Source organism: Ixodes scapularis, unplaced genomic scaffold (genome assembly GCF_016920785.2).
Source record: "Ixodes scapularis isolate PalLabHiFi unplaced genomic scaffold, ASM1692078v2 PGA_scaffold7__128_contigs__length_106722199, whole genome shotgun sequence".
NCBI classification, from domain to species: Eukaryota; Metazoa; Arthropoda; class Arachnida; order Ixodida; family Ixodidae; genus Ixodes; species Ixodes scapularis.
This window is the reverse complement of record NW_024609882.1, coordinates 77,293,307-77,437,485: the sequence shown is the minus strand read 5'-3', so window position 1 is coordinate 77,437,485 and position 144,179 is coordinate 77,293,307. Positions and strand designations below refer to the sequence as shown.

The 144,179-nt window shown below is 45.1% G+C and overlaps 4 protein-coding genes across 5 annotated transcripts; 2 read left to right on the top strand and 2 right to left on the bottom strand.

The window, feature by feature from the left end:
* Window positions 1-62,304: 62,304 nt before the first annotated feature.
* LOC8029211 (adenylate kinase) lies at window positions 62,305-77,548 on the bottom strand. Its single transcript, XM_029968449.2, has 5 exons — window positions 77,273-77,548; window positions 72,430-72,475; window positions 69,650-69,840; window positions 65,214-65,381; window positions 62,305-62,614 (listed from the first exon to the last, which is right to left on the bottom strand). Exons 1-5 carry the CDS (start codon window positions 77,402-77,404, stop codon window positions 62,393-62,395), a joined length of 759 nt encoding a protein of 252 aa, XP_029824309.1. The 5' UTR covers window positions 77,405-77,548; the 3' UTR covers window positions 62,305-62,392.
* A 232-nt stretch (window positions 77,549-77,780) lies between these two features.
* LOC8029212 (ATP-dependent RNA helicase DDX24) lies at window positions 77,781-80,502 on the top strand. The gene has a single exon (XM_029968448.3). It carries the CDS (start codon window positions 77,933-77,935, stop codon window positions 79,955-79,957), a length of 2,025 nt encoding a protein of 674 aa, XP_029824308.2. The 5' UTR covers window positions 77,781-77,932; the 3' UTR covers window positions 79,958-80,502.
* A 7,694-nt stretch (window positions 80,503-88,196) lies between these two features.
* Window positions 88,197-104,924, bottom strand: LOC8029213 (protein archease-like). Of its 2 annotated transcripts, none has more exons than XM_029968446.4 (10): window positions 104,887-104,924; window positions 104,510-104,615; window positions 101,974-101,998; window positions 101,827-101,837; window positions 99,336-99,367; window positions 97,410-97,488; window positions 96,062-96,144; window positions 93,498-93,550; window positions 93,201-93,237; window positions 88,197-88,470 (listed from the first exon to the last, which is right to left on the bottom strand). In XM_029968446.4, exons 1-10 carry the CDS (start codon window positions 104,917-104,919, stop codon window positions 88,381-88,383), a joined length of 549 nt encoding a protein of 182 aa, XP_029824306.2. In that variant the 5' UTR covers window positions 104,920-104,924; the 3' UTR covers window positions 88,197-88,380. The 2 variants fall into 2 exon arrangements, with proteins under 2 accessions (XP_029824306.2, XP_029824307.2); XM_029968447.4 differs by lacking the exon at window positions 104,887-104,924 and adding an exon at window positions 104,672-104,775 and having other exon boundaries at window positions 88,198-88,470.
* Window positions 104,925-105,134: 210 nt separating this feature from the next.
* LOC8029214 (succinate dehydrogenase [ubiquinone] iron-sulfur subunit, mitochondrial) lies at window positions 105,135-127,988 on the top strand. Its single transcript, XM_029968433.4, has 8 exons — window positions 105,135-105,242; window positions 110,605-110,673; window positions 111,448-111,506; window positions 114,753-114,896; window positions 120,316-120,391; window positions 122,818-122,934; window positions 126,421-126,645; window positions 127,800-127,988. Exons 1-8 carry the CDS (start codon window positions 105,177-105,179, stop codon window positions 127,890-127,892), a joined length of 849 nt encoding a protein of 282 aa, XP_029824293.1. The 5' UTR covers window positions 105,135-105,176; the 3' UTR covers window positions 127,893-127,988.
* The last annotated feature ends 16,191 nt before the right edge of the window (window positions 127,989-144,179 follow it).

The window sequence follows — 144,179 nt, the reverse complement described above, 5'->3', positions numbered from 1 at the left end:
AAAAACAAGGGGGGGAAAAAACGCGGTCGTGTGTAGTCACGTGACTTCTGGCAACTGTCTCCTCTTCTACATTTCTTCTTCCTCCCAGTTCAGTTTCGGTGCAAGCAGTTGCGTCTTTTTTTTTTACTTAATTGGAAATATACGTTACGCTGTAGCAAAATCGAGATTGGGTAGTCTTCTGACACCATAATAAATCGCCTTGCACAAACAAGAATACACACACACACACACACACACATATATATATATATATATATATACATATATATACTTTTTTTCTTTAAGGGGACAGTGTCCGGGGGGGGGGGGGGGGGGGCAGTGTCTCTTTAAGGGATACTGAACCGAAATTTCGAGCTTACTAAACAAGGCCGGGCGAATAGGCGGGAAGCTGCAAAACCAAAAAATTTCACTGATACGGGGATATATCTAACGGATCGTCGTATTTTTCGGAAAAGAAGTGCGCGATTGAACCCGGCCCACGAGGCCGACGAGACAAGGCACGTCACGATTCCCATTCTCTCTCCCCCTCGCTACGTGCCGTCAAGCTGGTGAACCGAAGCGAGGAGGAGAGAAGCGAGGCCGCTTCCCCTCATGCTCAAATTTTCTCGGAGGAGAGTTACGTCAAAGAACTCGCTTGATCGCGCCCTTCTTTTCCAAAAGTACGGCCATCCGTTTGAGATATCGATGAACGAGTGATGTTTTGGAGTTCGTAGCGTCCCGTTCAACACTTCTACAGCCTTACTTTGCGAAATCCAAATTTCGGTTCAGTATCCCTTTAAGGAGTCTTTAAACAGGACACGCCTTCTGCTGCGCACGGCAAAAAAAGCGTGCACGCTTCTCGAAAAATGTGAACGTTGCGGGGCACGCGTACGCTTTCAGCGAAGACACCAACCACGCAAACAGAGCGGCTTTCCTCCTCGCCTCCTCGCTGCCGTGTCCTTCTTTTTCTTGTTTTAGGGAGGTTGGGAACTGGCAACAACAGCGGAGGCCGTGACGGGAGTCAACAGAGTGTTTGAAAGTGTATGTCCTGCCCTACGTCATGCGCGCTCTTCAATGAATTTTCCAAGGACACCAACGTTGGGTAACTTTCCCCCCGGAAGAAAAGACGTACGAAAGTGGACCAGAAACGGAGGAAAGTCCTCCGCTTCCGTCCAGCAAAGGCCGTATACACAGAAAGCGTGTATCGGCGGGAATGTCCCCGTGCGGTCTTTAATGAAAGCATTTGATTTTTTAGGCTTAACTTAGTTTCCAATAAAAGGCTGTGCTTTTTTTTTTCTAACTTCGTTCGTTCCGGTCGTCTGAAGCACGAGCAAATGCGAGTGCCGGCAGGTGCACGAAGAAAAAAGGAAGAAGGAAATCAAGCCACTCACATTTGTCGCTTTGCATCCCGTGGTGGCCGTTGCCTCAGACCCATTCTCTCTGAAACAGAATAACAGTATGTTTGCCCTGTGTTCCAGTCTCAGCATTTTAACACACAATCTGTTTTAACAACGATTAAAACAAACAAACAAACAAAAAAAAAGTCGTGAGGGGTTGTTAGCAAGCAGCGCTACGTATGCCGTCACGAAGGAGCATAACAAATGACGGTCACGGGGAACCCTCACGAGGAACCGCCAAGTTAATTCCCCCTACATTTAGCAGGGAATTCATTGTACCGGGACCTCGATTTCCCCGCTAAGTTTATCGGGGAAACAGATGCAAAGGGACAACGTCGTGCAACCTCAAGTCACGTGAAGCCGATTTCCCCGCCAAATTTATCGCGCAAATTGACGTCACGCAACCGCGTCATGTGACCAAGTCACGTGATATCGAATTCTTCGATAAATTTAGCAGGGAAATTGATCACTGACATCGATTTTCTCGTTATATTTAGCGATAAAATTTATGTCACGTAATTACGTCATGTTGCCTCAGGTAACGTGATGTCAATTACCCACTAAATGTAGCGGGGAATTTGACGTCACGTGACCACGCCATGTTGCCTCAAGGCACGTGACGTCGATTTCTGCAGGGCGGTTATGTGAGGGAGTAGTTTGCGCTCAAACAGTTTTGGCGGTAATGCGTTAGAAGTGACGCCGTTACATGTAACGCGTTAATGCTTTTCGGCAACATAGTAACGTTTTTAAGACAGTAACGTGTAACGTGCATACGTTACTTATTTCGAGTAACGGGTAATGTAGTTACCTTACACGTTACATCTTTCCAAGACTTCAAGAAAATTACGCTTAATTTGTTTAGAGTTTCGAGGCGCTAAGATATATGAATTTTCGCCTTTTCCTTCCCGTGATCCCTCGTGAGTATTTAGGTGGGACCGTAAAAAAGTAAAGGTAATTTATGCTAAGTTTCTGCACGGACATGATGTTTCTTGAAATGTGATGCTAATGCATAAACGTAATGTCAAAATAGTAAGACATTCCAATTCATTACTAAACTTTCACGGAAAAGTAGCCTGTGGTATTTTTTATCAGTAACAGCAACGCGTTCCGTATATTTTGTAAGTAACGTAAGTCTGTAACACACTCTTTTTATATGCAAGTGACAAGTAAAGTATTTCATTTTTTGTTTTTGTAACGCTTACAACATTTTTGCTTACCTTATTCTGTGCTGACCGCTTTCGGTCAGCATGATCAACCTTGAGTCTTTTTTTTTCGTTCATTTGTTTATTTGTGACTGTAAAAATACAGGGGTCGTTCAAGGTTGAGGGAGACTCTTTTTTACTACAGAGGATATGGAGAATCTGGTTAGCACGAAAGTTTGTCCGTTTTCTATTTTGGTGTCGTATGTTCACCCTACTGTGCTATCAAACTTCTTAAAATGTAATCTGGTTTAACCTTCTTTTCTTTAACAGCAAAAATTTGATTAAGCACCGCTGCTCTGTGGCTACGGACACATTTCTCGCTGCCATGACAGCTGGAACTGCTGTGCATGCCTCAAATACGTCATACCGGGCGCAGGAGTTTCAAGGTGGATTACGTCAATGTCATACGCAAGTTTCATTGTGCCACACTTGTTCGGCGGTCTTTTTAAAGACAAAAGGTCCGGTCCACTTAGAACGACCCTTGTACGCGGCCTCCGACGTCCTTCGATGCGAGTTCGGGGATGACCTAAGCTCGCCAGGTATCATTGGTCTTGCTTTAGTCAGGTAATACAAAGAGAACGGCGATGGCTATCATTCTCACATGGACATGCAGTCTAACTGCGAAAAATTCCCTTGGCAAACTGTGAGCCCTTTTGGATTGCTTCTTTGTTGGTATTTTGGGCGTGAATGACAGCTCGCATCTACAACACTAAAAGTGTGAGCATGGGAAACTTTTGGATCTCTTTAAATTCACCAGCAGAATTCCGCATATGTGGTCAAAAGCGGTTCATCTTTTTTGACCCCCGACACCGCAGGGTCATGGGAGCCTGGAACTGATTGCCCTTCTCATTATTTAAAGTAATTATAGGAAGGAAAGTGCTTGGTGTTAGAAGTTCGACGTGAACACCGAGAACATGTTACAGTGTTTCTCTGCGCGAATGAACCGCGCAACGCCGAACACCCCATCTTCGCCCAAGTGTATCACTATAGCTGTCCGAACCTAAACTTCTAGTTTCAGAACTAACCGTTATCTTATTGAAAAGCTATACATTTTTCCTGTAACTTTCAATGAGAAAATGGCGCGCTTCATCGGTAGCAGGCGTGATTAATCTTTATTTATTTGTGGGTTTCGTCGGACACAATTTTTCAAATAAAAGTTTCCGAAAACTCCCCATAACATTTCCCCCCTAAAGTTTTCTATAGTGTTTATTCCCTATAAAGTTTATTCTTGCCATAAAAAACTATTTTTTTTTCGAGGATATTCTATACATGACAGTAGAGTGCACGCAATTTTAAGAAAGAGGTTCAGGCAATGTGCCATATTGAGCGCTCGTGCGCGTGGCGCATATATATTGCTTGATTTTTAAAAAGACGGATTTTCGCGCTGCGGGATTCGGAATTTTGCACGCAGGGCTCTGATCATGTAAGTATTGAAGGCTGAAACACATGTGTTTCAAAAACCAACCAAAAACCGGAAGCAAATCGGAAGACAAAAAAAAATCCTTACACGCTGTTTTCTAAACATTTTAGTTCACCTATACATCGCAAATGAGGATTCTTTAAAAGCCATATTTGCGATGACTTTGCGATAAAAAACCACGAGCGGTTTACTCCTCAAGGAATGGTGTGTGAAATTGAATTTTACGAATTGTAATTTTCCTGCGATTCCCAGTTGGATTTTCGCGCATCTGTCCCGGGCTCCAGCCCATAAACGCTTTAAACACGTTCCAGATTACAGCCGCCTTTGCTGACCTACTTTTGTCTTTCCGAGACACCGAGCCACTGAAACGGGAGTTGACGAGCCTCCACAGGTACCTCTGCAGGGAACAAGGACACAATAGAATCTAAAATGGTAAAAACCCGGCCTGCTATGGAAGTGATGAAGGATAAACGGAGTGGGAGTGCAAAAGAAACAGGTACGAAAGCGTGGCTTTAGAAAGGACCAAAGAAAGGCTCGTGGCCATAATATTGCAGTTCCCAAGCAGAAACAATGAAAAGATTACGGAACGTTCGCTCTACAGCCGAAACGTTATCCCGCTTGTAGAGTGCATAATATATACGCAAATCTGGGCAGTGGGGACAGCGTGACGTCAGGCTATCGCTTGACGTCACAGTGTCAAGCAGTAGCGTCACGTGACCCGTAGCGGTGTCCCACTGAATTTAGCTGATGACGGGACGGTATGGAGACGGCAAGACAAATTCCAACCTCGTTTTTCTTAAGAGGCATTCCGTATTTAAATCTTTGAATATATTTACGTTGAAAACCACAAACTAACATCCGTACACTCTAGCAGATGTGCGATTGAAACCGACATTACACGGCATCTAAACTCCACAAGGTCTCTGTCACATTGTGAGCACCTGGGCCGGAATTTAAGCCTACAGAATTAATCATTTCATTCACTCATTGATTGATTAATTGATTGATTCATTCACTCTAATAATCAATAATGAATTTATCAATTTATTCATTAATTATTTTTTTTCATTTGCTTATTTTGTGTTTTTCTATACAGCTAATGCCCTGGTAATGATGCACAAACATAAAGTACGAATACATGAAAGGATAAAACATCGAGGACGGGGACGGAAACAGGACTTATTTCGAAAGAAGAAGAAAGAAGAAAGAACTTAAGGTCACGAAAGGCCTGTATAGATCATTTAAGTTTTCCTTTCTAGGAGCTGCCTTCGTTGTCTGCTGGGCTGTGGGAGCTTTGAGAATACGCAAAAGCTTTATTCTGCGGGATATCAGAAGTCACGTATGCGTCGACAGCTAAGTGGCTCAACATTTTTAACTCGGTTAATAAGCGCCGGGAAGGTGTAATCAACGTCCATAAATTAGTGTTTTCTTCACCGCAAAAAATAAACCACTGTACATCGCCGAACGCTCGGCCCGCACTCAAATCTAGTGCTAGCACTTCTGACCACATGCCAAAGTTTCAAAACTGAAAGTCCTCTTATTCAGAAGCTAGAAGTGATTTTCTTAAAGTTTCAATGAAAAAATGGGGTCCTTTCCAGGTAGCTTAGGCCATTCAGCTCCATCTATTCCTGAGCTTCGTCAGCCGCCCTTTTCCCATTGATAAATTCCGAAAATCGATTTTAACTTTTGATCTAGACAATGCCAAGCTCCGAATCTTTAGTATCTGGTCCGAACCGCTAGCGCTACATTTGGGCGGAAACAGAGTATTCCACGATGCCTAGTGTTATCCTTACAGTAAACAAAACAAAAAACTTAACGGGCAGGTTTTACTTTATTTTAGAGCCACCGAGAAAACTTTAAAAAAATAGTCAGAGTGCAGGCGAGCTGGTGTAAGTTGAACATGATTGTAAACCTGAGACTGGAGCAGAAAAGAGAACACAACAGAACTTGCCTTCTTTTTTACTACCTTCTGTTGTGTTCTCTTTTCTGCCCCAGTCTCAGGTTTACAATCATGTGAGAAAACTTCGTCTGCCAACAATGAGATGTAAGTGAAGAAGACATGCTCTACTTGTCGACTGTTTACATGCATCCTTCCGCGGGACACACGGTTGACTATCGTGCCTCCATCACGCGTCCTACAGGTGTAATTAGCGCACCAGCATTTTGCCCTACCCAAGTTGTACGTTGGTGACGTCGCAATTGCGCTATGTTAAGGCTCGCCGCAGTCATGACGGTATAGCACACGAGTAGCGGAGGAGTATAGGGACGTCGCCTGTTCTCCCTCTGCAGGAGGTCAATGAATGGAAACTCCAGCAACCATGTGCTGGGATGCATACGGATGAACTTTTGAAATCGGACGGCGATTTGCGCCACCTACCCAGTTTTTATGAGGGGCGCCGCGACAACAGCGACACCCGCGGTCGCCCCTTTTGTTCGTCGACGCTTTTACACAATGAACTCAGGACCGAGACAACCCGTAGCTATTACCTCACTACTCCTGTGATGTATCTGGTCAATTGCCACTCCAAGGTCCTCTACTTCCAACACATAGGCAGTATAGGCGCCGTGAGACCAAAAGCGTCACTACGGTTGACCTTCCACGAATGTCATACTGTCAATTTAGACGGTGTTGATTTGAAGTGGCCGTGCAGCGACATTGGGTCGCAGTGTTTCTCATTTTACGTAAGTTTCCCCGACACTAGTGGGACCCCATAATATCCACACGCAACAGCGCCACCTAACAAGAAACCGCTTTGTCGCGCCGTAATTTTTAGCAAAACAAGCTGACTTTTTTTTTCACTCACTTTTGCGAAATTTGACGACGTAGTCAAGGCCATCACAGCTGTGTGACGTAGTCACAAAGGCTATCACTTTGTAACGATAATCAAACGTGGCTCATGGATTGGACACAAGCGCTGCGTAAGCAGTCGACTTGGGCTCGTGACAATTGGTGCCTCGACGAACATTTGGGTGCATGCTCCTGTCTAGTTGCTGCAATGACAAAAATTGCAAAACCCCAACGATGTCAGAAACCCAGCCCGTACTCTCTGCTTCCCCAACACGAGCGATGATGAACACTGACAGCATATAACAGCCCCCAGACCATGTTACCACTTGTTCTGGCTCTGCGAGTTGAGAGAGTAACGGCTACTTGTTTTTCTCTAAATTTTCTTGTAATATATACTATGGCGTGTAAAGAAAAAAAAAGCGTGTTTGTTGGAGTTATAAGCACCAATAATTAATTCTAAACAATGATTATTGAAATTAAAAAAAAGAAAAGAGCTGCCACGCCTTTTTAAGAACGCGGTCAATCAAAACTTCCAGCGTGCTTTTCACCCATACAATCGAACGTGTCACCGCAACGAAAAATCCTGCCCGTGACGTCACGGGTATGAAGAGTTGGAGCGCGCCACCGAATCATCTCACCGCCAATAAGACGCTCGACACAACAGTCGGAGGTAGAAACACCTTTCCACACACCGCGGTTTCCTCCGAAGACGCAATATCGCTCTCGGGAGAGAAAAAGGAACGCGTGGTTCCTTACCTGACGCGACGTGGCTCCGCGGGAAGGGGTTCCGCTGCCGATGACGGAGAGGACACATCGTCGGAGGGCAGGAGAAGCAGCACCGGCGGTGCCCGCCGCGGGCGGCAGCGCCTCGGCGACCCCACATCCCCAGGCGCGACTGAGGCGGCGGGTGCACTCCCGCGGGGCCCCCGAGCAACCCTTTCCACCCGGCGGCGGGCCACGGGTATTTTTGGGGAGCTACCCCTTCCGTCGACCGAGGACGGATCTGGGTCAACTACCTGGAGTTGCCGGCTGCTACTGCCGCTACTGCCACGACGATGCTTCACCCCTTTGCACAAGGTCGTCACCCCCTTCGATTTTTTTTTCAGGGGGACCCCGCTGTTTTCCTGGGTGTTCAAGGAACCTGGAAAAGGGGGGGAAGTGTGGAAGGGGGGGAGGAGCATTGAGATTTTTTAAAGAAGCAGATAATGAAAGGACAGAAATCAGGCACGTGAGCTGTAGTGAGAGCTCAAGGAGGGAAAGGGGTAGTGGGTGAGTGGGTGAGAATCGAGATTCAGATCGTGTCACATGACAGCTCCGAGTCTCCCTTGTATCAGTCGGTCTCAACCCCGACAGATCGCGGATGTAAAAATGAGAATATATATGAGAAAAGACGTAGAAAGGCAAACGAGCTGGTGAAAGTTGGAGGAGACCAGAGCTCTGGAGAAAATGCAAAAACAGCATTGTAAGGTGGCTGCAGTAGCATCGACTGCTGCGATTCCTCGTGGCTTTTTCCGGTGCTCCCTGGTACACCAAAAATAGTGTCAAAAATCTTTTTTTGGTGATTGTCTTTGAGTAATTTGTAGCATAAATACAGAAAATTCTCGAGTCAATCAAAGTTGTAGTGCAGATTACTCGGTTCTTTGTGTCGGCATGCGCGTGACCTTGTGAGCCTTTCAAGACGCATTGAGATGGCCGATGATCCGTATACATGGGAGCGTTTCAGACAGAACTTTCCACTCAGGCGTATCTCCGTTTAGCATCGTAAAAGTCGTTCCTCGTGCATCCCTGGAAACTCACGATGTCGGAACGCTCCTCTCAAATATCTACGGCTATGCCGGTTGCCCGAAACTTTCACCCAGCACTGCATATCTATGAACGTGGCATCCGAATATTCTGTGTCTTCTCAGGCGTGACAAGCCGGTCGAAACATATAGCGATGGTCCCACTGCTACTTATGCATAATACAATAGACAGTGTGCAGACGTCGTCCGAGGCTGCGTGTTTCTTCCCGGTATGATAGCACTCTCACATTAGCATACAAGCTGCGTCTACAGACATGTTGGAAGCATGCATGTGCATGAACTCGCAACCATGCTTTGTTCTGTAAGACAGTTCTGTCATTATGTGTGCAGACCGTGTCTTCTGTTTGATGTACGAGCGGTGCGACTATACGGTTGAACTGACCAAAACTTCGAAGCACCGCGAACTCTAACAAACAGAGGAACAAGAACGTATTGCGAGTCTTCGAGATTTCTCTTGTTCTAGGCTTTTCTCGGTACAAAGGACAACGTTATCCGACGGTGCAACACGTGACAATGGAACTCTTTGGTGCGCTCTTTAGAAAGGTTTTCCGTGCGTCTACTTTACTGCAAACACTCATAAAGCCAATCACAACAATCTTAAAAAAAAAAAATAATAATAAAAATTGGCGAATTGCAAAGTAAAACAATGCCCCCAACGCACATGAACACAACCACATAAATATTAAAGTTTAATGTATGTAACCTTGCACATGAACGTTTCATACGCTCATGTCAAGCTGCAGAATTACAAGATCATGAATTTTTTTTTTTTTTTTTTTTTTGATAAGTGTAGGTTTTTTTTGTAGATCGTAGTAGGTGACTCTCCGAGTGAGCGATGCATATGCGCTTCAATTACCGAATCGAACAGCAGGAACCGTCTACGGAGAACACTGCGGCGGCGGGCGACAAGACGGCGGAGGCGAAGACGTGGACCGGGGGGGAATGCTATTTGGGCCCCTTTCGGAAGCGGGGACAGCCCGGAGGCCCCCGAAAAGGGGCCCCTCCCCGCTATTCCGGGAGCCCCGCGCTGGAACCCTTCCACAGAGCCACCTGGCAGAACGAAGAACCACCGCCGCCGACACTGACGCGAGTCTATAGCGCCGCGACGACCCAAAGAGCGACCCTACTCGAAGACGACCATCGGGCGCCTCAGTCCAGAGACCGTGGTCCAGAGACAGGCGAGTCCCGTTTATGAGCTGACCTTCAGCCAGGACGTCTTTTACGAAGAAGTCCAGAAGAAAACGTGATGGTGGCAGAAGCTGGCAGGAAGAGCTGCAAAAAGGGGGTCTCCTTGAGGCCTCTCAAGGGCACCCGACGTTTTCCACTTTGCTTTGCTCGTTCGGAGCCAAACAAAAAAATCGTCTGCCATCTGAGGCTTCCCGGAGACTACTTTATGTAAAAGCCTTCTACAAAAAAGAAATCTAAACTTGAGTTTTCTGCGCAATCGCTGTTTCATACATTTTAAAAAAGCCCCGAGTGTCTGCTTCACTGTGGTGCACTCCAACACCATTCAGCGCGTTTTTCTCTAAATCAGCTTAGCTATAATGAAAAAGACTGTCTGAGTGGCAAAATGGTGTCCACTCACTTCGCAACTAAAGCGTACGATAAAAATATAGGTGAGTCGACCGCATCGAGAGGAGGTTACTGCGACTGGGCAGAACAGTAAGAGAGAGTAGGGGACCGTGTGATAGGACCAAACCAGACTCGATTCGACCATACTGTATTCGTGAAAACGTGACGTGAAAGTGCATTACCAGAAGCACGGGTCCTTTCTCATCGGCTCTACTGTTCAAAGAAAAGCCAATGATTCTTGCTCCGAGTGAACTGCGGTGCAGTATGCATTCAGGAACTTCCGAAAGAGCGAATCATCCATCTTCATTTTTTCTCTTTTAACTAATTAGAAGGGCGATCGCTATCGTACTCTAATGCTCGTTGTCGGGCAGTCTCAAGAGCAAAGAGGCGTTCACCCCTTTTGCAACACTGACCGCGTAATATTAGATAACACCATCACTTTCTGTCCTCGTTAATTAACCTGCTTAAGGAAAAACCGATAAATACGGCAGTAGTATGTTGCATCGCTAGACAGTATTTTTTTTTTTTTTTTATCGTAGTTGTGCGTGAGCTACAAGTATCGAACTGTTAGCGAAAATATATCCTGGCGATTCGAAGCCAACCATTGGCCGGGGGTGCCAAGCTCTTACTAACGAATTAGCTGATTCTAAGAATGGGAGTCGATCGCCTGGACATTGTTGGTAAGAACATGTGACCACTGGTTAAGCAAACTAATAATTAAAAAAATCAGGCAAAAATGGCGCAGAATTGAGTGTGGTGTTGGAACATGATGTTGAATCAAATATAGTGTTAAAACACAAAGCGCTACCTTTTTTTAAATTTTTTTACATTATTTCGCGCTTTTCCTGCGCCAAAAGGGCCGACGATGGCGTTGTTGAGACACTTTCCCCGAAGATGTTGGATTAGAATGGACAGAATCTGAGCTAACTCGCAGTTTCGAGATTGATACAGACTTGGTTAAGCATTCGCAATTATACTTCTTAAAGAGGAAGCTCGATTCCTGGGACACCAGAATAAAACACTTGGTGTCTCGCTGCGCATGCCGTCCTACCCTCACCGAGGTTAGAGCGTCTTCGCGTTGAGACGCCAGAGGAGTGTGGAATGAAAACTTGTTAAAAGAAGAAAAAATGGGCAGGGTGGCTAACGAGTTTTACGCTCAAAAAGGTTCGTTGAGGTATACGAAGTGAACAAACTTACAGGCCAGCACGCTGCTTACAAACATGTTCGCGTTTGCCCACACTGCGCGCGCGCAGAAACTATACGGAGAGAAAGTTGTCTGCTTCTTGCGCAAGAGTAGCGGTGACGTCAGAACGATGCCGAGCTCTGATTGGCTTTGATTGAAAGGATGGTGGGTAGACCTGAATGCTAGATGCCTCGAGGTCTACCGCTATTTTTGTTCAATCAGTCAATAAGAACTCGGCATTCTGACATCATCGCAACCCCTGTGCAAGAGGCAGACGAAGTTGCGCTCCGTATAGATTTCCGTTGAATGAGGCGTCTGCGCAAACGCGGCGCCGACAGCAGCGCCACCACAGCGGACGTGACGTCAAGATCGTGGTTTGGTACTTATTTATAAACAAGCGGATTTGCTCAGAAGAACCGTGGATACTGCGCATGTACAAAATTCTTTTTTGTCGTTTTCTTCAAAAGAGCGATGCATATGTGTACGCTCTGTTTCGCAGTCGCAACGCATTGGCTAGACGTCAGAAACGTCAGTTAGAGAGCACGCACACTTATAAACATACATAAACGGACGACATACACTCTCAATAAACTGATCAGTGTGCTTGCGAAGGCGAGGGTACGTAGAAAGAACAAACGAACGAGACAGCGGCAATGTTACGTTCCTAGTTTAATTTCGTTTTTCTTTTCTTTTTTAAGCACTACTATTAAAATACTTTACGTTAGTGATTTGTGTATGAGGAGCTGCTAAAATGAAAAACCCTGACCAGGTGGCGCAAGCAGCCGCCCGATTAAAAGGGCTCAACCGTATGCATTCGTCCATCCCCTGTCTCTCTATCTTTTCTCTAGGTACACTGTAACGAACGGCAGCTCTATTTAGTCTCGAGATGGGCAATTCTCCCGGTGGAGTTCGACAATCCGTTTTACCTATACGTAGAAGAAAGTACGAGTAGTAAATTGAGGAAACCTAAAACGTGAGAGAGAGGAGCGAGACGATACATATACGAAAAGTTGACCGGAGCCTCGGCGCGGCTTCCAAATCCATCCAAAGGTGTGTTCCGCGCCCCGTGTCGAAATCTGACCGGACCCAGTGCGAGTAGGCCACTCATAACTCAATGGGCTACAGGGAACCCAGGTGGGGTGGACATGGCACCGCTCCCCACCGTCCCCCTGTTTTCAACGTCCCGGACGCCTATTGTGAGGCCAATGTGCCGCGCTTCCTCCTTTCTCATCACACAGGGGGGCTAGTCTTCAATATTTTTTTTTTTGTGCCTCGATTGAAAACGTGGCGTCACCATGGCACGTTGTAAACCATCCTGCAAACATTATGCTGTCGGGATGACCTTGTTTGCGGCCGCTGACACTGTTGTAATCCTTTTTTTTTTTTTTTTTTCGTCTACGTGGAGAGCTAATAGACAATACCTAAGGGCTGGCTGCTCGATTCCAGATGAGGATTGCAGAGCAGAAAAGATAACGACCACAGAAAAAACGGGACGGAACAGGATTGCTTACGACGGTTGCGATACGAACTGATGACTAGGTTCCAGTTCCTAATTCCCAGAGAGAAATGCCCGAGAGCTTCACAAACACAAAACATAACAAATTCACAGCTTTTATTTTTTTTTTATTTTTTTTTTTAAGAGTTTATGTTTAAGGATTCTCTCACGCTTAATGGTTTCACACCCACACATACACTTCTAATTTCGTTGCGATTAGATTACGGTTATAACCGAAACTATTTCTGCAAAAAAACGTTTCGTTTGACCAGGAAGAACCGTGTTCCGCATACTTTTAGTTTATACAAAGCAGTGATTCAGGTAGTCGTTAATTCTAAACAATAAATTTAAAAAACAAATCTCTCTAAAATTCGATTTTTTTTTTTTTATTTGAGCATATAAGATTTTTTAGTAAAACAGGATAAGTGGAAGGCCAATCCACGTAGTGCCTACCTATTTTAGAAAAAAAAACGGCAAAAATGACACAAAGAGAACTGGTGTTCAATATAAAAGCCCCAATTCAATAAAAAAAAACTTGTCTCTGAAATATTATATAGAACGTTAACTGAACTGGAACCTACGTGGAACCATATTAAGAGTGTAAAAGCAATATCTGCAAGCCGACGTTCCGTCTGTCGTTCTCAGCTCCCGTTTCGATCAGAACAAGCGAACGCCCGTCTATCCAAGATGGCCGTCGGGAGGAAGACCACCGGCGGACCTCGCCGAGCTCCTTCCCTGGAGCCTCCGAGCGGCGCTCCCGAACCCCCTCGAAGAAAAGGCTCAGACGAGACGAAGGGGGGAGCAGTGGGGGAGGCATCGAGCAACACCTGGCCGCCAGACTTCCGTCAACAGGGCGTCCCAGACACCAGACAGAGGAGGGAAGCAGACCACCGGACCGCCGCACAATGGGGCCGAACTAGGTCGACGTCTCCTTCTCTCAACGTCTGGGAATGTGGCCAAAGAGTTGGGACGGCAGCCACCCCTTTCCCGGACCCCCTCCGGGGAAGGGTCCCCCCGCCCGCAACAACCCGTCGGGGAACGCCGGCCGGGGTTTCGTCTTCCCCCAAAGGGGAAAGGAGTAAGCAAAAAGAGAGCGCTCCCCTCTTCATAAAAGCGCACCTGAAAAAAGGATCAGCGTTGCTTGGCTTCTTTTTTTTTCCTTTTTTCCTCTGGTCCGGTTTTGGTTGGCAACAATGATGTCCGCGTACAAAGCGAAAAAACTTTTCTTTGCTTGCGAACGGACGTGAGAATGTAACTTTCTCGGCTAGTTATTGTTAGCGTCGTTTAATATTGAATCCGCGGGAAGTAGCGGCGTAGGCAACTTTAGCGCACGCTAAGGCTAAATTTTGCACTTGCGTTAGGGCACGCTACGCAAGAGAGTTATACAGCAGCGCTTCTCCACCGCGACGCAAAAACCCCAGCATCTCGCGCTTGCAACGCAATCAAAATGCTGCAAAAGAAAAAAAAAAAAAACGTATTTTACACACAACATTCTGTAACTTGAAGGGAAAATCAACGTATTTTTCTTTTTAGTTTCGTAGACTAACATTTTAGATTTTTCTGTTGAATATGAGAATGCGAGACGAGCGCTCGACCGGTCTTGTCCGCTTGTGTCGCCTCGGCAAGATAGACCTCGTGTACTGAACTTCGCACACCGCACCTTCGCCAAGAAATGTTCGCGCGTCGCAAGCTGCAAGTTGCCCGCGATCGTTGCCCACCTTACTGGGTCTTCCAAACCGTTTTGTGACGCGCACCTCCCGCAGAAGTGCAATGTTGTCCAGCGATCATTTTCTAACTGTGCACGTCTTGGCTTTAGCCAACTTCTCGCGCATCACGAATCCTTTTGGAAGAGCGCCAGGACTTTGCGTAGGCACGCGATTATCGAGAAATATTGAACACAAACCGCAAAACGTGGTTGGCGTTTGGCGCATGAGCAGTAGCGACTGCGCTATTCTATGCGTGCGCAAAGCCTTTGTGTACGCTCTTCTAAAACACCCTAATAATTGACTTCTGTGCGCTGCTGTCTTTGTCTATTAGGACGCGGAACGAGTTATGAGCAAGCACCCTTGCTTTGTTCTGCGGGGTTTCAGACACCATGCATGCGTCCACAGACCAGCGACTCGGCAGTTTTCACCTGAATGACTTGAGATGAAAAGGTGTGTTGCAACGTAAGAACTGCAAAAAGAAATCTGCCCCCTGAATTCTCAGAGGGAAATTGCATCCCCACGGCACTCAGTACGGACGGATCATTTTTCTGACATTACGAAACGAAATTAAAGGGGTTAGGACACAAAAATTAAACAGTTGGATTATTCTTGGAATGAAATGCTGTGAGCTGAGATGAGGTCGTGTATCACTACTACTTGAAGCACGTTCATGACCCCACGCTAATGGTTGTTATGCATTGATTAAATTTCTCGCCTACAGCGCGTAGACCCCAGATACCCTTAGAAGCTAACTTGGGGCTGTCTAAACATACGCACAGCACAATTACTTATTACAGTAGGAAGAAAAGGGATCGTTGAGAGTACTTCAGCCATGGGGAAGGGTGCAGGTAATGCATAATCATTGTGAGACACACATGCCAGGATACGCATATAATAAATAGGAGTATTGTCATAATATTGCATTTGTTTCTCTTCCGACGACCCTAAGAAATAGTTCCCAACAATAGCAAAGACCATGCCTCTTGCTCGTGAAGCTAGAGCTCCGTGGACGGACGGCGGCCAAGAGCGCCGGTGGCTGCCCCACGACAGACAGCGCCAGCATCGAACATTTGCGGCAGGTTGCGGCAACGCAACCCTCCTCTGCTTTCGAAAAGCGCGCGTCCTCAGCTAACGTTGGTGGATCCATGAGTACGGCTGCGCCGTTGAAATCGGACGGTGGCTTGCGCCACCTAGCCGTTGTTACTTGAACGTCATATTCAGGCGCCATGCCTCGCTTTTCGAAATTTAGTGCCACAGGTCAAATAGATCATTCGTCCAACTTTCTGCTGTGGCAGTATTTTATCGGACACCGTCACTTTCAACCTCAGAGGCTGACGAAAATGATTTATTCGCCCAACAGTTAGTTCTCCATGTTGAAATCCACCCGAGACTGGGGTAGAAAGGAAACATCAAAACGTAAGACAGAAAACAGACAGGACGACGTCTCAAACTCGGCGAACTCGTTTATTTAGTCCACCTCCTTACGCAGTTGTATAGTCTGATATACTATATAACGAGGTGGACTAAATAAACGAGTAAGCTGAGTTTGTTTGAAACATCGTCCTGTCTATTTTCTGTACCTTCTATATGTTTCCTTTCTACCCCATGTTTCCTTTCTACCCCAGTCTCAGGTTAATTCAACACGGTTAATATTCACCAGCTCGCCTGCACCCTTAGTATACTTTCTCCGAGTAAGTTACCTTTCGTGATTTCATTCAGTTTCACCGGGAGAAAAAAAAAAAAAAAAAGCTAGCGGTCTGTATGAAGCATATACCCGAGTAAGACATTCGATACAATTCATGCCATCGGAGGAATTTGCTTGACTTAATGTGTGCCAAATGGTTGATTGGGCACGGATCGCTCTAAAAGTAATACTGGAGAGCTTATGAATCTCACTCCCGCGTTCCACATTAAGTCCGACCGCATGACGACGCTACGAACCGATAAAGATATACGGAGCGCGAGCTCGTTTCTATCAAACAGGAACGAAAGCTCGTTCCTCGTTCCTTCTCAGTCTCGGAACCAGTTCCCGTTACAAGTCACGGTTGTTCGAAAGGAACGCGTTCCCGTTACGTTTCTAAGACTTGAACATGCCATTACCTTAACGTTACATTTCCGTATTCTAATTGAGTACCGTGCTGCGTAATCCGCACATCAAATAAAGCACGCGTCGTGTCGCCACGATCACATTTGTTCGAGTCTTTGTTTTCGATTATCTCTCGGACCATATCCCATCCCTTGAAGTCGAAAGTTAGAATAGGTGATAATAACAATAAAAGAACTCAATTCCTACTAAATTTGGTTAAACTTGCGAAAAAATTGACAAACAAATAAAATAAAAGGAGCGCCGTTTTTTTTGTTTGTTTTTTTTCCCCGTTTCCTCGAACACGTAACGAGTCCCCGTTCCGGTTCCACCGACGCAAGATGGAACGGTGGCGTCCCTCCGCTCCTCCTACAAGCAACGCGTTTCAGGAACGTCGCTCTTTGGAACGCCATTTCGTGCAACACCACTCCCCTATACTCACAAAGCCTGGCAGTTTGACGACGGAGCCATAGAGTGCCCGCTCGCAGATTTGGAGCGCGAGGATCAAGTAGCACAGAGCATCAAGAAGCCATTTCTTGGGGAGCCTAAACGTCAGCGCACAGCGTTTGCAGCGACGAGGACCCGAAACACACTTGTTCGCTCGGGAGAAGTGTGGTTCGGCGTCTCACCGCAGCGGGGCGCCAGTCACGTGGCTCTCCTCCCATCCGTTGCCTGCCACTCCATCTTTCCCATTTCGGCTTACGCTTCTCGTGGCGATCTGCCAGGCTTTGTCAGCATAGGAGGCTATGACAACACTGGTGATCGCCCCGACCCGGCGATTTCACACACTGCCTGGTGATAGAAAAACGCAGAGGGGGAGCAAATTGGCTTATAAAGGGCAATGAATGAGTCATACTTTTGGTTTCTAGGCTAGGTAGCGCAATCTATTGCTCGTTATGAAGGGTGCAGCCATTAGCATCCATCCATCCATTCAACCAACCAGCAAAAATCGGAGTTGATCTTGCATGGCCATGGAACTACTAAATAAGCTATACTTTCGGCGTTCCATTCCGCAAATCTTGTGGGCGCCGCCATTTTCGGTGCTTAGTGCACAGCGGGAACAATTGTTGATACGTGCGATTAGAAAATGTGTCTTTCTCATCTTTACATACAGTGTAAAAAAACTCAGACAAAATCTTTTTTTTTTTTCTTTTAGAGCGCAGCTCTTAGGGGCCCGTTCCCGGCTTGAGCGGCGTCGCCGTCGGCGTCGCCGTCGGCGTCGGCGTCGGCGTCGGCGTAACCGCAACCCTCGTAACCCTCGTGAGGGTTACGAGGGTTACGAGGGTTAATCTCATGAGGGTTACCCTCACGAGGATCACGAGGGCCACGAGGGTTACTTGCTCTCGTAACCCTCACGAGGGTTACGAGGGTTAGTTACCCTCAAAAGGGTTACCTTCACGAGGGTTACCCTCACGAGGGTTACTTACCCTCGTAACCCTCACGACGGTTACGAGGGTTAGTTACCCTCAAAAGGGTAACCCTCACAAGGGTAAGTAACCCTCGTGAGGGTTACTTACCCTCGTAACCCTTACGAGGGTAACGAGGGTTAGTTACCCTCAAAATGGTTACCTTCATGAGGGTCACGAGGGTTATGAGAGTTACCCTCACGAGGGTCACGAGAGTTACCCTCACGAGGGTCACGAGAGTTGCCCTCACAAGGGTTACTAGGGTTACCCCCCCCCGAGGTCACGTGACCCCCCGTTGACGTCATAGCCACTGATGACGTCATCAGTGACGTCACTGATGACGTAACCGGCATCCGCATCGTCATCGTCATCATCACTGATGACGTCATCAGTGACGTCACTGGTGACGTCACCGGCATCCGCATCGTCATCATCATCATCACTGATGGCGTCATCAGTGACGTCACTGACGACGTCATCGGCATCGTCACGTGGCCCCAGGTCACGTGACCCCCCGACGTCACGTGACGCCCCAAGGTCACGTGACTCCCACAAGGTCACGTGACTCCCACAAGGTCACGTGACCCCCAAGGTCACGTGACCCCCCGCCCCCCGAGGTCACTTGACCCACCCCCCAGTAACCTTCCCTCCTCCTCAAGAGCTGCGCTCTAATTCGGCGTTACAGGGAGTTGTAAACGGCTTTCATTTTTTTTTGTCGCGGTTTATTTTAACAATTTTGGTAAACGGAGGAGGGCGCTTCCTTGAAGTTTTACTAAAAGGCCGGTTCACATATACAGCGCAGCGCTAAATTAACATTAGGAACAGCGCTGACACAGCGCTTAATTGAACGTGACTTAGCATTGATGCGCGCTGTATCAGCGCTGCGCGCTGTCGCTAATGTAGAACTGAGTCAGCGCTGCAACAACATAGATCAGCTCTATTTCTAGCGCTGACTGGAGCTCAGCTGAGACAGCCTGGTGTACGTTTGCACATCTTACGCAAGGTATCAGTCCATCAAGTGAAAGAGAAACTCTTCCGGAATGAAGACCTGGGCCTCTAAACTCGTCAAACACAAAGTTGGGTCCAAAGTTGACGACGATGACTTGGCGCTTTTTTCGCTGACGTCCAATCGGCGCACTCCGCGAACTTTCGACTCCAACCTTGTGTTTGACGAGTTTAGAACCCCTGCTGATATCGAGGGATTGCATATCGTAATGTCCCTTCCGATTTTACAGCGATGAATGTGGAACTAGGTTCTTCCGTTCATTTCAGTCCGACGATAGTCAATTTAATCCGAATGCCGTTCAGTTTAATTCAAAAGCCATTCAATTTAATCCCATCGCTACCTAATTTAATCCCGGTGTCAGTCAACTTAATCCGGAATATAGACATGCACGTATTTCTCTTCAGTGTTTTTTTTTTTTTTTTACTTACACTTTTGATAATTAAATGTAATTTTTTATTCAATCTGATTTTTCTGGGGGCAACTGATATTTTGATCCCCCTTTAATTGACATGTTAATTACTCTTTGAGGCAACCTACAGTTATAGGGGCAAGGTGACAGCAGCGTTGGAACGATGCTCAATCGTTGTCTGTATTTAACGCATCCTCGCCTGCCTTGCCGATTCCGTGCTCGACGCTTCGGGCCGTCGCTTCCATGTCACGTCGGTCATCCCTGCCCCATTGGCTCCCAGTCAGTACCTGATCGACCCGGCTTGCATACGCACGGACTGCGCTATGTTCAAAGTAGATGATAGTCATGGTGGCTCGTCCGACTTCATGCTTCCCGGCATTCCGCAAGTCATTCTCTTTGGTGACATCACCATGAATAGGCCAATCTTCGACAGCGCAAGCACCGTGACGTCAGTCAAGGATATAAAATGTCCTCCGGCTGGGTTTGCTTTCAGTGGGCGAGGTGACAGCAGCGCTGGAACGATGCTCAATCGCTGTCTGTTTTTCACGCAGGTATGTTATCTTGAAAACGCTTATTGTGTCCGTCCTGATAACCGCCTTTTACTGCTGTTTCCTTGCCCACATGGTTACGGCCACCTTCTTTGTTTTGTTGCCGTTTGCTCTGAATTAGTACATTGCTTGAGTAGCCTTATCTTTGGCGGGGATGTCGAGTCCAACCCAGGACCAAAAAGGAACAAAAATAGCCAAGCTAGCTCGAGGCGCAACACCCGATCTAGACGCAGTTCGACCACCGAGCGCTCGACGGCTGCAGATGTTGGTGATGGCAACTATGCATATGTTGGCTACCAGCTCACTGTTGCAAACATGTTTGCCCAATCGCTCGAAGGTCAGAGAAAACTGGCTCAAGATATTGCCGAGATCAAGTTATTTCACCTATCAGTGAACTCCTGATTTGATGCTCTCAAGTCACGTGTGGCTGCTCTTGAGTCTGCCTAGAACATCTGGTGACTCTGGTGCATCAGGTGTTCATTTTCTCACTGAGTTTAAATCACTCACTGATGTGGTAGATAGGCTCGTTTCAAGAAATGACGACTTAGAAAACCGCTCCCACAGAAACAATCTTATTTTGCACGGACTCCTAGAGCAAGTTAGAGAAAGTAATGAAGTGCTCATATCAAATGTCCCAAAGTTTTTCTCGGAGAAACTGGCAATGGATTGCCCGCGAATTGAAAGGTGCCATAGACTTGTACAAGTCTGGACGATCGTTCACGCCCCGTCATTATGAAATTGTTAGATTTCCGTGAAAGACTTCGTGTCCTGATGAACTGTGTTATGTTTAAAATTCTCGGAGTTTCGTGTATCGGAAGATTTCTCCCCTCACGTGCGTTCAATTCGGAAAAAAATGTGGGACGCGTCCGCTTCTTTTCGGAACAATGGCTCTAGTGTCCGCTTTCGTTCTGACCATGTATTTATTGATAACGTTAGATATAATTGGGATGGCACCACCAACGCATTAGTAAAGTGTCCTAAACGCACTCCTGAGGCTATCTTTGCAGCCTCTTCTACCGGTCCTTCTTGACTCCGGCGTGGTTGCCAAGACCTTCGTTTTATGAATCTTAACGCTAGAAGCTTAAAGAACAAATTTCCCAACTTTTTTACATTAATTTCCCCCCACTTCGTTCACGTTGCTGGCGTCACGGAAACATGGCTCCATGACGGCATATACGATACCGAAGTAACACCACCGGGTTATTGTGTGATTAGAGGCGATAGACGTCGCGGTAGAGGCGGTGGTGTTGCTATTTTCTTACGGTCGGACATAAGGTTGTCTGTGACTCAAGGCCCTTCCGAAATTGAATCATTATGGCGCAATCTTTACTTTGATAGTATGTCCATAGTAGTTGGCGTTGTTTGCCGTCCGCCTGGTTCTCTTATCGATCAGACATACGTCCTGTGTGACTTTATGCACATGTACAATTGGTATTCCTCTAACCTAATCTGCATGGGCGATTTCAATCTGCCCGGACTCCAGTGGTATTTTTTATCAATTACCGGTCACGATGCTTCAATATGTAGAGAGTTGCTCAACTGTTCGTTGTCATGTGGTCTAAAACAAGTGGTTCAGCAGTGTACTAGACAGACGTCAGACTTAGACTTGATTCTCGTTAGTTCACCTCTTCATGAAAACGGTTCTAATTGTGAAGTCGTTGATGACATATCGGATCACAAGGCTGTTTTGGTTTCAATCGCTTGTTCTGTTCCGAAAACGCGTATTGTTTATTCCACGTTTCACGACTTTAACCGTGCCGACGATGTGTCAATTACTGGCATACTAAGTGATTCCTTTGAGCTTCGAGCAGCTAAGTTTCTCCAGGGATGTAGATTCTCTGGTTATTTTCTTTTTTTTTTTTTTAACCAATGGTTGTACTCTGTATCCAGCGTTTTGTGCCTACCAAAACTAAGAAAAAAATATTTCTGTTCCTTGGTTATCACGAGAAATATTGCGTTTATCACGTCGTGTCAATAGACTCCGGCGTGTAAGGTGATCCAGAGAAGATTACCCAGTTTAACGAAGCCAAGGAGGAACTTCGACTTAAAACTAACTCAGCGAAGGATTTCTATTTTCGAGTTACATTGCAAAATGTAATGAAAAGCAACCCACGCAACTTTACCCGGTAGTTCTAGTTCAGACTCTTTTACAATTCATGACGTAGCCAGTAGCGACCCACTAACAATCGCCACTGCGTTTAATACATACTTCCAATCGGCGTTTGCAATGGACACCTTCGAAATTCCTCCTTTCAATAATGATTCACAGTCTGTACTTGGTGATGTAACTGCGTGTGATGAGGCCGTGCTAAATATGGTGTTGAATTCAAATGCAAAAAAAAAAAAAGCCCTGGCCCTGACAACATTCATAACTCATTTATAGTTCGGTATTCCCTTTGGACTAGTTGGCATCTCGCTGTTATTTTTCAAAAATTCCTGTCAACTGCAGCAGTTCCCTCGTTTTGGAACCTTGCAAAAGTCCTTCCATTGTATATATGAATCCGGCGACAAATATTTGTTGACTAATTACAGGCCAATTTCTTTAACATCTCATTTATACAAATTATGAGAACGCATAATCTACAAACATGTCATGGTTTTCCTTCAAACTAACAACATTTTATGTGATCTTCAACACGGGTTTCGACGTGGTTACAGCACAATTTCACAACTTACTGAATTTACTCACGACATCACTCAGTCTCTCGACATCGGCAACCAAGTGGGTGCGATATTCATAGACCTCCCTAAAGCCTTCGATAGTGTTCCTCATTTTAAACTTTTTCACAAACTTAATGTGATACTAAACAACCCTTCCCTCGTTAACTGGATATCGAGTTTTCTTTCCAATCATTCTCAGTATATATGGTTTAACTCCTCCAATTCTTCTATTGTCGATGTGTCATCAGGTGTCGTACAAGGCTCTGTTCTCGGTCCACTTCTTTTCTTGCTCTACATCAACGATTTGCCATGGAACATCGCCACTAAAATACGTCTTTACGCTGACGACTGTGTCCTGTACTACACGATTAATTGCCCTGAAGACCATAACTTCCTTAACAGTTCATTTGCAAGCTTCAGCACCTGGTGCAAGACCTGGCAAATGACCATAAACTTTCGCAAAACCGTCTTAATGTCCTTATCTAAGCGTATGCTTCCCATCCATGTTTACATATTCATTCAATGGCGACACATTAGAAAGAGTTCCTGAATGCAAGTATCTTGGTCTTCGTTACTCGCAAGACATGTCTTGGTCAAAACACATCGATTCGACCTGTAACAAAGCACTTAAAAACTCGGCTATCTTCAACGTATCCTTCGTGTTGCCCCGCAAGAAACCAAACTTCTAACATATAAAACACTAATACGCCCTATCCTTGAGTACGGTTCGACCATATGGAATCCCTGGAAACAATGTGATATTAACAAAATCGAATCAGTCCAAAAGAAAGCAGTACGTTTTATTTTCCGTCGCTACGACAGAGATTTTTCCCGATCCTCTAACCTTTCTGCTGTAAGCTTAAGTCCTCTTTCCAATAGACGTCACACAGAGAGCCTTAAAGTTCTTTGCGGTCTGGTTAACTCACCACGTGTTACCTCATTGGACGCATACATAAGGTTTCACATAGATTCATCAACAAGGAGCCACCATGACCTAAACATTTCACCATTTTATGCACGTACTGACATGTTCAAATACAGTTTTTTTTCCCCAGATCAATTGAACATTGGAATCTGCTACCCGGTAACATTCGTTCATTACCTCCAGACGAATTTCTGTGTGCGGTTGACAGCGGTTGATCCTATTTTACGATGTTTTGTTTTTTCTGTCTTATTCAATATTGAATTCTGTGAACTGTGATTTCCCCCCCACTCCTGCAGTAGCCCCGACGGGGCTGCAGTATGTAAAAATAAATTAGTGGCGTACTCGATTTCATTTAGGCTGAATTGACGTTTTGTGTGCACTTCCTTATTATTTTGACCTTTTATTGATACAACTCAGATAATAAAAGTGCACCTGCACTTTTTTATTACTTTTTTATTACTTCGTGCTGCTATTGATACAGCTGACCTAATTTAAAGCTTAGTTAAAGGTGTGGCTTCCACATCTAATTACTTCAACCTATTAATAACACAATTTAAGTAATAAAATTTCAACAAACATTTTTTTTTTTACTCTCTCGATTACTTCGCAGAATCATTTCTCTGTAGAAAATAACTCCGTAGAAGCTCATTTGACCTTCTGATTACTTTTTGGTTGCATAGCTATATATATAGATGCAAATATCTTCATAAATGCAATTTTTTTCGTCAATTACTTTGAATTATTATTGACAAATCCGACTGCATATAAGTTGAGCATAGATCTGAATTAGTCCTTCGATTATTCCGTGTTACAATTCACCCAATTTAATTTGAATTGGGTGATATATCACAGGACTGAGTTTATATAAGCAATTTCACATCGCATTTATTTTGAGTTACATAGCGATCCATTTTACTTTATATTGGTCTTATTGACGTATTGCACACTATTTTATTACTTTGAGTTTTTATACAACCTAGTGATTTATTCTCAACTCAATTACCATTATGATCACACCTTTAATTACTTCGACCAAATGGAGTTTTATGGGGCCTAATTGACATCATGATCACTCCTGTGATCACTTTGACGCAATAATCAACTAACTGATTTATTATGAAGTCACATTATCATTACTCTTGATTACTTTGAGTTATTATATTTGCCCAATGGACTTTAATTTGGTCTAACTGACGTCTTGATGACTCCTTGCATTACCTTGAACTAATATTCGACCACTTGATTCATTATGAGCTCAATTGACGTCGTGATTACTAGTTTGATTACTTCGAGTTGCCATTAACTCAATAGACTTTATAACAGCCTAATTGAAATTTTTATTTCTCTTTTGATTACTTCGATTTATACAATTAAACCTATTCATTTAGTATGAGCCTAATTAGCGTTATAAACACTCTTGATTTTTTTTTAATTACGATTAACACAATAAACTTTAATTCCGCCTAACTAACATTTTGGTGACTCTCCATTACTTCGAGTTATTATACCACCAAGTAATCTATCATGAGCTTGCTTAACATTAATATAACTCTTTTGATTACCTCGAGTTATTATTGACCCACTGGACTTCAATTCGGCATAATTGTCGTTCTGATAAGTGATGACTCCTTTGATTACTTTGAACTGATATTCAACCAAATTATTTATTGAGCTCGATTCTCATTATGATTGCTCTTTTGGTTACTTTGAGTTATTATTGGGCCAATGAACTGTAATTTGACCTAATTCACTATTTGGTGAACCTTTCTGATTACTTCGACTTACTATACCACCAACTGATCTATTAGCTCAATTCACATTATTATTACTTTTTATTACTTCTAGTTACTTTTGACCAAGTTGAGTTTAATTCGGCCTAAATGACATTGTGATTAATGTTTCGATTACTTCGAGCTAATATTCAACCGGTTAGCTTATTATGAGCCTGATAGACGTGGATATTACTCATCTGGTTACTTTGAGTTCCCACTGGCATTATTCAGCCTAATTGACATTTTTGTGATTATTTTGATTACTTTGAGCTAATATTCAACCAATTGACTTCTTATGACCTCAACTGGTATTATGATTACCATTTCGATTACTTTTAGTTAATATTGACTCAATGGACTTTAACTCGGCTTAATTGACGTTTTGGTGACTCTCTTGATCACTTCGAGTTATGATATTAGCAATTTATCTATTATGAGCTCAAATCGCATTGTTATTATTATTATTACCCCTTGACATACCGAAAGCGTTGTGTGAATAAAAAGATTATTATTATTATTATTATTATTATTATTATTATTATTATTATTATTATTATTGGTATGAGGGCTACTCGTCCTTCCACGTGACGGCTGCGGAAGACGAAATGGAGAAACTTTTTGATCCCCTCCTCTGGCCAGAGGGAAGCCTCTTCAAGGAGTTCACAGGCCAGCTGACTGACAGCCGTACCTATCAAGCGGTATCTCCAACACCTTTCTCCAATAATGCCGAAACAGATACCTAAACTAGACATTTATTATCAAAATGTCCGAGGTCTCCGCACAAAAGCTAATGAATTTTTTTCTAACGTAACCCTAACTCATGCATCTATTATTGTGCTAACCGAGACCTGGCTCTGTTCGAATATTTCTTCATCTGATCTCTTCCCACCAAATTTCACAGTATTTCGACGCGATCGCACATTCTCTACATTGAAAAAGACAGGGGGTGGGGTGCTGATAGCAATTGATACGTCGTTACAATGCGTTAGGCGTCCAGATCTCGAGACATCATTTGAGTCAGTGTGGGTAGAGCTACAATGCGCTAATGGCGAGCGTATCCTTCTCGGCTCTTATTACTTGCCCCCTGATACCTCTCCTGATGATTTTAGCCAATGTCTACTAGGCATTGAGCGCACAACCAACGCCCTTGAAAAATTTAAATTTATGGTTCTTGGCGATTTTAATGTCCCCAACATATGTTGGGAAACAGCCTCTGCGTCCTCAAAACATTACTATATTATTCAAAAATCTCATCTTTTGCTTAATTTCGCATCATTTACGAACTTAAGACAATATAACTGTATCCCGAACACCCAGGGCAACATGCTTGATCTTTGCTTCTCGGATCTTGACTGCATAGATGTAACTGAGGGTGCGTCAGGCTTGGTTCCCCCCGACGGATATCACCCCCCTTTGGAGATTAGTATACCTGTCCGACAGGGCATGAGACGTTGTTCACGGAAACATCCTGAAGGGAATAGACACAATTTTTGCGCTGGAGATTATGTTAGTTTGTACGATCATTTCTCCAATTACGACTGGTCCTCAATTATCCTGTGTTCTGACGTTGATCAACAGGTTCGCGATTTCACTCGAATCGTCCGAGAAGGAATGGATCAATTCATCCCGCTTCGTAAAACATCAGGCTCAAAGTTTCCCTTCTGGTTCTCGCACGAATTACGTACTTTAATGAATAAGAAATTGCGCGCTCATCGAAAGTTTAAAAAGAACGATACCCCCGAATTAAAATCAGAATTTGGGCACTTTAGGTCTCTCTGCAAGGAAGTTTTTAAACGTGATCGTCAGGCGTACACTGATTCCGTCGAGTTGCAGCTAACTAAAAATCCCAAAGAATTCTGGAAGTATGTTCGCTCTCGGTCCCAGAAAAAAGGTAGAGGAGAGATCACCCTGCTGGACTCACAGGGAAACTCGACGACAGATGTTTGTGAAATGTTTGCACGCCACTTCCAGTCTGTTTTTAAGCATCATCCAATCCCTTCAACTACTGCCGCGCCAGCTGTCTCTGGGAATGCATCCTGTATTGCACTCTTTGACGAGGAGCTACTGCATGAGTGTGTAAAAAAAATGAAACCATCATTGTCTTCTGGCCATGATGGTATTCCGTCAGTCCTCTTGAAGGCATACAGTGCCATATTTATTCCTGTTCTAGTACAGATTTTTAACAACTGCCTAAAGAATGAGGTCTTTCCCGCCATGTGGAAAACGGCACTTGTTGTACCTGTGCATAAGTCCGGTCCAAAAACAAATGTGTCGAACTACAGACCTATATCTCTTCTTTGCACATTTTCGAAGCTCCTCGAAGTGGCACTACACAAAATATTGTCATTCAATCTCAAGCGTTATCTTATCCCTAACCAACATGGATTTATGGCGGGTCGCTCGACCACAACTAATCTCGCCTGTTTTATGTCAACCGCTGCTCACGCCGTCGCTAACAGAGGCCAGCTCGATGTGATTTACTTTGACTTGAGTAAAGCGTTTGACATTGTTAATCATGAGATGTTACTGGCTAAACTGTCAAAGCTAGATATTCACAACTCATTGCTTTCATTGCTCGAAAGTTATTTGCGTGACCGGAAGTGCTTTGTTAGCTCGAATAATAATTTTTCTGCTACTTATGAGGCGACAACGGGTGTGCCTCAGGGCTCCGTTCTCGGACCTCTTCTGTTTTCAGTTTTTGTTAATGATGTTTCGACTGTGATTCGTCACTCTTCATTTCTTCAGTACGCAGATGATATTAAGATGTTTATGGAGGTACGAGAAGACCGAGACTGTGTTTTGCTACAGAGAGATGTTGATGCTTTTGAAGAATGGTGCCGGGGGAATGACCTAAAGATAAATAGCTCTAAAACGAAAGTCGTGTCGTACACTCGTAAGACACATAACATTGTATTCCCATATGTTATTCAGACAGACCTTTTGGAACGTATGAACAGAATCAAAGATCTTGGCGTAGTGTTTGACAGCACCTTAATCTTCTCCAGTCATGTGGATCACATCGTGAACGCAGCTCTACGCACGCTCGGGAGTGCGTGCCGCATCACTAAAGAGTTTATTAACCCCTGCACATTTCTTATACTCTACAGTGCATTGTGTCGACCACAGCTTGAATACGCTTCTGTTGTATGGAATGGAATTTGTGCCACAAATTCCTCGAAAATAGAACGGGTTCAGAACAAGTTTCTTTCCATCTATAGACATCGTTGCTCAGCGCGCATTGTGCCCACCACTACTGATGTCCCTGTCCCTGTTCAGCGTAGCGTGGCACTACCTACCCTGCTTCGTAGGAGAGAACTTGCCGATATCTTATTTTTATACAAACTTGTCCACGCCGTCACTGATTGCACGGTATTGACGTCAAGAGTACTCTTAAAAATTCCTCTAAAAACAACAAGGCAAAATGCGTCCTTCTGCAACAGGCGTCTACTCAACCTCCACGATCCTGTGTCCAGACTTGGGCATACTTATAATTCTTCTTTTTCTGAAACGCTCGACATATTTAACAATAACACGCTGCAGTTTGTAAAAACGTTAAAGGCCATCACTTAAATTTGAACTGTATGCACTAACTTGCGGCGTTCACGCCGAAATTCCCCACTTTGAATGCATTTTTTTTTCTTTCTTTCTAGCAATTGGTGTTGGCGGTAGTACCAATAAGCTTATCGTGTGTTGTGACTTTGTGTTTACTTTTTATAATTTTTAAGTGTATTTTTCTAGGGCTTGTCCGTTGTTTGTGTTGTCCGTACTATTGCTTTATACCCTGTTCTGCCTTACATGTTAACACAGTGCACCTGTACCAAGACCGCAAGGTTGTTCCCGGGCACGAATAAAAACATTGATTGATTGATTGATTGATTGATTGATTGATTGATTGATTGATTGATTGATTGATTATTATTATTATTATTATTATTATTATTATTATTATTATTATTATTATTATTATTATTATTATTATTATTATTATTATTATTATTATTATTATTATTATTATTATTATTGCTTCAAGTTCATTTTGATTCAAAGGACTTTAATTCGGCCGACGTGAGAACGCAGCCAAGACTTTGCGGGACCTTTAGATAAGGTCCTGGCGTGAAGCGCTTCACTGTGCGACTAACGTGGATGCGTTTAATAATAATAATAATAATATAATAATATTAATAGTAGTAATAATAATAATAATAATCTTTAATAACTAATACTTAGAGTCAGGATCAAGTTCCAGGTCTTGTCAAAGCCTCAAGGGCTTGTGGGACTAGACCCAGCAGTTGCAGCAAGCTTATTGAAAATGTTCACATTGTCACGTACACACACTCACACACACACACACACGCACAAACACGAATAACACACCGATGACATCTTCTGCTCAAGGCGCAAGTTCACATTTCTGTCGGTCTTGAAAAAGAGCAGGAAAACACGTAGTCTCATCAGAAAAAGAAACGCACACATACGCACATGCAGTAGCCCGAGAATACAATAAAGACCGTAGTCGTATCGGAAGCAGGAGCGAACTGCCAAAACCAACTTACTTCCTCAAAAAAAAAAAAAAAAAAAGACGCGCGCGCATTTTTGCAGAATTGCTTTTGTTAAAGGGGCCCTGCAAGGGCTTTTTTACTAGTTTTTAATTTGCACCGAATTTGAGCGCACTGAACGTAGTAGCTTAGTGAAACTTTTCTTCCTCGAAATTCCCATTATTTTAAAAGTTATAGGCAAATTAAAATTACAAAAATAAGCAAAAATAACCTCCCTTATGACGTCCTTGGTTGCTTGAGAGTGGCCGTGAACTAGAGGAGAGCTAGTGAGCTTATCGAGCGCTCACGGCTGCCGCACCCCGTGTCGACGGCGCGAGAGGGCGCCACTAAAGCATGTTCTGGAGAGGCTGTATGCAGCGGGCAGCCAGAGCGGCTCTCATTGCATTTACTGCGCGATTAAATACTAATTCGGCATGACACTTCGTTGGCACAAACGACAGCAAACATGGAGTAAAGATCAGTTCAGAATGGGAGCTACTTTGCGCTGTCATACCGCGAAACCGCAAGACCGCAAGACCGCAAGGCCATACCGCAAGACAAAGCTTCTTGCCGAAGGCCTTCGGAACGCTCGGAGCAGGTCGGATCCTCCTGTCCATATGACCGCAGCGCCGCCGCGTACATTCGGGACCTTTCCGTGTCGGCGCCTGATCCCACTATTCCTTTCTAGTATGCGCCGCCTTTTCCACCGCTTGGTGGCGGGTATGTCGACGAGTCATTTCTTGTTTCCGTACTTGATGAGCTGCATTCGTTCCTTTTCTGATCTAAAACACTAAACAAAAACTACTATTATAAATAATTGAAACGGTTCGCGACTCTTATATTTTGTATTTCGACTAAAAAGAAGCTTTTAGCGGCTCTGACCAGTAGTAAGCCCAGGACCAACGTTACTAAAACACTCAGTTGGGAAACTCCCATAGAGGCAGCTTTGAAAAAGTGGCCGTAATCTGTCTCCGAGCACCGAGCTAATGACGAACATAACGCCACCATTTCTCCCGCAGCGGCCACTCGAGGAACTGCACGTGACTTCTATTTTGGCTTTAAGAACAGATACAGCGGAAGAGGGGGTGCCAACCCCGTCTCCCCGGCGGACGCGCCGCGTCGAACTATCGAAGTTAAAATGCACCTAGGTCGGGACGCGCTACCTGAAAGCCCCGCTGAGGCATGGTTGTATAAAAACAATATTAATTGTGGCGCAAAACCCTGCAAACTAAAGACTTTAAAAACATAACACGCCCCTCTTTTTGTACTAAACTCTAATAAATTTCATACGAAAAGAGTTTTTTCCGTTTGTTTTTACGCAAAAACAGGCTTTCAAAAAGCTCAATGTGACCACAGTACAGACAAACGATAAAGAGTTTCGCTGTTGTCGCATTTAGCTCGGTCTCGGTGGACGCCAGCGGCCCAGGTTTCGACGGCGAGTTTCCCAACTGAGTGTTCTAGTAACGTTGCCCAGGACCAAAGACGTCACATTTTGCGCGCTTTCGGTACCGCGGGTCGCCCTCGTCGGTGCAGGAGGTTTCCGCGTCCTCCGGTTAAAATATGACGCACTGATATTTAATAAATCTCTCCGTGCCCGCTAGCTTGTCCGAACCTGAAGAGACGTGGAAACCACAAAAAAGGTAGATGCTTAAATATGATTGCAGGGCCCTTTTAAGGAAAAAAGAAGCTTTTTATACTTTTCAAAAAGAAAAGAATTTAAGTTACTCTTAAAAATTACTTACACGATTACTTTCATAAAAAAAGTTTTTCATGTTTTTTTTTTTATATTTTCATCACGAAAAAAGGAAAAAAATATTCCTAGTAAGGTACAAAATATTTCTACCAATCAAGTTTCCAATGATAGCTCAAAACGTGTAAACAAAAAAGTGAACTGAAAAGGCTACCTTATAAAACTAAGGTAGAAAAAAAGGAGATGGATGTCACTGTTTCAGCATATCCGAGAACATGCTTCTCAGACGTTTTTTCAACGTTTTGTTTGAGTTAATGGAAAGCAGTGATTCTGGAAGACCATTAAACATTTTCGGTACATAAAATGTGCGCAGACTTTCACCAGTCCTCACCCTAGGACTGACGAAACGTGGAACAGATCTGAGTTCACGAGATGGGGTAGACGCGAGTTTGAAATCACTTTCCCAGAAACGCCGCCAAACGACAGTTTGAAGGAAAAGCGAGTAAAAAGACGGCAACTAAAGTGAAGCGAAGAGGTTAGCATTGGATGAAAAGTCGCTGTTGTATGCGACACTTTTTAGAATTCCTTTTAAAACTCGGTCAATTCTTAAATGCCACGGAAGTGAACAATTGAAAAAGACAGTTATGCCGTACCTTAGTACGCTGTAAGCTAAGGCGTGCATTATGTTCCTTCTAACTGACAATGGTATAAATCCTTTAATGTGGTACATCATGCACGACACGCTCCTCAACCGTTGACATACGTAAGATATATGAGTGTCCCATGTAAGATCACAATCAAAGTGAAGACCTAAGTACTTTACTGAACTAACATTTTCGACAGGTCTACAATTTCAACATGGACAACTGGAGTTGTGAAGGAATAGTGGAAAATTCAAACTGACATTTTTTTAAAGGATTACGGAAGCAGATAAGTTTTGTTTTCGGAGCATTTACACGTAGCTTGTCTGCCGAAAACCAGTCAATAATTTTAGTTGCGTCTCCCTGAAGCATCTCCATGGCACGCTGGTAGACTAGGTGCCGAGAAAACAAAAGAGTGTCGTCCGCATATTGAAAAATCGTTGAATTTGTCGTTACCGCAGAAATATCATTTACGTAGAGGTTGAATAGTAAAGGAGAAAGAATGGAGCCCTGGGGAACTCCAGAAGTAAGGAAAACTTGAGAGCTGCGGACATTGTCTACTGAAACAACCAAACAGAATAAAGAATAATCTTTATTAACCAAGGTCAACAATACAAAATGTCAGGTCTGCCGAAGCCATAGTAAGGCCTCTGTGGAATGACCTGGCCGTGAAAGCACATTCTTCACAATAACACATACTAACAAAAATCAATAACTGGCACTAAATTTTGAATGCTTATTTCTGTAATTAAACAATATGTTCACTTTCTTTTTTTTTTCTAGCTGACGACTTGTTTTTTAAAGAAATACAGAATCCGGAAACGCGCTGAATCTTCTCAGGACATAAAATGCCCCAATACTTTCTCCATAGCAACTATACATTCGTGGAACTTCATAGCGAGTTTTACACCTTGATGTGCATGGTGCAATTCTTTGAATTTTGAAATCCCTGTACTAAAAAAGGTGCTGAACTAGTTTGTAGGAAGAGTGAATAAAAACAAGGTAGCTGAAGCGAGGCGAAGAGCTTGTCACTAGAACGCATCAATAAATTGTAGGACACACTCTTCAACAACCCCTTCAGACACTATCGATTCTAGCGCGCCATTGCAAGGAACAATTAAGAAATAAAGTAATTCCGTATTGTCGACTATAGCTGCAAAGGCGAACAGATACGTCCCGTTTAAATGACTCACGCTCCCAATCCTTAGCCTTAGGGTATGTAAAGATATAAGAAAATAATGACATAAAGGAATAACACGTGCTAGAAGATATTGCTAAGAGTTAGGCGCTTTTCGTCATCTGAGGCGCCCTCTCTATTTTCCCAAAGACAAACTGACTTGCCCGGTATTGCATTAAAATACTACAATTAGAGACTCGAAAAAAGCTTCGCTCATGCTTGCCATTATATTTGGTTGAATCTTGAGCCACTTGATGGACTACGTTCCTTTATTTTTCATTTACTGTTTTCTCAAGGTGCAAAGGCTTTACAACGGGGGGATAAAGCTACCAAATCTCCAAGAGAGAATTTGCGAAATGCACAGTGGGGTCGATGCACCTCACAGTACATACCTCAGTAAGCTGTAACGCATCTAGAGGAAATGAGGGACCGAGTGTGAACAGTATTTCTTTTAGCCTTCGATGCACTGTATGAGATCGAGAAAATAAAGCGTGGTTGTTTGGCCCTGATAAATAAAACTACGCAGCGCAGAAAGCTTAAACTCAGTGAAGAACGATAGTGGGGGATATAATGCGAACGTTCAGTGAGCACATGACGTTACCTGGATCAAAAGATGCGAAATAAAAACAAAATTTTATCTATGAGCCGACATCAACATGCATGCCTAATATCTATCAAATCAAAAATTGAAATTGTGGGTGCCTGTAGCATTACATTCAATTAAAAAAACGCAAAAAAAACTTGTTAGTTATAAGAACACAATATTGTTTTCCTTCTTGCCTGACGAGCTTTTTTCATCTCAATCCTCAGTTGCTCAAACTTCCGTATTTTATCACCACCGTTAGCGTCATATTCTCACCGAGTTCCAGTTTTCTGCTACAGGTATTTTATTTATGCGGGCCAAGCTTTTATTTTCTCGACCTCCATGTGCTATGTATAGTGTCTAGCAACATAATAAGTAGTCCATTTACACCCTTCATATAATAACAGTTGATTTATTGATTGATTCATTGAAAACATGTATTTTATATAAAAATCAGGATCCTCGTCTGTAAGTGGTGTGCAATGAGTGCAATCTGAGCCCCTTGCTAACCTCCGGGAGCTGATGTAAACAAAAAATCCACTAGGCCTTGCTATGTGTAGAGGGAGTTGATATGACCCGGGGTTCCTGAATGCATCACAAGGAGATACCACGTAGTCTGGTGGCGTCTTGTCGAATCTTTTTTTTTTTTTCCTGTATGTGTCTTGTCGATTTTTCATTACGTTTTTTTTTTTTTTGTGTGTAAAAAATTAGCAGCTTTACTTAGTTACACTTTAAGTTGAAGCGTAATTAACGGTACGAGCCGAGTATTCAGCTAAATTACTTCATAACTTGATAAGAATAGTTTGTTATTTCAAGAAGTAACCCTCATTTTTTCGACTTCAGACTTTCGAAGCGACAGACATTCCTGCCGGTTTGAAAACGGGTATTTTTCTACTGTCGATTAATGGATTAGGATCACCGAACTACAAACGACCTATACTCTTGATTCGTCGATTTGATAAACCATTCTTTTGTCGGGGACGTGGTTTGAAGATTCCTTATACTCGGCGACAACTTTTCTTGGCAATGCAGTGGAGGGTACAGGGACGCGTTCCCTATCCCATTTTGAGCGCCGGATAAGGCTGTGCGCGGGCTCTCCTCAACTTCCACCGCATTGCCAAGAAAAGTTGTCGCCGAGTATAGTAGGAAACTTGCGTAATCAAAGGATGCCATTAGAAAATGGGAGGTTACCCTCGTGATTGCTTCCTAATAAATGTACTCAACTTATTACAAATTACTCCCAAAAGTAATCGATTGCACGTAATTTGATTACTTGTAATAAGTACCGTGCAAGTCTGCTTTTAGGCTCGGACAACGCTCCGACTTCAGGTGAACCACAGTGTAGTTCGCCTATCCCTTTTCCCCATAAGGGTTGGGGCATCGACGCACCCTAAAAAAAAAAAATGTCTATTTATATGCTATAAAAAGGCGATTTAGATCCGTTCGGTATGCCCTCCGCGCAACAGCGCAGCAGCACGCCACAAATGCGTTCCGTACGAGAGAGCGAGCGGGTGCACGCACGTCTTCGAGCGCTTCGGAGGGGCTGGGCGGAAGCGAGGCGGGGCCGCCATGTCCGCTCGTGACGCAAGGACCCGACCTTGGATCCGGTCGGGAAAGGTCGATGCCCGCTTCCCACACTCGGTTTTTTTATCCCGGGGGGAGAGGGTGAGGGGGGGGACACGGGGGAGGGGGGAAGGGCGCAACGAACGGGCCCCTTGTGTTTTCTTCACCAACACACATAACACACACGCCAGGGGGGAGCGGGAAAGGAGACCGACACACACGCACACGTTCGCGTACGTATATGCGCGCGCACACATACATGAACACGCACACACACAAACAAACCAGGGTGGGAGCGGGAAAGGGGGAAAGAAGAAAGAAAAAAAAATGCCGGAGATATTTCGGGGAAATGTGAGTGAACCCCACGCCCAATAACTGGGCAAAATTGAAAGTATTTCGGAGCCGCCACCGAAAACTAGGTGTCGGGGTTGTGGGGCGCAACGGGGGTCTGGTCGATTTTTTCGCGCGTTCCTGGAAAAAATCGGGCGCTCAAGAAGTGGCCCCGCCGCTTCTCATCTGCTGGTTAGGGGTGGGGGAGCGTAACGGCAAACGCGGCCACTGAACTTACCACCACGGGGTCAAAGTGCCGGCCCCGTATACCTACCCAGCGGTCGCCGGACGACCGTTTTCCAAACGCAACATATCGGTCCAGGCACATTGGACGAAGGCGCAAATGATTCTTTCTATTTTTTGTGGGTACGTTTTGTTTGTGGGGGGAAAGGGAGCAGCAGGCTTTATTGTTGTCCGTTGAGAATTCAAAAAGCCGCGGATTTGCTTTAAATCAATCACTGTGGTAGAGCACCAGAGAGAGAATTGCTGTCACGTGAATTGACTATGAAAAAATTAAAAAAAAAACGAGGCTTGGTTATTATGATGGCGAGCCGATGTTCTTGACCGAACAAGGACCGATGAACGTCGAGATCGTTTTTAAAATTATCTCTCCCCCTCCCCTCCTTCCCTTTGAGGCCCCTCTTGTTGCCACGGTGGCAGAAGTGCCCCAAAGTCCCTTTGGTGTCATCGAGGTTACCATGATAACTGGCATGCCCACAGATTCAGACTCTGAACAAGCTTTTATTCAACAGCTTTGTGGCTGTGACTCCCTTGAGGTCACCTGAAAAAGAAAGCATTAATCTGAATTGAGTTTCCAGGGACCGGATTCGAAACCGGCTGAGGCGGTCGCAATGTGCTGAGATTTCGGACGCCTTAAAAGGACCTGAAAGCACCAATTATGCTCTAACCGTATTTGACGAAAGGGAGCTCGTCCAAAAGAGCCCCCCTGTTTGGGTGCAATCTTACGTACTAAGCATGGCCGGATCACCCGTGGTGTCAACTCGAAGATTTTTATCTTCAATATACTTACGTTGCGTGGTTTTGCATTACACACAGTCTTCGAACACAATGTTTTATAAAGTGTTCCTTCTGTCGGTGTGTGTGGGGGACCAGGAAGCTGTGTGTATGTGTGTGTGTGGGGCGGGGGGGAGCGAGTTTGCTGGTGCCTTTAAACGACTTGACATCCTTTGGAAACATCTACACTTAATTCTAAATTCTTTGTCGACGTTGCTGATCAGTGAAAGCACAGCCCTTGCTTGCTTTCTTGTCTGAGTTTTACTGGCCGCTCATGGCAAGGCTGCACAGCTCGCTTATGACAAGATTGCCCTAATTTGGGTTCACAATTTCAGTAGCTCGTTCTTCGTCGTCGCAGGGTCGGAGATTACACTCTGGCATTATGATTGGGAAAAACATTATACTACCTATTTTGGAATGCATACATTAAAACAAGACGTCACAGCATTTGTTACTTTGAATAAACGCGTACATACGAGGAGGACCCAAAAGTAACCGGAATAAAATTCTGGAGGGGCTCGAAAGGGGTGCCGCAAGATGGTACCCCTTCCGAGTCAGGTTGCCGACTAGCGTCGTGTGCTGAAGTTCTAGCGGCATATTGTAATTTTTTCCCCAAGCGCTTCACCACTCTTTCTTTCTTTCTTTTTTTTTCCCCTACTTTTTTTGCAATGTTATATTTTGTTTTCTTTTAGGGGAAACGGCGGCGGAAATTCTTGCAACGCTCCAGACAGCTTACAAAGAAGATGCTATGAAGAAATCGCAAGTCTAAGAGTGGTTTTCTCGCTTCAAGGCCAGTGAAATATTGATCGACGACCAACCTCGTTCAGGGCAACTTTCAACCTCCTCAACTGATGAGAACATCGAGAAAGTTTGTGCATTGTTCACTCTGAGTATTTTTCTCGTGGTGCAACTGTAGATCAAGCGTTTTACCTGGGAGTTTTGCGATGCATGCAAAACTCAGTGAGACAGAAACACGCCGATTGGAGGGAAAGGGGTAGTGGTGGTTCCATCACGACAATGCCCTAGCGGACACTGCCCTGTCAGTGTAACATTATTTTTAAAGAAAATGGCATGAAACCGTTTTTGCGCCCACCCTAGCTATTCACCGGACCTCGCCCCGTGTGAGTTTTTCTGTTCACCAGTATAAAAAAAGTCCTGAAAGAAAAACGTTTTGTGGATGTGGAAGGTCCTTCAAATAAGACATTGCAAAAAAAAAGAAGGAATGATTTTGAACTTCTTGGGGAAAAAAATCACAACATCCCGCTAGAACTTTAGCACATGACGCCGGTCGGCAAGCTGACTCGGAAGGGGTGCCGCTAAGCGCTGCTAGCGGCGGAAGCTGGTACTACTACGAAGGCCCACTTTCCGGTTAATTCCTGCTACACTCAATCCCCCCTCCTGTAAAGGGACGTGCCGGGGACGAGTTCTACCGTTTGTCAACAGGGATGGTCACTGGCTGGACATATTTCGTCTTCTTATTAGTTGTTTTGGATGAGGCTTATAAGTGAAAGACGCAAATGGTCCTGCATATACCCTTTCTGGTAGCTGTACAGGGCCCCCAGATTCGAAAATGGTTAAACCAATCGCTTATTCGCTACAAAGGTCATCATGACCACCCTTCAAGCTCCGTGCTCATCGATCGTCTCCCTCGTAACAAACACTGAGCACTTTTTGACTCTCTTGTGACGATGACATACAAAATACCTCGTACCGTCGACAGCCTCGTGAAGGATCCCTTTTCAAACCAACACAGCACGCAACCAGTGCAGATAGCCCTTTCAAGGACCACGTGTTTCTCCCGAAAGCTCCAAAAACGCTGTAATATGGCGGGCTAGCCGACCTCGCGGAATATCCCCTTTCCTGACCATATACCGTTGCTTGGAAGTGGATGGTCGAGGTATGTTCAATGTATACCGAACAAGATTTGTTCGAAAGCTACTCTGAATGCAGGCACGAGCAATAAAGGCCAGTACGATTGTCATTTCCTTCGATGCCAGCACTGATTATATATCATACAAAAGACATCCTGCGGATCGTTGAAACTTGGGCGAGTTGGTTCTGCATTGTGAAATTAAAAAGAGCGCGAAGACGGACGAAGGACGAGTGGATGCACACAGGCAGCACTCTGGCGGTATGCATCTATCTACACGTCCTTCGTCCGTCTTCGCGTTCTTTTTAATTTCACAGTCTGCTGGCACGGTCTGAGTCGCGTTTCCTTCTTGTATGATATTGCTGTCATATTGGTCATACAGAAACTTCGAAGAGTAGATATGTAGGGAACAAACATGTTTCAAACACGCTTGAGGCACGTCCGCAGGCAATTTCTTCGTCATGTGTGCAGCAAACACCGCGTCCTTTGTATGATGATGTATGGACAGCGGGATCGCGGCTTTATGTTTTACAAAACTTCTAACGGTCCGCTCATGCAATTTGACTCACACATAGAATACAATTTCTCCAGATTCCGCGAGACAAGTTCCAAGGGCAGACAGCCAGTCCACCGTAGCAGGTTCAAGAGGTACCGGGAGCCGCCGTTACGTAGAGAGAAAGAGAGAGAGATAGAGTGCGCTCGCAACAGCGAAGGGATATACAACATGGGCGCAGCCAGACGTATCCCAAACCTTCCAGGGGGCGCAACTTTTCCCGGGGCCTGTCAGAGCGTCTTGCCCTTCTTGCCAGAAGACCTGTTTACGTCTGGACTTCTGCTGGTGTGGCTGGTCGGCGAGTTCATCGAACCCCACCGGGAAGTGACCTTCCCGCCGACTCCTCTCGCCGTTGGAAATGGGAAACTGGTTTTTCGCTTCCTGTCCCCCTCCCGACCAGCCCCAAGAAGAGTTCCCCACTTCTTTTTTTCCTCTCTACCCCTCTCAGAGCGCGGGACGGGCACTTTTCCGCAGCCACGAAGAGCGCGCAGCGAAGCCTGTTCAGAGAGCCTAGATTTAACAGAGGGAGCAACTCAACCACCCATGAGAGCTCGCAGGTGCGCATGCGTTGCGTTATTGGAAGAAAAGGAAGGGAAGTTGGGAGGGGGGAGCAGGAGCGGGCGAGGAAGTAGTGACGCTCGCAGACGATCAGAGCTTTCGTCACCTCCTCGCAGCTCGTATTGCAGACGTCGCCCTAAACCACGTGACACCAATCAACCAGTTTAAAACACTCTGAAATATAGATGCTTTAAGCGTTTTCCTTTTCCGGTGCCGCCATCTCTTTGAATGTACGAACACTACGTAACGGTGCGCGCGCTACGGAATCTCGGAGATTTTACGGTGGTCTGGCTGCTGTATTTTAATCGATCTTCCTCCATAATTTGGGCCATCACGCTTGTCGCGACTAGGCGTACTTGCCTCTGTATTTCTAACTTTTGATTTGACTATCCTTGACCCTTTGTTGCTCGCTTTTCATCCCCTATTCTTAATTAAACAGGGCCTCCTGTTAGGACCCGAAGTTCAAACTAAACATTCCCGTTTCAATACTTCTATAAATCTCTCCCTTCAAAATCCTCAGCGATAAGCTAGGAAAAAAAATGGGAGGGGGGAGAAAGGGTGAAGGCATCATAGAAAAACCTCTAAGTTCTATTTATTTCTCACATCCTGGGATCGGCATCCCTTACGCATACACACTAATGCATTTTACAGCCCTAAGGGTGTAAAAAGTGTTTTCCAGAGACTTGCACCCGTGGATACAACCTTTTCAGCACCCTTATTTATTTCGAGTAATGCATCGTTTTAATCGCGAAATAACACGCTGTTGCATGGAACACCCTTGATTTCTTGAGAATGTAAAGATGGCGTGGAAAGGGGAGCAACAATGAAGTGAGACAAACACGCTTTTTGAATGGTGTTCGCCGCACTCGCACCCGCTACAGAGGACGTTGTTTTAGCTGCTATCTGGAATAATTATTTCCTGTACCAGTGCTTTTTACTTGTAGACAGAATCCTTGAACTCAAACGTACTATGCTTTACGTGGTATGTTGACGGGAACAAAAAAAAAACATATTTGCAACCTTCGTAATAGTGGGGACGGTCACCTGCAAATCAGTGTATTTAAACGTATAAAATAGCAAAAAAAAGAAGACAGGGACACGAAGTAAATTCAGGACAAGTGCTTGTCCTGTACTTCGTGCCCCTGTCCTTTTTCGCGCTATTCTATCTAACTAAGATGAACCAACAAGCCCACATCAAAAAAAAAAAAATGCAAGTTTCAGTTTTGCGCATTGTTCATACGCGGCGGGTAGTAGTTCTTATGAGATTTGGTTATCGAAGGAAAAAGCGACTTGTTATACTACGGTTCTTGAGGTTAAAACGGGTATAGTTTATATGAGAGTGTAGAGAGTATTCACTGGCCGGCCATTGTTGTGCGCGTTTATCGCGAGTGCGTACCGACAGTGACCTTTCTCCAGATTATTTCACAACATCAAAGCTACTGGACGGAGCTCGCAAAAGATTTAAAGATGAAGGCAGCCACTTGGGCTAATCGGGACTAGTAGTCAGTATTCGCGCGTGCCACAGTGTTTAAGAGCTTTTTCGGTAGCAAAACTTTGGTATATTATGCAAGGTTTGACATCTGCACGCATGAGTATTTAGCGGTTCCACCAATTGTTCGTCACCTTCGTCTGGAAATCTGGGTGGGAGAGGATGAAGAGAGATAACCTTCTATGAAGTGCCATGTCGGGCGGCCTTGGTCTCTTGCATCTTTTTTGTCCGGAAGCTTGTCTCGCGCTTTTTCTTCCTGCGCGATCAGAATCATCCTTTTTTTACGTGCTATAAACCAGGTTAGACTGGCAGACTTTCTGCCGGCAATGTGGGTGACTAGTGAATGTGCTAAACCGCCGCGTCTTTCGGGGTACTTGAAAGGAGTGAAAGATGCTGCATCCTTTTTGGAAACGCGTTTTTCGATGGACTACCTTTCTTGTGTCGCTAAAGGAAAGCTCACTCGTGACCCGATATAGCTCCTTTTTCCTGCACTGCTGTATCGTGCGCTGTAGGATGTGTGTCTCACTGGTAGTTAAGATCGTTTTTTTCTCTCTCTCTCTCTTTCTAAGTTACACGGTGAGACATTGTCCGTTTAACTGCGGCTTTTTTTTGTGGATTTTCGAGTGGATTTTTTGGGTGGATTTTCGTTCGTTGTTCCGTAGATTGCCTCCGCTGTAAGACACCTGAAACCAATGAACATGTTTTCATTTATTGTTGGAATGCTGTTTCATATATATATATATATATATATATATATATATATATATATATATATATATATATATATATATATATATATATATATATATATATATATATCAGGGATGGGCAGCATTTCAAATACAAGTATTGGAAATACGTATTTCAAATACTTTGTGTATTTTGCATTTGTGTTTAATTACAAATTGGGTAATGTATTTGACGTGTGCATTTAAATACTAAAATGTGGGTATTTCAAATACAATTGTAATTAAATACAATTTTGTGGGCGAAAATACATCCCTCCAATTTATTGTCACTGTCCAGAGCAGAAAGAAAACTACGTTCTGCACCGAATGCAGTGTCTCTCAATCAAGCACAAGCGTTTAGTGACTTTGTGATTACGGTGCTAGTCCAGGGCAAGAATAGTAACGAAATCGACGTTCACAGGCAGACTGGCTAAATAAGTGCCTGTAACAACTTGTGATGCTTTCCAGCCTGATTTCCATCCATATTTTTGCCTGGAACATTCTAAAAGCGCGGGTCGTCCAGGTTTTCGTAACTGGTCGGAGTTGCAACAATGAAAAATTCTCTAGCTAGTGCTGCGCATCCTGGTCGCCTCGGTTCTTTGTTGGTCTATACCAAAATGTATTCGACAAAAAAAGCTGCTTGAAACTCTGCACTTTGTACACCTATTACGTCAAAGCTGATTACATTTTTTTGTGATTATATTTCTATTACGTTACTATCGCACACTAACTCCAGAGTGTGCGATGCAAAATTAAAATGAGATACCCAGAAACCCGTTGCAGGTGCCCTGAAGTCGCTGACGCAAATTTTGAGGAATGTATTTGGAAAAGTATTTGGAGGAGATCAAATGCGTTTGGTTGTATTTGTATCTTGTACTTAAATGCTTTTTTGGAAATGTAATTAGATTTGTAATTAAATACATTTTCGACGAAGTATTTTGTATTTGTATTTGATACATATTTGCATGCATTTTCCCATCCCTGATATATGTATTAATATATATATATGTATATATATCCTTCAAAAAACTATAAAAAAAGCTTTTGCTTCTGCTTTTTTTTTTTTTTTCGTTGTCCCAGGAAACAGTTTGGTACTTGCCCGTAGTAGAGTGTGACTGTTTCATATGACCTTTTCATAATCCTCGGTTTGTTCAGCATACGGAAAGCGAGCAGGAATTCCGGCATGCTGACCCTTAAATTAGGTCTGTTCGAAAGCATTTCATCGATGTTGTTAACGAGGTTCAAATGGTGTTCTGCGCAGGACCCTAGAGTTTACGCCTGAGTGGGCACACTTGTTTGGCGAAATTTAGAACACAAGAGAACTTTAGTTCGGCCCACAAGTGGTTGGGCCAGAGCGCAATATAATATAGCATTTTATGCTGCAATGTTGTGTTCAATAAAAAAAGCCTTGCGCGCACGCAAGGCAATAGACAATATATGAAACTTCTTGTTGGTCTGGCAGCCCTGTGTGCGCGGCCATCCTGGTAGCGTCAAGTTCCTTGAGTTTCGGTTTTTCATCATTTCCAGGGCAGGGACGCTCTGCCACTGATTGTGATTCAACTTTATAGTTTTCTGACTCCCAGTCACCCAATGTGGACAAAAGACTAGGCCGTCATGGCTTTCATATTTGAGGACACTTTCAATTATTTCTTAAGACGAATGAAGTTTTACTGTTTAGCGGTATAACTGCTCAGTTCCAATACATGCGACTCAAGGTTAGTTCTTTCTTTAGCTGTTATTGGCGGATATGTGGAACGATCTGAATTCTCGTTAATGAAAATGTGCCCTCGGCAATATTTTTCAGGCGTTGCACAGAGCTCAACTTTGTTTCAGATAGCATCGAACTCAAGTACAAATGGATGTCGTGCCGGTTAATGGACATTTGTTCATCCCTGGCAGAATAAACATACCGCAAGTATCCTCCTAGTTTAGAAAATAAAACGATCAGAACTTTCTACTTACCCCCATCAGCATTCGCATGAATCGCAGAATGACTTGCCTGTGCCGAGTGACCTGTTTCATCCATCGATATGTCACCACACTGCGACAGAAAAAATCAGGGCACTTAAAGGGGCCCTGAAATAATAATTAAGCGTCTACTTTTCTTTGCGGTTTCCACATCTCTTGGGGTTCGGGCAAGCCAGCGGGCACGGAGAGAGTAACTAAATATCAGTCAGTCATATTTTAACCGGACGACGCGAAAACTCCTCCACCTACGGGGGCGACCCACGGTGCGGAAAGCGCGCGATATGTGAAGTCTTTGGTCCTGGACCCTGGTCTTACTACTGGTCAGAGCCGCTAAAAGATTCTTTTTAGTCGAAATGCAAAATATAAGTGGCGCGAACCGTTTCAATTATTTCTGAAAGTAGTTTTTGTTCAGCATTTTAGATCAGAAAAGAGACAAATGCAGTTTATAAAATACGGAAACAAGAAATGACCCGTCGACATACCCGCCATTAAGCGGTGGAAAAGGCGGTGCATACTAGAAAAAGGTAGTGGGATCAGCCACCGACAAGCGGCGAGCGCAGAAAGATCCCGGATGTACGCGGCGGCGTCACGTTCGCATACGGGCTCGAGGATCCGACCGGTTTCCAGCGTTCCGAAGGCTATCGGCGAGCAGGTTTGGCTTGCGGTTTGGCCGTTTGGCGGTATGGCAGCGCGAAGTGGCTCCCGTTCTGAACGGATCTTTACCCCGTGTGTCATTTGTGGCCAATAAAGTGTCATGCCGAATTAGTGTTTAATCGCGTAGCAAGTGCAATGCAAGCCGCCCTGGCTGCTCACTTCATTAGCCTATCCAGAAGATGCTTTAGAGGCTCCCTCTCGAGCCGTCGACACGAAGTGCGGCAGCCGTGAGCGCTCGCTGAGCTCACTACCCCTCCTCTAGTTCACAGCCACTCAAGCAGAGATGGCAAAATTACTTTCAAAAAGTAATTAAACTACATTACAAATTACTTTCCTGAGACCTGCAAAAATCTAATTAAATTACATTACAAATTACCACAGATTAAAGGTAATGACATTACATTACAATTACTTTTCAAAAGTAATAAAATTACTTTGAAATTACTTTGAAATTACCTTTGAATACCTTGAGGCAGTAATTCTTGCTCATTTTATTTACCGTATGCACCAACACAGTATTTACAAAACAAGCCCTCGTTTGCCCACATAGCGCGTGTGTAGCAACCAAATCCGGGAAAAGCGAGGCGCTGCGCCTGAACAGTGCCGACAGCAGCGCCACCGCAGTGATGTCACGTCAAAGAGCTGAGTTGGTCTATATGTGCCAAAACTCAGATCTTCCTGTTTACACCGCAACAACCTTATGTGCCTCAAAGTGAACCATGCTGAACAGTGGTTTTGCTGGTGCACACGATATAAGTGTTAAACATGATGAACATAGCTTCTTTAGATGTGACTCACAAAGACAGTCGACTCACCGGTTTCGCTGTTCATTCTATGAGGAAGGTTCTTACTAAAATGGTGATATATTTCCATCTTCCTGATTTAGAAGTTATAGTCTGTGTCAGTTGATTAAGTCAGGCAATGGCAGCTCGTTCTTACAAAGAGTCGTCACGTAAAACGTTTTCCTTCCGCCCCCCCCCCCCCCCCCCACCAGACGCAATCTAATTCTATTCTCCCCAAAAGCACTTACTATACTCGGTAACAACTTTTCTTGGCAATGCAGTGGAGAGGACAGCCCGCGCAAAGCTTTGTCCATTCTTTATTTATTCTCAAATAGAAGAGGGAACGTGCCTGTACCCTTTACTGCATTGCCAAGAAAAGTTGCCGCCGAGTATAGTTGACCTATTCTCGGTCATTCCTTCCAATGGGCATTTTTTCCAAACATTCGAAGAGCCCAAGTTTTTGCTCATTGTCACACAATGGGCCAGGATAATTGCTAAGCAAAAGCGTCGCCAGTTGAGGAATGGCGCGAGCTTCCTAAATTGTCCACTTTCTCAACAAACGGGGCGATATCTCCTTGTAGGCTTATTCTCGAATAAACTTCCCAAGGGAAGGCAGCGAGGCATAGCGCGAGCGGCCCCTGCTTTGCTCGAGGACGCACAAAACGTTCTGGGGCTTTGACAAGGCATTTGGAATTAACTATTTTTACGGTCGTTTGTTGTTCACAATGGCCGAAGCTTACGGTTTGACCATGCTTGACGAAAGTACAAGGCTGGGGATCTGCCTGTTCTGTCCTCTCAGGTTTTAAATTATGTTTAACTCGCTGGTGATGTGCCCGTCGCCTTGTAGCCTATCAGCCGTTCATCCCTAAACTGACGCAGTCACCTTAGGGATGAACGGTGGAAGCTACGTGTTTGTTGGAGCAGTCACACATCTATCGTTCGCCACGTAACCACGCTCTCATTCATACCCACGTGCAGAGAAAAAGACGGGTCAGGTGATTAAAGGAAGGTGTTTGATTGGTTCTGGTTAGTTTGCAGCTCCCACCCATCACTGTCAGCTCAGGGATGAACGAAGTATAGTATCGTCGTGATGACGCGACACCGTGAATCTGGCGTGCCTGGTGTTCGTAAGCCTTTGCCTTCCGGCGATGTCTACACGTAAGCTTTCTTCCTTCGTCATTCCAGCCCTCCTTTGTGCGCCTGTTCAGCTCTTCGTACGAGGCTTTCCGCTCAGGTTGCCGTCGATCATTTCCTCCGATTCTCTTACACATTTCACCATGCAAATTTTTTTTCCGGTTTTTAAAGCCTCCAAACAATCTTTTTAATTTAGGAAAAAAGTAATTTCAAAAGTAATGAGTAATTTTCTCGAAATTACTGCCTGAAAGTAATTCATTACATTACTAAATTACTAGCCTAGAGAAGTAATTCATTACGTTACTCGTTACTCCAAAAGGTAATTTAATTACTGTAATTCCATTACAGTAATGTCATTACTGCCATCACTGCACTCAAGCGACCAAGGACGTCACGAAGGAGGTCATTCTTTGCTTGTTTTTGTAATTTTAATTTGCCTATGTTTTTTTTTTTTTTTTTAATAAAATGAAATCCGAGAAAAAAAATAGTCTCATACGTTCAGTGCGCTCAGGAATCGGTGCAAATTAAAAACCAGTAAAAAAGTCCTTCCAGGGCTTTTTACCTGGTCCTGAATCGAATCTGGATTTCGCAAAGTAAGGCTGCAGAAGTGTTGAACCGGACGCTACGAACTCCAAAACATCACTCGTACATCGATATCTCAAACGAATGGCCGCACTTTTGGAAAAGAAGGGCGCGATCAAGCGAGTTCTTTGACGTAACTGTCCTCCGGGAGAATTTGAGGATGAGGAGAAGCGGCCTCGCTTCTCTCCTCCTCGTTTCGATTCACCAGCTTGACGGGACGTAGCGACGAGGAGAGAGAATGGGAATCGTGACGTGCCTTGTCTCGTCGGCCTCATCGACCGGGTTCAATCGCGCACTTCTTTCCCGAAAAATACGGCGATCCGTTAGATATATCGCCGTATAAGTGATGTTTTCTGGTTTGGCAGCTTCCCGCCTAACCGTCCGGCCTTGTTTATTAAACTCGAAATTTCGGTTCAGTATCCCTTTAAGCAACCTATTGAGTGAAACAGTGCGACAGCTGAGGTGTGACGTCGGATCCGCTAAGGTGTAATATCGGAGCAGATGGGCTGAATGAACGGTAAAGGAGCGAGTGGGCACCATAGAATCCTCATAGGCCCGTTTCGTATACTAAACCGAGTAACACAGCGGACGAAAATTCCATAGCGTTTTGGAACCAATGAAGGTGTGTTAAGTAGAGAGCATTTCGTGAACCTGTTAAACAATTTCATTGGAAACAAACTAGGACTGCCTTGCGGTAACTGAAGAACACTTGGAAAATCGCGGGCCCAAGTTTGAAATACAGGGAACAACGCAACTGCATGTGTATGCATGGAATGTTCCCTGTCGTTTGTGTGGCTACCTGAACGTCTTATGCAATGTTATTGAACACAAACTAGCACCGCCTTGTGGTCAGTAGCTTCGTTCGATTAACCCGCACCGGTGCTGAAAAGTGTAGGGCGGTCTACTTTCTGTCGTATCTCAATGCACATACAAGAAGTACACTGCAGCCCTACACTTTTTTGCACCGACGCAGGAAGTGCAGGTAAACCGAAGGAAGCCACAGAAGAACACTTCAAAAACGCGCACCCAAGTTTCAAACGTATAGTTCAACCTATATTAACGCTCGTGATTTCGCCGGCTTAAAGGGACAGTGGCAGGGTATTTATGCTTGCCTAGGTTTTTATTTGTACATGAAATATGAGAACCCAAATAGGTTCGACACAATTTACGGCTCGAAATTAGTTTTCTTTCTGCCCGAAGACCGCCGATAGAGAGAGAAAGAAGGAGAGAGAGAGAGAAAACATGCATTTATTTAATGAAAGGTTCTTCGTGAGACACGAGGGAAAGGATTGTCGGGATTGATGGGGAAAAGGTAAGTGACTATGTATGAATCTAGATGAAGTGTTGGACCCCAGAGTCACCGATGAGGCGGATCAGAGTCAAGGATTTCTTTTCTGTTCTGCGGCTGTCCCTTGGGGTGGGTCCAGGCCTCAAGCTTCGTGGGCCTTTCCTCGCTGGGTAGCGAGTCCCATCCTCTGCTCTAATATCGTCCAGGTCCTTAATCCCAGAGCGTGTTTGGTCGTTGCCACGATTCCCTTTGTGCATGTCTTGCACGTTGGGTCCTCGTGGTCCTTCAGTCCGATCGAAGGACGCTTTTTTCGCCAGAGTTAGCGCCGTCTCATTCCTGATTTGTCGTAACCCTTTCCCATCTCGTGTACCCTGGTGGTATCGGGTCTTCTTTAGTAGAAAATCCTTGAGGTATACAGTTTCCTCCCTTCTTTGGCTTGCTCGGTCATTTCATTTGGGTTTATTGACATTTCGTTCGTCGTTTTTGCTCGAGAGGTAAGACCCGGCGCGGAGCTGGTTCTGTTAGCTGCCTCCGCTGCGGCCTGGTGAGCAATCTCGTTCCTTGGAATATCATTGTGTCCGGGTAGCCACTCCATCGTTATGTTAGAATCCAGCTTCCTGAGTTCTTCCGAAATATTCTTGATCTTCTTGACCGTTCTACATCTCGTTCTGCAGCTCCCGCCAGATTTCAGTGCCGTCTGAAGGGCCGCCCACACTAGCGAGAAAACGCGCGTGGCACGCCGATCGCGGCAAGTAACAAAATGTCGCCGAAGCACAGTCAGCGCCACGAGCGCGTGCAGAGACACGCCCTTTATCTTCCCGCTTAACCGATTTATCGGCGCGCCGGGCGCGTTTTCTCGCTAGTGTGGGCGGCCCTTGAGAGTCTGTGAAGATCCAGGCTCTGTTACCTGGGTGGATATTTCTCGGATGTATTCGACTGCGGCTAAAATCGCTCGCGGTTCAGCTTCTTTAACCGAGGTGTGCGTTGGGAGCTTCTCCGACCAAGTCCTGTGCCGTGCAAGGTCGACAAAGGCAAGGTGGACAAAGGCTGCTGCGGCAGCCCCGTCGTCTTTCGCGGAATCCGTGTACTTTATTTCCTTGTATAGGTGGTATTCAGTGAGCCTGCAGGTTCGATTTCGCCAGAGAGCGCCACCGTCGATACACCATCTTCGAGGTCGCGGTTTGGCTAGTTTGGGCACGCGGTCGTCCGTTGGTAGTTAGAGTTAATTTCATATCGTTGGAGAAGCTTCGTTGAACAGAAGAGAAAAAAAAAGTTTATTTCGGAGGCGGGCCGTTTTAATGTATTTGTTACCGCCAAGCGACGAACCGCATGTAAGCGATTCAGCAAGCGACGAGCGACGAGTCAAGCGACGACGACCCGCTTCGCTGTCGCTCGGTCACTGGCGCGACGAGGCACACCGCATGAAAGCAACGGGAGCAAGTGACCAAGGTGATGAGCGACGTTTTCAAATCCAAAAGCCGAGCGACACGACGCGTTATCGTGAGAAATCTCCGTCGCTCGTCGCTGTCACCGTTGCTCGTCTCGTCTTTCGCTAAATCGCTCCAGTGACCGAGCGACAGCGAAGCGGGTCGCTTGTCTCGTGGCTCGCCGAATCGCCTACATGCGGTTGATACTTAAATCGTTTGGGCGATGGTAAACTGCGTGGTTGTAGAGTGCTCTAGCCACACGCAGAAAAATCCTATTGAAAAAACTTCGCGCAAGTGGCCTTTTTCCTCACCTCAAGAGTGGTGATTAACCAGTGTGAGCGGACTCAGCCATATAACTTCGAACAGGCACCGCGGAAACAACTTACAGCGTCGCAGGAGCGGCCGTCGTGCTGACGACCTGCTGCGCTTGTTGCAGTGGTTGCAGGAGTGTGTGCGCGCGGTGCACATCGGTTGCTCCGGTCACAACGGACGCAGTCGTTGTGACCGCTAATAAAAAATGCGCCGCATGTTTTATATTTTTCTTTAGCTGCGCACTCGGTGAACCGCACGGTATGTTTCTGCACAGGAACGAACACCGAAGGCACGACGTACGACACGGAGGCGATGAAGCTACAGGGCCATAATATTAAAAAAAGAATGCGCGAGACAAAAAAAAAAGGTAAATAAAAAGAATGCAAAACAAAACAAAGAGTAATCACATCGTGCTACAAAAACACCAAAGTAGACAAATCACAGTTCTTGCACAAGAGCACGGCGCGCGACACGGAGCTCTGCATGGAGCCGATGGAGCAACGCGGCCATGGTGGACAAGTCCGCTTGCGACAAACAAAAACGAACTAAAACACGCACCGAAAAATACTCTCACGGCGCTTCAAAAGCACCAAAGTATAAAAATAACCCCTAGTTTCGCCCGAAGAGACCCTTTAAAGCTGTAACCAGACGACACCTGACACTATATGTGGGATAGGAAGAGACCTCGAAGATGGCGACCGTGGTGGCCGATCAAGGAGGTTATAAGTACTAGGAGGGAGCACGTTGCAATATTGGTGAAGCCTAGTCATAAAAAGTTTAAACGATTTTGTGCTCAGCGTGACCGCAGATCTCTCTGGCGATTGGTGCGCGTGACATGTCGCGTGCGAGATGGATGGTTGATTGTAGGAGGATCCTTGCAGGCTTGCGCGTGCTCCGTCCGGTAGTTTTTATCAGATCGAAGGCTAAGCTGTGGTGTATTCTAGTACACCATAGCTAGACGAAGGCTAGCTACGGTCACGTGACGTGGTCACGTTCACCTGAGAAGTGAGGAGAGTAAGGGAAAAAATGAGAAAGAGGCGAGGCGTCAAGGGAGCATGGCTTGTGGAGGCTACGCGGCCGACGTCATGCCCTCTCCTACCTTTCTATCCTCCGTGTGGCCGATGCATCCAGCGCACCTAGCGAGTGACGTCAAGCGAATGTCACCTATTGGGTGTTCTTCGCCAGCCACTGGACATGTTTGTTTGTTTGTTTTTTTGTTTTTTTTTTCGCTGCGAAGTTTCTTTGTTTGGTTCCTTGTCCCTTGTATGTTGGCTTGTGATCAGTTATTCCTGTCTTGCCATAGGAATCATGCGGATCTAATTCAAGCCCCGACCAGGGCGCCCCTAGCGGCAAACGGGTCCGTTGCATCGGGGAGCTTCTGCCAGTCGCTGCGTTGGTTGTGCGTTGTAGCGGGCTAGCGCTGTAATTTCCGAGATGGCTATTCCGCACCAAGAAAGCCGCAACAATTGCTGCTTGGTCGGCTACAACAGTACGTGCAAGATCGCGCACGGCACAAAGTGTACTACATCGTCCCTTCGAAGCCGTACGAGGCGGAGTACTGCGCGACCTGGGTGCGACTTGTACGTCGATACAGGTTAGTGGCGTTTCTTACCTTTTAGTTCGCACTTTGTTTAAGCTGCTGACAAATAATACAATTAACTTTTTTTTTTCTATTCTAGCGACGATGGAACAGCATCGACACCGACGGCAAACTCTAAAGTATGCAGCAAATACTTCACCGGAATCGAGAAGCGGAATGCGGTCGCCCACCCAAGCCTACCCTTGGATGTTTCCATCAGCCTACAGGAAGATAGTAGTGGGAATCGCGGAACGGCGCGAAAAACAAAATCGCCCAGTTATTGTCAAGCTGATTCAGAAATAAACGTACATAATTACCGCAGTCCACTCAACGCCAACTAAATGTTTTGTGGGCGCGCTTAATTTTGTTTGCGGAGTACGGCGCTCCGCGACATCCACTTCACTCTAAAAAAAAAGGGTGTAGTGGGTACACCCACGGGGGTGTAACGGGATTGTCCCATATAATGCACCCCAAATGACACCTGGACTAGTGGTGTATGCATGCACCACATTTAGTGGGGTAAATACGCTCCCTCTCCTACACCCCCAGGTGTTCAGACACACTCCATTCATGGGTTACTAATGTTCTCTTTCTTACACCATCTCCACTTATTGGGAATAGAGATACACGCCATTCTAGGGTGCACAAATATTCCCTTCCCTACACCCTCACCATCTTGTTTGAGTACATGTACACTTCATTCATGGGTGTACCAATGTTCTCTTTCTGGCACCATCTCCACTTATAGAGAATACAGATACACCCCATTCTAGGGTGCACAAATATTCCCTTCCCTACACCCTCACCATCTTGTGGGAGTACAAGCACACTCCATTCATGGTTGTACTGTTGTTCCCTTTCTGACACCGTGACCACTTATCGGGGACATTGATGCACCCTAATTTAGGGTGCATATATATTCCCCTCCTTACACCCTCACCATCTTAAGGGAGTACATGCACACTCCATTCACGGGTGTACTATTGTTCCCTTTCGTACACCATAACCACTTATCGGGGATATTGATGCACCTTAATTTAGGGTGCATATATATTCCCCTCCTTACACCCTCACTATCTTATGGGAGTACATGCGCACTCCATTCACGGGTGTACTATTGTTCCCTTTCGTACACCATGACCACTTATCGGGGATATTGATGCACCTTAATTTAGGGTGCATATATATTCCCCTCCTTACACCCCCACCATCTTATGGAAGTACATGCACACTCCAGTCACGGGTGTACTATTGTTCCCTTTCATACACCATGACCAATTATTAAAAATACGAGTACACCCCATTCTAGGGTGCACCCTTGCACCTTCACCATCTCGTGGAATTGCATGCACACTCCGTCCACCCATTTGCAAAAAAACAAGGCATACGAAGAACCTTTGAAAACAAACTTAGTTTATTTCAAGCTCTTTCCTTAGGCATAACTTGCGCTTAATCCTTAGGCATGACTTGCGCGACCACGGTGTGGCCCAAGGCCGTCAACTGCGTGAAGGTCAAGCCAACCAGCCTCTCGATGACAGCGAAAGTCTTTTGTGTCCCTGGAGCATACTTGATTAAAGGCCCAGTGCATTGAAATCATTAATGAGACTGAGCCTAAAACATCAAGTCCATCCAGGGTCAGATCTTCCACTGTCACCAAGAAGCTGTCGGCACTGGAGGCTGAGTCGCCAGTGAAGAGCACTGTTGGGTGCATGTGCACCTTGCTGGGGTCTTAAAAAATATAACATAATAGTTAGTGCAAGTCAAGGAAGAAGCTACCTTTGGGCTGTACAGAGGGTTCGGCACTTTTGGTTTAAAAATGTGAAAGCATACAAAACTATGCAACCTTCGTTTTTTTTTTTAAATTTTACTTTATCTAAGTAAGGTGAGTAACCTTTTTCCGAGAAAACAAAATTTTGAAAAATAACTTCTCGATGTACGAGTATTTTCAAACCTGCTGCGAGTTGCACTGATGCAATTCAAGCTTTGCAGCAGATTTACAAACCTGCTGCAAAGCTAGGTTTAAAAATGTGGCCCTAGTTTGCCCTTTGCAGTTCACATTTGATTGCCTGGTCAAAGTTGGATGCAGCAGCACTTTGCCTTGTCAGCATACCAGTCCCAAATGTGAATGCTGGTTGAGCATTTTCTGAACGAATGGTTATAAATATGCCATATACATTATAGCTTTAGCTGAAAGATACCAATAAACATCCACCAGTCTCAAAAATAAAAGACTGTTCAATCTGTTAATTTAACCTGTATGTAGCTCTTTGTCAGACACATTATCTTGACTAGGATCATGCACCCTCCTTCTCTATTCAGAAATTCCCGTGGGTCTTGAAAAAGGCTTTTAAAATTTTGTAGTGTCCTCTGGGCCACACACTCACCTATAGTCCATTGCAACCTAAGAACGAAGGGTGAGGGTAAGACGGGCCGGGGAGGAGGAAGCAGACGGAACGCTAAAGAGAGAAGGAGGTTTCCCTCTCTCTTCTCCAGCGTTCCGTCTGCTTCCTCCTCCCCGGCCCGTCTTACCCTCGCCCTTCGTTCTTAGGTTGCAACGGACTATAGTAGAACAGTTGCCTAAGGCAAAAGCATCTACAGGCTTCTCGTGCTCGACAAATACAAGCTCAGAGATCTACAATGCAGGTTCCTTTCTTAGCGCCAATACCAACGCTGACACCATACTATTTTGAAATCTTCATGCACCGGACTGGCCATCACCATCCCAAGTGTCACTAGACATTTATGGGATCTGTGTAACACAAATGCTGAGAGTGTGTTCAAAATTGAGCATTGAGAACAGGAAGGAGCACATGGGCACGACAGCCATTCAATGTAAGCATGCCTTTATTATAATAAGGAAGTTAAGTATAGATGCTCCTATGAAATAAAGAGATGTAAATAACTTGAATACTTTAGTGTATCGAATGTTGTGTGTCCACTGACGTCGAAACAAGGGGTACAGGGGGGCCTCCAGCCTTCAGGCGCCCCCCCCCCCTTTCCAGAAATTTGAGACAGGTATAGTAAACAACCCTGTAAAGGGGGCGGGGTCAAGCTTCCGAACACTTCCGACACCACTGTTTGTGTCTATTAGTCCTTGTTCCTGATAATTTCAACTTTCGTGTTTGCATGAGATATATTATCACCAAAATACACCGGTGCTTTCAAAAGAAATAGATACCAATAGACATATGCTGAATTTTCTTTTCTCACGATCACCGGAAAGTATATCACCTAGTTATGAGAAGAAAAAAAAGGGTGTGCTTTAATGAAGAAAACTTGGGCATTTATATGACTTAAATGTAAACATTTCGGCGGAACTCCGCATGGTTAGGTAAGTAATAAGAAAAAGTACAACGTAGAAAGACCCGACATCAAAAATTCAAGGAATCTTAAACAAAGCGCTTTACGCCGTCTTCAATAAATATCCGGAGTTTCGGGCTCTCTACCTTAGTCTTATCTGCCGAAACGGATCGACTCCTGCGTTCTACGGCATACCAAAAATACACAAGTGTGGCATTCCGCTTCGTCCCATAGTTGACTTTACAACGTCGCCATTACGAGCGCTCTCAAACTATCTCCATCGTCTGTTTCTTCCGCTCATGGAGAAAACCAACACACATGTCGAGAACACTGCCCACTTCATCGAACTCGCTTCGGACCTGCAATTGAACGACGACGAGTGCCATGTTTCATTTGATGTGGTATCTCTCTTCACGAGTATTCCCATTCGACTCGCGGTGTCTGTTGTCAGAACGGCACTCAAGGCCGAAACGACTCTACCTGAAAGAACACACCTCTCGGTGAATGAGATATGTCGGCTACTAGAGCTGTGCCTGACAAATACCTACTTTTCTTTCGCTGGTCACTACTGCAAGCAAAGTAGTGGCACAGCCATGGGTGCCGCGGTGTCCGTCACTGTCGCCAACCTCACAATGGAAGCCACCGAGCAAAAAGCCTTAAGCACATTTTCTCCCACACCGACTCTGTTTCTACGTTACGTGGATGATTGCTTCTGTATTGCCAAGTCCAGCGAAGTCGATCGCCTTCACAAACATCTCAATTCCATCCATCCAGACATTCAATTCACGGTTGAACATGAGTCTAACGGGTGCCTTCCATTTCTGGATGTGGCAGTGGAAAAAACAGGGAACCATTTATCCTTCCAAGTATACAGGAAAGCAACGCACACCGGTCGCTACCTAAACTTCTCGTCAGACCACCGTATACAACTCACAAATCCTCTGTAGTGTCAGCGCTCTTTCGACGCGCCCTCACGGTCTGCTCAACAAAGAAGTCACTTAAGATGGAAGTCGATATTATAAAGCGAGACCTTCGGAAAAACTACCCCACGAGATTTGTCAACAAAATATACAAACAACTTCGTCACCCTCCTACATCCAAGAACAAAAACACCTCCAGTCGCATGTGCGTCCCGTACCTCCATGGCACGAGCGAGGTCCTAGCTCGCGTTTTGAGACCGTACGGCATTGCAGTTACGCATAAACCTGTCTCAACTCTGGGCCATTTTCTTCCTCTTCCAAAGGATCGTCGAACAAAAGAAAAAGCTCAAGGCCTGATTTACCAAATTCCTTGTGCCGAATGCGACGCCTCTTATGTGGGGGAAACGAAGAACTTTCCCGAACGTCTGCGTAGACTTAAACTGGGAGCACTTGTGGATTGCCATGGTCCTAGCTAGTACTGCTCGCAGAGAAGTTGATATTGACAGAGAAAATGTGAGTTTTGCTATTCGCCTCAAGATCGAACCGTGTCGCCACCGTGTGGCCGAAATCGGAAACATGCTGCAGCGCGTTGTCTGCTTCGGGCGCACGTTCAGAAGCATAGATCTGGACAACGCAAGCCTGTATCCAGCTTAGCTGGACCCTCCTTATTAAATGCTTGATGTTTTTGTTGTTGCTTCTTCTTACTAAAGCTTGTGTTGTATAGTTTCACATGCGTGGAAATTCAACAAAGCGATAAATATTAGGCCGGAGGCTTCCATAATCTTAGTGCTGTGGTTTGTAGAACCTTTGGTCCTACATATTCTTGTTAACCCGCACATCGATAGAAAACGTTGAATATTGATTGGAGCTGGGGGTTCAATAACAAATTAACCTTTAACCTCGCCAACCTTTAGTAGGAAAATCAATCGATAAATCCGTTGATTATTCTCCAGTCATATTACATAAGACTTTAAACTACACTTCTTTTACTATTTTTACTATCTCATAAATGGCATATTGCATTCCAATTTTAAACTTCGCAATGTGACACCCAGGGTGTCGAACCGGAACCGAACCGAAAACCGGAACAGAACCGTTATTTTTAGCAGGACCGGAACTGAACCGAACCGAAATCTTCGCCGCCATCTTGGAACTGAACCGGAACCGAACCGAAAAAAAAATATAACGGTAACCGGTTCGAAACGGTTCGAGGTAATATTTTTTTCTTCTTTGCTAGTATCACAAAATGAGCATATGGGAATAAACAATTGGCGGCTGTATTTCTATCTGTTGATCGAATCGTCATATACATAATTGCAACGTATGATAAATTGTGGGGTTTCATGGCACCTTGTTGGCACTATGATTAACCATCTGTCAAGTTGTCACGTGACGTCATGGTGTCAATACATGTTGTCAAATAATGTCACGTGGCCTCGTGACGTCACGTAACTCACTGCGTTAAATCGATTTAATTTGAGGAAGTCACTACATGTATTAACCTTGTTGACAGCATGACGTAACATGACATCACGATTTCGCACCGAGAGTCACGTGACACCGTGACGTAAGCGATTTTCATAACCCCTAGTCGAGTGCTCAGGTTCATGACAATCAGCATGGCCAAACATTCAGGTAACGGTTCATGTCAATTAGATATGATAATCAATAGCCCAACACTAACAATATCTGAAGCTCAGCCCAAGCTTTTGCTTTGCAAACCCTTACAGCCTAGGGCATGACTGCGATGAACACTGGCGGTATATAATTAGGGTCAGATCACGTGGCCGCTTGTTCAAATTGCGAGTTGAGGAGATATCGACAGCTGTCTCTGTCCTTTATTTTTTCTGCATCTGTTATTAGGCGAAAACTAATGGATGTTTCCACAACCTATCAACGTCACGGGTTATTTATTAACACTATTTATTGAAAGTACAAAAAAAATGTTGCAAGACCAATTTTACATTATTGAGGCATTGAAACATTTTTTCGTTGTTGCTGAAGTATATCCGAAAGATGTCCCTGAGAATAGAAGTTTTGAAATGACTAAATGCGACCTATTAATATGACGTTACATAGAACTACACGTGTGTACGGAAGGAATACCTAAAAAAAGATAATTTAGTGACGTGAGAGGAACAGCCGAACGTTGTCAGTCGCTGTAAATCTCACACGAGCATCGTTCTCAAGTTATTGCCCAAGTTTCGACCCCTCTGTATTTTGTTTAAAGGAGCAATAACATATTTCTATACATTACTAAATACTACTCAGGATCAGCCCCTAACGTTAATAACTGATTGAACTTGGCTTTTCTCTTTTTTCTAGGCAATGGTAGTCGCCGAAAAAATTAGAGAAATATGAGCATCGTTCATCCCCTCAACTCGGAGCCAGAAGCGGCCACGTGGCCTGGTGCCTATCTTATGCCGCCAACGTTAATCATACCCCCGCGCTGGAGTTTTAAAGGAAGAAAACGCGTGCTGGAGCTCCAGGCATTGTTAGAGTTCGACTATTCTCATCACCACAGTGGTTGGACACGAGCCACGTGCACTACCCAAGTGTCCGCCGAGGCATTGATTGTTACGAGCCGATGTACGGTGCTCACACAGTTCTCCTGCCCAATCCATGAGTCGCGCTCGACTGTCGACAGGCGGGTGGTTTTGATCCCACAATTACAACATCAATCTTTGAGAAGGCAAGACTAAAAGAAATAGTCTCGTTCAATCCTCGCCATTTCACCGCGACAAAGAAGCTTCTGAATCAGTGGCGCCCTATGCGAGTACACTTGGACCAGGGGACCAGTACGCCATGGAAAAGTCATGCACATTCCAACCCGATATCGTTTCATGACCCTTTTAAACTTCACGGGGTGCAAAATAAAAGCAATGAAAGGTTGCGGTTAACAAGTGTCAAATAAAATTGTCGAATTAACAGACACAAACGAAGGAGGCAATTCCTCAGGAATACTTTCAGCCTTTCTACTCTGGTGAAGAAGGAAGGCCAGAAATGCTGTACTATGGTGGGAATGAAGTAATGGCCAGCCGCAAGTCGGCAAGCCAGACTGGAAAGGCTGGAGGGGCTGCCGCCATTTATGAGCGACGGTGGTAACCAAACAACTGGCAAGCCGGCTGTCTGGTAGCCGTCGCCATTTATAGATGGCGGTAACGCATGACTAGCCCTTAACAGCACCGCTGTATAAAGAAGTGCGTCTGTGTGTGGGGCCGGGGGGGGGGGGGGGGGGAGTTTTAGAAACATACTGTGTTGTAAAGGTTCCTCTTCCCTGCATCGTTGGCGCAGACCAAAAAGTGTGACCCCGGAAACTACTTTGATTGGAAAAGCGCTCTTGCCAAAAAGCACGTTTTTGTCGTGCCAGACGCTGGCGCCGTTCCTCACGACGATGCACTATGAATAATAATACTAGCCTTTCAAATACTTTGCTTTCACTGAGCTTGCACTTCCTGCAGCGTGCCTTTTGCACCGTCGAATCCAACTTTCTCAGCAAGAAGGAATCAGAATGACCACCAGCCTATAGTGTGATAACGTCACGTGCATACCATGCTAAATAGTTCAGCTTTCTGGTGAAATATGATGTTCGCAACACTAGCCATAGATGTTCTAATTGTAAATTTGTGAAGTATTTATAGCAGTCTCGCGATGAGATATGGCCAGTATTTACAGCGCCAAAAAACGACAGGACAAAGACGAGAGTAAACAGGACGAGGCGCACTCGCAACTAAAGTTTATTTAGGAAAAAACACATAATAAATAGGCCGTTAAAAATGCCTATTCATTTCATCAATCCAGAAGACCTCTTGATAAAATCAAACTCTTTCCCTGAGAGGGCAAGGGAAGGCTCGCTAACGCATTCATCTCCCTTTGCTCTAATCTCAAACGCCTCGTGCACTTCTCGGCATATTTTATCTTTGTATTTCGCCAGAACCTTCACATCATGCAGAACTGGTGAGCACGGGCAGCGACTACAATGAACAGCTAGGTTACCAGACGGGCTTGCTCTCATAGCTGACGCATGTTCCCGTGCACGATCATTGACACATCTGCCAGTCTGGCCGATGTACACGGAGCCGCAAGTCAGCGGAATTTCGTAAACCACTCCGACGGCACACTCAGCTCTAAACCGCTGTGCAACTTGCACAGCGGTTTAGAGTACCCGTAGTATTTTCAGCTCCGGAAAAGATGGCACACTTGTGCCGTAGAATCAATAATCCCCAGACAGACATGGAGCAGTGCGGCACAAAACACAAAACCAAATATGCTGAGTGTGCCGTCGGAGTGGTTTACGAAATTCCGCTGACTTGCGGCTCCGTGTACATCGGCCAGACTGGCAGATGTGTCAATGATCGTGCACGGGAACATGCGTCAGCTATGAGAGCAAGCCCGTCTGGTAACCTAGCTGTTCATTGTAGTCGCTGCCCGTGCTCACCAGTTCTGCATGATGTGAAGGTTCTGGCGAAATACAAAGATAAAATATGCCGAGAAGTGCACGAGGCGTTTGAGATTAGAGCAAAGGGAGATGAATGCGTTAGCGAGCCTTCCCTTGCCCTCTCAGGGAAAGAGTTTGATTTTATCAAGAGGTCTTCTGGATTGATGGGATGAATAGGCATTTTTAACGGCCTATATATTATGTGTTTTTTCCTAAATAAACTTTAGTTGCGAGTGCGCCTCGTCCTGTTTACTCTCGTCTTTGTCCTGTCGTTTTTTGGCGCTGTAAATACTGATCATGAACCAACTAGCCCAAATTTCTACTTTGCTGAGATATGGCAGCCTAGAGAAATGTTAGAACGCATGATTATTCTAGCATAGTGCTGTAAAGTGAGGGCCCAAAACAAGTGCAGGTAAAACCGAATATAACATTTGGCTCCCGAGGCAGTATTTCGGAAGTTTCGAGCTCATGCAAGCTGATGAAATGTAATATACTAAGATTTTAAGAATCTGTCTGTCCTTCGCGCTATTTATGTAAAATCATGAATATCATTGCGTGCATCTTTACGCATCTCCTTTTGCAGTAAGGCGTTCTGGAAGGGATTATTTGGAAAACATAACATTAATTATCTCTCTCTTTTTGAACATTTCGTGTATTTGACTTCCAATTCATCATGTGAGCATAGAGTCCTTTTTAGCGTACCCTGCAACCCGATGTTTCGCACTGCCAATCAGCAAACAGAAAAACACTTTTACGTGTTAAGGTGTTCAAATTTTCCCATGTGTGTAGCTATAGTCTTTTGCAGGGTTCGGAAGATATTTTGTTAACAGATTTCCGTGAGAAATTGAAGCTACACAAAACTGCAATGGAGAGGAGGGCTAGGCCTACTAGTGGCGACTGAACCGCGCAGAGAAAAATGGCTCAAATTCATGCTGTTGTGGTTTGCCCGGAGGTCATCAAATGCATATATGACTAATTTCGCAATCATAACAGGCACGAATGAGTGTGATACATCAAATAGAGATTCCAGAATAAAAACAACATTAAACCAAAATCAATTATTTTTAAACATATTGCAGTTTTTTTACCTTTATCTCTTAAAGGAAAGCTGAAGAGGTTCTTGAAAAAGCGAGTTGGAGGTGAATTCTGTAGTATTTTTTATCCCGCGATTCTGAATATCCTGTTCATTTTCCCCTAAGATTTAACTAAACGCGAGAAAACACGAAAAACCTCCAACAAGTTGTTACGTCGTAAAAGGATCTTTCGGCCGCCACGCGCGTCGCTCCTGTGGGCAGAACGTGCAATTGCAAGCTTGCCAGGTATATTCCCCTGCACTGACACCAGCCCCAACGTCTTTTTCAGACCTTTTTGAAAACAGCAAGAGTGCACGGCCATAGCTTTGATAGGCGCTGAGAGGAGATTCCGAAAACTTATGTTATGATTTTGGACCTTCAGCGGTGCTTTGAAAATGATTTTCTGCAGCCTACATGCATCAAATTGGAAGATAATCCTGATATTCGTGATCCTGGAGGCCAAATGAAGACGATTTAAGTGTTTTTACTCAAACACAAAACAGCTTCAATTTCTTTTTAAGGTCTGTTCACACATACATCACAGTGCTTTGATGCACTAGACACAGCACCGGCTTTGCTGTGCAGTGCTGACTTTGTGCTATACAAGTGATGCAGTGCTGCATCTGTGCTAAGTTACATTCAAGTCAGTGCTGCTCTTAGTACTGCACTGTATGTGTGAACCAGCTTTTGAGGTTACCTTCAGAAAGTCCTGCAACTCCAGATAACTGGGCCAAGGTGGCTTCAAAAGGCACAAGAGCGCACTTGAAACAGGCAACGTTTCTGTGCTGCCTGTTCTGGTGGGAGTCAACCCAGAACAAACAGCAACTGCTTTTATTTGCCCCCCAACAAATCAGAGGAAGAGGACGTAGTCTTTGCTCTTGGCAGCCTCAAAGGTTTTGCGGATGTTCTCGAAGACTGCCTTGGGTGGTAGGGACGCGTCAATCCGGGTGTGCAGCCCCCGCTTCTGGTAGTAGCCCACCAGAGGCGATGTCTGCTTGTGGTACACCTCCAGTCGCTTCTTCAGGGCATCCACATTGTCGTCCGACCGCCGCACCAAAGGCTCGCCAGTCACCTAGCAAGAGGATGAGCATGCGGTACAGCCAAAGGCCTGTGCTCACAGGGCATTTCATTGCAAGGCATGCCCTCGCAAGACCCGTTATTAGAAGGCATGTCAATGCAAGGTCTGTCCTCAAAAGGCATGTCATTGCAATGTCCCTCCTGGCAATTCTCCCATTGCAAGGTACATCACTGCAAGGCTCGTCCTCTCAAGGCACATCATTGCAAGGCCCATCCTCATAAGGTATGTCATTGCAAGGGCTGTCCTCATGCAACAAGTCCTCAGAAGGCATGTCCTTGCAAGGCATGTCACCGCAAGGCCTGTCCTCACAAGGCCCCTGCTTGCAAGGCATGACACCGTGAGGCATGACCTCTCGCAAGGAATATCCCCACAAGCCACGTCCTACCAAAGCACATTTTTACAAGAAATGTCTTCCCAGGGCCAGTCTAGGGTTGTTAAATAGGCTACACTTGGTGCAATGTCTCTCAGACTCCTTAATCTCAATTAACAATCATATCCCTCTAGTGAGAGCCAAGGAGCCCTTCCCCCTCTAGGCAGTGTTGCAACAGAGCAGTACAGATGTGTACGGAACTTGTAAAATATAACGTACGGAACTTGTAAAATATAACGGACATACCAGGGAGTGGATTGACTCATATCTGCTGAAATAGTATTGGACTGGAAAATAATATTTTACTTCGGAGTAGGGAGGTCAAGGAAATTTGGGAGTTAGTGTGACTCCCCCAAGAGTGCCATGGGGAACATCTGGGTTCCTAAAAACCCAGTCTGTGAGCCCAAGGCTTAAAGCAGTGTTTCTCAAACACTGATATTTCGCGGACCCCTTGTGGATCGGCGGAGATGATGGGAACCCCGTTCGTGGTGAGGGGAAGGAAAAGTTATTGGTTAATATGATAGTGATTTAATAAATGGAAATAACCAAGGGCTAGTATGAAGTAGATTTCTCTTATATACACGAGAAAACGTACCCGAATACTGGGACGTTTATTCTTAATCTAATAAAAGACAACTTTTATTGTCGGGAGACAGGGCTTCGCGGACCCCTAGGATGCCTTCGCGGACCCCAAAGGGTCCGGGGACCCCCATTTGAGAACCACTGGCTTAAAGCATAGACGCTCAGTCCCTTGTTTGTCGTGTGGACACCGTCATTTCGTTGCCTAATGTGAAGTGAGTGGGCACAAGTAGTGATAGCTACAATTCAAAAATGTGACTTCCTGCGTTTCAAGTGCGGTGTAAAATAGCCTGGACAATAACGTCTCGCTCTGCCGCTCACTAGCCAGCCACCTGTGCCTTACCAGCGAAATAGTAGACTCAATCATTCAAACTCCAGGAAGTCATAAATTTTGTATGAAGTATTGGAAGTTTGAATTAGAAATTCATCCAAATATGATGCAAGACCAAATTATGATTTGTTCTAAGGATGGCTACATATAGAAAGCATATATTTGATGATTTCTTCTACACAGGCTTACCAATCATAAGTGGGTACGTCACACACGCAACATTGGTGAAATGTATGTGATTTCGTCTTCCAAAAATGTTGCCCATCGTGGACACTTGAGACAGCACATGACGCCTTGGGGCAAAATGAAATTTGTTCGTCCAGCAAAAAGGTTGTCTTTTGTGGGCTACTAGCCCAGTTGAGTGCGCTTCTTACCGAGCACCAGTGCACTGTGGGGAAGCAACACCTGCAGAAGCGAGCTCCACAGGTTTTGCTTCTCCGAAGCACACTGGTGCTCGGAAAGAAGCGTGCTCAACAAGGCTGCCAGAAAAAGTATGAATTGCATCGAAAACATAGCAGGACAACCAAAATCTTGAAATCTGTTTGAATGAACCAGAAGCATGAAATATGCGAGTTTGAATTATCGCAAGCCTACCGTAATCTGTCACTCCTGAGGCAAGCACAGATTGGCCGGCAAAACAAGAGCGCGAGGGAGGGAGGTGCTATACTCTGTTCACCCCTAAGCTGACAGTGTAATGGGAACCATGCATTTGTCAGACCAATAGGCCTTTTTTTTTTTTTTAAAGTCCGTCCATCCACCCTGTCCAGTGCCAAAACAGATGCCCTAAAGGTAGTAGTTTAATTGTACATCACAGTGCTAAATCGACATTAGGAACAGCACTGAAGCAGCACTATGTCAGTGCTGAATCTCTAATAATAGCACACAAAGTCAAGACTGCACCAGCAAGATCGGCGCTGTTTCGAGCGCCGATGATTGCGCCGAGGTAGCGTTGTGGTCTATGCGTGAACAGGCCTCAATGGCAGCACTACACGGGACAAGCGAAAGCAGTCGAAATTGTGAAGTAGAAAGCGGCGAATTTATTCCAACAAGCTGGTCCTTGGACATCGCTTTCGCTTTACAAAGTCGAGGGTGCTCAAAGTTGGGCAATCTTATTGTCCTGCGCCATCAGTGCGGAATCAATCATTGGAGGTTTTGAGACTGCCACTAGATGGCTCAGATATTTGAAAAAGGTCTATTAACCGCCCGACCCCGCTCTAAAATGCACGTAAGGCTAGTCCAATGAGCACACACAGGTGAAGCCTGGGCACTCCAAGCTCAGCGGCATATGGAGCACGAAAATGCAGGCCACTCACGTCGTCCGTCATGGGCTGCTTGGGTGGGTTGAACTCCTCGTGGTAGGACCTGCCACTGGGAAGGTGGGTCAGCCGTCCCGTGATGCGCCGGATCAGCAGGCTGTCGTCGATACTGAACTCGGCCACGGAGTCCAGGGGGGTGCGCCTCTTCTCCAGCATCTCGTCCAGCTGCACGCAGGTGCACATGCACCACGTTTCAACTTCAGCAGACTTTTTCCGTGGTTTGCAGTTTCGCCTCAAAAGGAGCTTGACACACCGATTGATGTAGCCATACTTGTATTCCAAATGTTATGCAAAATTAATCTTTTTAAAACAAATTAACCGATTGCTTTTTCGGTTCTCATCATTCCTTCAAGCTGAAAGTCTCCACTGGCAACACTGAAAAAGGTAAGCCAGTAAAGGCTCAAGTTCACTGTTTAGGCAGTAGAACTTGTTCCCCAACAGGTTACAAGTTTGATGGCGCGAAAATAATGCTGTGGTTGGTGCCGTGCAAGCTTACTCGACACTCGCTCAGTAGCATGAAACCAAGGCGTGGCACATTCCATTTTCTAAACAGCCTTCTCAAGCTGCAATCTGCCTGCCAGTGACGTCATGCTGCTAGAAAGTGCTCGGAAATTCCAATGTTGGTTTTGGCATCAGCTTCATTTGCCATTTTATCAATAATCCTTTAGAATGAAGAGATACTACACAGCATGCCAGAAAGAGGTATGCCCGGGTATTCAGAAAATGTAGTTGGTTTGGGTGGCACAAAAAATCGGCGAAGTACCCCTTAACCAACATGTGCTTAGAGTACTGTCACAGCTTTAGGAATGCCTCGGGGTTATGTTGTCAGAGCACCTGCTCTTTTCATCGTACACCAGTAATCTGTAATTGGATGATGATTCTCTCATTTTACTTTCTGTAAACGACAGTTTTATATCGACAAATTTCAAGCAAGTGACGTTCTTTTACACAAGGTGACCCCAGTAACATAGCTGATTGTGGATCAACACGGCTGCTTGACTTGTAACAAATCCAACTTTGTGGACCTTATTTGAAGGGGATAGCATTTTCTTCAGCAGCCCCCTGGAAAATTCGAACTTGTAACAGGAAACAAATGGACATGTGTGGGAGAGTGATAAGTGGATAAATTGAAAAGCTCAAAACTCCAAACATCCACCAAGGGGAACTGAATCGAGGATGCAAGATTGTGAGCCTGGCACCCAACCGCTGTGATAAGGGGGAAACTTGCAAAGCAATGCTTATGATATTAGATACAACACTTCTTTTACAAACCAACACCACAGAATGTGCAGGCGGCACATGGGGTTGCCCTTACTTCTACTCCCACCACACGGGGGCTCGTGCAGAATTGACGCACAACAGTACGCAAGGAGCCCGCGCTTGTGTCCACCGTTGTGCAGCAATTCCACAGCTTCCAACAGAGGGGACACTTTCGAAAAGGAGTCTACGATAGAAGTGACATGGTCCCTGGAGAGGTGCTCCAGTCATCTTCGCATTGCCACGCAAGAAAGCAGGCCAAAGAGGACATCACTTGAACACGGGTGGCGGTTCACCGAGGCTCGGCGTATTCGTTGTGCCAGTGAGAAGCCGAGAAAGAGAACAGAGTCTGGCTAGGGGCAAAAAGGCAAGAGGCTCGTTCTGCTATCACCGAGGGCCGAGTGAGGGAACGAGGGTCGTCTCAACTTAATCGGCGAAATATGACCTTCGCAGAAGAGACTGAGAAGTGCCGTCGCATTTCAACGTAGTCAGCAGCAAAGCGCTGCAGAAACGCAGCCTGGTTTTTACTAGGCTCCGATTCGATTTAAGCAAATAATATTTAGTCAACTCCACTCTGCCTCACCAACACCATCGTAATGTCAGTTCACGTCTGTCAGAAAAAGACCACATTTGGACATAGCTATCGTCCGGAATGATTGTTTGGGCAACCCGAAACACAGTTCATGCTCTGCTCTTCCTAACAAAGATAAGATACCAATAATCAATAATTTGTTCAAAACTTGAGCATGAATTCCACATCTGGAACCCCCGCTAGGCACATGTCAACGTGAAAATTGAAGCTTTTCAAAACCCACTCTCTGTTCCTGGCTAGTCGCACCATTCCAGTATCACCATTTTAAAAACACCAAATCAATCTTCCCAAGCAGGTCAAGCATGACGGCACCAAAAGGCCAGTGGCCAATGTCGAGGAAGCCCACAACACCGAGTGATAGTAGAGTAAAGATGCGGTGAATGTAGACGGACGAGTAAATGGCGGTGACGGAGGTTAAAAATGGAGCTTGCAATAATTGAAGGTGAAAGGATGACGCCGAAGACGCATAAAATATTCATTCACACAAAACTGCATGTGCACGGACAGCTGCCGATAAAGGGACCCAACGTCATCAAGGTCGTCGGCAGTGCTGGGTAAAGTAGATCTAAAAAGTACTTTTAAAGGGGCCCTGCAACAGCTTTTTGAGTGGTTTTTAATTTCCACCGAACCTGAGTGCACTGAACGTAGTAACTTAATGAAACCTCTCTGTTCTCAAATTTCGCTTCATTTTAAAAGTTATAGGTAAATTAGAATTACAAGAACAAGCAAAAAATAATGTGCTTCATGATGCCATAGGTCCTGGCTTAAACGGCCGTGAACTAGAGGAAGGGTAGTGAGCTTATCGAGCGCTCACGGCTGCCGCACTCCGTGTCGACGGCTCGAGAGGGCGCCACTAAAGCATGAGTTGGATAGGATGTAGGAAGCGGGCGGCCAGGGCGGCTCACATTGCATTTGCAGCACGATTAAAGACTATTTCGGTATAACACTTCATTGGCCACAAACGACAGCAAACACGGGGTAAAGATCAGTTCAGAACAGGAGCTACTTCGCGCTGCCATATCGCCAAATGGCCAAATCGCCAGCAGGGCCCGCGCCGAAGGCCTTTGGAACGCTCGGAACCAGTTGGATCCTCGAGCCGGTATACGACCGCAGCGCTGCCGCGTACACCCGGGACTTTTCTACGCTCGCCGTTCGTCGGTGCCTGATGCCACTAGCCCTTTCTAGTATGCGCAGTTTTTTCCGCCGCTTGGTGGCGGGTATGTCGACGGGTCATTTCTTGTTTCCGTACTTTATAAACTGTATTCGTTTCTTTTCTGATCTAAAATTCTCAACAAAAACTACTTTCATACATAATTGAAATGGTTCGCGACACTTATATTTTGTATCTTGACTAAAAAAAAGCTTTTAGCAACTCTAACCAGTAGTAAGGCCAGGACCTAAGACGTCACATATCGCGCGCTTTCGGCAACGCGGGTCGCCCTCGTAAGTGGAGGAGGTTTCCGCGTCGTCCGGTTAAAATATGACGCACTGATATTTAGTTACTCCCTCCGTGCCTGCTGGCTTGCCTAAACCCCAAGAGACGTCGAAACCGCAGAAAAAGGTAGACGCTTAAATATGATTGCAGGGCCCCTTTAAAGGGAAGCTACGGAGCTTCTTGGAAAAAATGAGTTAGAAGTGAATTCTACTGTATTTTTACCCCGTGAACCCGAATACCCAAACCATTTGCTGCGTAAGTATTGGTAAACGCGAGAAAAACGCGAAAGACAGTCGCTGTCCGTGACGTCATCGACGGCTCTTTTGGCTGCCCAAGGCTAGGGGGGCGGGGCTTCAGCCCTATTTTGAAATTGCTCTTGTGGCTCTCCGGCGCGTCGCATTGAAATATAATTTTGATATCTGTTATTCTAAAGGCCAAATGAACGCAATTCATGCGTTTTTTCTCAAATGTAGAAGTGCCCCATCTTCCCTTTAAGTACAAAGTAAACCAGAAATTATGTATTTCCAGTAAAGTTGCAAGTACACCAGGCACAACAGAGTTGAAGCAGTATAAATACAATATACTTATGTACTTTTTAACACAATCTTTCATGATGACCTTATAGAGAACATATATAGTGTTTTTTGGTATGCATTCCCCCAGGGGTAAACGGGAGTGCATCAGTTATTTTCGTAAATGGAACAGTTGCTTTACTCTTGCTGAAAACCTATTTAACAGAGCTAACTTATCAATCTCATAGCAGCCATTACTTTACTCAGAGAAATTATCAGACGTTTCGAAAGACGATAGCGCGTTTTCACACTACGATACACCATTTGTTTGTTTTCAAATTTGGGGAATATACTTTGAAGTCGGGAACTGTACTCTCCTCGGAAAGTACCAAAATGTTTTCAAGTAAAGTTCAAGTTTTCCGAGCCTACTTCAAGTAGTACTTTAAGTACTTCCTAACACTGGTTGTCGGCGATCCTCGAAGTGAGGTCGCATAATAGAGGCTTTCATATATTGCCAGCGCGCATCCTTTATTCCGTGGACACACCTTTTTGTCAAGACCACCAAATCTTTTTTCACAGTACGACAGCTGATCCAAGGTTTCGAACGCACACCACACAGTGGTGATTCGGCGCCCACCTTCTCGGCCTGCACGACGGTGCGCGGAAACCCATCGAGGAGGAATCCATTGCGGCACTCTGGGGCGTCGAGGCTCTTGCTGACCAGGCGTACCACTACGTCGTCGCTCACCAGAGCCCCACTCTCCATGGTCGCCTTGAGCTCCTGGCCCAGGGCAGAGCCTGAGCGGACCTCGCTCCGCAGAAGGTCCCCTGGGTGGAAGGACGCCGCGCTTAAAGGGAAGCTGAAGAGGTTCTGTATTTGAGTAAAACCACTCAAATAGTCTTCATTGGGACTCCAGGATCATGAATATTGAGATTACTTTTCAGTTTGATGCACGGAGGCTGCAGAAAATCATTTTCAAAGTACTGCCGAGGCCCCTCCTTCCTGAAGCGTAACGTCATGAAACGAGTTTTCGGAATCTCTGCTCTTGCGCATCTTCAGCACCTATCAGAGCTCTGAACGCGCACTCTTGCCATTTTCAAAAAGGTCAGAAAAACACGACTGGTGTCGGTGCAGGGAAATATACCTGGCAAGGTTACAATCGCACCACACGCTCGCATGTCGCTTGAGTGCTGCCCACACGAGCGACGCGCGTTTGGCGGCCGAAAGATTCGTTAATGATGTAACGACTGGTCGGAGGTTTTTCGTGATTTCTGGCATTTAGTGACACCTTCGGAGAAAACAAAAGTGATATTCAGATTTACGAAATAAAAATACTCTAAAATTCTCGTCTACCTCGTTTTTCAAGAACCTCTTCAGCTTCTCTTTAAACCTATGACAATTGCGTTTCTGTCTCAAAAGATGTTTTTAAGTGATCGGGCATTGCTTCCAAAGACCAAGTGTAGACAAAAAATTGTCTATACTCCTTTCACCCCTAAGCTGAGACTGCAGAGGAAGCCATGAGTGCTTTAGACCAGTCATACATTAATCCTTCGTCACATGATCATACTCTCGTCCACATCCTCGCGTGGAGAGCTCGGTCAGGCATTAAAAGGGAGGCAGTTGGTTGGTCTGGCGAGAGTGTGGCTCCCACCACAGTTTAAGTTTAGGAGTGAACAGAGTATAGACCAGTGTCCAAAATCCTAGCCTCCAGCATTAAAAGTGGGAAACGATAATCTCAAGCACAGGCTCTTGTGAAGAGAGGGGCTGCACATAAAACATGACTTTTGCTTTTTACAGAACTCTTGGCATAGGGGTTGTTCTTGGAGCTTCATGACTATGCATTTCTGATGTTCTTGCACTACAATATATGTGAAGGTTTCTAAAGAAGTGGAGTCTCACAAAAAGTGCAGCCTCCCCTGCATTATGGCGTCAGCTTAAACAAACATGGTTGTGCCTATGGATCAGAGCAGACGCTTGTCTATAGGAGCTATCAAAAAGTGTGCACAACATAGCAGACAAGCTTTCCAGACATTCCTAAGATAACAAACAACAAAGAACTGGGAGATTCTACAACTCGGCCGAGGTGTCATTGCCGGCGCCTGATAACGACGCTTTGTTCCTCCCCGCTCTTCCAGGGAAACAAAAGCCAATGATAAAGTAAAACTTGAGGGCCGATCCCCTGGCTTTTTAGAGTTTTCACTTTCTAATTTCAGAGAAACAAAGGCGGTAAACTATTAAAGGAGCTGTGCAACGATATTCACTTGGAATGTTTTCCTCTCTACATGAGCTTACTGGCAAACCTGGGACTCAAGGATACTCATACGCAACGCCACTGGCCAAGAAACTCCTTTGTTGCGGTGTAATTTCAAGGACAAAAGCGATCATTTTCATTCAATCTCTCCTTTGCAAAATTTGATGACGTAACTCGGGGATCGCAGTACACCCAAGTGACGATATTTGAATGCGATTCATAGATTGGACCCGAGCATTGCGTGGGCACTCGACTTGGGCTCGTGACAATTGCTAGCTCAAGAAGCATTCGGGTTGTGACCCGTGTCCAATCGCTGCAACGACGACAACAGCCGAGCCATAACAATGTCTGGAACTCAGCGCGTGTCCTCCGCTTTGCCAACCCCAGCGCGTGGCTATGATCAACACTGGCGGCATATAATCGGCTCCAGATCACATGGCCGCTTGTTCTGGCTGCGAGTTGAGGGGGTAAACGCTGCCCGTTTTTCTTTAATTTTTTTCTGGGACTTCTATTGCGTGGGGTGAAAAACGAACGCGTGTTTCATAGGTCATTAACATTAGGGATCCGTTTTAAGCGGTATTTGCGCAAAGTACAAAAATTGTTGCATTGCTCCTTTAAAATAGTAAGACCGTGCCACCAGGGGCAGTGACCTTCTTTTAGCTCGAAAAGAACAGAAATCCTGTTTTTATTTCTAGAGCTTTTATTTTTAGTTGTGCAACACCCAATGAAGTAAAAGAGCTACAGGCACACCGAAAAGTTACGTCTGGGACCTCAGAACACACATGACAAAGTAAAAAAAACCCGTTCTCTAATGTCGCTAATCTTTGCAAGGTCGTGGTCAAATTCTCCCAACAATATTCCAGATTAGCACTGACGATAGGCACTTGGCAGGAGTTGCCAAGACTCACTGTGATGTTCTCGAATGAGTTTTGTCTGCTAGCTTCTAACCTAACCTATCCAGAACAGCTTAGCAAGTGCTACTGAATCAGCAAGACGCAAGAAAAACGTAGACAAACTGTCCTCCATCCGAAAGACTAAAAAAATATTGGCTAAAAGCAACAGAATTAAAACCAAGCCGCATTCATTCCGACTTGAAGACAAAACCCAAATGTCAAGGCTCATACGAAATTCAAGCCTATGTCACTAATGCAAATGAGACACTTACCTGTGGACAGGTGGCAGACACAGTATTCTTCTTTGAGTAGAGGTGCCTGCAAGAGAAAAAGATGCAGTGGCATGACTCGACCACACATTGAAAAGCCAGCAATGAGAACCAATCAGCGTATCTCGTGATGTCGGTCCTAGGCAACCATGGAGGTAGGAAGCTTCTGGAGGCCACATGAGTCCACCAGAGGTGAAGTCAGAAGTGTGGAGGGACATGATCTCCACACCGTTGGCTTCACTTCCGGTGGCCTTCACTTCCAAGTTGAAAGTGTGGCAGAAGCTATGTGCTCGTTGGACAAGTCGCGCGTCTCTCTTTCGCCACGTGACCACGCTCCCACCTTTACCCACACGCAGAGGGTAGGGCCAGGTGATGAAAGGGAGACAACTGATTGGTTTGGCGAGCACATACCTCTAACTACACTTAGGGATGAAAGTAATATACACAAACTGCTCTCTGCAAATCCACCTGCACGTACAGACTTGTCCTCTTGGATAGTACTACATGCGATAACCCGTAGTCGATGCCACAGTGACCATGTTTTCGCTTCTTATATAATAAAGAATGGCACTTCGAAAAATGGTGCCAACATCATTATACTGCATTTCACACTAGGTCTGAGCGCGGCCGATGCTACGACCCGAAGGTCCAACCAAACGGTGCAAAAAGCGCAATGTCGTGGCGCGCTCTCTCCGCTTCATAGGACAACCCGGCAGAGGAGCACGCACAGAAAGACGGTGAATACCGGATGGTCCTGTCAACTGCAGAGGGCCACGCTCGAACTTAAGCTAAACCAAGTATACTGTTGGAGTGAAAAAAAAGTTGCTCAGCAATTGTTTCTTTTCTAGCGTCATAGAAAGCGACTAATAACCGACTCTGTTTTAAATGCCGGTGTCCTCCAAGGACAACTGCAGGCTAGACGGACGCTCTTTGCAGGGTTGAGCTTGCGCGTGCTTGCTCTAACAAAATTAACTGTCCATGAAACTGGTTTTTCATTTTCAGTTCGACTAACTACTGCTCGCACTAGACACTGCAGATTCATAAAGCATGAGACAGGCATCAGCACCAGATTTTTAAAGAAAAAAAGGTGTCCACAAGGGTCACATTTGCTCAACTTCTCAGCTACCCATTCCCTCCCCTAAGAGGAACAAACGACAAAAAGATATATCTTTGCAATGAGTAATCAGCTTAAGCCAAACTTGCCGAAGGTTGCACAAGTTTTAATGGTAGCAATAATAATAATAATTTTTATTAGTGAGAGTCAAGGTACTCTAACATACAGTGAAGAATGTGCTCTAACATACTCTAAAAATAGTTTTAAAAAAAATTATGCAAATTTTTTGTTTTTTATTTAGTGCCATCCTGATGAGGGCTGAACTCAGCCCTCCGGCAATTGAAGTCAGCCCAGTTGTCACTTTCCTTTTGTGACCATTCTACGCATATCCCAATCGTATTGATTTGTCTCGCTTTAGAAGGCTTTATATGAAATCAGCAATTAGCCAACATGATGACCAAACACAAATAGAGTCGCATAATCTATGGATGGTTTCTGTTCATGGAAGCTCTTAAAGCAACCATGGCCTGGAGCAGTCCCCTGTGGTATGGAAACATGACAATCCTTTTCGCCCTTGTGAAATTACATTATTATTATGCAATTTCAGCGACACGCTTATTGCCTATGAGGCTAATGGTCGTAGTTCACACTTTTCCCTTCTGTGCTATCTATCAAGTTCTATGGTCCCACTTTAGTGCATCTGCAAACCGAGCAAGTCTACTTAGAAAGTACACATATGTCTTATTGATCACGAGTTTAATGGTGCAAAAGGCTAGTAAGGCCATATTGATGCATCTGTATTTTGGTTGTGACATTAAACTGTAAATGCATAGCACCGCCTCTTTTTGTCCTGCTCTTTTGTGTTTCGGTTTTCGTGTGCCATTCATCCGTATTGTTTGAAGTTAAGGTACACTGTGTAGCTTGGGTGACTAGGTGTTTTGAATTACTGACAAAGGTATGAACATGTATATAAGGCGATTTTTTGTCAAACTTCAAAGCTGTGTTTGAGACTTCAGTGTTCTGTTAGTTCCGTATTATTAATGTCTCAGGTTAACCATGAATAGGTAGCAACGTCTTTGTTGTTTTGTTTTTTTGCTGCACACTTTAGTCTGTGCTATGAGTCTATGAATATGACGGCATTTTGTTTCCTATTTTAGCCTCACATTTTCGCTGGTATTGCGATCCCAATACTAGAAGGGTACCACCAAACCCAGAGAGAAAGCCCACTAGTCTTGACAGACCTGCATAAAAACTTGCCTTGAATTCATTAGTAATGCAAGGTGTACATTATCATTGTAGAGCAGTACTGGAACCAAAAGGTATACAGGCAGCTTTCACGCGGGCGGTACGCATTTCAAAGAAGGACGCGCCGCAGCAGCTCTCATTCCAATTTCACATTGACCGTCTCACCTTACTATTGCCATATTTAAATCTGGCACAGCTTTTCATTTTTCGATTGAAAAAGTTCAGGAATTAAGAATGTACCTTCGAAAATAGAGGGTCAAATGTAAAAACACAGGTAATGCAGCGCCAGCCATTACGTGAAATGCAATTCAACAAACAACAACCCAGAAACTATCAAAGCTGCAGTCTAATACCACTGCATGGTTACATTTTACTCCGGTTATCTTTTAAGTATTGTTAAATAGGAATTATTGTAATTTAGTCGTGCAACCAACAGAGTATGCAAGATAAACAAAAAAAAAAAGAACTGATTTCTCTCTTAGCGAAGTGCAGAATAACTGCACGCACATATGGCGTCCAAACATACTTCAGTTGAATGAATGCTCGGTGCACCGGTTTCTCCAGATCCGTCAAAAGGCCGGTGAGCTTTCCCTCAATTGAAACAGGAACACTAAGCCACACTGCCTCTTTTAGAGTGTTCAACTGCTGTCAAACCCCAGGCTGCTGGTGCAAGCATGGTGTTTGACCTTGCAGATCATTTGCATACGTTCTCGCACAAACAAAATCATAGGTGAAGCCATGCACCTGAGCCAGTAGCTTTGACAGCTTAAGAGTAAAGTGGAAGCTCCACCCACCTCTCTCACCTGTGGCAGAGCGAACGCTGCAGAGGAGGTTGCCTCCTTCCCAGCGTTCACTCTGCTGAAGTAGAAAAAGTGGGAGGAGTTTCCACTTTACTCTTAAAGGGGCCCTGCAATCATATTTAAGTGTCTACCTTCCACGTCTCTCGGGGTTCAGGCAAGCGAGCGGGCACGGAGAGAGTAACTAAATATCAGTGAGTCATATTTTAACCGGACGATGCGGAAACCTTCTCCACCTACGAGGGCGACCCGCGTTGCCGAAAGCGCGCAAATATGTGACGTCTTTAGTCCCGGGCTTACTACTGGTCAGAGCCGCTAAAAGCTTTTGTTTAGTCGATACAAAATATAAGTGTCGCGAACCGTTTCAATTATGTATGAAAAAGAGTTTTTGTTCAGTATTTTAGAGTAGAAAAGAAACAAATGCAGTTCATAATGTACGGAAACAAGAAAAGACCTGTCGACAAACCCGCCACCAAGGGGCGGAAAAAACGGCGCATGCTAGAAAGGGCTAGTGAGATGAGGCTCCAACGAACGACGAGCGTAGAAAGGTCCCGGATGTACGCGGCGGCGTCGCGGTCGTATACGGGCTCGAGGATCCGACCGGTTCCGAACGTCCCGAAGGCGTTTGGCGCGGGCTTGGCTGGCCATTTGGCGGTGTGGCAGTGCGAAGTGGCTCCCGTTCTGAACTGATCTTGACGCCGTGTTTGCTGTCGATTGTGGACAATGAAGTGCTATGCCGAATTAGTCTTTAATCGCGCAGCAAATGCAATGCAAGCCACCCTGGCCGACCGCTTCATACAGCCTATCCAACACATGCTTTGGTGGCGCCCTCTCGAGCCGTCGACACGGAGTGCAGCAGCCGTGAGCGCTCAATGAGCTCACTACTACTCCTCTAGTTGACGGCCACTCAAGCCAGGATCTACTACGTCATGAGGGAGGTTATTTTCTGCTTGTTTTTGTAATTCTAATTTGCTTACAACTTTTAAAATAAAGCAAAATTTGAAAAAAGGAAAAGTTTCTTTAAGTTACTACGTTCAGTGCGCTCAGGTTCGGTGCAAATTAAAAACCAGTCAAAAAGTTGTTGCAGGGCCCCTTTAAGCTGTCAAAGTTACTGGAAGTATGAAACAAAGTGTAGCATATAGTTTCGTTTTCTAGCAATATAAAACTAAGCTGCTCTGGGAATACAAAAATGGTATCACATGGGCGGTGTAAAGAGGGAAATTTTTCAAATTCCGCGGACGATGGTGGTGACAGTGATGGCGAAGTTGACTTCCTGTTTTGCTCGTTGAGTGATGGAGATGACAGCGATCTTGACTTGTTACTGCTTTTTCAAAGAAATTATTTCAATGTTTAAGACTTTCCACTGGGCAATGAATTATGACCAATAATGTCCTATAAAATTCATTACATTGAAAAAAGGTGTTCTGAATTATATTTCTGATGTATTTATACCGCATTTTAAAACTAGAGATAAATTAAGCCAATTTGGTGCGATATTTCTAGAAAGGTTTAATGAGAACCGGCTGTCGTCGCTTTTCCTTGCACTGTGAAGGTCGTGAATGACGCCGAATATTCGAATATCAGAGCACTGAGTGAGCACTGATACGACAAAGCATTAATCAAATAAAACAGCAAAAAAAATATATGTATGTATATATATATATATATACATTGCTTTTTCTTTTTTTTTTTTTTTTTTCTTTTATAGGTTGTTTTGATGTTTTTGCGACGAACAGGTTGTGCCGCTCACCTGAGTTCCTTTGCCCGAGCCCGGCGGTCCGAGGAGTACGGCGTTGATTCCTTTCCGGCTCCGGGCTTCGTTGGGCACGTAGTCACCCGCGTACAAGTGTTCGGACTCTTTGGGCTTCAGCAGGGGCGCCATTCCGGCTAGCTGACCTGAGACTGGCGAAGCGGACGGCGAGCAAGGTCAGGACGCGGTCAAGAACCACGGGAACCGCAACGCCCGCGAAACAGCCACTCCGCCGGTTCCACGCGACACGCGAAAAGGATTGGAGAAGAGATCAGTGATGTGACCTAGGATTGGATTGGATCTGGATGGAGACGGATGTTGTACAAAGCCCTTGTACAAAGTGTAAAAAGCATAAAACTGGCATTACAAAAATTTCACTCATAAGTAAACATAAAAAATAATATAACTGCTACATAAAGTATAGTTTGATTTAAATTGATCAATAAGGACAGTTGCTAAAGGGCCACCTGACTCTCCAAACCTGCTCCAAACTCTACCGACTCTACTGACTCTACGGTCACGTGACGCAAGAGCGGGCGCACATGGTGAGCTGTCGTGTTTCGTGGTGAGCTGATGAATTCTTGTTAAATCTACTAAAACAGACTTTAAGTTCGTACAGTACCAGTGTATCGTTTATTATTTCGGTGCTCCCGTGCCACAATGAAGCAAAAATCAGTTGTAATTCGGGCGAAATCTGACTGGAAGGCCGTCGACGTCGACTCGTCCACCTTCGATGGGCCCGAGTGGGAAGGTTTTTCGGGCTTGGAAGAACTCTCCAGCTATGACATCGTGCGACAGGGGGAACCGCAGGCCTCTGCCAAGCGTGCGGGTGGCGCAGAGCAAACAGTGACCAAGAAAAAGAAAAAACGAAAAGCAGACAAACAAAAACGCAGTGAGCCCAAGACCGCCGCCGATCACCAAAGCAATGACGAGATTCCGGTTCAAGAACAGGACGAGAAGGACATGTCGGCGTGGCTCAACTGTTACGTGCCGGAACCCGTGTTGAAGGCGCTGGCGGAACTCAACTTCACGCAGCCGACCCCGATCCAGGCGCAGACGCTGCCATCCGCGATCCGCGACCACATGGACGTGATGGGTGCAGCCGAGACTGGGAGCGGCAAGACCTTAGCCTTCGGCATCCCAATCCTCCATCATATCGCGGAGCAGAAGGCCCGCATCGGTGACGGCCCAATGTCCCTCCAGGCGCTCGTGCTGACGCCGACCCGAGAGCTGGCCATCCAGGTCAAGCAACATCTGCAATCCGCCGCCAAGTACACGGGCATCGGCGTCGTCAACGTCATCGGCGGGCTGTCCGCAGACAAGCAGCTGCGGCTGCTCAAGCGCCGGCCCGAGATAGTTGTGGCCACCCCCGGCCGCCTGTGGGAGCTGGTCGACCAGAACACCCCGCACCTGTCCGACGTGAGTAACGTGCGCTACCTGGTGATCGACGAGGCGGACCGGATGGTCGAGAAGGGACACTTTGAAGACCTCACCCGACTCCTGGCCCTCATGAACGCCGACAGGGTGGACGGTGCCAAGCGCCGCCAGAACTTCGTCTTCTCCGCCACCCTGACCATGGTTCATGACCTACCGCAGCGACTGAAGCACAAGGCGAGGAAGCGCAAGCTTTCCGAGAAGGACAAGCTCGAGCAGTTGATGCGCATCATCGGGGTCAGCGCCAAGCCCAAGGTGGTAGACCTGACCCGCAAGCTCGGCACTGCGGAGTCTCTGCGGGAGTCTCGTATCGTCTGCTCCTCGATAGAAGACAAGGACAGCCGGCTGTACTACTTCCTGCTGGCCCACCCTGGCAGAACACTAGTCTTCTGCAACAGTATTGACAGCGTCCGTCGGCTTGTGTCTGTTCTTGATTTGCTTCAGTGCAGTCCGCTTCCGCTACACGCACAGATGCAGCAGAGACAACGGCTCAAGAACCTCGACCGTTTCCGCAGCAGTCCGACGGGACTCTTACTGGCGACGGACGTTGCTGCAAGAGGTCTGGACATCGAGGGCATAGAGCACGTCATTCACTTCCAAGTGCCGCGGACCGCGGAGGTCTACGTGCACCGCAGCGGTCGGACAGCACGTGCCGCCAGCGACGGACTCAGCGTGATGCTCATGGAGCCACGGGAGCTGCCGGTATACCGCAAGATCTGCAGGACCCTCGGCAGGGAAGAGGACCTCCCAGACTTTCCGGTGGACTCGGATGTCCTCAAGGCTGTCCTGGACCGTGTGAGCCTCGCGAGGAGGTTTGAGGCCGAGAGTCACAAGGTAAAGCGGCAGACCTACGAGAACAGCTGGCTGCAGCGTGCTGCGAGAGAGATGGACATCGACTTGGACAAAAGGATGCTCGCGGACACAGACGAGAAGAAGACTGCCGACCAGAAGAGGAGGCTGAGGGCCATGCAGGCACAGCTTACGCAGGCTCTCAGGAGGCCCATTTTTCCGGCTGGGTTCTCTGGCAGGTACCTGACAAAGCAGGGAGAGTTACTTCTACCCAAACTAAGCGAAGAACGCAAGGCACTGAAGGCCATCGACAAGAAAGGTCTGCTGAAGAAGCGCCGGATTGCCAGGCTGCCGTTAGATAAAGCAGTATCCAAGCCCCTGTCATTGGCTAGGCCAAAGGTTAAAGGAAAGCTTGGCTCCAAGAAAAAGAAGGACCGCTCAGTTCGTAAGAACAAGAAGTAGTCGTTGCCGTGCCAGTGACCGGTTTGATTGTGACTGCGTAATGCAGCACGCCACACCTGGCATGCCTCATTCTGTTTTTTCTTTGTGTGGATCCTGGAGCTTGAGATCATTTAAAGGAAAACACTGCAGTTTCATCTGCACCTGGCACGTGCTAGTCGCATGTAATCGGAGCATCTGCACTAGGCCTGCTCTTGGCAGTTTTCAGCATCTTGTGTGCGTGTCATTTAGTACCAGGTTCATTCCCTTCGGTGTTCTATGTTCAGCTGAACCGTTGGTGTGCCCAAGTAAATCCGAGGCAGCAACGCACGATTTTCGTTGCCTTGGGGGGCCATACCTTCGACATGTGTATAGACTTCAACTTGGGTGTTTCTGGAGCCTGCACACTCGCTTGCCATTATTTTATATGCAGTGATGGTTGATGTGTCATTTGCACCATGAACGAGTCTGCTGCATCTTGCGACAAAGCTCCATTTTTGCTAAAAAAATTGTGCCGCACCTGCGCCAACGTAAACTTAAAGCAAAAATAAAAATATTTTATTATTGGTTGATTCTAATAATCAAAGTAGAAGGCAACGAAAATGGTACCAATGCGTGTTTCACGGCATCTACCCTACCCATCGTATAGTTTGTTTTATCTTAGGTTGGAGTGCAGTCGAAGGCTCAAACATATCGCAGACATACTAAAAGCGCAAGTCTAGGGACTGCGCTTGGTTGGTTTAGCCAGTGAAAGAGAACGCACAGGTAGATGACAAATTCCATAATGTTGCTCTTTTGATGCCGTTTGATTGGTCCCTTTGGCTCATAGCATTGCCTGTGCTTTGACTTAAGACGAAACAAAGTGTTGATTGCTCGTCAACCGTGCTGGCCCGGTAATTTTCTGAATTTCCAGACGATGTCGGGAGCTAAGAGTCGCAAGAAAAGTGTGCAAAACAGTGGGATAGTGGCCACTGTAACAAGACAGAACTGATGTCTTTTGCATCTGATAATATCTCTTGATTATTATATGTGCGACATGCCTCCATATCGTGGCTACATGCGTACCGTGGCACTTGCACCCCCTCCTTCAATATCCACGGTCTCGCACCAGTACGCGTGTGTCGAGCGTTGCTGCTTTGCACCGAGTACTAGGAGCAGTGGCCGACGCGGGGAGTGTTTGGGTTAGAGCGATTGGCTCAGAAATTGTGCTCGGTACTCTTGCAGGACGACCTTCTTTGATCTTGACTGTAGGTTGTCCTCCAATTTTAAAAAGCTGTGCTGAGAAAGGGGGAAAAAACATGGGTTTATATTTGAAGAAGTATGTTAGTCAATGCAGTTCCAGCGCAGCAATCAATCGAAAGGGCGGTGAATTCCAACTTGGCGGTTCAAACACCGCTAAGCCGCAGTGTGACTTCTCAAGCACTGGCAAGAGTAGGTTTTCATAATATTTGCGGGTGCTTGTTTTGGCAGTTTATGAAATTTGAATCTCAAGTTCGGTGCTCATAAACCAAGGGGGGGGGGGGGGGGGGGGGAATTTCTATTGATTACATTTTAGCAGGGTTCCAGAGGGCAGAGATTGGGGAAGCATTGGAGAAGTCACCGATACACATCCTATCTCTTTTGCGGCCACCCGGTTGAGTCCCTTTCCCGAAAGCGGGAAACCAAGAGGCAAAACCCTCTCGCCTGTCTGCAGTGATCCGCGTTTGAGCGGGGGAACAGAAAGAGGTACCCCCGAGAGAGAGTGAGGGGTGGGCCCTCCAAGACGGTGCCCACCACTTCACGAACAGGTCGGGGCTCACGGCGAAAGAGGTCGAGCGTTCCGACCTGCGGCCGTTATCACAGCCATCGGGGAAGGGAGACCACAGGAATCCCCACATCCCCCCCTCCTCAAAACGGTAGGTGGGTCTCGATAAAGAATAAAGGAGGCCCACCTGCTCTCAAAAAATAAAACTATGATCTCTATGCGCACCCCCAACAAATGCATGCGACACCCAGCGCACGTCTTCACAGTGTCCGCCGTCAACAGCTCGAGCACAGGCCAAAGAAAAGGAAAGTTCTCCCAAACACTTGACAGTCGCCGCCACAGCCCCGCAGAGCATCACAGGCACCGTGCTGATGCAGCTGGGTCCTGGTGTCGCGGTACGAGCTGGCTGCGGTGGAGGGCGGTGAGGCGGTCGTGAAGGCGGCAGCACCAGAAAGGCCGACTACCACCGCCCACCAGCAGAGACCAGCTGGGGAAGTCCCAAAGATATGCCGCTCTGGGGGTCGGCGCCATCTCGGCCACAGTGTGTTGGTGAAGGGGGTGGACGATTTCGGAGAAGACCTGCGAAGTCGTAATGCCAGCAGACAACCGAAGCCGGCCGCAGCTCTCCCCAAAGGGAAAAGGGGCGCCGTAGCCTCCAACCGAGGGGGGCACGCGCAACCGACGCTCGTCTGCCGGGCCGCAAAGGCGGCAAAATGGGCAGGAGCAAACAGACAAAACCGCAAAAAAGGCGGCCAGTTTGTCAACGGTGACAGAAAGGCGCTCCATTGGGAAACAGACCCAACGAACGGCCACAGGACACATTCCAGAGTGACCCACTTCAACACCGGAAGGAGAAGCCATAAAAGGGGGCCCCTCCATTCGAAACGCGTCTACATACCAAGCAAACTAATTCAGTTAGCTTAATGCGGACACGGGGGGAGAGCGTCTAGGAAAAACGCCGAGTTCTCAATCTATTGCTCAAGCAGCTAACACAGGGGCTGCCTACAATACCCGGTTTTATAGTTGCCAGAAAAGTCCATTGACTGCAAGTAGCCAAAAGCAGATAACAGTCTGCACCTGGCCAGTCTCCTGAAGTTGAGGTAAATGGATACGGGGACTTCAAAGGGGTAGATAGAAGCAAACCGCCATGGATGCATGTCTGAGCGGGGAAAACGCAAGTTCGTGCGCAAAATAGCCGCCATCTTGCTCTCCAAGGAGGAAGACAAAAGGGGCCGCAAGCCACACGCTCAAACCTGCTAGCTTCGCCAAATATTTGAGCTAGCTAACTTACCAAGGCTAGAAAAACGTGTCTTGCACTCAATACGGCTCGATCAAGGGCTCACAACGGCGTGGACCCTTCTTTTGAGGCATGCCAAGTTTCAGAGCAACATAACTGCTGAGAGTCTTAGAGTCACTCTTCCACCTGAATCACGCAAGTCTGACAGATATCGCCAGAGGGTGCTCCGACTACATGTCGCCCAGGTTTCGGAGCAACATAGCCTCCGGAATCCTTAGAATCACTCGTTCACCCAGATACTGTCACAGTGCGCCTCAGACCACGTAGCGCCACCACCATGATTGCAAAACTAGTGTCGTTCTTGGAAAACAACAACAGGCTGCAGGGGTACGTTGGCATCAAGCAGATACAAATCTTTCCCGAAGAAAACCCTCCGCACCCACTGCATTACCAGCAGTGAATACAGCGCGCGCGTCAACAGTGTGCAAACTGCTTTTTGACACCGACGGTTACGCGGCCCGGATCCCGGAGTCCGTCAGTAGCAGTACCAGCTACCTATTGACGTTATTGGCAGGCGTACCATCCGACTCTCCGCGACTACTCGGAGTCAAAGAAAAACGTGCAGATTTAATTCCCAGACTGCACTGCTGATCCTTCGCTGCTCTTTTCTGCCAAGCCTCGCTCCCCACCAAACATCCACCCGGTTCTCAAAAAACATTATTAATACTTCTATATATATTTTCCCTTCAGGACAAGTTGTTGGTGGCACGCTAGGAACCCAAATACACAAAGGTGAATGGTTCGCCTCAAGCATGGAGAACAAATGGTCTCCCACAACAACGAATGTTGCTCGACGCACGCCAATTCAAAACAGGAACACGCATACGAATCACACTGTGCTCGCTCAAAGGAGTGGCATTGCGGGTTACCGACTCAGTATTAGTCACTCAACTATAAGTGCAAGATCAGGACGCTCGTGGTACGGGGCAATCAAAGAAATAAGGCCGGACATGGGCCGGGACGGAGGCCAGGAGCCACGACCATGATAAAGGAAGTCGTGGCCCTACGTTGGGCGCCATTTTATGTGGGATATTGCTACCAACAGAGGTACCGATAGAGTAACCAAAGGGTTATTTCAACAGCGGCGGCAATCTCAAAGGAGCTGCCAAACCTACTAGTGCGGTCGCCACATCTCCGCGGCAATATAGACACCGTTTAGGGCTACATGACCGCGGGTCGGTTCGATCAATTACCTCCGTCGGTGCCAATGATCGTCTACCTAGTCTCCCTCGAATATAGCGGAAGAGAAGACACACGTACCAGAGTAGGGACAGAGTCCAAGAGCATTTATTAAAACACTCTTCTAAAAGAACTACAATGTCCCACTCCAAAATGCCCCCCGCGCCGGCATGGTAAAAAAAGGTCCTTATCTGCCAAACGCGGGGTTCAGGAGAGCCGAGATCAGGGAAGCACCGGAGAAGTTGCCGACACACGTCGTATCTCTTTCATTATCACCGGATGAGTCCCTTCCCCGAAGGCAGGAAAACAAGAGGCGAAACCTCCTCGCCTGTCAGCAGTGATCCGCACCCGAGCGGGGGAACAGAAAGAGGCCCCCCGAGAGAGAGTGAGGGGTGGGCCCTCCAAGACAGGGGACCCACCGCTTCACGAACAGGTCGGAGCTCACGGTGAAAGAGGCCGAGCGTTCCGACCCGCGGCCGTTATCACACCACAGCCATCGGGGAAGGGAGACCACAGGAATCCCCACACAGTATCAAAGAGGAACCTCAATCATTATCAGACAAAAACTCATTTAGCGATGCAATCACATTTTCATTCACAGGTGGCGGACTAACAGATGTCGGCGTCTGCTCCAAAAATGTCAGTGGCTGCTCCAAGCTAATATTAAGGCGAAAGCCTTATGTCTCATCGTTCAGTCGACCTTCAATGTCCTTAAGCGAAAACATGCCGGCGACATGAGAGGTACGAAATCGTTTACATGACCACTCCGACCAATTGGAGGCAATGAAATCAAGAAGGATGACAAAGCGAATTAAGAGGAATGAAAGTGAATTGAGAACTATAAAGAGAATTAAGAGGAATTTAAGAGAAAGAAGAGTGATCAAAGCTAATTAAAGACGATGACAAAGCGAATTAAGTGGATGACTAAGCGAATTAAGATGATTTAGCACATTGAGAAGGATGACTCAGCAAAATAAGCTGGCTAATTAGTATGAATGACAAAGCGATATAAAGAGGCCAACCACGTGGTGCCACATAAAAGTGGATGTCTAGATAAAGTTGGACGGTAAAATAGTTGCGCGGAAAATGGAACATAGACGTCGGAAGATATGCCACAGTGGACGAGTGCGCTAGAGGGAGTAAATGTGTAAAAGGGCGTCAGCGCATCCTACCAATGTGCCCAAACAGGCGCACGCCTCGTGGGGAGTCATTGCAGATGGTGCAAGCTGTTGGCGTAACAGGCTTGGGTTTTCGCCTTCAAGTCGTCTTGGGGATAACGTAAGAGACCCTGTGAATATTTTTATTTTGCCTGCTGCAACACCTGCTACGTAAGGTCCCACGCTGCTCCCATCACTTTATATGTGGGGTTCAATGTTTTCCGTGAATACTGAAAAACCCAGAGTTAGAGCTGTCCTTGATTAAAAGGAACTCAAGTTTCGCAAGAAGAGATCATCTCTAGTCTTACTTTGTATTGACTCGAAACACGTCCTGCATCGAACTGTCCAGGAGGCTGCATGTTTTTTTGGGAACCATATGCCCATTGTGCCGTTTGCTTCTCTTAAAGGCACCAGAACATTCTTCCAGCATTTGGGTCATGCACATGTTGCCCGGAGTTTGGGGAAACCCATATCCGTGTCCCGCTTTGTTCAACATAAGACCCGATAAACGCCAAAGTCATGCCCAAGGCCAACAATTTACATAGAAAAAGACAACCTACGAGACAGAATAAACCCCCAAAAAAAAGGTTTCAAGTACACTTAAGCACTTCTTATGAGTTGTGAATGCGAAAACATGCATGTCATTCTTTTGCTCCCTTATTTCGTCTGCAGCGTATTTGCGTCAACGGCAGATTGCACGCTCTCTTTGCTGCTCTGACCTTGGATGCTTTGTGTTACCGGCGAGTCGACAGAGTAGACACGAAGCGCCATGGGGTAGCGGTTGTTGAAACTGACGTGCAGCGGCCAATGAAAGCCTCTATTTTTGAAACTATGATGTGCGCCAGCCAATGGGACTGAAGCCGAAATCCATCGGCTTCTCTCCGTTCTTTTGGGGTCAGGGAAACTAGGTGCCGTTTGGCTAGGCTTTTCATGTGGTTTTAAAGCTGGGAGCCAGCTTCACTTGGAGAAAGGAGTTAAGATGCCGTTTGGCGCGGCTTCAAAGCTAATGACGTCGGCTCACTCCATGGGACCCCAGTTAATGCTCTCATTAATAAACTCTAAAAACACAGAACCAGGGATGGGCAGTATTTCAAATACAAGTATTTGGAATTCGTATTTCAAATACTTTGTGTATTTTGTATTTAGTAATTACAAATTGGGTAATGTATTTGACGTGTGTATTTAAATACTAAAACATGGGTATTTCAAATACAATTGTAATTAAATACAATTTTGTGGGCGAAAATACATCTTGTTTTTATACATGTGGTTATAAGATATAGTGTAATGAACGCCGTACTGGAGGCCCACAGGCGTCCAAGCGACCTTCCAAGAAGCCAGCAGACGGGGGAAAACGTCCAGGCATTTCTACGTTCCGGGAACACATTGGGCTCCAGGAAGCCCAAGGACATGCGTCCGCGTCGAGAAGAAAGTGCTGGTCAGCGACCTTTCAAGAGGCTTGCCAACGTGGGAAGAAGACCAGCCACTCGGCCTTCCAGGAATCCCACAGTGGCCCACGATGTCAATGCATTCTTTCCCGCACTTCCCAAGTGGACCCCCACCCGTCGGGCGCCCCGCACCCAATTACTTTCCCTTCGGAAGAGGAAGCAGCTGCAATCATGGAAGCGCGCCGCGCCGACACCGCCGACTCCTCGGGGGATAAGCGGACACGTCTTTGGGACAGCTAATCTGCATGGTGTTGATGGCGTCTTCGGGCGGAGACGGGGGTGTGTCGCTGTGGGTGGGGGAGGGGCTGACATAGCCAGACGAAATCCCTACGTGGGGAATGTAGGGAAGAGCGCCCCGTTAAAAGAAGCGGACTTCTTCGGGACTCCGGTCTTCTGATGCCGTTTTTCGACCCTGTACAAATGTAAAGTAAACCCGTTGTCAAAAGTGGCCCTGCTTCCGAGCTCCTTCTGCCTGATGTCCTGGTCGGCGCCTGGCTCCAGCGGAGCCCGACAACAAGGACGACCCCGGAGCTGTTACAATAGTCTCCATCCTTTATTCGGCCATGGGGCTTTTTTTTTTCTCCTCCGGCTTTATTTTAAAGGCACTGTCCAGAGCAGGAAGAAAACTATGTCCTGCACCGAATGCAGTGTCTCTCAATTAAGCACAAGCGTTTAGTGACTTTGTGATTACGGTGCTAGTCCAGGGCGAGAATAGTGACGAAATCAACGTTCACAGACAGACTGGCTAAATAAGTGCCTGTGACAACTTGTGATGCTTTCCAGCTTGATTTCCATCCATATTTTTGCCTGGAACATTCTAAATGCGCGGGTCGTCCAGATTTTCGTAACTGGTGCGAGTTGCAACAATAAAAAATTCTCTACCAAGTGCTGCGCGTCTTGGTCGTCTCGGTTCTTTGTTGGTCTATACCAAAATGTAATCGACAAAAAAAGCTGCTTGAAGCTCTGTACTTTTTTCACCTATTACGTCTAAGCTGATTACATTTTTTTTTATTATATTTTTATTACGTTAGAGAGCCTCGCACACTAACTCCCGAGTGTGCGATGCAAAATGAAAATGAGATACCCAGAAACCCGTTGCAGGTGCCCTGAAGTCGCTGACGCAAATTTTGAGGAATGTATTTGGAAAAGTATTTGGAGGAGGCAAAATACATTTGGTTGTATTTGTATCTTGTATCTAAATGCTTTTCTGGAAATGTAATTAGATTTGTAATTAAATACATTTTTGACGAAGTATTTTGTATTTGTATTTCGACACATATTTGCATGTATTTTGCCCATCCCTGCACAGAACCTTACTTTTATGTATGGATGAAGAATACAAAGGAGTGCACCAGTTAGTCTCGACTAGGTGATAATGATTACGAGCTTCATTGCATTATGCCAAGGTACTGATAAAAAAAAAAAGAAAATGCTAGCACTTCAACTCCTTTTTTGTGTTGAGTGAAACAGCTTGCTTTATTTGTAAAACAATATTTTTACTTGGTCGCGCTGGAAATAACAGTTCCAGTAACAATTCTTTGCGAAGGGCACAATCCCTGCACGATTGCCATGCAGACGGAGGCCACAACAAAGATGCCAGTCTGTGCAGATGAGGAGAGGACTCAGATGTCGATGATGACAAAGACCTCGTGCTGGTCTGGGTTGTCCCAGACCTGCATGTTGGAGTAGGTGATGGCCTTCACTTCAGAGCCCTGCAAATGGGGCGAAAACAAAATTTTTTTTTTTTTTACTAGATTAGTTTGTGCATAAGATTTTTTTCGAAAGTCCGTCGAGCAACAATGGCAGTCTCCATTCCTTGGGCACAAAGTGTACTGGACACGAGTCCTCGTCAAGCGCTCGTGCAGCACTCTTTTTTGACGCGAGCTGAGCCAAGCTAACCCTGATGCAACCCTTTTGTACACTGCATGCTCGGTACATGGTGTCCCACAATATGAAAGACCCATTTGACAAGGCAGTATATGTGGCTGTGCTAAGTATGTGTCGGTGATGGAAGCGGCATTTGACTCTTTGTAGAACGTTCTGTAGCAGGCACAATATTGGTTCAGAGCAGCCACTGATGCTTTCGGAGCAGATGCCGGTCATCTGTTTGTTCATCACTTGAAAATGAAAAAGTGATTTCATCGCTAATTGGAACATGCAGCCTTCCTTCTAGAGATGAGGCTCAGGTTCCGTTTACAATTGGTATTTAAAACAAATTGTCGTAAAATGAAGCGTAACGCGACACATCAGTTCAGATAAAGCCTCTCCCCCTCTCCCTTTTACACTCAATAGGTTATTTAGCCTGCAAATATGATTCCTGTAAAATATCAGCATATCCGCTAAGATGTATATCGATAAAAATTGGTGCCCCCAAGTTCTCTTAACTTAGAATACTCAAGATTCCTATATCATAAACTGTGAAAACTACGCCCAATAAAGACTGAAAACCTACAGTTGAGCTTTAAAAACTAGCACTGTGCTTTAGCGGCGTTGGAACCAGAATTGAATCAAAGTTTGCTGCCCTTTCGATTGACCACTCCACTGAAACGGCCTTCACTAACATATTTATTCAAATATAGACCCGCGTTTTTTTCGCCTTTGTCGGCACAGCTTTTTAAAATTAGAGGTCAGCCTATAGTCAAGACCAAAGAAGGTCAACCTGTAATAGTAGTGAGCATCATTTTCGTGCCGATCGTGCCAATCCAGGCACTCTCCCGTTTCATCCGCTGCTCCCAGCACTCCGGTGCAAAGCGGTGAAGTTCGACAGGTGCACGCTGGTGTGGGGCAGTGAAGGTTGATGCGTGCGGCAGAAATGTCATGGTACATTGTGGCGACAGTTGTTTTAGCGACTTTTAGCTCCCGACATCGCTGACATCGTCTGCAAATTCAGACAATGACGGGGCCAGCGGGGCTGACAAGCAATCTATACTTAGATTCATTTTTAAGTCAATGCGCAGTCGACGATACCAGCCAATAGAACCGATCAAACAAAGTCAAAAGCGCGATACCGTGGCATTTGTTATCTTTCTGTGCGTGTTCTTTCGTCGGCTAAACCAATAAAGCGCAGCCAATGCCCCGTGACTCTAGCTTTTAATGTGTGTGTGTTGGGGTTGTGTGTATGAGCCTTTGACTGTACCTAAGATCAAACAAACTATATGGTGAGTAGAAAGGCTGTGGAATACGTATTTGTACCATTTTCCTTTTTTTCTACTACTCCAAATATGAGAGTTGACCAGGGTTGTAATGTACGTAGGTACAAGTAACTGGAAATCAGTATCTAGGTACTTTTGTTGTACCTGAGGTACAAACCTAGGTACTTTCATTTCTCGGTATCTGTAACTGTGTCTTAGGTACATTTTCCAGTAACTTGTAACTAAGTGAAGTTACTTTTAACAGATACTTTTTTATTCACTTCATCAAAATGGTAGAAGCTATAAATCCTGAAGTCCAGGATTTATAACTTCATCAAAATGGTAGAAGCTATAAATCCAACACACTACCATGTGCCGTGATTAATGTTGAGTTGGGTACGACCTGGGAGGCACTGACTTGATCGAACGACGTTTTAGCAAACGAAGCCCCGGCCATGATGTTTCATCGAACGACGCTTTAGCGAATGGCGGTGTTCATTTGAGCGAACGGTGGATTAGCGATGCCGTTTAATTCAAGCAACACCAATTTATTGAGTCGCTTCGGAACTACGTTTAGGGAAAATAGCGACCTGCTTCCTTCATCTCAAACCAAAATCGACTTCATTGCGTTTTTGAAGCTCCTCTGACAACTATACAAGAGAAAAGATAACTTGAAAGATGTGCACAGATTCTGTTGATTGTATCTTGTCCTGGTGGTGGCTCTCTTCTGCCATAAATACAATATAAAATATAATTGAAAATGAATTATAATTACAACCGTAAAAAAATGTAACATGGCGTATATAATACAGTTTCCACTCAATAAATCGGACTCAAATTTGGCGGTTATAAAAACGGACAAAGTTCCGAAAGAAAAAAAAAAGCTTAATTTTGTTCAAGCTAGCGAAAGAAGAAAAAAAAAACAAAAAAAAAACGAGGAAGCTTGAAGCTTTTTGCTTGATGTCGCAAAGATTAGGCTCTCGACTCGTGCGTTTCTTCATGCGGCCGACGTATTCTGGGCCCTTCGATGTCAGCGATGGCTCATGTGAACACGGTTTTCCTGATTTCTCGCATTGACACCGATAAAGCACTTTTATCGAACTCGTTTTTGTGTTTATCCTTAGTATAAAAAGCTTCACTTCCAATATATTCACGAATTTGGGGAAAATAAAGTAAGTATCTTTAAAGTAACTGTACCTCTACCTAGGTACTTTTTTAAGCGAGTACCTAGTTACGTACCTAGGTACCTTTTCGTATGAGTAACTGTAACTGTATCTTAGGTACATTTTTGAAGTAACTTTTACAACCCTGGAGTTGACCAATAATTAAATACCTATTGCTTCGTTTAAGCTCATCTCGGTGCAGGTGTGGTGCAACTCTTGGCAGGAATGGCATTTTGGTGCAAGGTGTAGCAGACTTGTTTATGGTGCAATCTGGTGCAAACAGTGCAACACTTACATTACCAACACAATGGCAAAGGGCACTTCAGTGTTTAAGGAGAACGGAACAAAATTTCGCTTGTTTCGTCATGCCAAGCAACAAAAGCCTGGTCAAAGTGAATCATGCGCAGTTGCCTGAAATGGCTTTTTCGAATGGGTCTTTCATATAGTTGGGGACTGTATGTGCCAAAGCAATGGCAGACTTGGATAATCAGTGCAGCATCTACTGCGTGCCACACACTTTCGAAAAGGGTCAATCAAGATTTGAAAACGCAGTTCACTTCCAGGTGACTGCGACCGACTAGCACACTGCACGACAAAGCGCAAAAATGACGTCGACACTTTTTTGTCGACATACTTGGAGACTGTATTGACGAGTGCAAACTTATATTACTCGGGTCTGTGCCTGAAAGTGGCACTTTACACCACACTAGTGGTTTCGATGACATCCCCTTCAATTATAAAAGGAACAAATGAAAAATTAGTGATCGCTAGTTCCCGTTAACTAGCCACGTATATGTCACCGCAGTGAGAAAATACTGGAACCGCCAATTACAATGTAATTCAATTTGTACATTTTTCGGGGGACCACGGTAAAGCAAATGTGCGATCCAGGACAATCTAACTACCGTAACGTGGCAATTTATTTCGGATGGACTTCAACGGCCGTGGAGAACTGGCACATACCAAATCCAAATATGGGCCGACTTTTTTGTTCTTGTTTGAACTGCCCTTTAATTTTGATTGCAGGCCAAGCTATAATCGTACAAGAAAAAGAATGTCGACCTAAAAGAGTGAGCACAATTTCCGAGCCCGTCGAGCTAACCCAGATACTCCCCCGCCCCCCGTGTAAGCTGTTGCTCCTGGTACACCGGTGCAAAGCAGTGAAGCTCAATGTGTGGTGCAAACTTCAAAGCGACAAAGCTCGACGAGCGCAAAGCACGATTACAAACTTTGTGAGAAGTACAGCTAGCATAACCGAAGAAAAGGTGCCGCTGAGCACGACAGAAGCACCTGTGTGCACGCAAGGGCCTGAGTCTCTTCCAAACCTATGCTCGGCACCAATACTTTTGTGCTACCTTGTCGAGGCTAGCGCAGCTTCTGCAGTGCTGCAGACCCGCACTGCTGAGAGAGCATGTTGCTTTGTCTTGCATCTCATTTGCATCCTCTCTCACGTGAACAAGACACCAAGCGAAGTCACATTTGCATAGGTAGCTTTGACAGCGTTGGAGCGCTGAAAAAGCCACACTTGACAATGTGGCACAGAAACGTTGACACTGATCATAGATCAAGCACGTGGGATCAAAGCCACCACTTCAGCTTGTATCTATAAATTGAAAAAGGAGAACTAACTTAGCAATGATTAAGTATTATGGCGCTTTTGATGCAGCCAAGAAATTAAACATTAAGACATCACAGATTAATTTGTAACTGCAGCATTACATATTCACTGAGAAAGATGAATGAAATCAAATAAAAACCAGGAGCATAAAATCGGTGGCTCTGGGAGCCACTTTGGTTGTTCTATCACCCCCTTTAACGCGACTACGCCTCAATATTGAATCAAAATCTATACACGTTTCTGGTATATTAGTGCTCATATAAGCTAACTAGTTTTATTAATGGAGATACACCTTAGGCCACCGCTTCTTTAATATTTCGAGTTCAATGTCATCGCGACGAGGCTAATGGCTGGGCGTTTATGGTAACGTCTCCATAAAAATGGAGGCCTATGTAACTGTTTTGTCAGGGGCTTTCTAGCATAGGCTGGTAAATGGTAGCTGCAGACAACACCTGCCAAGACTGAGGGGGCAGGAGTGACAGTACCAGTGCCTAAACAAGAGAGTCTGAAGGATGGGCCCACTGCCTCACCTGTGGGTGCTTGCCAAGGTCGAACACTTCCCCGTACCTGCAAGCAGAAAAAGAAAAGCAATGTGAAGGATATATGAATGAGAAAAAAGTACTCAAATATTTTGAACACCCACTATTAGAAAACAATTAGAAGACAAATTAATTTGTTTTTTGAATTTGATTCGGTGCTACAACGATTAGATTCGTATTCTAGTATTCGCTTTCAGGGGTCACCATTTGCACGTCCCTACTATCTTCCAATTTTTCAAAGCACTACGATGAATTTGAAAAGCGAACGAGGGTCAAAGGTTGGCCTACACTCTGGCCTTGATCCGAAACGCCTCCTTGTCAAACTCCAGAATCTTCACCTTCTGCAAAGATGGAGAAGAGCACACAGCTGTCGTTACGTCGTACTTGGTACAAAAAAGTGGGATGGGACGTGTCCCTACAAACGAGGTTTACAACATTCAATGGGACACAAGATAGGCTCGAGGGAAGACCGAGATCCTTTAAAATCAAACAACATTTCAGACGCAAAGAAAAGAACGCCATCTGACAAGGTGAGGAAGGCAGGCAATGTGGCGAGTTGGGCCAGTTGGTATTGAGACGACGTAATGAAAACAGCGCACAAAGGACAGGAGAGCGGGAGAGAGATACATAGAGGCTGGGAGGAGCTTCCGTTGTCCCGCCTCCGGCGCGAGCTTCCTACATTCGACAACAATTCGGCGTCTTGTGCACCTCGAGCGTGCGCATGCATTCAAAGCATGGCGAAAGGCACGACACACGTACCGGAGGCTGGGCGTTTGAAAGACACACCCTGTCGACCTCGCTCCATCAGTAGGTAACTATAAAGGTGCACGGGGCAGTTTGTGACTTCACCTTTCTGGGGTACTAGATCTCTGCCCACCAAAGACATTTAAATGCCACCACTTGTTTGCATGCTGCTTCCATATACCCCATAAAAACACGATCAAAGGCATGTGTGTTTGCTCGTTTTTGTATTGTTTATTTTTGTGCTGAGAGCCAATTGCAAAAGCTGGCACTGTCCAAACACTTCAAATCTCTTTCTTCCTCAGCCTCTTTCACTGGTCCCACTGCTCTTAGCAGGGTAACCTAGCCATCTTTGATTATCGAGCAAATCAAACATACCCTGCACAGAAACAAGTTGCGCAACATCGGGTATGCACGCGCAAGTTAAGCCAAGGAGTGAAAAGTGATTATTCCATCATAACCACAAAACCTTCGTCGATTACCAACAATTTGAGCGTCACACCGAAGCGACCAGGCTACTGAAAGAAATGCAAGGTGAAAAAGCGAGATCACAATCTGCCTCATAAAATCGATGCTCAGGAATCTCCAAAACCCGGCACGTGGACATCTTCCGACCGGCCCATGGCTGGCAGTGGTCCTTCCAATGAAGCCCACTGCTACAGGCGCAAAAATAAACAAACAAGACAAAACATGCGTAAAAAAAAAAAAGAAGAACCCCTGCATTGCAACGCACACTATCTGTGTAAACAAGAATACCAGAAAAAAAAAAAGAGAGAAAATTGTAATTATGATACGTGTCCTCTCATATTATTCATTGGACATCGTCATCACCAGCCGTCATTATCCTTAGTCCCGTTTCATATTTGGGTAATTACGTATGTTCAAATTCTCTTGCGTCGCTATGCATATTGTGCTTAGAGTACCGTGTCGTAACTATTGCATATTGTCAGCATTAGTTCTGGTATTCTCTTCAGTCTACTGCCCTGTCCGAATAGGCTAAAGTTCCTATGCGCTTTGATTTATGCCTGGTGAGTTTTTCTGAGTCCCAATTATTGTGTAATGTTATAGTAATTAGCTAAATAGTATTGGTTTTAAAAATAAAGTATACATGTATTCATTCAAATTTTTTTTTCTTTTTAAATTTTACTTTAACCTTTATTTTTGTCTTCATGTGCCTACCAAACATTATTTCTTTAGTTTTTCCTGATTTATATTTGCTTATTTATTTTCCGGCCGTCGAGGCAGTGAGATATCCCCGATCTGGCCCTTTAGCGAAAACGTTTGGACATCCCTGCTCTGCATGTTTAAAAGAGAGCTACAAGCTATTTTTCCCTGGTAATGACTGCCACTAGTAATCCATTTTCACCACAAGGATGATGACAATGTGGAATACACACCAAGGAAACAGCTTTGAACTGAACTGTGCTGGCTCCAACTGTAATTCACAGGTCTATGTGATCTATGACATGTCTAGCTTTGTCCATGGTTGCAGGCCAAAATGTATTCGTTGCTAGAACAAAATACTGTGTGTTTATGTACTTTTTCCTTAGACATGATGGTATCATCGAGTGGACAAGCTTGAAGCCTTGATTCAGAGCTCGGCAGTTAGTATAAACATATGACTGCCAGTTATCCAATTTATTTTCTTACACCTAATATCAAAATCAAATCAACTGAGAAAAGAATTCAAACTTCAATTCAACGAAGGAACAGACCAGCATTCATTGTACAGAAATAAAAATTAGCCAGCCTTTCTTCCTCTAAGAGTTCAAAAGTTTTGAAGCTAAGGCACACCCATTTCTGTTAACATTTAGAAAACTGGTGTTGCTTGGGACCGTGAAGTAGAGAGTATTCAACGCAGTCGATTTTACATTTCTGCTCACGGTGAGTGTTTAACGGTTTGCTCGTCACAGAACCTGATACAAGCTCACACGATTAACTGGCTCTAAGGCATTCCTCCCTAAACCAGTAAGTGATCATGAGAGAAAAATGAGGTGCTAAGTAACAAAAAACACGTAAACTCTCGTTTCTGTGAGCAAAGAATAGGATCATCTCATCAAAATTGCTCCGAGAAAGATCCTGAAGGATCCTGAAAGTGGTTCTTCTCTTACCCGTCCGATGAAAAAAGGCTCCGCGCTGAAGATGAAGAGCAGCTCGTCGAGGAAGTGGAACAGCAGTCCGACCATGTCGTCCGCTGCACACCACAGTTGCGCACTCAGAACACCGCCATTTATTTTTAGACACACGTAGGCTCTCGGGCAAAAACCTTCTCGTCGGTCTCTAAAAAGCAATAAAGTTGCACTTGTGTCAATGGGGTCACTTAGAGCTGCCATCTTTCCTTCTTAGGGACACTTTTATGCTGTGCCCTGTTGCGGCTTAAGAAAAACAGGGCAAGCTCCAATTGAGCAGAGCAAACGCTAGAAAGGAGGCGAGATGGGACTAGCCCCCTCCCCAGCATTTGCTCGGCTAAAATGGAAAGAGTGGAGGGCTTTGTGGGGGGAGCGCTTGGCCTGCAACAGGGCATTGGTAGCCCCCTTATAAAAAAGATAGTGCTGTGCTAGAAACACTTACTACAGGGAGAAATCACCAAAGATTTTATACAGACGTGCTAATAATGGTTCGAATCGAATGTCGCACCGTCGTCCCTAGCTTCGACACTGTTAAGAAAACCAGTTGTCGTGGCTTTCTCTTACGCCGCGAAGGTCATGAATGACACAACATTATTCATTTCGAGCCACTATTCGCACACCCGTAACTTTTTACCAGCACTTATCATATGAAGGTTAAGGTTTCAAAGCAATGTTGAGGCAAAAATTGATGGGAAAGAGTGAGCTTTTAAAAGACAACTTCTGTACGAGTACAAATGTGGCTTCATGAGGGCCATGAAATTGAGAAAAAGTAAGTGAGAACATGTGTGTGCATTTTTGAGCTTGAGTGCATGAACTTGAACGAGTTTGAGCGAGCGAGATCATGCGAGATCACGAGGGTGTGCAAGTTTAGGGTTTGTTTCTAATCATCAGTTTGAGGATAAAAGAAAAGGTAAATTTTTGATTCTGAGCTGGTTGCAAGGTTGAGTGGGTTCAATGTAAAATGCCAACCTCTGCCCCAGTTGGAAAGAGAGACACTCGTTGACCATGCAACGAATGGCAGGGATGTCAGCATACTTATTTTTTTACGAAAGACTCGAGTTGTACTGCTGCAGCTCGTGGAAGGTACCTCAATGTGGTAAAGTTGAACATCAATTTAACGGAACCTGATTTTACGAATTTCCCGATTTAAGGCAAAAATTCGGATTCCCCGCACAGCCTATGCCCGAAAAATGTCTTTCTCAATTTTACGTAGTTCCCGATTTAACAAAAGAATTAGCGGGTCCCGGTGACTTCGTTAAATCGAGGTTCAATTGTAGTAATCTGAAGGGCAACTTGCGCTGCCAAGCCAAGTCCGTGAGAATGAACACACCTTCCGCGTCGATATCTTGTGTCATCCGAATGTCCACCTTGTCGATCTCGGTCATGTAGCCAAACATGGCAACTGCAGCCTAGAACAGGGAATGTTTGGAGACATTGGCCCAGGTCGCTTCAACTTCATCCAGACTAATCCCTTGAACAAGGTATACATTCTAGAGGACGCGACGACACTGTCAAGTCACGAAGACTGCTCAGGTACAGCTGTGTGTCATTAATACAGACACCTCCATTCCCTTAAAAATCGTCTGTAATGAGAGTTTTACATAATAACACAAAAATGCATCCATTCACCTACTTCATCCCTGAAAACGTTGCCTACAAAGGGGTGTTCAAATTAGCGGGGTCCATACAAACAAGACACGACTAGCAAAGCAGTCTGTTGCTACGAAAAGGACAAGTCATACTGTTTCAATCAATGCTTGTTCAATGTGGTGTGCAACTGCCTCCAACTGTGGCAAGTTGTGTCTCCTATAGTGCATCACGGCAGCACATGAAGCAGAGTATGGCTGTGTTCCAAATTTTACCCAAATGAACCCGAGTTACTCCGGCGGGTTGTGTCACGTGACAACACAAATTGAAGAATGCTGGACGCGGGTAGTTTTTGGAACGCCAAGGTGCAAAACTTTTGCCCTGGAGTAAGATCGAGTAAATTTTGGAACACGGCCTATATCTGGTGGCACAACACCACATGAACTTACGAAAAACTACAAATGGCACATAAAAAGTCCAATTTGGGGGTTTTACGTGCCAAACCAACGACGGGCATCTGGCACGCCCCAGCGGAGGACTGAGGATTAATTTGGACCACCTGGGGATCTTTCGACGTGCAACCGAAAGCTCGGTTACACGGCGCCTTCTCTGCAATAGGCCTCCGTCAGATTGCGGGCACCTTGGCCGGGATTCGAACCCGCCACATGGGGATCCGTAGGCCAGCGCTCTCGCCTCGGAGCCACCGAGGCGGCTACAAATGGCACATAGATGTCAGAAGATCACACTTGCACACGGCTTAATCAGAGGCGAGTTTGTGAATGTCATACATATTAAAAGCCTGATATCAGAAAGGGTCAGCACAATGATTTTTTGCCTATATAAGTTTTAGGATTGGCACTTTTCTTCTTTTTATTGGAGGGGCTGGTGCAACTTAGGCAACACTTATAGTGCGCCTCTCACTCCACTGCTTTCCTGCGATGAACCTGCAGATCTATCTGTATGTGCCTTTTGAAGGGAACAAGCAGATAGGTCTATCATTAATAAAGGCAAATTTGTATCAATCTATGCTAATCAATTATGCATATAGTTTGCACCCTGAATTATATGTCCCAGTTGTCACACCCCAATTTGGTGTAAGAGAGCAGAATTAGAGAAGCTAGTGCTATCTTAAAAGTGTACTTAGCTTGATTTAGAGGCACTAATCAATAAGTACTGTAAACCCCTATTTCTGGAAGTAACCTTAATCCTTGTGAATTATGCAGACAAACAAAGTCCGAGAAAGGTGGCCGCACAGGTAAATCACTCTTTGACAGTGAATACCAGGTCTGGAGAACCTGAGTCAGATTGTGGAATGTAACCCTGACAAAAGAATTGGAATGCTGAAATTTTCAAACATTTAATGAAATATTAAACCCGACAAACAGGGCCATCTGCAGTAGAGAAAAAAAACCCAATGTGGGAGTTCTTTAAATCGTTCTTAAATTAAAAAGAAATACCACGTTAAAATTTCAGAGTTCAGGGCAAGCTCCTCCCACCTCTTTCTAGCAGAGTAAATGCTGGAGAGGAGGCAAACTCCTCTCCAGAATTTGCTCTGCTAGAAAAAGGTGCAAGGAGTTTCCCTGAACTCTTACACCGACCATAGAGCTACAAGGTTAGCCCAACACCAAAAGAGGTCAGAATAACTTTGGCGCCCCCCTGCATGACTCACCTGCTCAAAGGCTTCGGTCAGGTCGTCCCCCCCTAATGCCACGAGTCAAGGAACAAGCCGAAAAACAGTTTTTTTTAAGAAGGGAGAACACTTTTTTTAAAGAAATCTGCAGCTTTTTTTTCTTGTGTCAGACAAGTTTCACTGTAAGACCATTATAATATCCTGAGAGATAGCCCACCCGAAATTGAGAGAAAGTCAGGTGAGAATAAGGAGTGGGCTAACATTCCATATATAATAAAAAAAAGTTGAAAAAAAAATCAACACTATTTTTAGTCGTGTTTTTCTGTCAAACTTGTTATAGCGGCGAGGGACAATGAAGCAAAGATGACTGTGCTTCCCAATCAGCAATGTATGCTTACATCTCGCTATAGCTACCCAGCCACATTTATGCCAAGGTCATCATTGATCCGAACAGTACAATTACAACGCGTGGACTATCTTTCGGTGCTTAAAAGAAAATAGCAAATGAAGCGGAAAATGAGGGTGGGTTACCTTCTGGGGGTTGGACATCTGTCGGGATATAACGGTAATTTTAGATTTTCAGAGAACGGCAGTCAACTACCATTTTAAGAAAATTTGCTACGACAAGCCTCAGTAAACCACTTAGGGTAGTCCAGAAAAAAAAAGGTGTGGAGAGAAATGAATTTTTTTTTGCCCTGAACTTTTATTTTTGCAGAAAAACAGTCTTTTGCTTTGGAAATTTCGAAGATACATACGGTGAGACAGCCAGAACATTTCAAAAGCAGCGTGGCATTTGGAAACTAGAGCTAAGAAAAATTCTGCATGCGAAATCTGGCTCGAACATTTGTGTCAGTCACGTTTGTAGCAACCGAAACGACATCTAGGACAAATTCACCGGGACAAGTCTCTCCCGTACACAACATGGTAAGCGATGCAAGAGATAGTCACGATTGTTCCGGTGTTTCGGTGGTATCTGCCGTTTTCGCAGTTTTGATCACAACCGTTGCCAATGTGTGAGTTAGTCTTGAGGATGATGCGAGTGATAATTACACAAATCAGTGAATTTCTGGCCTACCCTAAGCTGCAAACAAACATCCTTCAATAAACCCGAAAAATACAGACACTTTAAGTGTAAGGAAACCACCCTCTCAGAAGAAGAGTGATAAAGTTATGCTGTAGAAAGTTCACAACAGCATCATGTTTTTATGAACTTAAAGACTCGCATGCTAAAAACTTCCAACCACCTCCCGTGTAATTTTTCAGACATGTGCTCAAAACAATGCCTTACCTTCCTATGCATAAATTGCAGTTTTTTTGTTTTCTTTTTAAATTTCCATCAATGTGCATTATACAACTGCCTGTATGCATTTTTTCCCTTCTAGTATGGACCTTTGCTGTGCAAATCTGTCACAATGGTTATATTTCTCGTTTGGTTCGTTGACGAGAATGTTGAAACTGGTTCCCGCTTGTGCATATATGCTTATGTATATGCCCATATGTATATGCATGTATGTGGGTCGTTCTACCGAAAATTAAACATTATTGTGAATACCAAGTAACTTTCAAATGCCTTCCTCCAATAATTCCTGAAATAGTTTGCATAGCATAGCACCAGGGTGTCCTAAAAGCAAATATTTGCAAGTTCTCATAATTAAGACTATACTATTCTAGAAAAAAAGGGGTTAAGATTGCGTCCCAAGAGTAATTTCTGCATTTGTTTTGTGTCTGCAAACTACCACACATGTTTCAAAGGCGTAAACTTCTGTTTTAGCGAAGTAAACTTTTATAACTTTGATTTAAAAAAGTCATAAATTTGTGTCAGCTCTAATTTATGATATGATATAAAAATCCGGTGCTGCTAAAGCGTTTAAATTTTATGAACTTTAAAAAGAAACAAGTGTTATTGACCTGAATGTCAGTGGTATAACGAAAGATATACAAATTTATTTAAAAACTTATGCCAACCATACTCAATTTGGAAGTATGCAGATGGGTTAACACATTTTCAGGAAAGTCTTACAAGAGCCGTTCACCCTGGGCCAAGATCTAAAATTTTATTAGCTAATATAACGATATAAATGAACGGTTTCACAAAATGAGTATATGTACACATATGCATATCATATATACACACCTACACGTACATACATGGGCAATTCACCCAAAGATTAAACATTTAGGTTAATAAAAAGTAACGTAGGCGATATAGGCGATATTGACTCTACTTATTTTCAGCAAAAAACATCCAAGCTGTTTTTTTGGTGAAAATAAGTAGAGTCAATATCGCCTACGTAACTTTTTATGAACCTAAATGTTTAATCTTTGGGTGAATTGCCCATGTATGTACGTGTAGGTGTGTATATGTGATATGCATATGTGTACATATACTCCTTTTGTGAAAACACTTGTTTATCGGGACGGTATGACTTATCCAACAGTGCGGCTTATTGACTGGAAAATATGGCGGGCTATATGAACACACGGCGTCATAAATTACAAGTTACCAAGCAGGAGGTCACTCAAAGGATACATCCATGAAGCCTGGAAAGCAGAAAACAAATACAAAATAAGCACAATCTAAAAAACATACCAGCAAAAAAAAAAAAAAAAATGTTGAAGCAAGTGCTATTTGGTGTTTCTAGTGGAAATTAGCATAGAAGATAATATGAATACTTACTGAACATCAGCAGTGTGATCAAGATCTGTAAAGGAGATAGAAACAGCGAAATAAATCCTTCAATTCAATGAGGGTTAGGAGCCTCGGACATCCTGCAAACGAATGCGCCATGCCTACGTTTTCTCGACAAGTATTTCATTTAGTAACGCTCTATCCAATCAGGTGCGTCAAAAATTTCCGACGTAATATCACTGGTGCTTTGAGCTTTCGTCGATCACATGTGACATTACTTTACCAAATGAGAGTGCCTCTACCCCATGTTAGCGATCAACAGTGCATGCACCTGCTACAACATGGCTACGCCTTGAAACACCGATACACATATCCTCTTTTTGTCAAAGCCACATGGTTCTCAGCTCGCAAGCTATTACGCTAGCAAGTTCGCACACGGGCAAGTCGACGACATCGAGCTACGTAGTACGTGATGAATTGTTGCCGACAGACTTGTTTCACCACATCGGGGAAGTGGCGACTAATGACAAGCAAGTCTGACCAAAATGTGTCTCGCCACGCGCACGAGAGAGAGAGAGAAGAGGCAGAAAGAAAGTTGTCGCGCGTGTGACTAAACTTCACCCCTGCAGACAACATTCTCGTCAGAGTGGGTAAGCAATTCATTTCGGCTGCGATCTCCTCGTCCATTAGAGTGCCTCTGGCAGTCGTTAGTCGACAAAACCAATGAACTGGTAGAAATATATAGGGTGATCCAAGTCACCAGGCTCGATCTAAAATGGATTGTAAAAATCGACGCCTGCACGTAGCAATCTAAACTATTCGTCAAAGGTATATAATTCACAGTTCGGTTTTTTCTTGTAAAATTACAAAGCGTAGCTCTTTTCTGTAACAAATAAGGCCAAGAAACTTGCCAGGGTCTACGGCGGGCAACAATGCAGACGACAGGGGTTCAGTAGCGGGGTGTGTTTGGCGTTCGTATTGATAGAAGGCACTACCTCCTTATCGCGACGGCTCGTGACCACTGTGGTTTATTAAAATGAATATAATCTTTCTGAAATGTACCTTCGGTTAAAAAAAGAAATGCAAACAATAAAAGCAAAACTTAAAGTAAAGAAACGCGTCTGCTGGCGCTTTTGCTGCCAGCGGATTTCGTCTGCGTGTCGTCTGCCATCTTTCACTGGTCGGCTGCACCTTCAGACGCTGCTCCCGACGCCATCTATCAATACGAACGCCAAACAAACCCCGCTACTGGACTTGGTCATCTGGGTCGCCGCCCGCCGTAGACCCAGGCAAGTTTCTTGGCCCTATTTTTTTACTAAAAGAGAACTTTGTGATTTTACAAGAAAAAACCGACCTGTGAAATACACTTTTGATGAAAAGTTTAGATGGCTACGTGCAGGCGTCATTTTTACGGTTCATTTTAGGTCGAGCCTGGTGACTTGAACCACCCTATATATACTTCCCCTCAATTTTCACTACGATGCCTGAAGTGCGACTCCAACTGGTGTATATGCCGCTAGAAGTGCGCTGTTGTTCTTTGTACTAGGATCGGGCTAAGAGCGCCACATTTGTTGCATGCCTATCCGAAAGCCTCCCCAAGTGTGCGTGAGTGTGCAAGCTGAAAACTTGCTGCAATCAATGAAGAAATCTTAGTAATGGTGACACTGGCAGATGCCATGACAAGCATAAATGACCTATCTTCAATCCATCATATGATCGAGCACGGCATGAGTAACATGGCAACATGAATGTTAATCACGTGCAAAGTGCAACCATGTATAGTATTTTCTGTGTGTCTTTTTACGTAATTGTCCTATTCGCGTCACTTGTAAGAAGGCTAGAAGTCATAAAAGCTATCTCGACGTGCATCTCTATTTTTTGTGTCTCAGGTTTCTGCAATTTTTACTCCACTAAGAGAAACCTGGAGGGGTTTGTTCGACAAATGTTTCGTTTCTCCTAAAAAGAAACGGAAGTGACGATATCGCGTCTAATTGGTTAGAGGCTCAAATGACGAAAGTTCCCTCTTTCGTCATTTGAGCCTATAGCCAATCAGACGCGATATTGTCACTTCGGTCACTTCCGTTTCTTTTTAGGAGAAACGAAACATTTGTCGAACATACCCCTCCTGTACTTAGAGCGATGATGAAGCTCTGCACTTGATGGCTCCCATGAAATGCCACCAGGAAAACGGTGATGTCCACTTTGTTACAGACATCAATCCTTGCATTGTAGAAGATACATTGCGCTGACATCACTCCGAATGCCATCTTTTTTTGCGATTTGTTTTGCAGCACGTGTATCCTAGCTGTCTCGCGTAATCCCATAGCCTCCCCGGTATACAAGGTGAAACACACCAACTTCGACCCAAACAATAAATTAAATGAACAACCAGCGTTGAAGGGTGACGTCAACTGCGAACCGAAATCCGCGTGCATTGCATCATGATTGCACGATCGCTGCGGGTTTCACAAGTACCGACTTGTCAGCGAGTTTGAGAGATAAAAACGAGAACGACGACACGGGAAGTGTCACGAAGGTACGGCCCATGAGAAGATTAGAGTGGTTCGCTGTTCGTATCGCTTACATTCATATTTGATGGGCGGTATGGAAAGTTCCTCCTCGGTGAAATCGTCCCTGACCACCGGCTCCAGCGACTCGGAGTCCCACGACATTTGAAGACACGGTGTGGCCTGTAATAGATCACAGCCCTGCTCACAAAACTACAGGCAAAAAAGAGGATAGGTACACATTCCCGCGGTCCCAATGCTAGGATAGTTTAGGCGGTTCAGGCAAGCCGGTCTGAGATCGTTCAATCGATGCAATCCGAAACCGGTAGAGATTGTGGCTCGGGCTTCGACTCGCAGTGAATATGACGACTCGCTTGACTCGCCAAACTTCAATGACTTTCCAAAGTTAGCTGGGTTCGCTGCGTTCCATCAACAAAAATTTACGTTAGCTTACAATGAGACGAATCCTTTCTATCATTGCCCCCATTGTGAGCTTTGCCACAATTTTTTTTAGTTTTCCTTAATCTGTAATATCACACACGGCGTACAACTTTTACCAGTTTAATTAAAATATAATAATATATTAATTTTATGTTTAAAAATACGGAATTTAATCAAAGGCTTTGTACATATTCGACAAATATGATTAAAAAAGAAGAAAGCTCTTCATACGTAATAAAATTTCTTAGACAATCCAATGACATCCAATCCAAAGCCGCTCGGGAAAGATTCTCAGGGGCAAGGATGGCTGCATCGGTGTACGCCAAGAAATCCCTCCTTTTAGCATCGTCCACTTTTAGATTCGCATCGGTGAGTGACAGCATCATCTTAGAATACTCGTGCATGTCTTCAACATTGAATGAAGGGTTAAAAAACACGAACCAACTCTCCGAAGAGCTAGCGTGAGCGTGCCCCCAGGGGTCATCGGTTTGCAGGGAGTGCTTTGCACGAATCGGGCTCGGAAGTATCCGATTTGCTGCCTACTTAACACGAGAAATAACTTAGCCCAAAATGGGAAAGTGAGTTGGCTTATTTGGCGCAACATTTTTCGAATAACTGTGCGTATCCGAGTTGGCCCAATGCCGACAGCTTGCTTTTAATCGCACCTGACCTTGCAGGCATTTGCTCTTTTTGAATCGCTAATACAGGTACTACATGCGCGTACGAGGGAAATGTGGCATCGCTTTGCTCGACGAGCTGCTCTAGTGCGCCAGCGGATTTGTGCCACAGCTTTCGTCGGGGCACTGGCCTAGTCGGCTCTGTCCTCTATTTGAAACACGTTGATTAACGGTTGTGCGTCGGTGGTCGTTACGTACGTCTACCGACGTACAACCGTTGCATCGTTTCGGCAGCGCTTCACGGTAAAATATGTCGCGACATCAATTAATGTCGTGAATCCCGATGACGAGGCTCATTTAATTAATATGTATCACCTAACGCACTTAGGCGTAATGAGTAAAGCTATACGCACTCCGGAGTGCGCTTCGCGCGGAAATGGCTATACGCACTCCTCCGAGAGATCATGCCGCTCGGGCCACCCTTTTCGAACGGCGCGTGAATCACTGGGGCGCTCGTTAACACAGCCCCCCGCCTGCGTTCACGCCGCTTCGCGGCGACAGTATCGGCTGCTAATTGCAAAGCGTAACCAGTACACGCCGCTTCGCGGCGTCCAGCCGGCAATCCAAGCCCCGCTGTCCCCGATCGCACCTCCGGAAAGGGAGTCCGATACCATTTAGTTCTGCAAAGTTTCTCGACAACATTCGATTTTTTTTTCTTTTTTACTGTTCATCGCAAAAAAGGAAATGTCGTAAATATCGCCAAATGCCTCGACAAAACAAAATGTTTGAGAAAAAAAAAAAAAAAAGTAGGCCCACCGCGGATCGAACCCGCGTCCACTTGCGTATGAAGCGGACACCCTAACCCCTATGCCATGGAACCGTTTAGAAAACTCGTTGTGTCCACTCTTTTTATACGAGAAAAGCGGAGTGCGTATAGCCATTTCCGTCCGAAGCGCACTCCGGAGTGCGTATAGCTTTACTCGGCGTAATAGTATACTTCACTAAAGGCTAGAGCACCTGAAAAAGCGATCGCTTGAAAACTTCAGAAAAAATATGCGATCTGTTGGTTTATTAGCCAACACTTTTGGTACTGGCTCGGCAGCAAGCCTGCACTGTTCGCAAGAGACCTGGAGTAGGGTGAGGAGAGTGGGAAACGAGCCTTTATGTTTGGGCGGTATGACCTACCAGAACTGCCCAAATGATGAGAACAGCACTTGCCCTTTTTCCTCTTTTACCTGACAAAATCGGTTGAAATGCCTATGGGGAACTGCTGTTTAATAGTCTGCTATCAAGATCCGGATGCATGTAGATGGCACTGCAGTCGAAAAAAAATTGCCCTCGGTCTTTGCCTCTCTTCAAAAGATAGAATTAGAACAGAGACTAAGATACATGGAGTTTAGTAACATTAGCCATTGATTGCACCATTTGGTTACTCTTTCAAGATCATTCTGGAGAATGGAATGATCGTTAGTGCCCTTCATTTGGCGATAGATTACACAATCATCGGCGAACAGACATATGTTAGAGGAGACAGAATTTAGGAGATTGTTAATGAAAATCAAGAACAGGAGGGGACCGAGGACACTGTCTTGTGGGATACCCAATAAGACATTAGTGAGGTTAGATTCTAATAGTATGTTTATGACTGTGTATTTAACTCTCGAGGAAAGAAGCTGCAAATCCAAGAAAAGGTTAAGGAATAAATATTTATTTTGGACAGTTTAGAGAGGAGGCGGAGGTGACGAACGCAGTCAAACACCTCGGAAAAATCTAGGCAAATTGATCCGTTTGGGACTGTGAATCAAAATTAGTGTGTAGGTTGTGTGGTAATTCAAATAGTTGGGTGCCACAAGAATAACCCTGGCGAAAACCATGTTGATTTTGGGAGAAAAAGTTGTTGCAGGTTAAGTGATTCATGATGTTAGAAAAGTCTATGTGCTCATAAAGTTTAGATGCTATGCATGTGAGCGATATTGGACAACAATTACCGACTGATCACTGCCTCTATAGACAATAATGATGTGGCCTATCTTCCAGTCCGTTGGAACGCAACCTTCAGACAATTACTGGTTCAAGATTAGCTGAAGAAACAAGCTGGAGATATCCTTCATATTTGTTAGTATTTTGGAGCAAATAATATCGGGGCCCGGGGCAGAAGATACGTTCAAGTTCTTGATGAGTTTGGCAACGCCAGCTGCGGTGACAGTGATTGGTGCCATTCGGGGAAACGGAAGGGGAGGGAGAAAAGGATTGTTATGCGATGGCTCAGGTGTAAAGACAGAGGAAAGAAATCATTCATTATTGCTGGATCAAGTTCATCCGGTACAACGGCGCCATCATCGTCTAACAACTTGATAATTTGGGTACTGGGATTGGGTCTTATCGTTTCCTGAAGCTTAGTGGGGTTAAGACAAAGAATATTAGGTAAATCTAGGAGAAAGTACTTCTTTTTTGGAAGCTTTAATTAATGCAGTATACTCTTTTAGGTAAGCAAAGTACTTTTTCCACATTGAAGGGGACCCACTAGCCTTCGCTTTTCGACAAAGGCGTTTTTTTGTTATGGGGAGTTTTAAGTTTTTTTATCGTACCTTGGTTTACCAGCGTCTCCACGAATATGTAATAGAGGGACATATCAATTGACCAGGTCAACTAGCTTTTGTTTAAATAATACCCAATTTTTCTCAACAGATTGTGATAAAAAAAAAAGAAAGGAGAGAAAAACAAAGAAAGATAGTAAGCTCATTGTGAATACCAACGTAATTGGCTTTGTTGAAATCCCGAATAACCTTTGAGAAGGGCAACTTAATAGTTACAGGCAAAGATATCCATACATTTATTATTTTATGACTGCTAAGACCGGGCAAGTACACAGCAGAATCAACCAGATCAGGGGATGAGGCAGATACCAGGTCAAGGATATTATCGTTGCAGGTAGGCATATTGATCACTTGAACGAGATTGAACATCATACATAGGTCAAGAAAGTGCTTTGGATAATGTGACATAGACATTAAAGTTAATTTCCGAAAAGGTAAAATCTCAGAAAAATAAAAGATTTGCTTTGGAAAAACGGCTGGTTTATTTCATTTAGTGCAGTATGCAGTTTATTAACAAACAAACAGTCACTACCTGGGGTTTGATAACACACCATAACAATCGTTGTACTGAATTGTGAAGGCAAGTAAACCTAAAATAACTCATAGTTGCAATTCAGCTGAACATGAAAGGAAGACAATTTATTCTACATTGCCACAAGGGCACCAGCACCACGGTGCCAAGGCCGATTGCATCGATATACTGAAAAGTTCATACTCGGATAAAAAAGTTTGTTGTCACTAATGTCTGGTTTTAGTCAAGTTTCCGTAAACATGGCAAATGCCACGAGCAAGTCGTCTGCTTCTTGCGCAGGAGTTGCGGGGACGTCGGAATGATGCCGTGTTCTAATTGGCTCTTATCGAAGGATAGTGGGTAAACCTCAAGGCAACTTGCTTTGAGGTCTACCCACTATCCTCCAGTTGGAGCCAATCAGAGCTCAGCTTTCTGACGTCACCACAACGCTTGCATAAGAAGCAGACGAACTTGCGCTCCACATATCTGAGTTGCTATCGCTGAGAAGATTGCATATCTCTTCTTTTTTTGGCATGTAGCTTCGAACATTTGTAGATGTAACAAGATGAGACTGTGATTTTTTAGTTTCAATCCGTGGGCAGGGTGGTGGCGTGTTACGGTCAGTCTTATTTCTTTTTAGCTGTGCTTCAAAGACTTGTGCCCAGTCATCAACTGGATTGTAAAGGTTGCACTTGTTATTAACTAGAAGCTTATCAAATCAAACTTTGAAGGGCATTTTTTGCTGCTCTGCAAGTCGAAAAAACTTACCGCGCATTAGGTGAACGGATTACGAATAATCCTCTCGGACGGTAAAGCTGGTATTTTTCAGTTTGGAACCGGCCGTCAAAATAGATTCCTTGTATTTATAACATAGTAACTTTACAATTATTGGACGCTCTTTGTTTTCTCTGAAATCTTACAAGTTGGTAGGGTCAAGCTGGGTGCCGAGATTTTGTAAGCAGAATTTAATAATGTTTTCTTTTGATTTCGGCCATGTTTCTCTCCGAGAATTCGGTAATCCGAAGAAAAGTAAGGTAGATCAATGAAGACGGTTTTCTGCATCATCACACCCAACTTTCAAGTTGAAAAGTTTCGATGGGATGGTGTACTTTTCTGATGACAATGATGCACTTTTCATAGCTGTAAATCCTGCTTGATGTTATCAATCCTACCGTCGTGTAATTGACTCTAGCAACAGCCGCTCACTGATCGCTCTGCAAGAGTGTAATTTTTGCAAGCATATTTTCTTGGCTAGTTTCAATATGTTTCAGCGATGCCAGAATAGCGATGTATTCAGTGCTGTCAGGGATAGGGTCAGTCTCAATATCACCTGATGCTAAGACCAGAAGATGGGAAATAATTGTGTGATATGCACAGTTGAAGACACACCACAAAATTTTTTGATGGCACACTGACAAGTCGTAGGGGCACGACATCACCAAAAGAAAGCGAAAGCCAATTAGGTCTAGAAGCTGCATTGTTGAGATTATTAACCTGTAGCACATGAATGGTTCGCATGACAGTTTTAACGGTAATGTTGTGCCCCCAGTTGCTCAACGTATCACCTTGAGCAACCCTGCAGTTGCTCAAGGTGATAGTGATTTAGTACAGGCATTGGGCTTCAAAGACAGCAAAGAAAAAGTACATGAAGGTAAAAGGCCCCAGGAAAAGAGTGCTAAATATAAGAGCTCTAAACCATTAGTGAGAGTACTGAGAAGCTATAGGGGGGGGAGCTGCCTGAAGGTTTGTGCCGAGATGCTATTTGTCATGACAAGAGAAAAGTCACGTTGTCCTTCTAACTATCGCTGAACAAGTTTTTTTTTTTCTTTTTTCTCAAAGCACCATTGTTTTTTAAGTGATGAAACTTTATAGTTGTTGGGATGTTGTTTTGGGCATCTCATTAGAAGCTCTAAAACAATCTGTCTAAAAATGTGTGGATACCGCGTTGCTTTTGTGAAGGCGTGTTGGCTGAAGTTTTTCTGTCGGGCTTCTCCGCTTGTTTCCAGTTGAGACATGCGGCGGCGGCGGCTCCAGCCGGCGACAAGGGAGTGAAGAAGTTTGAGATCTACCGATGGGTGAGCCTGGCAACCTTTGCAGCCACTTACTTGCCCAGTGACGATAGGCTTTGGGAAGCTCACGTTTGGGGAATGGGAAACGACACATCGACTGGCCGGAACGTCCCGGAGTTTTTGGAGAATTAGCCCCCTCAGCCACTAATCAGGATGGTTACTCGTGCCCTTTATTACCATTCCAACAGCATGTCACGGTGAATGGTCAGAAATTAATAGTCAGAGTGACAAACAACACCTAAAAACACAATAAATATATATATATATATTTTTTTTTTTTTTTTTGCAAGTTGCCAATTTTAAATACAATTTTGCAGTGTGTATGACAAAAAAAAAAAATTAGTCTTCAATGGGTAAGTTAGCTTGGAAGAGTCACTGTAGTATGGTTGTAAGTTGTATTGTGGTCTGCTGCAGGTTAAAGAAAGCTGGACAGCCTTCTCCCATAGATCTCTCTGCTCGCTACAATTGGTGGTTTCCTTCCCTCTGGCGTTTGCTCTGCCAAGGTGGAAACAATGGAGGGCTTTCTGGGAGTAGCTTGTCCTGCCATTCCTAACCTGCAACAGACTGTAGCTGTTGCATAAAGCTAAACTATTAACAGTATCAAAAAAAAATGTTAGGCACAAGTATGAGGTGTGCAGAGACAGAACATTCTCGTTCTCATCTCGTGCTTTTTTTCTGGCACTGTTAATAATTTGGAACTAGAAGAGTCAGGGAAGTGTGTTGTTAGCATTGGGTGGGTGTGGGAAATATGTGAAGAAGTGTCGCTTTGGTACATTGCAGAACCCTGAGAAGAAGGGGGACAAGCCCAGGCTTCAGACGTACGAGGTGGACCTGAACGCGTGAGCTCCACTTTTTGTTTGTAGTGTGGGGCTGCTCCAATCCGCCTAATGGACCCTCTTCAAAACCCCATTGAGCAACATTGCTGGTCACAATATTTTGGAAATTGTGACCAGAGTTGTGACGAAGGAAAATCGGCGACCCCCTCGCCAGGGGGAAAGAGGCAGGGGAGGGGGGGGGGGGGGGGGCATGGGGGGATGTTTCTGGATTTTTTTGCCCAATCCCCAAGAGGCCGTTCTGGTGATAGTTACAAAATTACAGAGGGAAAGCAAATTGGCTTAGAAGCTTGGCGAAGGAGGAATCATTCTTTTGGTTTTAAGTTTTTAGGTTAGATGGCGCAAGATACCGTCTGTTCTTATAAAGCGTACAGCCGTTAGCATTCATCCATCTATTGGGCATGACGCCACCGTTTCTTGGGCACGTAGCGTGTGGTTGGAACCAAGTCCTCGCCGAACGCCGACGGGGCACTCCAGTACGAGCTGAGCCAATTTCGTGCCAAACGCTGAAGCAGCCCTCGTCTCCAATGCGTGCCAAGAGTATGCGATCAAACTGTGGCTGACTCAGATGACTAGCATGACAGCTATAAGATGGTGCTTACTTTCGAAAATAGTCTGTTGTGCAGCAGGGGAAAGAGGGGTCATGTTAGTAATGCCCACGAGACAAGGGTCATGCATTAAGTCATCTTTAGCGAGTCCCCGATCTGCTTCAAGTGTCAGACATGCTGGAGTTCAAAGAGAATATGCCGCGCGGCAGAAGACATTTTGGTATCTTGGCGTGGAACACTCTTTCTGGAGGAGGTGCAGTGGGAGACGGTGGGCCTTGGGCTGCTGGCGGCGTGTACGGGGTGGGCCCGGTGGGTTAATATTTTTTTAATGAGCCATCTGCAGGCTGTCCCCTCGAAAAGGGCGACCCTCTTGGCATCGGCATGCGCATGGTGTTCTATGCTTTTTGTAACGTACCACCAGTGTTGGGAAGTATTTTAAGTACATTGTACTTAAAGTACTTCTTCAGGTAGTTTTAGAAAACTTGTACTTTACTTATACTAGTACACTCTTTGAGTGTGTACTTGTACTTTACTTAAAAGTACTTTTTCTCTTACTTTCCGAGGAAAGTACAACTCCCGACTTTAACGTATAATCCCCAAGTTTGGTGTTGTCAAATTTGTATCGCAAAATAATGCTTTGTCAACTCTGAAGAAATACTGGGAGGAATATTCTACTTGCACCAGAAACGCCAGCAGACGACGCATCGCTCATCTGGCCATTTCTCTGAGTGAAGTAAGGGTGGCTATAAAACTTATACAAATAAGTGCCTTATAAGTTGATTGTGTTAAATAGTTTGTCAGCGAGACTAAAATAACTACTCTGTGGCCCCTTCACCTTATCCAATGTTCGCCGCCTTTTCCGAAAATAACTGACGCACTCCCAATTACCCTTGGGGCAATGCATAGCAGTGAAAATAAACAACACTGATAGGGGAATGAAACGGTATTATGAAAGATTGTGTTAAGAAGTGCTTGTATACTTACTTTGAAAGTGTATTCGGCATCCAACCTGTCTAGAGCGCTGGAGCGGTGCGCACTTGACTGCGCGTGCGACATCTGCCGGCGGACGTTGGGCCCGAGATAGCGTGCCTCTGAGCATGTGCCACCATTGTGCAGCGCTGGGCAGATGCCAACGTCTGTGCTGACACTTCTGCAGACTCCGCTGGCCACCAGAAAAGTTCTCAGCGCCTCCGGGCTGCAAAATAAAGACAGTGTGGCAGCGCACGCGCCGCCGGCTTTGCAATATCGCACATTCTTATGAGAGGAATTTAACCGCTGAACTCTCGCGCTTGCTTCCATCAAGGATTGTAACCCTAACAGCGGCTCAATTCGGTCCTATTCTCGACTGGTTGTGCGTGCCTCACCACATGCCTCAGCATAAACACTCAAAATTATTTTCTCTCGAGATTTGTTTTTTTCTGTTCATTCATCACATTTTCATTTTAGTCTTGGTCTAAATCGAAGCTATCTGAATTAAAATATTTGCATGAAAACTCGAGCGTCTGTGACACTCTATATATTGGAAGACTCATTGAGATATCAAATATTTCAATTGGTAGTGTCGTTACGAACTTGGTGCTGCTTGCATAAGTGGCAGGAAGCTTTAAGGAACTGAATGAGTTTAGTGTCCGACACATGTTCATTACCGCAGAATCACAAGCCGCAGTTATGTTCTCATTGTGAAAGCAATTTATCGAAAGTGCAGAGATAACAAGCACTTCAATTGGTAGCAGTGAAGAAGCCTTGCATGCAAACAAGAAAATCCGTAGCTTCCCACGCACACCATGAGCGGTTTCACGTGAGTATGGAACTGGAACTCACGATAATGTGGAGCAGCCGGCGCGTGTGTCGCCACACCGAGCGCCTTGATTTCGCAGCCTGGAGCACGCGCAATCTGGGGCACACCGCTGCCGAGCTCTAGACAGATTTGATGCTGAGTGTACATTGTATTTATGTTACTTTACTTCAACTACATTGTGCCTGTTGTACTTACTACTTTACTTGAAGTACATAACCTCTCACTCACCTTGTACTTTACTTCCAGTCCCTCTCAGATGTACTTTACCCACCCAAAACTGCATACTGCCAACACTTGAGGAATTATTTCCATATGTACTCGGGATTGAATGCACATTTCTGCAGCTTTTTTTCTGGCTTTTCTTTCACCGCCTGTGTCTGTAGTGAGTGAGAACTCGAACCGTTCATCATTCGAGTCTTTGTTAATCTTCAATATAGTCTTGACTGGAGGCTATATATTGGTGTACGGTCATGGGAACAAAACCAGATGACGTATGAGAAAGGAACCGGACTGTGCGTGTTATGTCGAAGCCCGACGCAAATAGGCAAAAGTCGGAAACTGCCTCGGCGCACCGTTGGGCGTGACGGAGCGACGGTACTGCAGTGCCCGGAATGCATCGCACTGGTGTATAGGCGTCCCGTTCCGCCCGTGCGTCGAAAGTGGTTCCGAAGTGGCAAGGAAGGACGTTGTGAAGGTCGGAGTGTCACGCTGTCTGACGTCGCGATCCCGATAAGCGAAAAGCACAAGCAGACTAGATTGTTGTCGTCCTCACGGTGTCCCGACTCTCGGCTGCCGAAGCTTCCGCGTGCCGTCGAGTCGTCGTGCGATTCGCGACACCGCCTGGATTGTGGCTCGCCAAAAGCACGACACTTCTCCGACATCGCCGCTTTTTGGACCCCGTCGCAGGTGCGGGCCCATGGTGCTGGACGCACTGATCAAGATCAAGAACGAGGTGGACCCGACGCTGACCTTCCGCCGCTCCTGCCGGGAGGGCATCTGCGGGTCGTGCGCCATGAACATCGATGGCCGCAACACCCTCGCCTGCATCTGGTGAGCGTCGTCGTGGTGGTTGCGGCGTTTCGGTTCGACGCGGCGACCGCCAAAGCTCGTCTATTGACGATGAGATCGAACTATAGGGGGCGCTCTGACCCATTCGGTGTCCCCACACCTCGGTGCTTACCCAACACAAGGACTGTGCACGTGCCTATAGTCCTTGTGGGCATGTTCATGTCATCTTCTTTAATAGAGCGCGTTATGTGCCAGATCTCTGTTACGCCGACCACCAAGAAGGTGGACGGCAACCTTCTTGGAGGTCGTGATGTGAGAAAATAATGAAGAAAAGTGTGCATGCTGGAGGGGGAGGGAGATGTCGCTACCTTTCTTATTTTTGTACCCTGGTAACCACAGAGCTCCTGTCGTTCGGAAACGGTGCATATTTTTCTCCCGACATCTCAGACTGCCCGGCTGCAAAAACTCTTTTGAAAAATATTTTAATGTATGTTACGGTAATCCTCCAAATCAGATGGAAAGACAAAATGGGCAGCCTGTTTTGAGCTTCATTGGTGTTTTATTTTTTAATGTGAAACATTCTTTGGCTAGGTGTTTGGCATTTCGTGAAGCCCAGATAAAAGTGAAGCCGGGATAAAAGCGTGACCGTGAAGCTCGACACTAATTGGTTGATGGGCAGGAAAGGAGGAGTGAGCTGCTCGATGGTGAAGTAGGCAGGGACCTACCTTGCTCCTTGATCACCCGCATGCACTGAGGATAAGGAGCTCTAGAATATGGAAAGCTCTGGAAGATTGCCAGGTTTATCAGCCCGATTAGTGGTAGTGTTGCTTCGTTCTAGGAACACCTATGAAGTGTGCACATGGTGTGCATTAAACTATCTGATAGGGCATCTGGCACACCCCGGCGTAGGACTCGGGATTTATTTCTACCAGCTGGAAATCTTTTGATGTGCAATTGAAACCTCGAAACCTTCTTCGCAACAAGCCTCTGTCAGATTGCAGGCACCTCGACCGGTGTTCAAACTCGCCACCTGGGGATCCGTAGGCCAGCACTTTTTTGCCTCGAGGCAACCCCCATTAAACTCAGCGTGTTAGAATTTTGCACTAGACGTCACACCATGGTCCGACATTTATTTTTAACGAAAGCTTAGACCTAGCCACTTTCTGTGTAATAGCTGTTGGAGGGACGTCCTTCGGCAAGAGGTTGTGCTCATGACAACACGAGGAACCTTCTCGCACAGCAATTGCATGTGCAGATAAACCCTGCTGTATATCTTGGACGGGATACAAGGTTTTGCTGAGTGTCTAGTCGTACATTCCAGGCAACGGAGAGGCAGGTGTTCCTGTAGCGGACGGCAATACGGTTGTTGGCTCGTGCTACCGAGGCTTGAAAAGAGTGCCGAAGATATCGGTTTTTGTGAAACTTGATCGTCGATATCTGGCGAGGTGATCGGCGCAAACCTCACGACGCCGACCATTGTACGGGCAGGAGAGTTGACACCATAGAAACCGTTTGCACAAAGTACCTATCAATGTGCTGCTTGAGATTTAGGCCCTCGTTTTGAGAACATTCGTGTCTGCTATAAAAAATAAATTTTTTTAAAAAATAAATTTTTTTTTTTTTAATTTTTGTGCCAGTTTTGTTTTTAAAGCAACAGCTGGCAATACGTGGCCACTTCAGTAACATGTTTTAAAAATTTGTAAGCTCTAGTGGTGAACTACTGACGCAATATTATGCTTAAACAGTCCGGAGATAACATGTTTAGGGGTAAAAGAGACCGGCAGAATTTCAGTAGACTACTTCCATAAAGCCCTGCATGCAACACGGCACGCGTTGCACTCTGGGAACTAGTTGACCAGGGAGGAGAGTGGCATGGATTCGGTTTCGATCGACACGTCGACAAGAGGTCACACAAAGAGCGTGGACTATTAACGGCCGTTATCTCATGCTTTCTGGTCCCGAGAGTGTCATTTGTGGTCTCTAAACTAACCTAAATGGCCAGACCTCGAAGCTTTAGTACAAGCCCGAAACGTATAGCTTGTCGTAACGCATGCTTGTTGTATTTTTGTACTTGAGCCTTTCTGTTAGCGTTTCGAGGTATGTGAACGAGCCAGTGCTGGGAAATTTGACGCTGCGAAGCTTGGGGATCTTGCTTGTGTGTGAATCAGCAAGCTGTAGCAACCAGTAAGTACGCATACATCGAGCTCGAGCCTTTACACTAGTATTGTTGATCAGGAAGTTTGTTTCGTGCGTCCATAGACGAAATATAACTTTTTGCGATTACCGTTAGTTTCCACCCTCTTGCATTCCACTAATATTTAACATCGCGTTGCGCATAAAGTTATCCTGCAATCATGTAGGCACATTCGCACATAAAAACCGTTTTAAGAAAGCGAAAGTCGAGCACTTCTGTGAAGAATGTCGCACCATTCGCTGGAAGTGCGCCGGACGGGCATGAACCCCTATGCGGTGTGCCAAACGAACGAAATTATTCAAAGCACATTTGACAGTTGCTAATGGCTATAATATTTGTTATGTGTTTGCTTTCTTTGTGACTGAGTATGCCGAGATAATTTCAGACACACCGTTCAGGCACAGATCTTGGGCGTCAGGAAGAGCTCGTCCAAAAAGGCTTAGCGAGGAGTAAGGGACGCTTGTTAGTGCCTCCGTCGTAGCAAGCCGATCTCAGCGTTTGCGAAAACTTAATATTCTATCAGCGTAAAATTTGAGTGGGAGATATGTGATGACACGAGGAAGACATCATAGTAAAGTTTGTGCAGTAGTGTGCTGTGTTTCCTTAAAAGTTCATGCGCCAACGCTGGGCTCAACTTTGATAATCCTGTGAAGATGCGGCTTGCTTTTCGCCCAATGAAGTAACAAGAAGCGGACGTTTGGCAAACAAAATACTTGTAGTGCTCAAGGGACCAAATTTCAATTGTAGTTCACTGGTACTAGACGGGATTACTGACATTGAGCTCAACGATGCACTCGTGGGGTGAGGTGACTAAGCCACGTCTTACTATGTTTGCATACGCATGCACTATATCTGGTGTTTCGGGAACCAAGGAAAGTGCCCCAGTCTTCGTTTTGTATCGCTCGAGAATGAGTGTATTGTACATTCGTAAAAAGTCAGATAATCGAAAACGCAATCAGCGCGTTCGGTCGTGGCGTGATAGCATGAGATGAACCTGCTCAGTCGAAACCGAAACTGAGTGGCCAACTAGTTCCCAGAGTGCACTGCGTGGTATTTTGCCGCAATGGGGCGCGTCGGTTTAGGAAGAAGTCTATTGGGCAAATCAGATTGCTTTCTTACAACCCTTTTTAGCAAGGGGTTGTAAGGCGTCAAACACACTGGATTGAAAATTGCACCGCCGAGCAGAACAACTGTAGCAGCAGCCGCCGCCAGCACTATGACAAAGTTGAATGCCGCTTTGCCAACATCACAGTGTCAGCAACGGCTGCTATAATTGTGCCGCTCAGCGATGTGGCGCAATGCGTTTTTGTTTTTTTTACACGTGTTTCACGCTTACGCTTTTCATAGGTGTTTACTTTCTAGTCCTTAACCCTTTGGCGGCCATCGTCCTATGTGTACAGCGACGATTACACATTTAAAAGTAGCCATTTAAACTCGAAACCGCACGCACCACAGGAGGTGTTGTTATTTGTTATGTTTGTGGCGAACTCTAAACGTTAAATTCACGCAGTGTTTCGCTTTGCTGGGGCTATTTATAGCGCCAGCAGAAGTTTTAAAATTAGACGCTCTGCACATACACTCTAGATGGTCACTTCTCACGTCGGCTGCTCCGGCGGTAGTGGCAATCGGGAGCCGGCTCTCTCCCGATTCGGAACTCTAATGCTTTTTGGAATGAATTCGGAGGACGAGAACTTACCATCCGACGGAGAAGCTCCGTAAAGCACCCTCAGTTTGCAATCTGAAACCGCCGGATTGTTGGCGGTAGCTGACTCACCAGAATGGGATTGAACGAAAGAAAGGTGAAAACTTTTCGCCTTCAATAGTTTCATTCTATGCTTCTAAACCTGAACAGCTTGCAAGCACTCACTATGTGCTCCCACTGGATAATGAAGGAAAAAATCCTGAGAATTTACTTTTTCATGATACTAGTTCCTTGGAAACAAAACCGGACCACTAGGATACATTTTTCGGGGTAAAAAAGTACTCGACTGTCAAAGGGTAAAAAAGGCCCAAAACCACTTCCTGCTATAGTTTATTTATGGTTGTAACTCAGTCTATGGGCTCTAAGCATCCCAAAAAGTTGTACTTTTTGCCCAGAAAGTGTGAAAAAATAAAAGCAATAGCTTTAGCACAGTCGCGCAATGCGGGAGGAATGGTGCCGTCACGTACCTGAGGACGGAGGTGCTGTGTGGTTAATCATCATAGTCGCTGTGGTTGGCGTCATGGATGGCACTGACGGCTGCCACCAGTGTTCAGTGGTCCATGAAGTAAGTGAGTAAACTTGGGAAAAGTTTTCAGAACCATCCAACATTACGCGTAGCAGCTGGATATTGCCAAAGTAGGATTCTGCATAACGCGAGGAATGTTTGAAAACAAGTTTTTCAAGCAGATGACACAGAAGATTCTCCCTTCATCACGTCGTTACTGGCGAGATGCCTAGGCTCCGCTCTCTTCTCTCTGCGCACTGCGCAGCCGACGGAAAAACCCAATTTCCCTTTCCTTGCGCCAAGAGGAGTGAAAAGAAGGGTTTCTTCTTCCCCCTCCTCGCACCAAGAGGGGAGAGAAGAGTCTTTTTATAGCAGCAACGACAGCCCACATGCTCAAAATCTCTGCAAAGTGTGCCGTCGGACGAGATGAAGCCTTTCTCCTAATCCGACGGCACACTCTGGTGTCTGCGATTGTTCCGGGGTAATCTACCTTTGCTACCGACTTTAGTAGAGAAATATCGGCCACACGTGAATGTAATGTTTGGTTTTTTAAAATGTTTAGGTCCCTTAGTCCGAGTTATGAACATAAATAGACTATCGCAGAAAGTGGTTCAGTGCCCTTTTAAGCACTCCGGCCTATAGACCATATAACCACCTTCTGCGTTGTCCTATCATTGTTCACTGGGCTGTGGAACACGTTCACAGTAGTTCTCTTCTGGGATGTACAGTCGACTCTCGTTAATTCAAACTCTTTTAATTCATACTTGCGGATAATTCAAACTAACATGTAGGTCCCATTCTATGCGTCTCTATGGAAGCAAACTCCTGTTAATTCAAACTTTGCTTCAATGAAACAAATTTTCAGTCCCCCTCAAGTTTGAATTAATGAGATTCGACTATACCGGTTACTACGCTTGCATTCGTTTTTTCGCTGGAGCGGCAAGTGCTGGATAGGTGTATAGTTACAAACGTTTGTCACGTCACTGCCGGACTTGTCAGCCTCGAGACAACGGCCAAGTGTAGATGTTTGTCAGTAGTCCATTGTGCCTGCTCGTTGCAGCAAAATCGACAATCCTGGCCAGTCGACCAAGATCTACCCCCTGCCCCACATGTACGTGGTGAAGGACCTTGTTCCGGTGAGTGGAGTGCCGCTCCATAGAGAGCAGACGACGCAAAAGCAAAGAGCCAGGTCGGAAACACTGGGCCACCTCACCCACGGATTAAGGCTGCTTCACACATTTGTGTTTGGATGTGCCGAAGTGCACTGCATTCGCTTGTAACTTTGCGAGGCGTGCAGCGACGCATGGGGAAAAGGGGGGTGTAGCCACGTGAGGCAGTACGATGCTGGCTTAGTTGCGATGGCAGTCGATTATAAGGAGGAACATAGTACATTTCACAATGTAAACCTGGGACTTCTCTGTTACAAACAAAGTGCTTCGTTAAAGGGTAACCCAGGTACATTTTCTCGATTTTAGGTTTACGAATGTCTTTATTGAAGGAAGTGTCTTTGAATTATGAGGTGTAATATTTTCTTTTGGAATGCCTCGTGTAGTTTTGTACCTATTGTATCTTAAAATTTTGTTTTGGGGGTCTACAGCGAAACAGAAACTACCTGCTCGAGCGAAATGGCAATCCTTGTAATCGGCCGCGGGGCTATTGGGTGACACGAAGTTTGTACCGCGGTACCGTATAACGTACGACTGGCCTAGTCGCAAGTGCGGTTCTGATCAGTCAAGTACAATTGTACGGCTGTTTTACTGCTTTGCTTCATAGCTGTCAAGCATCAGTAGCAAATATTAATACAGATTCATAAAGTTGCTGACTGAAAAGCGAGTTCACCACGATGAAGGCCGGCTCAGTGCGGGCTCAGAATGACCCCCAGCTCACCTTTTGAGAAGAGCTACCATCTTGGTGGTGTACGGTGCACATTGCAGTAGCATTGTGAAAGCTAATCAGAAGCTTGCTTTCATTAAGAACGGACTTGACCATGGTCGCCAGTGAATGCCACCTTTGGCACCATGATGCGCTTGAGTGAGCAGGGGGTCAATAATCCTCAGAGCACTTAGAAACTGGGGCCGCTAAAACATGACATAACAAACAGAAATCGTCCGCTGGGACGGCTGAAAATGCAGCAGAAAAACGTGGCGGAAGAAATGGCAGTATTAACAAGAAACTTCATTGAATCCAAAGATGACATCGGAGCACAAGGTTGCTTGATGAACAACGAACTTGTGAATGCCCGCTGAGGAGCTGCTGGTAGCATTTTTAATATCGGTTTTAGAGGATCGCAGTTTCCCATTAGTGTAATATTTTGGCAGTGTCCGTATTTAGTCTCTGTAAATTAAAATCTGTCATTTACTGCAAGTTCAAGTTTGAGTGGTTCAAGTTTTGACCAGAGTTACTTGTTAACTGCACTACCGTAAAATACCGGGCAAGCACCCACTCAAAACTTGGAAATATTTGTGAAAAAATGGGGGTTGGACGCTTGTCCGGTCATCAGTTTTACATATAAATGTACTGTGTGTATTTTCTCAGATCTTACGAATTTGGGAATGGCCGCTTATTGTGGAATAGGCGGATGCACAGTATTCTATGGTAGGTCTTAACCATTTCGAAATGGGGTCACACCCCCAGGGGAATGATGAAAGTAATAAAGATTAGTGATCATTATTTCTAGGCAAAATCCCAGTACCACAGCCCTCCTTAGCCCATGACAGTTAATATTATTACTACTTTTCAGGCATTCTCCCAAAAATGGTGACTTGTCGGATAACACCAACCGTTAGATGTGAAACGCTAGGTTTTAATCTAAGCAACCAATTTTTTTGAACTGCTAGTAATGTTTCAATGGGTTGTTTGCTGAGATATTTTTATCAGTGATGCACTAACTTTCAATCACTTCGTTTCTTTCTTTTTATAGTTCACAGCTATTATTTTGTTTCATAATGCCCGTTTCAATGTGAGCCAGACTATTCTCATGAACAAAATAATTGTTAAACGCACCTTTCGGTTGTCAGAACACAAATTTCAGCCACTAGAAAAAAATGTCTTCCTTTGGTCGTTCTTTTGTGTACCGATGGCACCCTCATTTCTCTTGCTGCCTCTCCCTCGTAGTTGTCGTCTCGGTGCCTCTCGGTGCACTTTCCACATCCTAAATAGTCGTTCCTCGACGCGCACTGTGTGGCGTCATAGGAGCGCCACACTGTCTCCGGCTGCGACTCTGGCAGTGCCAGAGCAGCGGTGGTGTTTGTGGCCCGTTCTGCTGCAGGTATCTCAACCCAGTATAGCTTTAACAATGAAAAGTTGGGGCACCACCACAACAGTGACACTAGCATCCGCTTATACTTCTTGCCAGGACTTCGTCCGGCTGCATGACAATGCGGCCCTTTTTGACGTCATTTGTTGCCACTTCGGAACCACCTCTGATGTATGGGCAAAATAGGACGCTAAACGCACCATTTAAAGACGCGTTCCAGGCACCATAATGCCGCTGTTCTGGTACATGTGGTGAGAAGTGGAGGTTCTCATGAAATGATTGTCGTGTGGCCGCTGTTCTGTGCAGGACATGACCCTGTTCTATGAGCAGTACAAGTCCATTCAGCCCTGGCTGCAGAAGAAGACTGAGGTGAAGCTTGGAGAACAGCAGCACTTACAGAGCATCGAGGACCGCAAGAAGCTGGTGGGCAGTCACTCACTCACACACAGACCCATTCTCACTTCCACAATCACACTCGCTCACCCGTGCACAGTCATTCACACACACACTCATATGCTCATACTCTCTCAAACACAATCACAGTCGCACTAACTCGCTTAGAGCCATGCTCACTCACACACACACACTCACTGACATGCACTCATTCCCCAATGCAATCAGTCACCTGCACACGCTAACTCGCACACAATCATAGACACTCACAAACACTAACATTTGGACTGACACACACACACATTGACTAACACTGTCGCTTGTACGCTCTAACTCACTTATGCACACTCACACTCACTCACTCGTGCAGTTGCTCACACAAACTAACACGCACACTGATACTCAGTATCTGAGCTACGCACAGATTTATACACACACTAACTCAGTCGCAATCATAGTCACTCAGACGCGACCTCACATACAGTGCGTTTTTGGAAACGCGGGCCGAATTGCTCTTGCGGAAACTACCGTACTTATTCGAAAATAGGTCGACCTCCTTACGAACAAACCCATCTGTTTACTTTCCCAGAGAACCCAAGGAGGCAAATCGTTAACACTCACGAAAGTAGCAGTCAAATGGCAAGGTAGAGATAACGTTTGAAATAAAATAAATGTGATCCATACAGAGCTCGTTTCTGCATTCTGACATTATCGGTGCCTGCTCATTCTCTGGGCCTCTTCCTCAAATTGCAATGATTGGCTCTTTTTGAGCATTGCAGAGAATTACACGCATGAGCATTGTTCACAAAGAGGTTGACCTGTTTTCAAATAAATATGGTACGCACTTAACAGAAAAAAGGTTGATACCGTAGTGGTGTGTGCCAAAGGGCCCATTAAAGAAGAACTCTGGTCAGTTTTGAAAATTTTGGGATCATGGGTGATTATCGCGTCAAAACTACTACTGTACGGTTCTATGTCATTTGTTCTTTGAGAAGCTGTTTAGTTTTTTTGCTAACCTCGTTTAAATGAAAATCACAAAGCGAAACCGAGACTTTGCTTGCGGCAGGCAACATTGGTCCTGCTCGCCAATTACTGGAATACGGAGACGTCGGCTATGTCACCAACAGAAGTGGTGGACGGCACCCGCACACTCATTTTTCTCTCTCGCCCTCGTGTTCCACACCTCAAGAAGTAAGAAACAAACCAAACAATTCTTCCAGTTGTTGACGTCCTGCACAGTGTTGGTTGTGTCCACGCAGGTGCGTTGACTGTGCTGCTCCATGCACCGCTCATAGTCCTCTAGAATGAGTCTATTTTGGTGACCGTGAAGCCACTCCGACTTTGTTGGCCGATTTCATAAACTTTTAGGCGGAATTGCTTCTTAAAATTTTACGTGTAGGCTTTTCAGATGGTACGACGTAGGACCGTGTTGTTTTCTCAACGTCGAAATTTGACCAAGGTTACTACCGTTCAGTATAATTGGGTAATTAATTTTTTTAGTAATTAAATATTTAATTATTAACTTTAAAGGTACTGTTTCAGTTACAAACTTGATGCGAATCATCCGAAAACTACTAAATCCACCCACATAATGATGGTATAAGGCAATGGTTCTCAGCCATTCATGTTTCGCGGATTCCTTGTGGGTCGGCAGGGATGATAGGGGACCCCGATTGTGGTGAGGGGAGGGGAAAATGTAGGTTAATTTTGATAAAAATTTAAAAAATGGATATAACTAAGGGCTAGTCTAAAGTAGACTTCTCCTACTGGCATATACACGAGAAGACGCATGCAAAAATTAGAATGTTTCTTCTGAATCTAGGAAAAAACAACTTTTATTGCCAGGCTTGATCTGAAAAAGCTTGGCTTCGCGGACCCCTAAAATGCCTTTACGGACCCCAAAGGGTCCGCGGACCCCCTTTTGAGAACCACTGGTATAAGGCATGCGTTGCATTTTACGGCCATAAAAAAAAATGTTAATTTGAACGCTTTATTAGTTTTCGGTTTCTTACCAGAGTGCATCTCCACGCCAGCAGTCCGGTTCCTTGTGGCCAAAATGCACAATGTATGTGCGCCATCACACATCACACATATGCTGTGCATTTCGGCCACGGGGCCCGGGATTGCTGGCGTAGAGGTGCGCTCCAACAAGTATCCAAAACCTAGGAATGCATCCAAATTAAGCATTTTTTTGGAACGCCGTAAAATACTGTGCATGCCTTACATTATTGTAGCTTGGGTGGACTTAGTAGTTTTTAATGATTTGCATGATGTTTCTAATTTAAACCGTACCATTAAAGTTGACGATTAAAGCTTCAATTACTAAAAGGTAATTCATTATTCAATTACACTGAACGCTAATAATTTTCCTTAATGGATCCTATGGCACAGGCAACTACAGAATCAACCTTTTTTCTCTGCGAATCATAGGTAGTGATCGCAGGACCGATTTCGCCCGCGTTTTTAAAGACACCCTGTATGTCTTTGTGTACAGACTCACAAGCTTCCTCACTTGCTCAATCACTGATGGACAGACACGTGTGTCTGTCCATCAGTGACTTATACTAACTCACCCTTCCACAGATGCACCCTCACATTAGCTCGAATAAAATCAAACTCACTCACTGAGTTTACCCATAGAGACCCAAAACAGTGCATCTGCAGTGTTTGTGGACATCCTGGCAACCTAGAGACAGCACACTGAAGGGCTACTTGAGCATTGGGGAGGCATGTGTAGAAAGTGCCAACATTTCGAAATAACTGGAAGGTATATATACTCAAGGAAATTAAAAAAAACATGTTGGGTCAACTCTGAACTCATTTTCAAAGTTACATTTTAGAGTTATAACATACAGCAGGGCTGTGCAAGGTTGTACTTGCCAAGTTCTTATTACAAGCAGATTATCTTTGACCCAGACAACTGTGCTTCATTGTAGATTGTCTTAATTAAGGGCTGTCCAAACAAAACACCGTGAAAGCTTTGAAAAAAGCTTACACTTCCCTCAAAAGAAGGGAAAGTTCCGGCCCGCCCGTCCGTTTTCAGTTTGGACATCAACCACGCAAACCGCATGGCTTTCCTTTTCGCTTCTCGCTTTTGTCTCTTCCCTTTTTCTTGTTTCGGGAGATTGGGGACCGACGGCAATGGCGAAGGCTTTGACGATAGCCAGCAGAGCGTGTGAGAGGCTGTCTGCACGCACATGACGAGCACGCTCCAAGCCTCTGTCCAGGGACGCAAGCGGAAGGAAGCTTTCCCCCCGGCAAAAAAAGAAACGTGCAAAAGCGGACCGAAGCCAGAGGAAAATTTTTCAGTACGGCATATGACACGGATTTAGAAAACACAGCTTCTGCTGTGTCCCATTGGGACGGCCCTTTACTTGACCAGGAAGTTCTCTTCCTTTTCCGATCAACAAATGGAAAGGTTTTTAACCTCGCTGAGGAAGATTTTCTAAGTCGGACTCCACTCCAAGTTTATCAAATACGTTACGAGACACGGCGAAATTTTTCTTTTGCGAACAGGACGGCCTTTACGAGTGCATCCTGTGCGCCTGCTGCTCGACCTCGTGCCCCTCGTACTGGTGGAACAGCGACCGCTACCTGGGTCCCGCCGCCCTCATGCAGGTCTACCGCTGGGTGATAGACTCGCGCGACGACAACACCCAGGAGCGCCTCAAGCGCCTCGAGGACCCCTTCTCTATGTACCGTTGCCACACCATCATGAACTGCACCAAGACCTGCCCCAAGGTGGGTTACCCGCGCACCCCCTCCTTGCTACCAGAAAAGGGTTTCTAGATTTCGGTTCCACGTCCACCCCTGCCCCTGACTATCCGGACGAGCGTCGCACCGGCACGCGGTCGCATAACTACTGCGGGATGCACATTAAAAAGGTGGTACGGCGCTGGTTAAATATCTTGTATACAGCCGAAACACCAGACACCGATTGGAGCTGGCTAACTTCCGGCAGTCTAAACATTTGCGCAACGTAATTAAATCCTCAGTTTCCTGTCAGAGTGCGTCTTTGTGCTAGGAGTCCCACCGACCGTAACCAAAAAGCACTACCAACCAACTGCTACCTCGCCTCCCTCGTGGGAAAGAAGGAAGTGTTGTGCAAGCCGGTGAAATTAAATGCTATGCCGATAAAATGGGGCTATAAGAAAAAGCTTTAATTCTTGGGGCTACTTTTGTCACGCGAAGAATGCGCGGCAGCACGCTTTAGTTGCATGCCTTGGCCACGGGGAGCAGAAGTGCTGGCGCGAAGGTGCATTCCGGTAGATAACTGAGCTTTACAATGCGGCTCAGTTAAGGTTTCTTTTTTTTATTGCTGTAGGATAGTTAATGTGTCGTATATTTTCGTAAACTGTGCTGGTTTGGTGTTTCTGGTTGATGCCCAGGAAGTTTCTAATTAAGCCATACCTTTACATTTACTAGGGCTCTGCGAATAGTAATGTTTCAAATACAAATCGAATATGAATATCAGAAAAAAATAGCTTCAAATATTGAATATGTTTCCAATATGTGTGTACCATTAAGAAATAACAAAAGAAAATATGCAAATACTTTCTTTATTACTTTCAAGCCGATAATTATGTTAATAAATTCAAGGAAATGAAACTACCTGAGTAGGCAGCTTATAAACAATGGAACTAGTAACACAGCTATTGTACCTTGACTAGTAATCACTTGTCAACTGTACATGAAACCAGGCAAACTGATAATTTATAAAAATTGACAAACGTAAGAGTGTACAAAACTGGCAATCGGAACTTGGCGTCGTTCCGACATCGCCTGCGCGAGAAGCAGTCGACTTGCTCTCCGACTTGGTATGGTCTCGCTCATGGTGAACCAGACATTGGGACACGTGTGGATGCATCTAACACCCGTCATCTCTCGCCCAACAGAGTCTAAACCCCGGGAGGGCCATCGGCGAACTCAAGAAGCTGGTGTCCGGAATCTCGCAGAAGCCCAAACCCGACCTGTCGGGTGTGGCCTGAGCGACCCATCGGCAGATCCACAACTGGAATCCCTGTGATGTCGCACATTAGCTGTACAGCGGACGGAAACTGTAATAAAGTAATTCAGGTCGGGCAGGTCCTGGTGTCTGGGAATGGGACGTGACGCCTGAAATGCATCTCTGAGCGGTTTGCCTGGTGTCCTCCACCACACTCACTCGGAGACCGGTCAAACATCCGGTAGACAAAACAGGCGCCTACAGATTTCTGTTATGAACGGACCCAGTTTCCTACACGTGACTGCAGAGCTGCGCCTGTGAAAAGAAGCTGGCGCCACTGTCACCAATCTGCACGGTTCTTTAAAGGGAGCTGAGCAAAATATTGATGGTCGCTGATTTGTCCCAACATTGGTTTGGCACATCAATAGACACGATTGAAACAGCAACCCAAATTATGCGGAGCACAAGTTCGTCTGCATCTTTTGCAGGGGTTGTGTTGACGTCAGAATGCCAAGCTCTATCTGGTTCTGATTGAAGGATAGTGGGTAGACCTCATGGCAGCTTGCTTTGACGTCTACCCACTATCTTTCAGTCGGAGTGAATCGGAGCTCGGCGTTATGACGTCACCGCAACTTCTGCGCATGGAGCAGACGACTTGCTCTCCGGATAGGTCGGATTAATTTTTATTTTTGCGAAGTTATTATAATATGTAGAAATTTTGTTTGAAATGAAAGACACTACAGGCAAGACTGAAAATGTGACGACAGATGCAATATGGGCAGTACAACCCGGTCCCGGCAATTTATAAGTTGATTGTGTGAAAAATTTGTCTGCCGTTTGGCACGGCTGATGACGTCGGCTCGCTCCTTGGGACAGTTAATGCTTTCGCATTACTAACGCTGGGGGAGATCGCTTTGGCAGAGTGAAAAGAATGTGTGACATGCTGTGTTTCCTAAACTGCCTATACTCGTTTTTACCTCAAGAACCATAGTAAAAAAAGGTCTGGCTCCTTGCAGAGCCTTACTAATTTCCCTCTTTAAGCAGGTAAATGAGAGATGTAGGTTTATTTTAGATTACATAAATGTTTTCTTATCAAGATGTAGGTACACATTTCAGACGCCAAAAGCCTCACTTCTTCCTTTGGCAACCAAGTCTTGTAAGAACTACTTCGCACTGTGTATGAACCATGCTCAAAATTTCCTTTTTTCTTGAAGTGAAAATGAGTAAAGACAGTAAAATGTTTCGAAAATCTAACAAAATCCGAACCAATTTTATATATAAAAAAATAATTTGCTTCGTTTTTTATTGGTAGCAAGCTAACGTTGTGATTTATCGGCAAATATGAGCAGAAAATACAGTATTTTGTTTGTATGACTGCAATTGAAACTTGAATCTTGCGAGTTGTTTGTTGTGACTGCGCGCTCGCATTCTAGGTGCTTTTCGGGCCAAAATTGTTGCTTGGTATAGTTCATTACCTCATATTAATACTTTAGCTAAGACTTAAAGGGATACTTCAATGAAATTTTAAATATACCCGTCGTGATCAAAAATAGGCTGAACATGATCCACAATATTCGTAAATGACAATCGCACATTTGTATTTTGAGCCTGATGGCTGTATTTTTCGTTATAAACGGCCCACTCTGGCAAGCGCTCGGAGAACAGCCAACAGGAGGGATCGGTGGCCGAGTGGGCTGAAGCGCACACCCAGCTCGACGCGCGTGGAGCGAAAGCTCGCGCTGCAGAACCCAGGGATCCTGGGAGCCCCACCCCTGCCCGTTTCGATCTGGATGAGCATCGTACCGGCGTGCGGTCGTGTATCACTACTGCGTGATGCACGTTAAAGACCCCAGGCTAGCGGCTGTACCAGTTGTACCGCACTGGTTAAATTGCTCATCTACAGCGTGTGACTCGTCGCAACTTTAAGACCAACTACGCGCTGTATAAATATCCCCACAACCCAATTATTATTAGAACAGCCAGCGGAGAGCATCTGACATCCGACGCAATCGTGACGTAGTTCGTCTCGGGACGAGCAAAGTTACAGAGGCTGACGTCGAGAGTATGCCCTAGTCGTTCCAGCCACCGAAGCGGCTGCTTTTGTAAGAATTTTGAGTGACGGGTTAATGTTCTATAATCTTGTGCATGAACAATAGTGACATCTGGGACACACTAAAGGCAATCTCGGGAAGAGGGGAGTTCCTCCTTCCCCTCTTCTCTTGTCATGGCCGGAGGCAAGACAAACGTCACTATCTGCCAAGGTTCCTAGACGGGCATTACAAGCGAGGCGTAAGCGACATCCACCAGGTGGTCTTTGCTAATCGTTTAATTCGTTTTAAAATTCATTTTCGTGACTTTTCTAACAAGATATTGGTGTGTTCGATGTGATACTGGACGTTTGAACACATATAGACAAAAGAATAAGCGCTGAAATTTCGTTGTAGTATCCCTTTAAGCTTAAGAAGTATTACCTCGCAAGAAAGCTTGCCGTTTTACAACGCATGGCTGAGAAGGTTCAAGCTTCAATCGCGGTAATATTAACGAAATACTATATTATATTATATTTATATTTTCTACTAAGGCACTATATTATACCAAGTGCTACTTATAAAAAAAATAAGCAAATAAAAAATGTTTTTTTTTTTAATGAACACTGTCTCAGTGTTCATTCCAAACATTGTTACACATTTTGTACATATAATTGAATTTGTATTTTAAAAAGCTAGATTTGAGTTCTGATTATGTCAAGGTCATTAAAGGGACACCGAGGTTTTAATTTGTACATGACATGAGAGCCCAGCTACCCAAAACTATATGTTTTCTTCCTCCCGAAACCGCAGATTGAGAACTGGCCTGTTTGAGTCGCTCTCACTCTCTTCTCTGTGGTCACGTGTCGTTCAAACCACATGGTTCAGACACACCCACCAAATCTAATGAAAGTCGTAGGTCATCGAAGGCACACACTCAATATTAAAGATATATATAAAAAAATACAAAACCCATTTTTCGCAGTTTCTAAAAAACTGCTAATACGCCGATTGAAAATAAAAGAAAAAAGAGTGAAAAGTTGCACAGACTACCGGAAGCACTCTGTGCATTCTGTACCATGGCGCCGTATCACGGGAGTCGCGGGCTAAACGGCTGGAGTAAGCGATGGCGGCGGACGACGGGCGACGGATCTCTACTTCACAACTGGCGTTCGCGGTACCGGCGAATCTGTCCAGCTTCGGAAGAGAAATATCTTACCGATCAAAATCAAAGCCGCAGGGACTTGTGGGCCGGAACCCGGCAGTCGGCTTCGTGTTCATATTTTGATTCCTTATTATTGTTTTGCTACATCTTGCGGTAAAACACATATTAGCAGCAACAACAGAACAAATAATCTGTACACACCCGGGGCGGTGGCCCGCCACGGGTGTGCACCGTCCTCCCCGCCCCCCTTTCCCCCGCTGTCGTAAGCCGTCGCGACACCGCCCCCCCCCCCCCCCCCCCCCCCTTTCACTTCCCAGCTGCTTCCCCCCGAGCGTTGCACCCGGGGTAGAGTTCCTGTATAGCTAGCTACCTACGGTAGCAGAGTTGCGCATTCAGCCTCGGCGGGTGGCCGTAGTGCCGGCTTTCCCGCATGCCCTGGATGCTTTGCTCCTCACGTGACTAAATTTGGCGAATAGCGGCGCCGCGCACGGAAAAGAGGAGAGGAGGAAAAGGAGGAGGAAAGCAGGGGAACATACGCCGGGGCGCGAGAAACGTCGGCGGGGCGACCGTAAAGGTGGCTTTTTTGCACGGCGTGGATGCTTTGCTCCTCACGTGATGGATCTCGGCGAATAGCGGGGTGGCGGCGCGGGGAAAACAAATGCGCAACTCTGCTCCCCCTTCGGGGGAGCATATCAACTGCTTTCGTAGGAATTTTGAGTGACGGGTCGACCTTTTATAATCTTCTGGGAGGAGAATAGCGACGTCTGTGCAAATCCGGGAGGTACAAAAGAAGATCCTGATAAGAGGGGAGCTCCTTCTCCCCTTTTCTCTGGCGGTCATCAGAGCGCTTTTTGAATGACGTCACGTGCGTAGACTACGAGGGGGCATCGGGGCTCGTGCCCCCCCTGGTAAGATCCCGGGCCATGATCCTTACCGAGACGCTGTTTACGTGCCATGTAACGAGCTTCTAGTAGTGGCATGTAAACAAAATAACACACACAGCGACGGACGCATGGGGATATACATACGCTGTAAAATGTACCCCCTAAAATAAACTGCTGATAATTGCCGGAGTAAAAAAAAAATATGCGCGGAAAAGCACCCCCCCCCCCCCCCCCACCCCCCCCGGGAAAATGGAAAGTCAACGCCGCTGTACGATACATTACACAATAATCTACGTCTCACTTGTTTTAATAATCGTTTTTAAAACACCACTTCTTACCAATTTTTTTACCTCCTTTTGTTACATAAGAATGGTTATCAGTGTATCTTTGATGTTTTGTTTTTCTGGAGTTTCTTGAAATCGCTATTCGAATAATAGTTACTAACTTACTATAGTAACGAATTGGAACAGGTTCTCGAGCGGCATTATGTTCAGACATGCGTGATTTTGAAGTGGTTCAAATTTCTCATATTGGTATTGACAAAATCATTTTCAAAATACTTAACAACATTGCATACATGTTGTTAAGTATTCTGAAAATGATTTTGTCAATACCTCGAATTCTGCAAGCCGAACACGATCTATATACTGTGAGGCCATATCGCAGAACAGATTCGCCCAATGCCTGGTAAACCTGGTTGAAAAAACCCCCGAGACTGCGGGTAAACGACACAACACTAAAAGGTCTCCAATGCCTGGTAAACCTTTTGGAGTAATTCTAAATCCGCACCACTTCGAAGTAAGTACATACATATACGTCTAAGTAACTCAATCGTTTAAACATGCTCCATCTGCTTTTCCCTATTCATGTACTCGCCAAAAAATAATCCTAGACACTTAGCATTAGCTTCATAATTCATCTTGACATACATGTTCTTACCACGATCCTGCTTTAAAAAAAAACGAAAAAAAACTGTTATTTATCTATAAGTATACGTTTGGCGGGTTTATGATACACATTAGTTTTATTTGATAACTTGAAACCAGTTTAATATTGTATCCTTATCATTTTCGCATTAATGAAACGGCTCTTTCATAATCATCATGCAGAAGTAAGAGTGAAGTGTCATCCACATTGAAAAATAAGAGAATTCAGTTTTTGATTTCCAGATATATGTTAAATAACATAGGGGCCAATGACGATCCTTGTGATATTCCGTAATTAATTTTTATTTACTTACTCATCACAGTATTTATCTTGACTTATTGCGATCTGTCTAAGAAATAGTTAACAGAGTATTAAAAAAAAAGGTCCTATCCCCTAAATCCCATCGCTTAGCATGCTTGAACGGTCAATTGTGTCGAATGCCCTCGATAAGTACAGAAATAAAACCAAAGCCGACCTTGTTATCATATATTCCTTTATTAGAAGCAATGTCGTTAAAATCCTCGAGCAGTCAGTAGTACTTTTTTATTGAATCTATATTGTGATTTACACATTACAGAAAATTTCTCGCAAAAAGAGTTCATAATTTTTACTATATATTTTTCCATCACAAGCAATTACTGGCAGTACTGAAAGAGGTCTATAGTTACCAAATTCTTTCCTACTTCCACCTTTGAAAGTGGTCGAAAATTGCGCTTTTGGGTCCAATGGGAATTTTTCCCGTTTCAAATATCCCATTCAAAATGAAAGGCACATTATTCTTTTTTTTTTTTTTTTAAGTTTCCAAAAAGTTTTGTTGATCAATGCCAACCGTTTTGTTTTTAATATAACTTATTATTTCACGCAGATCTTGTTCTGTCATGACAGGAAAATAAGCTGAATTAATGTTTTCCACCCGGTTCTGTGGTATCATTTTATCTCTAAGATCATTTACTCCTTTTAGAAAAATTTTACTAAATGTCTTGCACAGTAAGGCGACATCAGATTTTATTATATCATCGATGGTCGTTTTTTTTCGCCGTATCAATTAGCAGGTTGACCAAGTGCCAGGTTTGTTTTGAATTTTCCGATCTGATATCAAATAATAGTTTATATTTGCCAACTTGGTCTTGGTGGTAACTTCGTCTCTGATTGAACGAAATACAGTTTTCAGAAGAGTATTGCCAGGATTTGGTTGACACCTATAGTAAGTTACAGGTCAAGAAGGTAGCGGCAAATGCCCCTCAAAGGGAATCATATATCCTTCCGCCACCTCCGCATCGAATAGCTTCCCACCGTTTCCGTGACGTCGCGGCCAACGCGCGAGGAGGGTCTTGCCTTTCTGTACATATTTGCTTTATCTTTCGACTTTGACTTAGCATTGTGGAAGCTACGAGAGGGAGATTAGAGTTTTCCCCCTCCGATGAAAACAAATAAAACTATCGGGGATTAGGTTCCCCCTCCGATGGATACAAAGGCTGCTTTCAGGGGCTCGGTTCCCCCTCCCATGAATGCAAAGGTCGCTTCTTCTCTTCTTTCGACCGTGGAGGTATTTGAAACGGGCGCATCACGCTTGTGGGAGGAGCTCCTCCTACCTTCTTGACTTGTAACCGACTATAGTCCACAATTTATCTTTTACGTAACATTATTTTATTGTTTCTTTATTAATCCGCTGATTTCCAGGTCGTCTATGGTTTAGTTTTGTAGTTTTTTTGTGATTATAAATGTTCCTAAACACATCTACTAACGTGTCATATAATAGTAAGTGATCCAGACGTAATAACGAATTCCAGTCACACTGTGCAATCAGCTTATCTGCTCTTTTTGAGTCAAGTATTATACTTTCCTTAGTTTTCTTTTGTTCTCCAACAAGCACGTTATCTTGGAAAGCCATAAAAACAGTGAAATAATGATCGGCCTTTTTTCTTCTTCTTCTAATTACTCCAGCGAATGCAGCGAGAACATTCATCCGGACTAAAATATGGTCGACACAGGTTTCAGTAGATTTGTTTCCTGAATATTCTTCCCAGGTAATAATGACAATTATATTGTCAAGTCCGTAACCTGATAATCGATCAAGATAGTCATTTACACCTCGTTCTGAGTCATTCAGAACGTCTATATTAAAATCTCAGGTGAACACTAAGCACTTACATGCATTTAATTTGTCTTATAGCTTAGCAAACCCGTCGCAAAATGAAGTTTTTCTGGGGTCTGTAAACCATCCATACAGTAAACAAATATTTTAATTTATTCACTCCCAATACCATCACTTCGGTTTGATCAAATGTTATTTCTATAGTCGATTAGACAGGCAGCTGTTATTACCAGACGCCAGAATGGCCTCCCCCTTTTCTCCCTTCGCTACATAAGGGATGACTATGAAAACCGCTCAGACTAAACGTATTACATGTTTTTTCGTCGATGTTTATTTCGGCAAGCAATAATAAGTCTATCGGGTATCTTAAATAGCGGCCAGGCTCTTTAAATCGACGGCAATATTCGGTTTCTTAAAGGGATACTACAACGAAATTTCGGCGCTCATTTTTTTGTCTATATCTGTTCAAAGGAGCGGTATCACATCGAACATACCAATATCTTGCTAAAAAAAGTCTCGAAAAGGAATTTTAAAACGAATTAAACGATTTGCAAAGAGCACCTGGTGGATGTCGCTAACGCCTCGCTTGTAATGCCCGTCTAGGAACCTTGACAGCTAGTGACACGTTCGCGACAGCGACGACGCACCCTTGACGGCATCGTGCTCCTCCTTCCCACCCCTTTTTTCACCCCCCCCCCCCCTTTTTTTTTCCTGTAAATAAGCAAACTCTTGGTGTTATTAAATGTTGTTGCCAGTTGGAAGTTTGTGTTTGTCCGTCCTTTCTCGTTTTCTTCCTCAAGTTTAACGGAGGTTGTCTCGCCTCCGGCCTCGATGAGAGAAGAAGGGAAGGAGGAACTCCCCTCTTCCTGAGAATGCCTTTTCTGTGCCGCAGAAGTCGCTATTGTCCCCCTGCAAGATTATAGAAGATTAAGACGCCACTCAAAATTCGTACAAAAGCAGCCGCTTCGGTGGCTGGAACGACTAGGCCATCCTCTCGACGTCAGCCTCGCCGTAGCTTTGCTCGTCCCGAGACGACCTACGTCACGATTGCGTTGGATGTCACGTGGTCTCCGCTGGGCCTTCTCCGAGCGCTTGCTAGAGTGGGCCGTTTATACCGAAAAATACAGGCACCAGGCTCAAAATACAAACGTACGATTGTCATTGACGGATATTGTGGATCATATTCAACCTATTTTTGAACACGACGGAAATATTTCGAATTTCGTTGAAGTATCCCTTTAAAGGGGGTTGCAACGATTTACGGACTTCGGTCAAAATTTGTGGAAGTTGTTCTCTGACACTTCTGAGGTAAAGAAGGGAAAACCGATTTCGCCTGCGTGTCCTAGTTGTTGTGTAAAAATAAAAGAAGATACATATTGGCATTTCTGGCATCCCTTAACTCACTCCCAGTCTTTAGAGTCACACTTGGTCCCCCTCCTAGTGACGTAATTCGGGGTGCCGTGTAGCTGCTCGTGTGCTCTCTCGGAGGACGCTTCCTCTCCCTCTCTCTGCCGGCATTAGCGGGCGTTATGCTGCAGCTTAGAGCCGAGCGAGGTCACGTAATCTTCTCGCCGTAGTTTCTTCGGCTGCCACTTGTGGCTGCAGGTGGGGGAAAAAGCTCGACTTTTGATTTGCGATTATGCAGCTTAATCTTTATTTTTTTATTTATTTTATTTATTTACAATACTGAAAGCCCCTTCGGGCTGTTTCAGGAGTGTACAGCAATAAAACAACAGAAATACAGAACCAAAGATCAAGAACGATCACCGCAATACAGTCATTTGAGTACAATTTCGGTTGAACCACACCACCGAAAGTCACCACCACCAAGGAATACTAGTATGGCTCTGCGTATAAATCAAATAATACAGCTTCAAACTTATCGGCACTGCCAATCCCAACAAAGAGGTCGCCATCCAAACTATTCCACTCTTCAATTGTTCTCACTAGAAAAGAGTACTTAAAAACATCGAGATTTGGTAAATACGGCTTGACTCCAAACTGATTATTAACTCTCGGGGACCTTCTACCAGGAAGCTGTGTATAGTCACTCGAACTGATGTTATAATGCCCATTGTAGAGTCGATAGAAAAATTTTAACCTTCCAATTTTTCTCCGCTGACCCAAAGTTGGCAGCCCTGCTTTTTTTAATAGTTCTGTTACCGATTCCGTGCGGCGATACTCTGAATAAACAAATCTTACTGCCCGCCGCTGGATACGCTCAAGTTGTTCTATTTGATATTTGACATATGGATCCCAGATCACGTACGCGTATTCAAGAGATGATCGAACTAGAGTCTTATACGCAAATAATTTAACTTCAGGCGTTGTATTTTTGAGCGCCCGTCTTAAAAACCCAAGTTTTCAAAAAGCCGCACTACATACATTTCCTATATGTTCCGTCCAGTTTAGATCGTTAGAAATTGTGAACCCGAAGTATTTAAAAGTTTCGGATTGTTTCAAAAGTGCACCATTATAGGAATACGGAAATATATTAGGCGACCTCCTTTTTGTGATTGTTACAAAAGTTGTCTTTTCAAAATTTATCTTCATATCCCATTTTTGACACCACTCGTGCATAGTCATTAACGAGTCATTTAATAGCATTTGGTCCCGTTGTGAATTAACTTTGATTTACATTAGACAATCGTCTGCAAAAAGACGGACTTCAACAGATGGATGAATTTCAGTTGCAATGTCATTTATATACGCAAGAAACAAAATTGGTCCCAAAACCGAGCCCTGAGGCACACCGGAAGTGACTGGCAGCAGCGTGGAAGTTTCCCCAGCGATCTCAACAAATTGAAATCTGTTTGACAAGTAAGATTTGATCCAAGAAACGATAGGCGTACTTACCCCTAAATCTAACAATTTTTTTTAGCAGCTTTGAGTGCGTGACTCGGTCAAATGCTTTTGACAAATCAATTGATATCACATCTACTTGACCACGCTCATTTAAAACAGATGCGAAATAATGAGTCGCTTCAAATAAATGGGTGACAGTTGATAACTCCCTTCTAAAACCATGTTGTTTTTCGTAAAGCAGACCATTCTGTTCGATGAAGTCTGTGAGTTGTTTACAAATAATATGTTCGAGGAGTTTGCAGGCAGTAGAAGTAAGGGATATCGGCCGATAATTTCCAACATCAAGCCGACTCCCGGATTTATGAGCAGGGACTACCCGCGCAAGTAACCGGTCCTTAGGTAGCCTCCCCTGGCTCAATGACGCTTGAAAAATAAGTACTAGAAACTCAGCAGCTCTTAGACAGTAGCGCCTAAAAAATTCATTTGGAATGTTATCTGGACCCGGTGCCTTTTCTACATCGATATTCAGTAGCATAGAAAGAACACCCTCATATGAGACAACAATCTCTGTTTCAGGCAGACCAGTAACATTAGTTATGACACTTTCACGATCATTATCTTCGGTAAAAACAGAATGAAAAAACTTATTAAATTCAGTCGCCACAAATGCTGGATTGCTGTATACTTTTCCATCCTTCATGATTTCGTTAACTTTATGTTCCTTACATGACAGATACTGCCAGAATCTGCGTGGCGACTCCCTTAAGTAATCGCCAGGGTTGGGCAGTATCGCGATACAAATGTATCGCGATAGTATTTCAGGAATACATTTTGTATAAGTATTTCTGTATCGCGATACCTTTTTTTCACCAGTATCTGTATTCCTGTATCGAAATACATTTTGAATGTTTCTTTGTATCGCGATACAATCAGGGTGAAATGTATTTCGTTACATTTCTTGAGAAATACACCCCCCCCCCCCCCAAAAAAAAAAAAAAAAAATGCAAATCCAAATATTTTTTTTTTTTTTTATTTCTGAGGACATTAGGGTCAAGGAGATGCTGGGGCATTGTTGCCATGCTGACGAAGGTTCCTTTCGATTCTCCAAACTATTTTTCTATGCGTCCTCTTCTCTCTTCTGAGAAGTGTTGCGTAGTCGGGGACTCGAACCACGTGGCGTGCCAGGAGTGGAGGCAGAGCATCTTGTGCCGCAGATCCTTAGGTAGGGGTTTCTTGAGTCATTGTTTACTGGCATTCAAAGCCCGCTGCTAACGGTCTCTTTTGCCTTAGCGTACACAGTACACCCAGCCGGCAAAACTGATTCACAGTCCATTGCAGCCCGAGCCTGGCGGTGACTGACTTGAAATAGTAGGATGACTCACGCAGTGAAGTTCAACACATATTCGAATGTGTCTGCTGCTGCGTAATATTGCACGGCTCAAGGGTACGTCATCAGCCGACGTGAAAGTGACCCGCTGCTCTGGTGATCCGAAACCCAGGGCGGAGGTCAGACGTGGCCTCGCTGTGCCGACCCAGACTTCGTACACCTGCGACTCGTCTCGAGCGCGCTGTTTCTCGGAGAGCTCGCACCTGGGCCGGCAATATCAGGTCGCAATCCACGAGGTCTCTATCTGGAGTATGCAAGGCGAAACTTGAGGACTGCAATCCATGCGTCGGTGGCGGAGGTTCGGTAGGAAGGACCTTCACAACAGAAATGCCACCGTATCGTTTTATTAACCGTAACAGAAGACATGTGTTCCAGGATGCTTCAGGTGGCCCACTATTCTCGAAAATTCCAAATGACACTGCCTGCATGATCTTCAACGAGGTAACCTACAACGAAAGCGCGTATTGTCGTTTGATACAACAGTGCGGTAAAGTTTCATGTTCAAGGCCACACCTACAGACAAAGAATACCAGTTCATTCCACCGTGACGTCATGTGATAAATGTTGACATGGGCGTCCTTATTGGACAGGGGCAAGGTGACATTTTGATGGAAGTTAGGATGGCATAGAATTTATATAGAGGTCGAAGTATTTTCGCATCCCTCGTCAGACAGACAGGATGTCAGGGAGGGACCGCGGTTTGATGGAACGTTTTTTTGAGCCCACTGAAGACTATTCGTCGTCCGAAATCACTACCTTCAAGGCAAAGTGCCAAGCCTTCAAGAAAGTAATTTCAGAATCAAAAACTTCCACTTCTAACTTCAAGCTTCATCTCATTTGGCGTCTCAAACGAATTTGAAAAATGTATTGCAGTATCAGTATTTCTGTATTTGTATTTCTGCCCTCCATAAAATGTATTCCTGTATTTGTATTTCCAAATACTTTTTGCCTCTATTTAAAATGTATTTCCGATACGTATCGCGATACACTTTTACAGATATATTTCAGTATCATTATTTTAGCTACTATTTTAATGTATCCCAGTATTTGTATTTCCAAATACATTTTTGAGTATTTCTGTCCAACCCTGGTAATCGCTTAAGTTAGTCGAAAGGAACTCTGTTCCAGCAGCCTTGACCTTTGATCGTACTTCACGGCTTAGATTAGCAATCTATAAAGCGTTCTTATTTTTCTGCTTTCTTTTTCGTTTTAGTTTACGTTTAAGGTGAATTATGTCCCGTGTTATCCATGGATTAGACTTGTTTCTTTTTATTGTTTTTTTCGGAACAAATCTTGCAAGACAGTATAGCGACTGCTTTTGAGAAATAGCCCCACAAATAATCTACGTCATTATTTTTATCTATGTGGTCTAGAGATAGTTCGAGATAACATAATATTGATGTGTCGTCTGCTCGTGAAAAATCATAAGCAATTTTAGGGTCCGTTTTCTGAAAGCGTAGACTGCCTAACTCTAGAGTCAAGATAACCATTTTATGATCTGAAATTCCGTGCTCTACACACACTTTGTAATTCGAAAAGTAATCAGATAACAGGCAGATATCTAATACAGATTGGCATGATCCCTGAATTCTGGTTGGTTTGTTAACCACCTGCGTCAGTCCATATTTAAGCATTATATCAAACAAATATTTTCCATGTAATATATCCGCTCTGCCTGGGCTTAGTTCGTGCCAACCAATATGTTGCAGGTTAAAGTCGCCCGTTAGGATAATTTTAGTTCTGTTTTTCACAAGAGTTGTTAAATAATCGTCTATTTTCTCGAGGGAATTAATTCCAGTGCCCGGGGCCCTATACACCCCACCAATTAAGAAGACCATCTCGTCAAGGAGTAGTTTACACATCGACATCTTTTAATGAAGGAGATGTTTTCTCTATCCTCCGGGACACGATAAACAACGTAAAAATGACGAGATGCAAATTCTTTTAAAGGGGCACTGACACATCAAAATCCTGTTTTTTTTTATTATCCGAAATGATTGAAAACGATGCCGGGACATTACCCTCAAAATTCGAAACTTAAGAATCCAGTATATATGAATTAAAAAATTTTTTTTTTTTTTTTTTCTAAATGCCGAGTTTAAAGTTTCCGCGCGATCCGCGCCAGTGCAGTGAGTCAAATTTTGCGGTCTCCTGCGACTGGACTTTCTTTCGGACCTCCGCTCCACGCTATGAAGCAAAGCCCCGTTGCCACCGCAACCCGAAGCGAGGAGGAGGTGAGCAGGCGGGATAGAAGGGCGCCGGCGCGGAAAAAAAACCGGTTTCTTCCCCGACTCGCCGATCATCCTCTGCTCGAGCGCCGCCAAGTTTTCCGAGGGAGGATACAAATCCAGGAGGCGACATCACACCGAACTCTGATTTTTAGTATTTCAAAAAGAGGGGCCGTAGTGCGTTCGCAATTGCGTTAAAAAACATGTTTTACGATTGCCGTTGTTAAATGTTATAGAAATGTCGCCTACAAAGCTTCTAAATTTTCTTTTATTTTTGACATCACCGATCAAAAGAAGCAAGGAAGTGAGCGGCGGGATATATAAACGCCAAAAATAAAAAGGCGCGCGCGCGTGGGTAAATTTTTTCTCGCGATGCGTTTTTTTTTTTCTTTTTTTGCGTGTCTATGACTACAGTTTGCATCGTTTTAGACAATAAAAAATATACGACCTTTGGGGTGTCAGTGCCCATTTAATATTCAAATCGTTGGAAACCGAATTTTGCGGTCGATTTAAAGAGCCTGGCCCCTACTTGAGACACTCGGTAGTTTTGATAGTCTATCAGACATATAGATCTGTAGTTCGTCCCAGTGTTTTCTCATACTTTAAATGTTAACGGGAAGCAAATTAATTTTTTTTTGCCACTGCATTCTAGAAGAGCTGATGCTACGCACGCGTCTTATTCGTGAAAGGTTTCAAATGTGCTGTCCATTTAACTTGTCTGATTCAGATCAACCTCGTTCTCGACCCTTATCACCGCAGCGCCTTCTATCTGTCTGACGAATATTTTTGCGCTTCGCACCCAGACGAATGTGTATCGCTTTTCTTTAGCCCGGTTTCTTGTGCTCCAGAACAAAGATTTCAATCATGTGGTCAAGGTTTCGTTAACATATATGCCTTCGCTCGATAGCGTTGCTTGTTTTTTTGTTTGTTTTTTATCCACATTTTTCTATACCCCGTTTCACCTTACGTCCGGACGCAGCGGACGCTACGAGCAATCCTAGCCAATCTCGCACTGTGGAGTCCGTGATACGCTTTCCGCGCGTCGCTGTGCCCCTTCTCCAAGAGGTCACGTGACACTCGCACCGCCTTGGATTGGCTCCGATGGCTAGTAGCATCCGCTGCGCTCTTTCTCAGAATTTTACGAGGATCGGAGCCGTTTTTCCTTTTTTCGAGGGCAGCATGTGGGCCGTCTCGGTGCTCTGCACTCTTAGAAAAAAGGGTATCGATAGCCATTCCTAAGGGGAGGAACGGTCTTCTAACCTATGTTTCCTTAGAAAGGGAGAAACTTTCGTCCCTGAAGCAGGGGAGCGAATAGTTCCTCCGTCGCCTGCATCTCATTATGGCGGCCCTGAATCGAGCAAATCGAGTTCAATAAGGCTTACAAGGACGCTACGTCTCTTGTACGGGACGAGAGCAGCAGCAAATAAAAGCGTAACACGAGCTTTCTGCGAACTATGTTTATTTCCGAAGCCAGATTCCCCCCGCAGGTACAAAAACTCTCGTTTAAAAAGCAGTTACTCAGTCTTCTCGTGCTCGATGCTGGCACCTGTGATCGACGCAGCACCAAAGCAAAACACGAGGCCTGGCCGCACACCAACACCACACCACCACACCGCGAAAAAGGCGAGCACGCTACGCCACCGACACCGTGGCCGCCGAGGAGGGAGCTCATACCTCAGCGCCTTCCGCGGTGGCGAAGAACTAACTACTCCTGGTTCGAGGCTAGCTCCGAGCACGATCTGGTCGCTCGCTCCCCGCGGGAAGAGCGGCCAGAGTCATCACCTAAATGTGTTTCTTCCACCGTGGGTACTACAAAGGACGGCATCACCCTGAACAGAAGGACACTGAAGCACCATAGGGCGTAGAAAAAGCTGTAAAATCGAGCTCCATGCTTTGAACGGCTCTACCGAGCACGTGCGCTTGTTCAAAGCAGCCTACTCGCGCTTGTAGATTCCGCTCGCTCGCACTTATGATACAGTGTACTAGAATACTTGGGTAGTGTTGGGACTAGGGTGCCTTCATGTGCGCTTTGCTTAGGGTGGTGGCATCTCGCCATTTTGTCTCACACGTTTATTTTTATTTTTTGTTCAGAAGCGCGTGAAAGAGCGTGGCCCTGCACGCGTTTGTGACGTTGACTGTATTATGGCGACATTTTGTTTTCGTTGATTTCTTTGTATTTTCCCCGTGAGCGCGCGCTGTCGGCATCGGGTACTACAAAGGGTGGCATCACCCTAAGCAGAAGGACATTGAGGCACCCTAGTTGGGACCGGGGCGGCTCGGCAACGGGAGCTCGTGAGGGCGCGTGTATTGACAGTTCGTGGCGGCGCTGTAGTCGAGTTATCCGGAAAAAAATCGCGCAGCCCGCCTTTTTTTTTTCACTTTGAGCGGTGCGCGTGTCGGTACCACGATTTTATACACTCCGTTTCACCTTATGTTGTACCGCAGCGAAGGCTAGAAGCGCGAGCTCATAGCGTTGGCAGCTGCCCTTGGTGCACGAGAGCTTGTGCCGCCGAGATGTGCCCTAGAGCAAGGAGCTCGCGCTTGTAGCCTTTCCTGCGGTAAGACACAAGGTGAAACAGAGCATAGTTCCGTGTGTTTTTCACTTCGAGCGGTGCGCGTGTCGGGACCACGATTTCATAGTTTCGTGTGTTCGATCATAATATGCTTTGAATCTTGTGTTCTGATTTTGCGGATAGTGACGCGTAAGGGTAGTGCCGAAATGCCGTCGGCGAGCTTGGGTGCGCATCCAGTACACGCCTGTGATTTTTTTTGGTACTTTGGCTGGGCATGAAGGTAAACATGTTCGGCAGAT

Coding starts and splice junctions, on each gene's coding strand:
- LOC8029211 (XM_029968449.2), bottom strand. CDS start 77,404: ATGGCGCCCCTGCTGAAGCCCAAAGAGTCCGAACACTTGTACGCGGGT. Junction 72,476..77,272: donor GCTCGGGCAAAGGAACTCAG/GTGAGCGGCACA, acceptor TTTCTCTTGCAG/GCACCTCTACTCAAAGAAGA. Junction 69,841..72,429: donor TGTCTGCCACCTGTCCACAG/GTAAGTGTCTCA, acceptor CCTTCCACCCAG/GGGACCTTCTGCGGAGCGAG.
- LOC8029212 (XM_029968448.3), top strand. CDS start 77,933: ATGAAGCAAAAATCAGTTGTAATTCGGGCGAAATCTGACTGGAAGGCC.
- LOC8029213 (XM_029968446.4), bottom strand. CDS start 104,919: ATGGGGGCAATGATAGAAAGGATTCGTCTCATT. Junction 104,616..104,886: donor TAGAAAGGATTCGTCTCATT/GTAAGCTAACGT, acceptor GATCTATTACAG/GCCACACCGTGTCTTCAAAT. Junction 88,471..93,200: donor ACCTTGGCAAGCACCCACAG/GTGAGGCAGTGG, acceptor CCCCATTTGCAG/GGCTCTGAAGTGAAGGCCAT.
- LOC8029214 (XM_029968433.4), top strand. CDS start 105,177: ATGGCTGCATCGGTGTACGCCAAGAAATCCCTCCTTTTAGCATCGTCC. Junction 114,897..120,315: donor AACACCCTCGCCTGCATCTG/GTGAGCGTCGTC, acceptor TGCTCGTTGCAG/CAAAATCGACAATCCTGGCC. Junction 126,646..127,799: donor GCACCAAGACCTGCCCCAAG/GTGGGTTACCCG, acceptor CTCGCCCAACAG/AGTCTAAACCCCGGGAGGGC.